Consider the following 144,179-nt stretch of genomic DNA (forward strand, 5'->3'; position numbering starts at 1 on the left):
TGAGATGGAAATCTTAAACAGATTCATGCAGGAGCAAACCTTGAAGTAGTAACTGTTTCCCAATCTCACCCTTTCCCCTTCTCAAATGAATATTGATTTAGACAGACCCTGTTATACACAAGGTATTGAATATTTTTCCAGTTCATGTCATGAGTATTTTTTTTTTTTTTAAATGAGTACGTTTTTGATCGCCGCTCATCCCACTCTGAGTCGTGTCTGGTGTCACACCAATGGAATGACATCCATTCATACTCCACCTAGAAGAGCCTCTATTTCCTTGGTGCCTTTGAAGTGGCTCATCAAGTACATGAGACTCCCCTTCTTCCTTAAAGAATCGCAAGCTTTCTTCAGGGAGCTGTTTTAAATGAGACGGGGCTCTCTAAACTGAGGGACTCAACGCGGTTCAGTACACACTCGGGACCTCAGAACTACAGACTTTCACCTTCCCCCGAATTAAAAACATAAAATAAAATAAAAACCACTTTACTTTTAACAAGCCTAATGATTCCCTTGCAAGAGGTATTTACTTTATTATTAAGTAACAATGGTGCAGGACAAATGCGGAATTGAGTAAGGTCCTTCTTCACTTGATGATTGCAAATACTTGTACCGAGCACTGTGCCGGTTCGGAGATTTACATCAATTAAAAAAAGACAATCCTCGTGAGGTCGTCCCCGATTTGGGTTGCAGCAGGGAGGGAACTTCCGCATGCACAGTCTTCCAGGTGAATAACTGGATATTTCCTTAAGGAGAGGATGCGAAGTCTTCTGCCCAAGAACACAAACCAACCAACTCCCTTTTCTTCGCGCCGCCTCATTAGACTCCTGGATCGTAAATACGTTCTCAACGCCGCGCACTCACAACAGCTTGACTCCTTCCAGTGGCTGCACCAGCCCGGCGGCAGGCTCCGCCCCGAGGCCCGCCACATTCCCAGCAGGCGCCACGCGGGCGCCGTAGCCCCGCCTCTTGCGGCGCAGTGATGGCGGAATTGGACATAGGGCAGCACTGTCAGGTGGAGCATTGCCGGCAGCGAGGTGATCTAGCAGTCCTTAGCTCCGGGCATGGTAGACTGGGTCCCACTGTGTCTTCACTGATAGTGGTGGCGGGTGAGGGGGGTGCTGGGGCGGGGTGAAGCCTGAGGAGGCAGGGTGGATTCGTCTCTCCTGGGTCTGCAGTGAGATGTGTTGGTATTTTTTTCTTGCTCCAGAGCCTTTGGAAGAGACTTGTGGTCTCTTTAGAAGCGAACCATGCAATTTCCGAAAACGTGCCTTGCAGCGTTCCCTTTGTTTTTCGAGTGTCCCTGGCCAAGAACTTGTTGTGTCCTTCCTACTCCTTTTTGATGTCGGGAGACTTGTGTTCCCCTCTGATCCCGCCACTACAACCTTGGGCAAGCCACTTTCCAAACTTTTTAATCTGTTACTTACCTGTCAGATGGAGTCGGGTGAGTTCAGTTTTTCACCTGTCTTCGTGGCTTCTCGTGAGAATGCCCTTAGCTTTTAGCAGATTCTCGTCCTCAGACTATTCTGCTAAATGATCTTTATGCTCACTCAGTTCTTTGATTGAATATTGTTGACTCAACAAACATTTACCAAGCATCAATTTTGGTGCTGGAACTACATAGGAGGGTATAAAATACAGTCTTTTCCATAGAAAAGCTTTCAGGATAATGTGCATTTTGGAGCATTAGTAAAGTGATGTTCTCTATACAGTCAACTGAGAGCCCAATCTAATAGCCAGTGGAAGTGTGGCACAAGCTTTAAGATGTCCTACACTTGGACAGGGAAGTTTCCAAAGCATTAGAGCGATACAGAATGCTCAGTCTTTGGTATCTGGGTTTTGCTTCAAATGTGTGCCATCACAGTTGACAGTTACTACATAGGGTGGCAAATAGGTTTCATCTCTCCTTGCAGCTTCAGTTATTGGTTGTAGGTACCCGGTGAAAAGAGGACTCGGAGATTTAGCCCAGTTTTATTGGGAATGCCATAATGGTTTAGTGATACTTGCTGTGGGCAGCGGGGGAAAAGGGCACACTACCCTCTATGTTCTTCTAACTTACAGTCTTTATGTGTATATTTTACCACTGGCTGTCATGGCCAGCCATTCAGAAAACCTGTATTTCCTTTCATAGAGAAGCTTAGCCAATTGGTTTTGACTGTTAGTTATGTTTATCTCTGGTATACCTGATTACTAAGTCCGTGGTATCTGCCAAATTCAGGGATCTCTTAAGATATAAATATATATGAAATGAGTCCAGGGTTTACCTCTTCAGAGTAGTGGAGAGAGGATTAGGATTTAGAGGGTATTGAGTGAGTATCCTAAATCTCGCTTAGCTTCTGTATGGAGAGAAACATAGTTTCCTACCTTGATCTTAACTCTTCCCTCTAGGTCCTTTTGGTCTGCATATAATATCTAATTCATCATCATGAGTTTCAAAATAGCAAGCATGTATAATTTTTCCAGTTTGAAAGAGACATAGAAGTTAGAATATTATGTGCTTCATTTTCTTCTTGTTGACAAATGAGTGCATACTTTTTTTGGTATGCAACATGCTCACAGTTTCATACCTCAGAACAACAGTGTCAATTCACTTAACTTACTTCTGAGGTAGAAGAACTGTATTCAGACTCCCTGGTCCTGCAGGCACAATTATCCAGGGATCCCTTTGGGTTATGATAGGACCTCTTTCTGTTTTAGTTAAGGTACCCTATAGAATGAGACCTTTTCGGGAGCAACTGTAGTCTTCTCTAAAATGTACCTTTTGTTTTCACTTTGTAAAAGTGCGATTGGACATACCAGCTTCACTTGACTGTATAGTTTCAGGTGCACAATATAGAGATTTAGCAATTCATTTACTGCTCCGTGCTTACCATGATAAACGTAGTCATCATCGTCACCATCCAATGTTATTATAATATTATTGACTACATTCCTTATGCTTTTCATTTGTGATTTGGTTATTTTATAACTGGAAGTTTGCATCTCTTAATCCCTTTATCTGTTTCACCCATTCTCCCACCCACCTCTCCTCTGGCAACCAGCAGTTTGTTTTGTGTACTTAAGAGTCAGGTTTTTTGTTTGTTTCTGTTTAAAGTTCCACATGTAAATGAAATCATATGGTATGTCTGTTCTGTCTTATTTCATAGTGATACCCTCTAGTCCATGCATGTTGCCACAAACGGCAAGGTCGCATTCTTTTTTATGGCTGAGTATTATTCTGTAGTATATTTACGTACCACATCTTTTTTTTTTTTCCTTAAGATTTTATTTATTTATTTATTTATTTGTCAGAGAGAGAGAGAGAGAGCAAGCGCACACAAATAGGCAAAGTGGCAGGCAGAGGTGGAGAGAGAAGCAGGCTCCTTGCCGATTAAGGAGCTGGACGATGCAAGACTCCATCCCAGAATGCTGGGATCATGACCTGAGCGGAAGGCAGTGGCTTAACCGACTGAGCCACCCAGGCATCCCTTACGTACCACATCTTTATCCACTCATCTATCATTGGACACTTGAGTTATTTCCATATCTTGGCTATTGACAATAATGCTGCAGTAAACATAGGGGTGCATATATCTTTTTGAATTAGTGTTTTCATTTTCTTTAGGTTAATGCCCAGTAGTGAAATGATTGGATCACATGGTATTTTTTTTTTAAAGATTTTATTTTATTTATTTATTTGACAGACAGAGATCACAAGTCGGCAAGAGGCAGGCAGAGAGAGAGGAGGAAGCAGGCTCCCCGTAGAGCAGAGAGCCCGATGCGGGGCTCGATCCCAGGACCCTGGGATCATGACCTGAGCTGAAGGCAGCGGCTTTATCCACTGAACCACCCAGGCGCCCCTTCTTTTTTTTTTTTAATGGTATTTCTATTTCTAATTTTTTTTAAAGAGCCATTGTGACAGGTATAAGGTGATATCTCATTGTGGCTTTTATTTGCATTTTCTTGAGGGTTAGTGATTTGAGCATCTTTTCCTGTATCTATTGGTCATTCTTATATCTTCTTTGGAGAAAGGTCTATTCAGGGCCTCTGCCCATTTTTTTAAATGAGGTTATTTGTTTTTTTTTTAAATCTTGAGTTGTATAAGCTCTTTATATATTTTGGATATTAATCCCTTTTCAGATACATCATTTGCAGATATCTTGTTCCATTCAGTAGGCTGCCTTTTTGTTAATGCTTTCCTTTGATTCACAAAACTTTTTTATTTGTTATAATTCCAAGTTTATTTTGTTTTTGTTACCTTTGCCTTAGGAGACTTACCTAGAAAATGTTGCTAATGCTGACGCAAGGAAGGAAGTTATTGCCAGTATTTTCTCCTAGGAGTTTCATGGTTTTAGGTTTCACATGTAGGTCTTTAATACATTTTCAGTTTATTTTTATGCCTGGTGTAAGAATTTTTTTTTTGTTTCATTCTTTAACAGGTAGTTGTTTAGTTTTCCCAACACCACTTATTTTATTTTTTTAAAGATTTTATTTATTTATTTGACAGAGAGATCACAAGTAGGCAGAGAGATAGGCAGATAGAGAGAGGAGGAAGCAGGCACCCTGCTGATGCGGGGCTCATTGCGGGGCTCGATGCAGGGCTCGATGCAGGGCTGGTTGTGGGGCTGGATGTGGGGCTCGATCCCAGGATCCTGGGATCATAACCTGAGCTGCAGGCAGAGGCTTTAACCCACTGAGCCACTCAGGCGCCCCAGCCAACACCATTTATTGAAGAGACTGTCTTTTTCCCATTATTTAATCTTGCCTCCTTTGTAATAGGTTAACTTGACCATAATAAGATTTTAGACCACTGTTTTCATTTTCATTTATCTCCATGTATTTTTTTAATTTCCTTTTTGATTTTTTGGTTACCCACTCATTGTTTGGTAGCATGCTACTTAGCCTCCAAGTATTTATGTTCCTTCCAGATTTTTTCTCTTGTAATTTCTAGTTTCATACCTTTGTGGTTAAAAAAAAGATGCTTGATAATGATTTTAGTCTTCCTAAATTTATTGAGACTAGTTTTGTGGCCTAATAGGTTATCTGTCTTAGAGAGTGTATGTATTTGAATGTATTCTGCTGTTTTTGGATGGAATATTCTGTGTCTGTATTAAGTCCATCTGGTCTAATGTTTCATTCAAAGTCACTGTTTCCATATTGATTTTCTGTTTGGATGATTAACCCACTGATGCAAGTGAGTTGTTAAAATGCCCCACTATTGGGCGCCTGGGTGGCTCAGTGGGTTAAGCCTCTGCCTTCGACTCAGGTCATGATCTCAGGGTTCTGGGATTGAGTCTCACATCGGGCTCTCTGCTTGGCAGGGAGCCTGCTTCCTCCTCTCTCTCAGTCTCTCTCTGCCTGCCTCTCTACCTGCTTGTGATCTTGCTCTGTCAAATAAATAAATAAAATCTTTAAAAAAATAAAATAAAAAAATGCCCCACTATTATTGTATTGCTGTCAGTTTCTCCCTTTGTTAGTAATTGCTTTATGTTTTTGAATGCTCTTATGTTGGGTGTATAGATACTTGTTATATGCTCTTGTTGGGTTCCTTTTATCATTATGTGTCTTTGTCTCTTGCTTCCATGCTTGTTTTGAAGTCTATTTTGTGTGCTGTAAGTATTTTGGCTTCCATTTGCATGGTATGTTTTTCCACCCCTTCACTTAGAGTTGTATGTGTGTCCTTCACATTGTGGGGAGTCCCTTTTAGGCAGCATCTAGATGGATCTTGTTTTTTAATCCATTTGGTTGTCTCGTATCTTTTGATTGGAGCATTTACTCCACTTAAATTTAAAGTAATTATTGAACAGTGTGTACTTATTGCCATTTTGTTACTTGTTACCTCTTGTGGTTTGATGGCTTTCTTTAGTGTTAGGCTTGGATTCCTTTCTCTTTATTTGTATATATCTCTTATAGGTTTTTGATTTGTGGTTATTTTGAGGTTTGTAACATGCATATGGCAATTTATATTAAATTGATGTGGTTGCTTAAGCTTGAACACTGTTCTAAAAGGATTATATTTTTATTCGCCCACCCACGTTGTATGTATATGTCATATTTTACATCATTTTGTGTATCATTGGACTTGTTTTTGTAGATACAATTCATTTTACTGCTTTTTAACCTCCATGCTGGTTTTATAAGTGATTTTTGTCTACTACCTTATATGTTTGCTCTTACCTGTGAAATATTTTCCTTTCATAAGTTTCTTCTAGTAGGGCCTTTTCTTTCTACTCAGAATTCTCTTCAGTGTTTTGTGTAAAGCTCATGTAGTGGTGATGAACTCTAAGTTTTGTTTATCTGGATGATAACTGCTGGGTAGAGTGTTTTTGGTTGCAAGTTTTTTCCTTTCAGCACTGCAAATATATCATGCCGCTATCTTGTGGCCTATAAAATTTCTGCTGGAAAGTTAGCTAATAGCCCTATGGGGTTTTCCTTGTATATAGCTTTTTTTTTTTTTTTTTTAAGTTTTTCTTCCTGTTTTTAAAATTACCCTTTTGGGAAGGGGGTAGGAGAGGCAAAAGGAGAAGAGAGATAACATTAAGCAGGCTCCATGTCCAGCATGGAGTCCAATGCAGAGTTTGATCTCATAACACTGAGATCATGACCTAAGCTTTAATCAAGGGTCAGATGCTTAACCGACTGAGCCACCCAGGTGAACCTAAAATTATCTCTTTTTCGTTACTTTTTGTCATGTTAATTATTATGTGTCTTGGTATGGACCTCCTTGGGTTCATCTTGTTGGAGGTTCTCTTTGCTTCTTGGATATGGATATCTGTTTCCTTCCTCAGATAAGTTTTCTGCCGCCTTTTCTTCTTTTCTGGGATCCCTATAATGTGAATGTTAGTATACTTGATGATGCTGATTTCCTCTATCCTATTCTAATTTTTTATTATTTTTTCTTTTTTACTCTTCAGCCTGGTTGCTTTTCATTATCCTGTCTTCTGAATTTGTGGTCTGTTCCACTGCTCCCCTTATCTGTTCTCTCTAGTGTGTTTTTTATTGCAGCTATTAAATTCTTCATTTCCAACTGGTTCTGTTTTACATTTTCTATATCTATGTTGAAGTTCTCTGAATTTCATCCACTCTTTTCTCAAGTCCAGTGAGTATCTTTGTGACTGTTATTGTTTTCATTATTGGATATATTGCTTATCACAGTTTCTTTTAACTCTTTTGCTGTGATTTTTTGTCCTGTTCTTTAATTTGGGACATATTTTTCTCTCATATTGTGTAACTCTGTTTCCATGTATTTGGGAGATAAGCTATGTATCTTGGTCTTGAAAGTTAGTGTACATGTGTTGAAGAGGTCCTGTGGTGCTTGTAGTACAATGTCACCTGGTCACCAGAACCAGGTGCTCCGGGGTGTCTTCTCTGTGGGCTGCATGTGCACTATTGTGGCTGAGCCTCATTTGCCTTCAGCCCTGTTGGCTGCAGTGACCTACTTTGCTTCCTGTGGGCACACTGGGCAGAGTTTGGTTCCTGCACTGTTGAGAGGCCTTGGTGGGCTTGGAAGTGGCTGAGCCAGCATTCAGAGTAGGTGTGCGCAGACAGCCTCTATGGTCCAACTGAATGGTGGGGCTTTCTCCCTGAGTGGCCTGTTAAAAGCTGTTAGAACTTTGGGCGTGCTGTGTGTGGGGTTATCCCCCACTTCCCCAGGGCAGGAGTCACTTTGGAGTGGCACTGGTCCCTACTGGGACTGCTTGGAGATACGGCAGGAGAGGAGCCCCTTTGGAGGGAGTCTGCTGAGGTGAGCGGATTGGATGGGGTAGGAAGGCAGGTGAATGCATGGACAGAGGCACCCTGCTAGCAAGGTAGTTGGAGAGTGTTAGTGCTGGTTTCTCCAAGGCCCCTGCTATCTAATCTGGGAGAGGAAAAGAGAAATGGTGCCCTCTAGCACTTCGGTTCTTGGACAAGTCTGAGAACCCTGTCCCTCTAGTGCACATTCTGAGATTAGTAAATAAATTGCCTTCATGAATACCCAGGTGTTTTTCAAACAGCTATTTCTGTGCTAGTTGCCAACAGTTACTTATTCTAGCTTTTTAAGTGTGAGGACTCCGTTTACTATTGCTTCCAGCTCTAAAAGATTGTTAAAATACCTGGAGGTGACCCCTGCTGATTTTAAAAGCTTGCGAAGTTTAGCCTCACTGGTTTTCAAAGCCTGATATTATGAGGACTTCTCTTCCCAATGCAGGTTTCCAGTAGCTGGGGTGCTTAGTATGGGCTCTGATCCTCTAGCTTCTCTGTGCTTGTGTCCCTATTTATGTCTAGTCTTACCACAGGTTTGGATCCCAACTGTGTCTCCACTACTCCTACCCTTCCAGTATGTCCTCCCTCTGTAGCATTAAGCGTGGAAGGTCTGTTTCATGTCTTAAGGTGTTTTTCAGGGGTAGCTTTTATCTTGGTGTATCTGTGGGAGGAGATGAGCTTAGGGTCCTCCTACACTGTCATCTTCTCATTGCCCCAAAACTTCACTATTAAACACTTTGCTTAGCATTGCTAGGTTAGTAAACTGTGGAATCAGAATTGAAACCTAGGATTTTCACTTCAAATGCAGGATTTTTGCAGCATACAGTACTCAGAACACATAATAAATCTGGGCATCCAAAAAACCCCAGTACTTTTTTTTTTTTTTTTTCTGATTTAGCACACTACTACAAAGAACATTTAATCTCCTGATAATCCAGTCATTCCCAGAGTGCTTGAGGTTGTGATAGCTTTTATTTAACTACTACTTCCTACACTAGGATATAGGTCAAAAAGAAGAGTTCTCCTATAGAGGTAGTTCAGTACTTTAAGGATCTTTTTGTTTAAGAAAACTAAGTCAAAATCAGATACTGACCAGTGCATGTAACATTTCCCCCTCAATTTTAGATTTTCTTCCTTTTGTGTGTGATGGTTGTTCAGGAGTATTTTGGTAAGTTAAATTTTTATACAGGATTTGGGAGTAATTTTAGTGTTTGTAATATGAGATTTATTTCTGAAAAGCAGAATGATTTAAAATAGTTTTTAATTTAGCCACTGATATTTTATATTATAGTAATTACTTAGAAAATATAGTCCTAGGCTCTGATTACTTGTGCATACATGTGGGTAAACTTTAAACTTTCAGAAATGAATTTGTCTTTGTGATTTTACATAGAAGTTATATTGTGGTCTTGTAATCATAATGAGAGAACATAGCGACAATATAAAGAATATGGTAGAAGGGACTCCCTGGGTGGCTCAGTCGGTTGAGCATCAGCCTTTGGTTCAGCTTATGGTCCCAGGATCCCAAGATTGAGTCCTGCATCCGGCTCCTTCCTCTGGAGGGAGCCTGCTTCACCCTCTGCCTGCTGCTCCCCCTGCTGGTGCACATGTGCTCTCACTGTCTGTCTGTCTCTCTCTCTGACAAATAAGATCTTAAAAAAAAAATAAAGAGTAGGGTAGAAAACAATCCAGGTACTTCATTAATTAAAATGAAGAATCTAGCCTATACATTTCTTAAATTGGATATCACATGTCCATTGCATATACATCACATGCAAGATAAAACCTGGGAACTAAACCAAAGATTTTGAAAAAGGTCTTTTCTTTGTAATTAAACTTTTGTGTTTTAGGCCTTCTTCTTTTTTTTTTTTTTTTAAGATTTTATTTGAGAGATAACATGAGCATGAGTGGGGATACAGGCAGAAGGAGGAGAGGGAGAAGCAGACTCCCCACTGAGCAGGGAGCCCCATGCAGGACTGGATCCCAGAGCCCCTGGGATCATGACCTGGGACGAAGGCAGATGCTTAACCTACTGAGCCACCCAGGTGCTTCCATGTTTTAGGCATTTAACTTATTAAATAGAATATGGAAAAAATTAATTATCTTCAGAAGGTAACTCAAAGATTTATTAGGATTAAATAAAAGTAATGCATATTTTTCAGAAGTAGAGCATTTCTTTGACATTTTATTCCTGATGGTCTTTGACAAATAAAAGGAATTAAAAGACTCTTTGTATTTGCACATACCTTGAAGCATTCAGAGGCAGTTTAGAGTGGTGAATTATTTTTATTCATATTGAAATTGAACAGTTGGGTTTTGAAACTTTTGAAACTATAGATGCTCTTTTTTTTATGATTTTATTTATTTCTTTGACAGAAAGTTCACAAGTAGGCAGAGAGGCAGGCAGAGAGAGAGGGGGAAGCAGGCTCCCTGCTGATTAGAGAGCCCAGTGCAGGGTGCGATCCCAGGACCCTGAGATCATGACCTGAGCTGAAGGCAGAGGCTTAACCCACTGAGCTACCCAGGTGCCCCTAGATGCTCTGTCTTTAATTTGTCTGCCATTTCAGTTTATTCTTATATGCGGAGTTAATGTATTGTGAGTCTTCTTAATGATACTAACCATTAACCATTTAATGTAGTGTGAGTATTCTTAAGGATACTAACTATCTAATTACTACAGTTATCTTTAAGCACATTACTTGATTGAATTTGAACTTTTTTTTTTTTAAATTATTTAAGCCTTGAACACAGAAGCAGGGAGTCACACAGCTGTCCTGAGGTATGTTACTAGTTCTAATAAAATGCTTGTATTTATGTACTTTCATTCAGAATTTGAATTTAAATCCAGTCAAGGTACCACAGATTAAAATTTGGCATACTGAACCAGTTCTGTAAAGAGGCTCTTAGTTCATTTTCTGTTATTTTTCTCAGTTTGTTTTAAAGAAAAATTGGTTTCCTTGGTAGTTATAAATTGTTATCAATCTTAAACATTGCAATTAGGTTTAGGTAGCCCACTTACAGCTTTAGGCTCTATATTTTTATTATTTATTTATTTATTTATTTATTTATTTTTAATTTCTTTGACAGAGAGAGATCACAAGTAGACAGAGAGGCAGGCAGAGAGAGAGAGAGAGAGGGAAGCAGGCTCCCTGCTGAGCAGAGAGCCCAATGTGGGACTCCATCCCAGGACCCTGAGATCATGACCTGAGCCGAAGGCAGCGGCTTAACCCACTGAGCCACCCAGGCGCCCCAAGGCTCTATATTTTTAAATCTACAATGGAGTTAACATTTTCATCATATATTCCTTCAAGTTTTCCTCCACCATTTTGTTCATTGTCCTTATTTCCTAGTGTTAGGATTCGGTATTTACAAATTGTTCTCACTCAATCAGCCTTAGATCACCAGGAACAATAAAATCCTCACTCCAGTTCTGATCTAATTGAAAGATTGATAAGAGCAGTTAGATAGAAGCCAAAATCACCAGGAACAATAAAATCCTCACTCCAGTTCTGATCTAATTGAAAGATTGATAAGAGCAGTTAGATAGAAGCCAAAATATCACTGTTACTACTCACAGAGGAAACTGAATGATGAAGCTTAGTGTGGTGTAGTGTAGGTTGCAAAGGAAATCCAGAATTAGGCAGATTTTCCTACTAGTCACAGCTGCGCTTCACCAGGTTAGGCCTCCTCCTAGAGAGCAGTTCAATTCCAAGAGGGAAGAAGAGAAAGCTGACCCCACCATACCAAAGGTAATTTTCTCATATTTATAAGTTGCTTCATCTCCTTTTGTCAGAGAAAGGAAGGAAGTTAAACTGAAGCGAGTTGATTTGGCAGAAAGCTTTGTGCCTTACATTTTTCAGTTGATATTTTATTCCTGCCCAACATTTACCAAGCACTTTACTAAGGATTTTTATATCTGTTTTCTCAATTATAGAAAGTTAAATGAGCTTCAGTCCAAATCTGGTCCTTTGAGGCTTAGGTGATTTATGTTAGGAAAATGAAAATTAACATTTTGATACTGTGCAAATTAATTGGAGGGAAGTAGTCGTATAGTAAACATATTGATGTTTCTTCAGCTTGTTAATCTTCTCTGTGCTTTCCTTTTTCTTACGATATCACTTGTCTCTCATAGAATGTCAATTAAGATCTCCTTAAATCATGAAATGAAAATAATTTTACCATTAGATCAAATTTGGAAAAATAGTCAATTCCAACAAGATATAACTACCATTTATATAGAGGAATGCTCTTTGGTTGTAGATTTTAAGAGATTATTTCACTAAATTCATTCAACTCTAAAAACCTAGTTACTTAAAACTCAAACTAGCCTGACCTGGATTTTTTTTTTTTTTTTTAAATCTTGTAAAATCTCTTCTTCCTCAATATTTGCTGGTAATATAATAAAAAATGCAGAATAGAGCATGTAGCAAAATAGAGAATGTATCATTGTAAAAACCATCTTTAACCTTCTGTATCATGGATAAACATACTTTTAAATTTTCTCATACATATATATAATATATATTTAACTTCCTAAAATCAGCATAGAAAGTAGTTATGACTTGCCACTTGAGGGTTGATGAAATGATCACCTAAACATATTATTATGGGGGCATCTCAGGACTGATACAGAGTAGAAGACTAAAATTATGAAGAGTAACTGAATAGTCATTTTAACTTGACTTAGAAGATAAATATACCATAGTAAGAAAGTATGAAAATGTAGAACAGTCAGCAGAGTAATCCTTTCTCACACCTTATTATAATCTGTTCTGTGAGAGTACATAAGTTGTTCTGACAAGTTTAAGCAAAAGCGATATGAATGTTGCCTTCCAAAATAGATGTTGATTTGCTTTAAATGTGAAATATATAATGCCATTTTCCCCTTTGTACATTTTTCAGGTGACTGTAATCAATGAGAAACTGAAGTCAGATAAGCCTACATCTTACCCATGCTCATTCAAGGACTGTGCTGAAAGAGAGCTTGTGCCAGTTAAATGTCCTTATTGTGAGAAGAATTTTTGCCTGAGGTGATCACTGAGATCATTCAAATTCTGTGTATCTGTTTAAGTTGTATGCTAATTTATGAAGTAGTGTCACTCTTCTGTTGCTCATAGGCACCGTCATCAATCGAATCATGAATGTGAAAAACTGGAAATTCCTAAGCCTCGTATGGCTGCCACTCAGAAACTTGTTAAAGATATTATTGGCAAGTATCTAGAAAGCTTGTTTTGTTGTTTCCTTATTGCTGTATATTTGTTACAGAGTATTGCTTCTTTGATCAGCTGGCACATTATGGAAGGTGTTTTTATGGCCTCAATGTTTATAACTTGGTATAGATTTTGATGACATTTTTGTGACCGTATTTCTCACAAGGGCTGTGTGACCAGTGAAAAACTGGGAATTCTATGGATGTGCCCTACCAGATGTTCTCTTTTACTGGGCCACTTAGATCAGCTGGTTAACTATCATGGCTAGACATGGTATTCATAAGGCCAATATAATGGTTTCCTTTCTTTAAATATGAATCTTAAGTCTCATCAGCTATCTTATGAATGTTGCTGATAATCTGAAGCACCAGGAAGAATGTGTCTGTGACTTAGACCAGTCTTTCTGGCAATATGTTCAGAATTTTCATTCTGAATTAGGATAGTACCTTTATTTAAGATCTTCTGTAGCCAAATCTCAAAGTTTTTTGCAGAGTTGTTAGCGGTTGTTTTGGATTAAATGGACTTAAATTGGAAAAAAGCACATAACAGTGAGTTTTTTGACATGGGGATTGCTTAGGTCAACCTCACTGTATTTTTTTAATGGTCATGTAAAATAATACCAACAAAAAGAATGTGGTCTCTATATAGTTCCATTGTATGTAATTTGTATACATTTCAAGGCCATAACTAATAAATAGTAATTGGTAGAACTCTGGAAAATGTAATGTAAAAATTCTGTGTGTCTATATGCTTATACTTATTTCTTAGATTCTAAGACTGGAGAGATAGCAAGTAAACGACGGAAAGGTGCAAAAAATAGTGAAACAGCTGCAAAGGTAGCACTGATGAAATTAAAAATGCATGCTGATGGAGATAAGTCATTGCCACAGGTGGGTCTCAGAGATTTTTGAAAAACAGAAGTGTTCCAGAGACGGCTGAAGCTCCCTTTTTACTCTTCTCACCCATCAAGTAACAGCTAATCTGAACCTGATAATGTATTGTTACTAGTATGATATGGTAATACTTTTTTTTTTCCACTTTACAAAGTATCAGTGAACCATCTGCATTCTTTTTCAACCTTTTTTTTTTTTCACTTGGCATCATGTTTTTAACACTTACCTATGTGGATACATTTAGTCTAGTTCATTCATTTTGATACCATTTTGATGGTGCACATTATTCCATAGTATGAATATACCACAATTTATCCATTTTCCTAACGAACAGACTCAGATTTTTTCTAATTTTTTTGCTATTATAAACTGTTCTTGTAGTGAACATCCTTGTGTATGTGTGGGAACATTTTTCTAGGGTGGTCCCTTTAAGATTCCATAATATCAATTATATTTAATATAATATCCCAGTACATATGTACATACATGCATACATATGTATATATGTACCTTAACACAGTTTCAGTAAGTAATACCTAGTTCTGTTGTATACTAGCCTTATGTGTTACATACTCTTGCTGGTTTTTGTTCTGTTTCATTTAAAGATTGTTGATTTTATAACCCTTAAAGGATGGAGACCATCAATCAGATTGAAAAATGGTACTTTAAGGAATATATCTAGAAATAGAAAAGCTGGGTCATGGGGTTTCCTCATCTTCTGTTTTACTAGATAGTATCAACTTTCTGTTGTCAGTGGTTGTACAGATTATCTCCTTCCTATAGTATCTGAGAGTTTTCAGTGTTTCTTGTTTCTATCTTACTGAAGTTTAAAGTTGAATTTCCTTTGTGACTAATAAGGTTCAGTTACTTTGCATTGATTTATTGGCCATTTTATGTCTGAACTATTCATGTCCTTTGCACATTTTTTCTGTTGGGTGTTTTTCCCCCACACTTTAAAAAAAGGTTATAGGATTTTTATATATTCTGAGTTCCAATGCTTTCTTGACTAAACTTGACTAAACAAGTTTCACATTCTTTTCAGTCTATGGCTTGTTTTCACTTTGTTTTTGACTCTTTAGTGGTTCAGACTTTAGAATTTTAATGTACTCAAATTTAATTTCCTTAAGATTTGTACTTTTTGAAATAAGTTCTTTTCTTATATCATCCTTTAAAAGTTAAAAAAAAAAAATTATCAACTCTTTGTTCCATTTGGAACTTAGTTGTAAGTGAAGTAGATTTTTTCCTCCCAGTAGGGTTCTATACATTTGTTCTATACATTTAGGATTAATTTATGGATCTCAGTTCAGTTCCTTTGGTCTGTTTGTCTGTCTTTGCATCAAGAGCAAACTGTCTTAATTATCATAGTTTTGTAATAAGTAGGACAAGTCTTTCCACCTTATTCTTTGCTTCCAACCACATCTGTTCTTGGTACTTTATTCATTTGTAAATATTTTAGGATCACTTTGTCCTGTTCTTTGAAATTGCAATTTTGATAGGAATTCTCACATTTTAGATTAGCAGCAGTTGACATCTTTTAGAGTTTTGATTCTTCTCATCCACATCTAATGATTTCCAATTTTTCTTTAGGTCTTTTTTTTAATTGTCTTTAACATTTTTATAATGTTTACACATATTTATATATCTTAGGCTCCTCATCATTTTTGTTGCCATTTTAAGTGACAACATCTTTTTAAAAAAATTACATTTTCCTAATGGTTATTGCTCATTGTTGTATGTTGTCTTTCTGTCTAGCAAATAACCTTTCTAATAGTTCCCATAGTTTGTAGATTTTCTGGGATGTTTTCTGTGTAGCCATATCTTCTGTGAATGACAGTTTCGTAGGTTTCTTTTTTTCCCCCCAAATTTTCTTTTCTTCTTCTCCTTATTTATCTTAGTGCATTGGCTGAGATCTCCAGAAGTCCTGAAATAATGTGGGTGAGAGTAGGCATCTTCATCATTTTTCTGACTTTAATGCAAATGACTTTAACGTTTCATCATTAAATGCTGTGTTTGCTATACAGTTTTGGTAGTAGCCTTTATCAGGTTAGCAGTACTTCTTTCTATTCCTAGTTTGCAAGGAATTTATATCATGAATAGGTTTGAACTCTTCCTGTAAGTTTTTTCTACATCCAATAGGATAATTGGGTGTCTTTTCTTACCTTACAAATGTTTTAAATTACATTAATCGATATTTTTGTTGAATCATCCATATATTCCAGAATAAACTGCTTGACTCTGGTATGTAATTCTTCTAAAATGCACTAAGTGATGAGCTATTATTTAGTGTTTGATATTAGTACCTATATTATACACATAAAATTGAGTAGCTTTCTTTTTTATTCTTTGAAATCTTTGTAGTGAGTGGGGATTATTTGTTCCTGAAGGGTTGTTTTAAAGGGTATTAACAACCTTTGAATCTGTTGCCTTTTTTGAGGGGAGAATTTTGAATACTATTTCAATGTTTTAAATGGTTTGTGGTTTATTTGAGTAGCCCTTTCTTCGAAATTTTGGTAAATTTTTTTTTAAAGGATTTTATTTATTAGAATTGGAGCACCCGAGTATGGACTAGGGGGAGGGGCTGATGGAAAGGGAGAGAGAGAATCTCAAGCTGACTCTTCATTGAGTGCAGAGCCAGTGTTTGGGCTCAGTGTCAGGACCTTCAGATCATGACCTGAGCTGAAATCAAGAGTCAGGACACTTAATCAACTGAGCCACCCCAAATTATAGTAAACATTAATTTGTCTTAAAACTTCCTATTTGGGGGCTCCTGGGTGGCTCAGTGTGTTAAGCCGCTGCCTTCAGCTCAGGTCATGATCTCAGGGTCCTGAGATGGAGTCCCGCATCGGGCTCTCTGCTCGGCGGGGAGCCTGCTTCCCTCTTTCTCTCTCTCTGCCTGCTCTCTGCCTACTTGTGATCTCTCTCTGTCAAATAAATAAATAAAATCTTAAAAAAAATAAAATTCCTGTTTGGTGTAGATTTTCCAGTTTATTGTTAAAGAGTTGTTCGTTATTTTCTTATGTTCCAAAATCTCTCTTGTGTCTTTAGTAATCATTCCATTTCAATGTTAATATTTTTTATTGATACTTTGTTTGCCCCTTGAACAATCTTGCTAGAGGTTTGTGTATGTGTGTTTTAATTTATGTTTTAGTTGTTTTAGAGAACCATATTTTGGTTTTAGTGCCCTCTTTACTGTTTTGTTTTTGCCTTTTTTTTTCTTTCTGTGTCACTGAATTCTGCTTTTATATTTCCTTTTATCTACTTTGCTTAGATTTTCTGATCTTTTTCCATCTTCTTGCAGTGAATTTATTTTCAGCTTGTTCGGGTGTGGGGTTTTTTCTTAACTTGATAGTTTAAACAGAGAAAAGTTACAAGAGGAGTACAGAGAATTTTTCCATATTCTTTATCCGAAGGTACCAATTATTTACATCTTGCCCTTTTTGCTTAGTCATTTGCAGTCTTTCTCCTGCCACCACCCCTCACCCATTTGTGTGTATTCTTATGCATGTCTGTGTGTGTATGTGCATACTAATTTTTGGTCTGCTTGATCTATCAGTCTGAGACTGAGGGTGCTAAAATCTCCCACTATAACTGGTTTTGTCGGATTTCTTTCTTGTAATTCTAATGGTTTTTCTATACATATTTATTATCAGGTACATGGAATTTCTTATATCTTTATGAATTTTGCCTTAAATCTTATTTTGAATGATAATACTGTTTCACGAGCTTTCTTTTAGTGACTACTTAACTATTACATCTTTTTAAAATCCCTTTATATTTAACTTTTCTGTTTTGTTTTAGGGTGTCTCTTGTAAGCAATATATAGCTGGACTTTGTTTTCTTTAATCCAGTTTGATAGTATCTTTTATAGGTGAGTTGAATCCATTTATATTGTGATCACTGATACATTTGAACCTATTTCTTCCATCTTATGCTTTTTGCTCATCAACCTTTTCCTTTGATTATTTCCTCTCTCCTCACGTCTTTTGTATTGATTACATTTTCTATATTCCCTTTTATTCTGCTGGTTTAAAACCATTGATTATAGTCATTGTTGGGTGATTATTTCTTAACATTTTCCCTTTTTTTTGAAATCTTGATTTGGTGGTTTTAAAATTACAAATGTAGTACATGCTTTTACAAGTGTAACCTTTAAAAGATGTATAAGGGGAAAAACCAACACACCATCCTTGGCCCATGTCCTTCCCATTAAGGCAGTGGTTCTCAATTGAGGGTGATTTTTGTCCCCTAGAGTTGCTTGTCACAACTGGACATGGGGATCCTATGGTATCTAGTGGGTATAGGCCTGAGATGCTGCAAAACCTCCTATTATGGATAGGACAGTGGCCACAGTAAAGAATTTTCTGATCCAAAATGTCAGTAGTGACAAGGTTGACAAGGGCTGCCCTAAGGTATCCAATAATATATTGTTCAGATTACTTTGCAGTTGTTTCATTACTGAAACATAATAGTAAAAATTTGTATAGCACTTACTTTGTTCCAGGCCCTCTCCTAACACATTTAATCATTGCAAGGAGCTTCTGATATAGGCACTATTATTTCTGCCTAGAAGGTAAGAAAATTCAGGCACAAAAAGTTTAAGTAATTCGCTAGTAGCATAGCTACTAAGTGGAGAACTACCAGTTGAAACCAGGTGGGCTGGCTTCAGAAGCCATGTTCTTAACACAGGTCATAGCTTATTGTGGGGAATGCCACAGGTCTGTAGCTATAACTTTTCCCCTTGCATTAAATGTGTTTGTATTTAGACACATGTACTTACATATATTATATATATACATACACACACACACACACACACCCATGTGTATGTGTGTATACATATAATTTTACATAAATGGAAATGTTTACTTGTATATGTATGCAAACACAAATTATCTTATGGTTATTATTTCATTATTTTATAAAAATGGCATCATATCATTTAGTCACCACTTTTTTCTTTTTAATACTCACTATATATTAGGCCCTGGGGATACAAGAGTAAATAAAAGTCCTTGCCAACATGGAGTTTATATTCCAAGGGGTGATAATGGCTATTAAATATTATATACGATACCATGTCAAATAGTGATTATGGCTATAAATAAAAATAAGGCAGGTTTAGGTGGGCTATATATCGTTATCTCTATATATCCTTTTCATTCATGCCAAGCAGAAATTCCCTCAAGGGAGTTGGTGTGGCTTTAAATCATTCTTTAAAAAACTAGGTAAATACTCCAGTTTGGATATACAGGTCTTTTTTTTTGCCATTTTTCTCTTGATGAACATTCAGTTTGTTTCTAGTTTTGGCTATTGTGCTAAATAGTCTCAATCTGGTTTCTTATTTCTGTGAGCTAAATTCCAAGGAATGTTTGCTTGGTCAAAGGGTATGTGTATTTTAAATCTTTGTAGGTGTTGCCAAACTGCTTTATAAAGAAGTTTACATTTCTTTATCTAAATTCTTTAGAATTTACATTTCTACTAGCAGCAGTTATTAAGTCAGCTTTTATTGACTGATTACACCATGCCGAGCATTGTTTTGTGGCTTTAAATTTTTTATCTCTTAATACACACACATTTGCTGGTACATTCCGTAACTGGAAATACTAGGATATTCTGTACTCTGTGTCCTTATTTCACAGATGAATAATCTGAAGTTGTTTAAGATCACTCAGGATGAGGCTGCCCACCTACCCAGTTTAATATACTGCCTCTTGGGGCCAGACATGAAAGTACCCTTTCCTCCTCCCCTGGTTTGCAAGTAGCTGTTATCCTTTTTAATGTTTTCCAGTCTAATGGCTATAAAAAGATATTTCTAATTGCTTTAGTTTGCATGTCCTTGACTACTGTTCAGTTTGAGCATCTTTTAATATGTTTGTTGGCCATGTGTAACTGCTCTTTTAGTCACCCATGATCCTTTGATCATTTTTCTCTTTGGTTGTCTATTAACCCATACTCATATCCTTTTATGTTGTTTGGTCAACTTATGGAAATTCTTGGAGTATAATAGATGTTAAATTTTTTTTTATCTATAATCAGTTTGCTTTGGAAATTACTTTTTTCAAAATCTAATACTCTGATTTTTCTTATGTATCTCATTGACATTATCAGTGGTTATTTTTTTCTAAGATTTGTCTTTTTTTTTTCCTGCTTTGGTTTTCTTTATTTTTTTGCATCTTGCATTTGTCTTTAATCCATACAGAATTTGTTTTTAGCATAAACTATGAGCTAAGGACCCAATTTTATTTTCTTCCAGTTTTTTAGCTAATTTTGTCATCACCAATTATTAAATCATTTCTCCTATTGAAGGTGTTATTTGGTATTTCAATTCATAATAAGTTTAAGATTTATTTTTACTGGGTCTATTTTTGGATTTCCTATTCCACTCATTTTTTACTCATATCAGTACCGACTTGATATGATGCAATAGCTTTATAGAATGTCCTAATACAATAATGTAAGTCCCATCTGTATTTTTTCTTAGCAGTTTTATTCTTTATTCACCCATATTATTCATCCTTATTATATTCAAATTAAACTATGGGTGGGGGGTTGGTCAAAGGGGTGAATGGGAGTGGGAGATACAGGCTCCCAGTTATGAAATGAATAGGTCATGGGAATAAAAGGCACAGCGTTGTAATATAGTCAATGATATTGTAATAGCATTGTATGGGGACAGATGGTAGCTGTGTGGTGCACATAGCATGATGTATAAACTTGTCAAATCACTATGCTATACACCTAGACTAATGTAATGTTGTATGTCAACTATGGTAAAAACAAAACAAAACAAACAAAAAAACCTCTTGAAATTTTCATGGTTGTCTTGATGGGACAAGGTTTTGAGTGACAGACTCCAGTAGGTAACTTTAAAGATTTTAGATTCTTTGAAGGAGAAATGGAGAAACTGAGAGAAATCATTATAAATAGAAAGAGAGAACACAGGATAGTGTTAGATATGTGGCTTCCCATGCCCCCCATTTCCCACAAGAATATAAGCTGTGATATTAGCGCCAATAGGATGTAAAGGTTTGGCCATTTATAAGAAGCCCCCTTTGGTATTCTCAGGAGGATTTATACCCTCTTGAACTCTTCCTCTTTGTAGTGGAGATTCTGGCTTCCTTCCTACTCACTAGGTGTAAGCAACTGAGTAAAAGGTCAATACATTGTTTAGTGATTTCTGTAAGTTAGGTAAAGTAAAATTCACTCTCCCAGCTAGTTTGGACTGTAAGTCCTGACTGAAATCGTTCTGAGGGATTCACTTTGGATTTGCATTGTAGGATATGTAATGTTGTCTAAGAATCCTGTAAGTCTTTCATTTATCTAGCTCCTGTTTTGTCTTCTGTAACATTTTGTTTTTCTTCATTTAAATCTTATTCCTTATTTTCATCCCTAATTATCTCATGGGTTTTGTTTCTGTTGTGAACAGAATATTTCCATCTACCTCTATATCCAGGTACTTACTGCCAATATAGAGAAAAAAAGGTGTTTCCTGTTCATCTTACTCAGTCACATCACCAAATTCTGTGATTTTTTTTTTCTTTGCCTTCATTTCCTAGGTAAACAATCACACCCCACTAACAAATAAGGATTGTTTCAATTTTAATTTTTCAGTAATTATACTGCTTAATTCATCTTCTGTACTGTATTTTCTAGAATCTCCACTGTAATGTTTCATAACATGATATTAGGCATGTGCTTACATTTTTAATTTTTAAAATATATAATTACCAATTTTTCTCTCAGAATCTAAAGTTACTTAGTATTGTATCCTCTTGAATAAGACAAGGAGTTTGACATGCTTTCACGTCCAGTTGAGTGTGTCTCATCCCTTCATCTTTGTTCACACAGGATTCTTTTTAAATCAGTAGCTGTTAAAAAATATCAACATATTTTTTGAATTTCTCCTTTCCTTAGGACTCACTTTTATTTTGAATAAGTACTATAGTTCATTCCTTTAAGAGTCTTCACTGGTAAACTTCAAGTCTTCTGAAAAAGCTCTTATTTTGCCCTCACTTGAGCTGGATTGTCCATTAGATTCTCTCAACTCTCTTAATACACTATTCATTGGTCACTGTTTATTATTGAGGAAGCATCTGTCAGTCTTGTTGCTTTATGGGTAATCAGTCTCTTTTTGGTAGTTAGGAATTTATGATATTTTCTAATTTTAGTGCAGTGTTTCTACATATGAATTTATTTTGATTGCTCAAGTTGGCCCTGGAGGTACATTTTTAATTTGACTTATTTTTTTTTACTTTTGGAAAATTATAGTCATTACCTGTGAATATTGCTTCCTTCTCTTAACTTTTGTTAGACATATTTTTGGATTTATAACTTCTATCTTTATGCCTATTTGTGCTACATTCTAGAGGACTTTCTCAATTACATCTTCCAATCAGTTAAACCTTTTCATTGAATATTATTGAAATTTCTCCTGTTTGAGTTTATTTCAGAAACTATATTTTAAAATGTTTATATTTCTCATTGGATCTTCATAGCTTGCCTTGTTTCGTTTCTGCCTATTTTTGATTCATACCTTTTTGGTCCCTTTTTATGGATATATCCATAAAAGTATCGTTTTCAAGTTTGTTTAGTTCATCTGCCTATGGTAAGTTAACCTTTGTTTTGAATTTCCATTTATAGATCGCACATGTCTGTCTTAAGTAGGAGGTGTTCCCGCTGTATTGCTTACTGTGGTCACTCACCTCTCCCTCTTTAGCAATTTTGCACTTTCTTCCACTGGCCAGTCTACTCAGATTGTGCTTTTGCTCTGCAGAGCTTTTCAGATTATTATGGATCCATTTACTCAGTTGGAAGACCTTGGCTTTGTTCACTGTCAGGAGGTTCTCTCTGTGCTTCCCTGCCTTCCTAAATACTATGTTTTGTAAGAAGTATCTTAAGTTAGCATTCAGCCGCACCTTCTTCAGCGTCCTTTCCTGGAGCACAAACTCAGTGCTAGCCTCTGCTTCCAGGCAGTGAGCCCCATCCAGGTACTTCATCCCCATGTGCCACTGTTGTTTCCCTCTAACCCACAGCTGAACTTTTGACTACTGCTTTCTCTTCTGGAGCTTTGAAAGTCTATGGCTTAGCCTGCCTACCTGTCACTTGTGTGTGTTTGTTTCATTTCTGATCCTCACGGATGCTTGTCTTTTTCTTTTTTCTTTTATTTCTTTTTTTGGGGTGAGGCTATAGCTTTTAAATTTTTCCTTTTGTATTTATGCTCTTTTTTTTTTTTAAGATTTTATTTATCTGACAGCGCAAGCAAGGGGAGCAGCGGGGAGAGGGAGAAACAGACTCTCTGCTAAGCAAAGAGCCTGGTATGGGGCTCAATCCCAGGCCCTGGGATCATGACCTGAGCTGAAGGCAGATGCTTAACCAACTGAGTCACCCAGGTGTCCCAAAAAAACCAAACTCCTTAAAAAAAAAAAAAATTCCCCTCCCTTCTCCTAGTTTTTGAATATAAAATCCCAGGAAAAGACCTTGATTGACCTAATTTTATGTCACATCTTGTCTTTGCACAGACCACCCAGCCTAGGACCTTAGGTCCTATGCATATGCATTTAGGTGGATTCTTGGGTACTGTGAGTGATATTCCCACTAAAAGATACATCATTAGAGGTTAGTCATCTAACCACAAGAAGAGAGGAAGACAGATCACCGAACAAAAGCAGATGCTCTCTATTTATATATGTGAGTGTGTGTGTGTGTGTGTGTGTGTGTGTAATCTGTATTTTAACTTTTTATTTTTACAGAAAGAAAGAGTTTACTTTCAAGTTTTCTTACCTAAGGGGAGCAAAGAGAAGAGCAAACCAATGTTCTTTTGCCACCGATGGAGCATTGGAAAGGTCATAGACTTTGCAGCTTCTTTAACCAGTCTTAAAAATGATAATAACAAATTAACAGCTAAGGTAACAACTGGTTATAATTTTTCTTTAAAAGCTTTAGGATACCTGTATACCAGCATGTTTGTTTATTACAGCATGATTTATTTCCTTTAATTTATTTCCCTTAACAGAAATTAAGGTTATGTCACATTACTTCAGGAGAAGCCTTACCCTTGGACCATACTTTGGAAACCTGGATTGCTAAGGAGGATTGTCCTTTATATAATGGTGGAAATATTATCTTGGAATATCTTAATGATGAAGAACAATTTTTAAAAAATGTTGATTCTTATCTGGAATAGTCATGTAAGGATTCAAGCCAGAAATGAAGAAAATTTTATGTTAAGTCAATTTCTTTTACTACAAATACTATATACGTATATTTTATTTTTTAAAAGTTGCTTTTTAACTTATTTCCATTATGTCATAATTTACATTATCAGTTTTCTATTAAATTAAATTTGAATTTTTGTGTTAAAGTTTAACTGTGAGCAGACATTCAGTTATTAGTAAATTCTTATCTTTAGCTTTTATTAGGTTGTGCTTAGTAACAACAAAAAGGTGTATTTCATTTAGTTAATGTCAGCTGTTGTGGCGCTGCTGCGTATCCTCTTTACTCTCGGATCTAAGCTGAAGGAATGACTCATGTTTGGAACATTGCTACTTTTAAGGCAGAGGAAGAAAGATGGTTTTTAGAAAATACATGTATCCAAAAAAAAAAAAGAGAGAGAGGGAGAGAAAGAGAGAAAAAATCCATGCATCACTTTTGCTTTAAGCAAGTAACCTGGCCAAACCTTGTATTATGAAGCCAGGGTATGAAGCCTTAACTATATATCCAGATGTATAAATTGATGTGTGTATGAATCATAGAAACTTGGAGACCATCTCATTCATTCTTCTAAGTTTTTAGATGAGGAATCTCAGGGTAGGAAGAAGAAATGATTTTCTTGGTGTTCTCTGTACTGCATTGGGGCATATCTCTCTGATAAAGGTCCTCCTCCAGTAGGATTTACCTTTTTTGTTTGTGTAAATGTATTACAAATGAGAGTAAGATGAGGTAGCACAACTTCATTTCAGTATCTTTATATATATCAAAGCAAAATACATACCAAAAGCAATTATATTTTACCAACACATTAAAATGAATGCTTCTGACTGATCTATCTCTTCCATCGGTACTCAACAAAGTACTACCATATAGAAGAAATAGAAATGATTTCTTCTTTTCCCTTTTTTGTTCTTTTTGGGAAAGGCTTTGTCCCTTTTCTGTTTTAATTGTCATGTACACAAAGTAGCTTTACATATAATTAAATAAAGGAATTAAACTCAGAATGTTCATCTCTTTGTATTTTCATGAAAGGAATGGAGATAACTTCTGACTTCTGTCAGCTACTTGTTCATTTTTTAAGGTAATTATTGGAGTATGTACCAAATATAAGAATTTGATTGTAATTGCCACGGTGGATATAATGATGAGTTGTATGCATACTTATAAAAAAGCTGTGTAGCAAATGCCAAATGAGTAGATAGACAGTAAATATAGATGTTCCAGTGGTTCTTTTATTAGAAACTACAAGACCAGAAGTAGAAATAATCCTTAAATATATTCCCAGAGACCAGAAAGTTTTAATACAGACCTTAGCATCTGTCATAATTACTTACATATAATAGGTGATCAACACATGCCTCATGAATTGAATTAAAGTTAAATATACCAGAAAAAAAAGCAATGGGGGTTTGAGAAGAAGGGCGGTAAGATGGGCAGAAATTGAATTATACCCAGGGAGAATGAAGAAGAGGTCTTGTCAGTGATTAGAGAAAAGACAAAGCAGCATGGAGGAAAAGACTTAATGTCAGCCGGCAAAGGAGAGGTAAATTAGATCAGGTCCCAGATAGTGTAGCAAACTAGTCTAGAAGAAACACAAAGGTTCCACCATCCTCAGAGACTGTAGGGACCAGGAGTTTCTTACCTACAAGATCGTGGGTAAGAAAGTCTCTCTACATTCTCATTTCTAAACTACAAAAATCAGACAGTTTTCTCAGGCTTTCTTTTGGGGTTTCAGTTGAGTATGCTTAATGAAATTTTTGGGTTTGACTTCCCACCTAACCCTAGTATCTTTCTGCCTGCTTGTGGACAATTAGAATTCTAAGTAGAAACCCAAAAATGGGGTGGGGGCGTACTATATTTAGATATGTGTTTGTAAACCACTATGATATAAACCTCAGTTTAAATGTAATCAGCCAGTAAATACATGTAAATGATAAGAGTATCAGATTTTTCCCAGATTTGTCAGGTTTTTTTCCTGGCGGTTTTCAGGTAAGGAGAGAAGGCTTGGAGAACATGAGCAAAGGGAAAGGCTGTTGATAGAAAGGGGAACAAAGCTTTAATTTTCACACCCTTGACCTCGGCAACAAAAATTAGAAATTAAGATATTAAGTCATACAAGTATAAAGATAGTTTTGGGTTCATTAAGTTTTTAATGTCTGTTCTGTTTTGTAATTGTAAACTAGGCAACTTCCCTGGTAATTTAACTGAGGTACTACAGAAACATCAGTTCCGTTCCCTATTTTCAGGTTGGTACAGTGTGTCATGTTTTTCCTAATGTGGTACATGGAAACAAGAGGTATGACATACAGAATCTATCGCATTGGAAAGAGTAGCCTGTATAAATGGAATATTTAAAAGACCTATAAAAATGTTCAATAAAAATTGGTTTGACAACTTCTTGTCAAAAGTGGGGCAAATATTTTTTCTGTAATATGTAATACATAACCTTCAGAGTTTCATTTGATAAAGATTGTGTCATGATTGTATGAAGGATCCACTGAAATGGTTATGTTTGGAGACTACTAGATCTATAGGCTCAGTAGTAGACCATTGCGGTAACTAACCCAAGAATTATTGGCAAAGGTCTCTCTCACACTGTTTCAAACACCTGCAATTCAATATTGCAACCAAAAAAAAGAAGTTTTGTTTTCTTCTTTAAAATTTTTTTTTTTTTTTTTTTGGCTTAGCATCAGAACTCCCTCCTCTTGTTTGGAAAATACAAAAGGGTTTGTGAGCCTGTGGGTTGAACTCCAAAAAAGCCTGATATCTTCCTTATTCCTCATAAGACACAGGCATATGACCTAAGTGGGTTAATTGAATGTCATTGTCCCTAGCTGTGAATAGGAATAGTGTTATAGGAAGGAGTAGAGATTAAAATTATGCCAGTGGCCTTCCTGTGCCCCACTCTGTCACCATCCAAGTGTCCAGGAGTGGTGGCCCTTTAACTAGGTTGTACCTTTGGCCATGGATCCAGCCATCTGCTTTTCCTAGGTTTCCAAGCTTATCTGATAATCATCCAGGAAATTTTTTTTGTTGTTTTGTTTTGTTTTGTTTTACTACTTAAGGACATCAAAAACAGTTTCGGTTTTTGCCTGATAACAATCACTCTCATCAGTCTAAGGAAACTATTATCAGACTAAGGATGCTACAAGGCTTGTATATGAGGACTACAGTTTTGTTTTGTTTTTTAAGTAGGGGGCTCAAACTCACAACCCCAAGATCAAGACCTGAGCTGAGATCAAGAGTCTGATGCTTAACCAGCTGAGCCACCCAGGTACCCCTGAACACTGTAGGTTTCTAAGTGATAATAAGAGGTTATCTGACTCTAAGCTCCAAGAGGGCAGAGACTGCGTCTGAATGGATTACTATTGTATACCCAGCTCCTAGCTCAGTGCCCCAGCAAACATGTTCAGTAAATATTTTGATTTTGACTTGAATGAATAAAATAATAATACCCATTTATAGTCCTCTTCAATCTCTATTTTAGATTTAGATATGACTGTTTTTAGTGTGGGTTTTCCATAGAAAGAAAGAGAATTAAAAAAATGATGACACTAAGATTTTGAATTCAGGTAAATAGGAGATTGTTTTTTCATTAGCAGAAATGAGAAGTCTGGAGGAAAGAGGTTTCTGCTATGGCTTTTACATTTTCATAACTACAGGTTAAATAAGTTGTGTTACTCACTAGATAGCTTCATATTTTGAAAAGCATGATAGTGCCTCCTATTAGACTTCAGTACAGCAAAAACAACTTACCTAACAACTTCAGACCGTCACTTGAACCTGCACGAAGAATGTTTTTTTTAGTTTTTTTTTTTAATGGTTTTGCATATGTGATTTATTTAAACTTTCAAAACAATTAGCAAACTTGTTATTACCCTGCTTTTGTCATTTGTGACTCTGGGAGAAGCAAGGAAGTCATTTCTCAGTGTTCTGAATATAGAAAAGACTGAAATGCTGTTTTTCATAAAAACTGAAGAAAGTGTCATTGAAGATCAAGTTATGAAAATGACTGGCCAAACTCCAGCTGTCTCCTCTTGCAAATAGATGATTTTAAACTGCTGCAAGTGGTGAATGTGACAAAAACCTTATCAAAAACCTTATGACAGATGAAGATGGAGAGACAACTGTGTTCAACTGTGGGATTCTGAAGGTAGGCAAGGTTCAAGAAATGTTCAAGTCAAAGTGCTTAAACAAAGAAAGATGGTCTTCTTAAGGTGCCAATGCATATTGATTGAAATATCCTGAATGCTTATTCTACCAATTTGCATTTGGATGCAATATTGAATTGCAGGTGTTTGAAACAGTGTGAGAGAGACCTTTGCCAATAATTCTTGGGTTAGTTACACAATTTTTTTTCGTATGCCACTTTATGGATTGCCTTTGACACAGATCTGGTATCACAGGAGGCAAAACCTAGGCTTTTGGATTTATAATGACCTGCATATGCCCAGGAGGAATGAATGTCTTCTGCTTCTAGAAGGAGTTGTCTTTTGGCCGTTTAGATAACTTGCAGTTCAGTGTTATTGGCCCTGATATTGATGTTTGCCAATTTTTTAAGGTTTTATTTATTTGACAGAGAGAGAAAGAGAGAGTACAAGCCATGGGAAGTAACAGAGGAGGGGGAGAAGCAGGCTTCCTGCTGAGCAAGGAGCCCAATGTTGGGCTCAGACCCAGACCCTGAGATCATGACCCAAGCTGAAGGCAGATGCTTAACCGACTGAGCCACCTAGGCGCCCCAATGTTTACCAGTTCTTATATATATACAGTAGGATGTTAGGGTTATCATGCACATTTCATATTCTTGTTTCTAAAATTATATATACCTTTTTATACTTACATCAGTTGGAATAGTCAAGTGTAGAATACCTGAAAAAGCAAACTTCTTGGAGAGAATAATTAGAATTCCGTTTTTATGTCTGTAGGGATTTATTTGACTTTTAGAATGTTTCTAAAAATGGTTAACCTAGAGGTGCCTTTATTGGGTGTCTTAGTTCCTGCTCTGGGTTTGTTGTTTGGGTACTCCTTTGCTAAAATTTCTGTGCTGCCTCTTCCTGTTTGTAAACTTGTTGCTATCAAAAGTGGGATGCTAGTTTCTTAGCCCTTGACATTATTCAGCTTTTTCACAGTCCAAGACTGACTTAGCTTCTGTGACTCATTTTACAGTGGTTATGCATTCTGGATGTGAAATGTTTCTGTTCCTCTTTTCTACAAGGTTAAGGAAAGATGTATCCTTATCATAGAAGATAAAAGGAAAAAGAAATCCCGAACAATTAAAGCACTATGGAATTCTTACTCTGAATGAGGTACTGTGGGAGATTCAAAGTATACCTAAAATGATGCCTGTTTTCAAAACACTTATCATCTGATTGAAAATCTGACACTACGGGAGTGCTAAACAACCCATGAGTAGTACAGACAGTTAAATGTACAGAAATTCAGAGGAAGGAGACCACTTTTCAACTGTGTTAGTTTGGAAATGTTTTATAGAGTTGAATTTGAATATGGCCCTTTATTAGGGTTTCATAAACAGTAAAGAGCAATAAATAATCCTTTAGTGATTGTGATATATTCCAAGTATTTATGGAAGGGCTCTCATGTAATAGGCAGTCAGTAAATGCTCACACAGTAAATGAATATATAAATTCCGACCTGGATCTCTCATTGGCTCATCAGAATCAATGTCTTTTTTTTTTTCCCCCCAGTATGTCTTAAATGTAGCCTCTCTGCTCTCATAACTGTACTTCCTCTGTCTTGCCCATGTGTCAGTAAAGACATTACCATTTATATTGAAACACAGGGTCATCTCTTTCCCCTTTTTTCCTTTCTTCCTTTCATTCTTTCCTTTATAGTCCAGTTATTTCCTACAGAAGATTTCCAATAATATCTTTATCAATCTCCTCTTCATTCCCAGTAATACCACTTTTTCCCTACCCTATATTATTGCTTTCCTAAATCTTTAACTGGCTTTTGTCCCCTCTGCCCACTCTCCAATCACTGTCAGATTAATCTTCCTAAAATCTAACTTTGTCTCTCTTCCCTGCTACCAGCTTTTTTGTCTTTTGAATAGTCTGTATTCCTTAGCAATCCATTTCTTTATTACACTGTACTATCTGACTTCATTCTCATTTCCCAGTTTTATCTCCACTCCCACTTCTTTACATACAGCCTGTTCCATTCAAACTGGATGACTCAGTAGCTCATGAATATGCCTTTGTTCACACTGTTAACCTGAGGGGCAGGCCTCATCTTTATCTAAATTCTGATTACTCCTGCAGACCTGGCTCAAGTGTCAATCTTGCTATGAAACTTTCGCTAATCCTGCTTAGCAACCTGTAAGTGAAATTTTCTCTAAATGCTCAATTTTTTAATATATCATATCTAGCCAGCTTGGCTTGTTTTACAACTATATGTTCCTGTCATACCCTATTTTGCTATAAATATATAAATATAAATAAATATATATTTATATATATATAAATATATAAATATAAATAAAAATATAAATCCTTGAACATGAGAAATACAATCATACAAACAATATAATAGTATAAACGGTATTCATTTTGATATTCCCCATGTCTAGCACATTTCTTATGTGGTTACTCAAATAAAGGGCTAAAAGCACAGACTAGGCCCCAAAGGAAAAGTGTGCTTGTTTTATGCCACTTTTGAATGTTCAGTGGCAGTTTCAGTATCTAGCTTGAGTTTGCTTTCTTCTCCAAAGATGTTATGGGCATCAATAATGAGAAATCTCTCTAAATAATTCTGCTTCCCTCGTTTCCTTACCCTGTAGTTGTAGGCAACTGAATCTTCTGTAGTCCAGTTTCCTTGTCTAAAAAAAATGGAGGTAATAATGTGAACTCTGTCAAATTGTTGTAGGAATTATCATCCAAGAAAAAGAGGCAAAAGAGAATAAGAAAGGTTTTTTTATTTGGGGTCTCCGAATTGCAATTCAGAGAGCACAGATTCTGTTAGTAACCAGAAAAGTGTCCCACTGATGTGGGGAAGACAAGAGGTTATTCTGAGAAAGAAGAATTGGGGTAATCACATGATTTTGATAAAGAGAGAAAAATAAAAACTTGTTAATTGGTGCTAACTAGTTGAGCTGCTTTGATTACTCTGACTTTAATTGGTGCTATCAAACGAAACTAATCTTGGTGTGTTTTAATTATTCTGTCTTCATAAGCTCATACCAATAGTTTTATGGTCTTGATGCCAGTTGTTCTGTTTAGCAACTCCTTATAAAAAGTTGCCACTTTTGGCCCAGTTCAAGAATTCCCTAGTTAGAAAGGAAAATGAAGCTTCAAAATGGAGTCTTTCATGTTCAGAAATTGTATGCAATTCCATGGAATTAAATGAGGTCATATTTTACATATATTACTCTGCTAAGTAAGTACATTATATATAGTACATGCTCAGTGTTAGCTGCTGCTGTTAGCATTTACACTTTTGACCCTGAAATATCTACTGGTTTGAAGTATGAATTTGATAAGTCTGTATGGAGCCTAAAACTTTGAACATTTCCTATCAGTGATATTTACTCTCTTACCCATAGTATTAGGGAATTTTTTTTTTTTTAATTTGCCAGCTAATACGACAACCAGAGTTCTTTTTTTCTAATTTCACCAAACCCAGTATATGAATATCAAGATTTATAAAAGACCTGGTTTGGCATGGTGGTAGATGGTTTTTATTTGCTTTATAAAATAATCACCTACATGGAATATTTTACTGACTCCTTTAAACAGAAATCTCTACTTAGGAGTTTATAGTTAAGCTTACACAAATTTAACTTACATACATTTCCATGAACATACTTTATTTTTTGAGATTTTATTTATTTGAGAGAGGGGGAGTCACAGAGATAGCAAAAGAGATAGCAAGGGAGAGCATAAGCTGGGAGGAGAGGGAGAAGCAGGCTCCCCACTGAGCAGGGAGACCAATTTGGGGCTCAGTCCCAGGACCTGGGATCATGATCTGAGCCAAAGGCAGGTGCTTAACTTACTGAACCACTACGTGTCCCTGAACATACTTTATTGATTGGGAGACAAATTGCCTTTCTAGTTACATTTTATCATTAACCTTGTGACCTTGAATAAGACCTTTCTCTGCATTTCATTTTTCAAATCTGTAAAATGAGGGTATTCAACTCATGTTTAAGATCTTGCTTAGGGGCGCCTAGGTGGCTCAGTGGGTTAAAGCCTCTGCCTTCGGCTCAGGTCATGATCCCAGGGTCCTGGGATCGAGGCCCGCATCGGGTTCTCTGCTCAGTGGAGAGCCTGCTTCCTCCTCTCTCTGCCTGCCTCTCTGCCTACTTGTGATCTCTATCAAATAAATAAATAAATAAAATCTTTAAAAAAAAAAAAAGATCTTGCTCAATTCCTTAAGTCTGTGGTTCTGGCATAAAACTCTAGGACCTAACACCACAGGCAGTGTGATGGGACAAAGTGAAGAAGGTTCAGGTTGACGAGGAATAACCATTCACAGCTCCTGCTTTTTCTAGGTATGGTAACAACAAAAAGAGCTTCTTGAGAGGAGGGACCAAATATTATTCTTGAATTCCCTACAGTGTTTACCTCAGTGCCTTAAATAGAGTTGGTTCTCACTAAACATTGAATTAATCAGCAATATCTATAAAGGTCAAGATCATACACTCTAGAACCAGACAACGCCTGGGTCTGTACTTCCAGCTCTGTCACCAGCTGGGTGACATTGGTCAAGTCAGTCTCTCTAGGCCTAAATTTATATGGAAAGTGGGGTTAATGATAGTATGATGATATTGATGTGAAAGTTAAATGAGCTAATATTAGTAAGGTCCTCAGAGCAATGCTTAACACATAGTAAACTCTGTTGTTACTCTATACATATTTGAATGATCTGTAACCTTAAGGGCAACTGAATGTGCATGATGGAGGTAGGAATATAATTTCTCTTATAGATGTTTCATGGAAGACAGGTTTTTACATGGTAACATTCATCTAATTTGGTTGGGGATGAAGTTACTCAAGTTACTCTTTTTTTAAGAATGAGGCATAAAGCATGTCTGATTGCTTGAGTTCACACCAATCATTTTATATAGCCAGGACTGGTTAGACAAAAGATCCAGAGGTAGAGGGGTAAGATGATTTTAATAGTTTCTTTCCAACCCTCAAGAGGGGGTGATTCTAGGATACATCGTTCCAAGAGTGAAAAGTCTATCTGCAATTCTAATCTGTTATGTCAAAACATGAAACTTTATTAGGTATTCTGGAGACTCCATCCCTAAGGACCTGCACATTGTGTAAATTTTTATCATCTTAAAATCAAAGTCCACTAAATAGTACAGTCTTGGTATGTGGCATCTGATTTTTTTTTTTTCCTCCAGTGAAAAGAGTTGCCATCTAAAGGAAATCAGCTCCGGACAATTAAGTTAACACTTAAGAGTTAACAGGATACCCAAGATTGCTGGGAAAGGAATCACCACGGTGGTCCCTCTTTATTCAAATACAGGGCAGTTGGACACTTACTGCTCATGCAGATGTGTGACCTTAGCACTCGGTGGCTTGATAAAGGACCTTCCCCCAAATCACCACCTCTTTTTATAGTCAGGTGTCTGGGAAAATATCAAGGCCATTAGATCTCACCTCTTTTCTGTTTTGAAGCTTAGCCCAATCAGAACCTTTCTCATGGATGGAAGTCAATCGGGAGGAAAGGGTATCTCAAAGATGCAGAAGAGGGAACTTGCCTTTAGGGAAGTCTGGAATGGTGACTTGGATGCCCCATCAGGAAGCAGATTTTGTCCTGGCATAGTATGTGGCTCATGCCGGAACCTGACCCCTCCCTAACTCCCAACCACCTTGGAACAATAGATGATCTTTGGTAGTGGGAACAATGGCTGTAAATATGACATAGCTTTAAAAATTGTACCTTTGGGAAGCCAAGAACAATATACTAGGTATGGAGACCTCTGCAGCCCTCTAAACTCACAGCACTGAATAAAAATGGTTTGGACTGTGTGGGACCAATTTGCAGCACTGCCAAAACCAGATCTGTGCAGATCTGTGCGGATCTCTGCTGTGCACTTACAGGATTTTCACTTTCAGGCATTTGGAAGTTGAATGGTCTCTTTGGACTGAAAACACTCTTGAGTTACTTGAGAACAATTGTGAGGTAGCAGCTGAGGCCCCTAGAAAAAGATTGGACTTCCTGTTTATTTGAGGTAGGAAGTGTGAAGTGATTTTAATTTGAATAAGGTGTAAGATTTGATCTTCTGACTTAACATTTCTTACATTGATTTTAGTTGTAGCAGCTTTGCTAAGGCAGTGGGACCATGTTCGTTTAAAGGAGGCTTTAAGAAGACTCTGGTGACATTTCTTCAAAAGCCTGGAAAATTTTTATCTGGTTAGATCAACGCACGTCGTCGGTATACGGTTGGCAAGATAATTTTTTAAAGATTTTCTTTTTTCATGAGAGACAGAGTGGGAGGGAGGGAGGCAGAGAGGCAGGATTCTATCCCAGCATCCTGGGATCCTAAGCTGAAGTCCGATGTTTAACTGATTGAGCCACCCAAGCGCTCTGGCAAGATTATTTTAAGATAACTAACAGTGAACCAAAAAGATAGTTTCTTAAGTTTTTCTAAATTTCTGAAGAAAGCGCAGCCTGCAGAAAGGAAGTTGGAACCAGAAGTAGTGAGGCTAAATCTACCAACCCTCGTCAAGGCCTTCGGGGAGAGGTGGGGCAGGAGCCTCACACTGGCGCGCTCGGGGCTGCGGCCCGAAGGAGTCACGCCCACATAGGCGGGGCCACAGGGGTGGGACTTCCTGTCGGGGAGACTTCTCGCTCTCTCAGGAAGAACTCCGCCGCAGATCCCGCGGGAAGCTTAGTGGGTTTCACTTCCCCCAAGTTGAGGTAAGTGCTGCATTCCTGCGACTTCGTATCAGCCGTCGGACCGTGTGGGTCCGAACTGTGGGCATAGGTGCTGCAGGCAGCACTCCCCTCCCCCAGCCGAAGTGGGTGGGCGCGCAGGGACCCGGGACCCAGGCCGCAGGCCGCTGGGGCGGGGGGGAGGCTTTATCCCTGCAGTGTTACCTTAGCCCCTTCCTCCGGGTGACAACGGGGAAGGCCCCACGTCGTGTAGCGGTTTCGCCCACCGGTTCTCTCTGAACCCTTGTGGCAGCTGACGTAGAATAATTTTCTCTTTTATATTTTACTGCTTTCAAAGAAGCTCAGACCTGGCATGTTCCCAGGGTCTTGCAGTCCCAGTGCGAGCCCCTCACTTCCTGCTGTCTGCAGTCGCGCTGCTGGGGACAGGTGATAGGAAGGTGGCATGGTTCCCACTGTCCGGAAGGCTATGGACAGAAGCAGTTGGGAATGTTTCGGGCGTTTGTCTTTAGGAAAGTGAAGGTGAATAGAATATGCTCATTTCCATCAAGAGATAGGCTCCAAGTGGTTGTGAATATTAGGCACCTACACAAATGATCAAGACGTAAGGAGGACATTCCTGAGGGCCCTAAGGGTGATGCACAGAGTTTATGGGCTCTTCCAGGCCAAGACGTCCTCCCAGATTGTTACTGTGTGTTCCTTCCTTGGGACTGTCGTTCAGGCTCAGGACTCAGTGTTGCCTACTCAGGTGGCTTGTATTTATATCTGAAGGTCATTATCTCTTCTGTGAGCTCAGGATCCATAGTGCAGCCGCCGAATTGGCTTCTCCTTTTGGCTTCACAAAGCCGCCTCATCCTCTACCAATTAAACTTTTGATCTCTCCACCTCCTACACGCATCTTCAGATTGACTCTTTTCCGTTACTTTTGGCTTCAGTGAATGTCACTATTATCCATTCAGTTGCTAGAAGTGGGAAATCTGGGCATCACTGATCTCTTCTTCTCCTTCATACCCATATCCAAATTATTTCTAAGTGCCCCCAACTTTACCTCCTAAAGCAAGTATCTCTCCATTCTCTAAACTTCTCTATAAACACCTCTCCCTTCACTCTCCCAGGTTTAAGCCAACCTTCAGGTCCGCCTGGACTACTGCATCCTAAATCTAAATCTCCAATCCAGTCTACCCAGTACCCACTCTCCACTCTTCCCTCCACCCTCCAATCTGTTCTCTTCAATAGCCATGGTGAAATGATTCTTCATGGCTCTCAAATCAAAATGTTATCTTTAAGGCCTGGCCTGGGATGATGCCTACTATCTCCCCAGTCTCATCCCTACCCCCTTCCCTTGATCTCTGAACTGTCACACTTAGGCGTTTTAGTTACTCTTCACTTACCTGCACTTGAGTTAGTTAATGCCTATTCACTTGTCCTTCAGAGCTTGGTTTAATCATGTTGTCAGGGCAAGCTTATCTGATACCTAAGGCCCAGTTAAAGCTCTCCTGTTAACATGGTTCTCTCACTGTACTTCTCCTACTTACGCTTTATTACGTTTGCGATTTTGCATGTAGTCTGATTTTTTTATTATTAATATCCAACTCCCCACTAGTGAGTAAGTGAATTGGGCCTGTTTTCCTCATTATGATGCAGTACACAGGGTATCACAGGTATTCAGCAAATAACTATCAAATGATTAAACAAATAATGAATTCCAGGTGGAGAATCCCTAGAAGAAGGGGTAGCTTTTGAAATGGGCATTGAAGAATTGGTAGGAGTTATATCAGTGCTGTTGCTGTTAGAAGGCAGAGATATGAGAGGCTTGAGCAAAGTTTCTGGCAAGAAAGCAAATGCACTGTTTGGTTAATCTAGTTCTGTTAAGCCTAGAAGAGAGGAATGGAGTAAGAATGGAGGGGGGAAAAGTTTGGAAACAATTCTTGAGATACTCTAAGCAGTGACTTCTGTAACTTGAAAAGTGGCTTCCCTTTTACATTAAAAAAAAAAAAATCAGGAAAAAAAAAAACCTACCAGCAGGAACAAACAGCTTACTGTTTCTGCCCTTTGCCCTCCCCTCCTTTCCTCTCCTCTTTCCTACACTGTGAGTACCATGGTAGGGAGTTCTGAGTAGTCTTTAAGGTGAAACTGTCAGTTATTCTCAATTATAAAGGTGACAAAATTGGAGTTTAATTATACTTTATCTATTTTTTTTTAAAGATTTTATTTATTTATTAGGGTAAGGGAGAGAGTACAAGCAGGGAGAATGGCAGGCAGAGGGAGAATAAGCAGGCTCTCTCCTGAGCAAGGAGGCTGATGGTGGGACTGGATCACAGGACCCTGGGATCATGATGTGAGCTGAGGGCAGATGCTTAACCAACTGAGCCACCCAGGCATCCCTGGGGTTGCTTTATAAGTGATGCCATATTCTTCTGATCTCCTGAAGAGCTTCACTGTCCTAGGTTCCGATTTTAGAGTGTAGTCAAGCCAGTGGTGAGTTATTTTGATATTCTCTTCAGAAGTCAGTGGAAAGCTGGACAGTTCAGAAGAGAAAAATATGTTATTTTTTTTCTGGGAAATAAATTTATTATATTTTTAGACCTGGAATTTTCTTTTCCTCATGTTATAATAGAAAGATAGTGGACTTAAATACAAGAATTAAGTATATACCTTCTGTGCCTTTCTTTCAAAGCTTCTTTAATTTCAGCATTCCCAGTGTTCTTTTATTTTCACTTCATTCTCTACCCAAACATGCAGCTATGTTTTAAAGTACTTATGTGTCATTTCTTCTCCATCCCCCAAACCAGTGTGTGTGTGTGTGTTGTTGTTGTTTTATAACATGATGTTATGAGCACTTTGGGAAACACTTTTATAGAGTTTTTTTGTTATGTAAATGTTTCTACAATAGAAGTGGTTTAGGTAAGAATATTTTTTAATGGACCTATGAGTGAATCTTGAAAAACATTGAACTCTAAAGCAATGATTACATTTGTGATTTTGTACATGTGTGATTCATTACCTGAATGAAAGTATTGTGCTAATTGAGATGTTTTTGTGAACTAACTATTCTATAATTAAGACTTAGAGTTTTTTAATTGCTTTGTCCTGACTTGTGTTAAATCTGTTCAGAAGATGGCTGATCCTTGGCAGGAATGCATGGACTATGCAGTAACCCTAGCAAGACAAGCTGGAGAGGTATGAACAGAAATCTTGTCAGCCATAATGTGATGGATGTGGGCAGCATGTGGTTGTCCTGTGAAATAAAACATGTATTTTGATTAATTTGCATTTGTTTTCATTTTACTAAGCATTTTCAATGGAGTCAATACTCTGATTTTGTCGTTAAATCTTTCTAATGACAATTGTGAATTTAAAATAGGATATAAGATTGTATGATTTTGTATTCAGGTCATAACCACTAAAAGATTATTTTATATATATTTTGGTAAGACATTTTTAAGAACAGCATTTCAGACAGATTGAATGTTTTAAGCCATTTCTATATTTTATCTTTTAGTTTGATTTAAAATGATTTATGCTTTTCTATTTGCTTATCAAAAAATCTTTTTAGGTGGTTCGTGAAGCCATAAAAGGTGAAATGAATGTCATGATTAAAAGTTCTCCAGCTGATTTGGTAACCGCTACTGACCAAAAAATTGAAAAAATGCTTATCTCTTCCATAAAAGAAAAGTATCCATCTCACAGGTATTTTTTATTTTAGTTTCACATGATAAGTTGAAACTTAGGTTAGAGTCAATGTACTAGACAAATTTTGATTCTAGACACAGAAATTGACTTTAACTTAAGCTGAAAAGGAATTTATTTGGAGTGTTGGGCAGCTCAGGAGCCCTAAATGCAGGGCATAGGCAGAAATCAGGAAGAAAGGCAGAGCTACAGGTGCCCCAGGAGCCATTGCTTCAGATGCCACTGGTGGTAGTCTCATGACTGCTGGTTTTGGATATCTTTACCCCATTATCTCAAGTTTGCAAATCCTAAGCAGGAAGGTCTTGCTGAACTCAGATTGCTTATCCAAGATCAAGCTGCCAGGAAGGAGTAAACAGGAGGTATTTTGATTCCTTCATAGTAAGAGGAGTGTTTGGATGCTGAGAAGCTAATATGACAAACGCCTGCCATAGGTATGATTGAGAAGTTTTATTCTCTATATTGCAAACTCTTTTATGTGATAGAGGGATGATAACCTCAACGAGTTTGAGAGAAACTAAGATCAGGGCTCTCTTACAGAAACATATAGCAGAAACGTCATCATTTTAAAGTTTTAACATTGTCATTCTCTACTTTTTTTTTTTAAAGATTTATTTATTTTATAGAAAGTGTGAGAGCACGTGGCGGGGGTGGGCAGAGGCAGAGGGAAAGAGAATCTCAAGCAGACTCTCTGCTGAGCACAGAGCCTGACGCAGGGCTGGAGCTCACAAACCTGAGATCATAACCTGAGCTGAAATCAAGAGTTAGATGCTTAACCAACTGAGCCACCCAGGCACCCCTCATTCTCAATTTCTTGGTCATGCCATTATCTGTTCTTGGTATTTTAGCCATTGAGAAGAAAAAAATGGTTAAAGCTGTGGCCAAATATATTCCCTCTTAGTAAAAAGGTTTACAGCTAAGTGAAAAGGGGATAAAAGAGAATCATAAGGATTATAGGACAGTTCAGTATTGAGCAAAGGAAATAAAATAATGAATAAAGGAAATAGAAAGAAAACCAGTGAACTCAGACACCATTTACAAAATTCACCTGAGATTTATTGCATAGCATGTTCTGGGATGGCATGTAGACATAGTAATTTTGATGGGTAATTTGCTTTCTCACTGACTTACTTAATGTTCTCTATATTGTCTGTTGCTGTATAGCTAATTATCCTAAAAACATTGCAGTTTTAGACAACAAACACTTATTATCTCAGAGTTTTCTAGGGTAAAGAATATGGGAATAGCTTGGCTGCATGGTTCTGGTCAGGGTCTCATAAAGTTACAGTCAAACTGCTGGTCAGAGCTATAGCATTTCAAGCCTCAACTAGGGCTAAAGGATTCATGTATGTGATTGTTGGTGACTTCGGTTCCTCAAGGGTTTTCTGCCAGCAGCTCCCCTCATTTCCTTGCCATTGGGCCTCTCCATGGAATAACTCTTGATGTTGTGACAACTTCCCCTGGGGCAAGAAGGGGAAAGGGACAGAGGGAGAAATAAAGATAGAAACCACAGTACCATTTTTGTGAACAAGTCTTCACAGTTGCATATTGTAACTTCTGCTTTGATTGTTGGTTGGAAAAGAGTCACTTGGTTCAAATTCATGCTCAAGGCAAGGGGTGTCAGGTTCTCCCTCTTAAAGAGAAGAGCATGAGAGAATGTGTAGAATTATTTTTTTAAAACCACCACATTTTCTTAGTAAGTTCTCATCTGCAACAAATGTGAGTGCATACTCACATGTGAGTGCCTTTACTTAACCCTGGTATTACATTTGAGAATCTGAATTTTATTTTTCACATGACTTTGCTCTGGAGGAAATAAAGTTTTCTCACTTTATCAGTCTGAAGGAAGAAGGAACAACAATAGAAAAGTGGTATATGGACTTTTGTTATGTATTTAAAGTAGACTCTGAATCTAAGGAAATATTTAGGTTTGAAAATCGCTGAATGCAGTGTGAAGATTTGGAATTTGTCAATCTTGCTTGTAGTTTCATTGGTGAGGAATCTGTGGCAGCTGGGGAAAAAAGTGTCTTAACTGACAGCCCTACATGGATCATTGACCCTATTGACGGGACAACAAATTTTGTACATAGGTATGTTTTTTAAAAATGTTAATATTGTAATTACTGTTTGCATATTAACTAAATGGACCCAGATACTTTAGAGAATTATATAATTTGTAGAGTGAAATGTATCTTGCAGAATTTTTATCAGATATGGAAGAGATGATGAAATATTCATGCTGTGGACTTAGGCAGTGAGGGGCCCTGTTCACCATTCTTTTTCTCACTGGTGGAGCCTGATAGAAATGTAAGCAAGCAGTATTGCTGCTTTGAGATTAAGGAACTAGTGGAGTCAGTTTTGGGGGTCATAGAGAGTGTTGTCTATATAGAGTGGGTTCAGTCCAGGAGAAGAAACTATTAAAAAGAGTGTGGGCTTTAGGATCAACAGACTTGGGCTTGATTTCAGATGCTTTTTTATAGGCTTTGTGACCTTAGGCAAGTTATTAATCTTTCTAAGCCTCAGTTGTTGTTTAATGTGTGAAATGGACATTTTGATGCTACCTTCCTTATAGAATGGTTTGTTCATGGGATTCAGTGAGTAATACTTTTATATAAGACCTTGTATAGTGCCTGGCACAAAGTCAGTATGTAACTCAGTATATTAGCACTAAAAGAAAACCTGAGGGATTTGCCAGTGACAGTTAAAATGGGTAGCCTAGTTTGTTGGGATTACACATAAATGTTATATTTGAAGTTGCTGTGTAGCTATACATACCTTTACTAGTACAGAATTGTTAAAGTCTGAAAAGCTAAGATCTAGAATTTATATGTGGAGTGTTAATGAATGTGGAAAGATGCTCATGACCTAACAAGATTCTAATACAGAGTGTATACTATGGTCCCATTTTTGTTAAAATGAAAATTATTAAATATTAAACTTTTTATTTTCAGTAGTTGAACACATTTTGTCTTATTTTGTTCATCTTGACTCTTGAGTAAAAAATTACAATGTATGTGTTCAAACTGTCATGCGGCCATAGCAATAGTTGTAGCTAACAGTTTACTTTTCACATGTGAAACTCCAAATTTGGTATTAAAGACAAGTAACAGTTTGTTCTGTACAATTTGATATCTGTGTTTATAGGTCCTGACTGTGGGAGAAATAACCAAAGGAAAGAGACTTCTTAACCATGAACAGTTATAAATTTTTTTAATTTTGTATTTTTTTGAAAAAAGTATTTTACAGTTACTATATTTGTGGCATTTGACATTCCAAAGATATAAAATGTCATGCAGTGCAAAGTGTCCCTCCACTTCTGACCCTAGTTTCTCAGGACCAGTCTCTGGAGGTGGCCACTGTTATCTGTTTCTTATGAATTCTTTCAAAGATGTTTCATGTCTGTAGAAGCTAGAAGCATCTTGAATGTATGTACGTATATCCATGTGCCACCTGTCCCCATAGTCTCTGCGTACTGTACACACTGTTCTGTGGGAGGAGGGTTGAAACTATATGAAAAATTCTCTAGTCATTTACATTATGAAAAAACATCTTTATTTAAAGTAATTTTTATCTTGGTTAACGTGTATATATATGTGTGTGTGTGTGTTTTTTTTTAAGATTTCCTTTTGTAGCTGTTTCAATTGGCTTCACTGTAAATAAAAAGGTATGCTGTTTAAATTTATAGTAAAATGCCTTGCTCTCATTTTCTAAGGAAGAGTACATAAATTTAGGTTTGTTTCTATATTCAGTTTATAGAGCTGCATTATTTCAAAGTAAGCTGCAGAACTGTTAGAATTGGCATGATACTTTTTCCAGTAAAGAAAATTTAATGTCCGAGAAGCAATAATTAAAAGGAAAAAATACAGACAAGTAACTGAAATACAATTCAGTTTTTAATCACCATTATATATGTGATAGAGTCAGATGTGATAGGAGCTGATGTGTGACCTGAAATGCTAGATGGAAGCGGTGGGATTTGAGCTAGGAATGCCTTAAGGTGTCTGTGAAGGGAGACTTTGAAAGACCAGAAAATGGTAGGGGCCAGAACATGGTTGGGAAATGCTGAGTATGTTCAGGAATCCAAATACTTGCTTTATCTGAAACCTAGTAGAATACAAGCTGTAGCTATTGCATTTCCTTGCTGTTTGGCTATTTGATTGATCCAACAATGAATGATGTTTACTAACATCTGACATACCTGACTTCCAGGAGCTTGTGATATATTTAATCAGTATGTATACAGGAGAGTTAAAAAATCTGTGAAAATAAAAACACATCTTTGGCACAGGGTTGCACTAATTAGTGAGAACTTCTGAAAGAAGCTAAAGGAGCCTTTACCCTGTAATCAGCCTTGGGCTATGTGCTGTCCCTGCTATTGCATCAACTCACAGTTCATGCATAAGTTAGATGTGCAGACAGATAAATACATAGTGGAACTATGAAACAAATGCTGTGAGAACATGAAGAGGGTGTATCCAGTTCTGCCCAAGAGTGGTTTGGGGAAAATTTTCATAACAGAAGGGGTCTTTAGAGTTTGGTCATGTGAGTTGGCTTTTAGAAAAGGAGGAATTTTTCAGATAAAGAAGAAACGGAGGAAAGTATTTTAATCAGAACAGCTTGGAGAAGAGCATGATGTGTGTAGGGAACGAGATGTTCATTATGAGTGAACTCTGAAAGTGGCAGGGGCAGAAATGATGAGGCGAGTTAGTTGTGGTTTTATTGTGAGGCACTGTGGCTTGTCTAGGCCAGAACATTTATTTTTAGGCTGTAGAAAACCAGTAGAGGTTCTTCAAGTACAGGGTGACAGATAATTCTAGCAATGCAGAGATCATACCAGAGGGGCAGGGTGGGTGATTCTAAACTAAGATGGGGCAGTGAGGGTGGTTGAGGAAATGCCAGAACCAAAAATAAACCCAAAATTTGAAGAAGACATTTGGGGAAGGAATGATGTGTGATCAGGTAATGAGTGATCTTTGACCTCTTTGGTTGAGGTTTCTGCAAGATTAATGGAAGCATAGGTTCTTCCCTGTGATAGTGTGGTTGTAGGTGGTACAGGCCACAGTTAAATGTGGTAGTTGAATTTATGAACTGAAAAGAACAAACCTCTAAGAATATAGACATCCAAGAAGGGGATGGAAGAAATGGAAGAGTGAACAAATCCTGACCTACACCACTTTTAAGGGTTGGACAGAGAACAAGGTCCTCAGAAAAAGTGATACAAAGACAGATTGGTGAAAGAGGTAGGACTACGTATACTGCCAGAAACATGGGAGTACTGGATTAAGTAATAAAGTATGGATGATGGTCAGCAGTCGCCAATATATGGTATTTGGTTAGTAGGAGGTCACAGGTAATCTCTTTCGGGGAAGTTTTGGAAGTGTGTGTGATCAGGGCAGAAGCCAAATTGTAATTTTTGTTAAGAGGAGAATAAAAGAGGTGAGGTATAGACTACCCTTTAGGCAGTGAAGGGAAAAGGAGAAGATAATATCTTGAAAATTTTGTGGGGGAGGTAGAAATTTGGTGTGAAAGTATCAGAATGGAAATCTGAGAGAAGGAGGCTCAGTTGGTAGAGGAGTATTTCAAAGACATTCGAGAGGGTTGGAATCAATATGGAAGGAAGATTCACCTTAGAAAGTAGGAAATACTTACCTGTCTGAGGCAGGAGGGTGAGAGGTCAAGGTGGGTCCTCTTAAGTTGAGAAATGGATGGGACAAGAGTCAGTGATTCAAGTCTGATGACCTCTTTCCTCTGTTTAAGCTGGAAATTAGCATTTTAAGTATCCCATAATAGTTATTTGAAAACATTCTCAGTATACAGATTTTTTTGTTACTGCCTTAAAAAAAAGTATTGATTTAATGATGAAAAATACTCAGGTTTGATAAAGGAAACTTTTTTCCTTCTGCAGATGGAATTTGGAGTGGTATACAGTTGCCTGGAGGATAAGATGTATACTGGCAGGAAAGGAAAAGGAGCCTTTTGTAATGGTCAAAAATTACAGGTTTCACAACAGGAAGGTAGGTTTATTCTCTCATTTTTGGTGTGGTTGATATTCTATACATGTTTTTCATTATTTTTGAGTTAACCAATGGAGTTCTCCTGGTTTTTAACAGATTCGTAAATTACGTGTCTTTTCCCTTTACATTTTTATTTCCACCACAATTTTGAATGTGGTAGTGGAACCAAGGAAGAAAGTATAATCCGGCAAACACCACTCAGACTCACCGGCTTGCTAAATGCTGGGGATAGAAAGATGAATAAGAATGGCTTCCTGCCCCTGTGAAGTTCATGGTTTATTGTTTCAGCCACTACATCTCAAATTCTTTGTCAAATTCCTCTGATCTGATGTCACTGGGACCAGTTGATAGACTGTAAATCTAGGGGAAAAAAGTCTGTTAATGTTGGGAATCATTAAAAATGAGGTCTGTACATTTTTTGTGACCTTGATGATTGGCATTTTGTCTTCTATGTGACAGCTCATTGAACTTTTGAGTCCCTTTTTTTCCATAAACCATGTCCAAAATTTCCCACAGTTTGTACTTCAGATTCTTTTAAGTGCAGCAAGAACTTAAACATACTTGCAAATCAATCTAAGTTCAGAATCCCCCTACACTTTTATAATTTTTTCCTCAGACACTGAAGTTGAGAGCAGATTTTTAGTTCCTTTTCTTTTTATTGAACTCTAAGACCCTAAAGATTGGGACATATCCTAATTTTTAAGATAACATGTGAAAAAACATGCATCTTATCAAAGTGCTGAGTGAAATAAGTCAAGCAGAGAGAGTCAGTTATCATATGGTTTCATTTACTTGTGGAGCATAAGGAATAACATGGAGGAAATGGGAGATGGAGAAGAGAAGTGAGTTGGGGGAAATCGGAGGGGGAGACAAACCATGAGAGACTGTGGACTCTAAGAACAAACTGAGGGTTTTGGAGGGGAGGGGGATGAGGGGTTGGGTGAGCCTGGTGCTGAGTATTAAGGAGGGCTTGTATTGCATGGAACACTGGGTGGGGTGCATAAACAATGAATCTTGGAACACTGAAAAAAAAATTTAAAAAAATTGAAGCATTTCAAATGCAAAAAAAAAGAAAAGTAATGTGGTAGCTTTTGTAGAAACTAAACGTTTCCCTTTTTATAATTTTTTTGCATTTTATAATTCTTAATTAGATTATCAGATTATTAGAAGAAACAGTAATTGTGAACATGTTTAGAACAGTTGGTGGAAGGAGATGAAGTGTAGGGTACGCTACACAGGGAGTCTCTTAGCCAAAGGTGTTGAGTGTGTTATGAGCTTCAATCATGTTGTTTCAAAGACGGAATGGAAAGCATTGGGTAATCCATCAATTTAGTAAATGGAGGTCAGCCACCATTCAGTTTAAACTTTTGTTTTATTTCAAACCGATATTTAAATTATTTATTTTGTAAATTCTTTTTAAATATTTAAGGTATTTGCTTATTTCCCACTAAAGGTATCATGCATGCAAGCAAATTGGTTATATTTTATATTTTGGGGGGATGTTCAAAGAAGCAGACTCCTTGATTATGAAAACAACCACTTAAGGATAATAAATTTATCAGAATTTTAATACTTCAAGGCTTAGAATGAAAGAAATATGGTACAACTAGGACGAGGAATGAAAATGGTCCTATTTTATTTTGAATTACAAGGATCACATTTTTTAATCAGAGTTCTTATTACTAAACTTTAGTGATTATTTAAAACATTTTCTTTTAGATATTACCAAATCACTTTTGGTGACAGAGTTTGGCTCTTCCAGAACACCAGAGACTATAAGAATTGTTCTTTCTAATCTGGAAAAGCTTTTGTGCATTCCTATTCATGGGTAAGCTCTTTTCATTTCTTCCCTAAAGTTCCAGAGAATTTAACCTTTTCAGAATAAATTTTCCATTAACAGGCTTGGGATCACTCCCATAATTATAATTTTGTAATATAATTTAAAAAACTTTTTTATCTGAGAACAATTTCAAACTTAACAAAATTTGCAGAAATAATGGGAAAAAAAAGGATACTCTTTACTCAGATTCACCTGTTAACATTTTATTCCATTTGCTTTATCATCTCATCATTTCCTTTGTGTGTGTGTGTGTGTGTGTGTGTGTGTGTGTGTATACATGAATGCGTGCATACACGAGTGGATATACACCTTTTATCCTCTGGACTGTTTTAGGGTAAATTACGTATATTATGGCTCCAAAATACTTCAATTTTATTTCCTGAGATTGGGGATTTTTTTTCATGACCACAATACAATTGTTGACTTTATAAATTTACATTTTATCTAATCTACCATCAATATTTAGTTTCTGCAGTTGACCTAATAATGTCTTTTGTAGCATTTTCTTCCTCCAGTGCAAGTCAGTGTAGGGTCAAGCATGAATATAGTTGTCACATCTCTTCAGTCACTTTTGATCTGAATATTTCCACAGCCTAAGAAATTACCCACTTCCTCTCAGTTTTCAAATTATTTTCATAGAAGAATACAAGCTAGACTCTTATAATTTCTTTCAGGTTTCTATCAATAGTTACTTCTCCCTTGTTACTTGTTCTTTTTTATAGTTGTGCTTTTTTCTTTTTGGAAATCTTAATTAAATTACTTAGTGTTTTGTCATTTTTTTCCTCCTAGAGAGCCAGGATTATGATTTATTAATCTGATATACAGTTTTTCTCCTGTCTTGAATTTATTTTTATTCTTTAATTTTTTTTATTAATATAAGTGTTTAGGCTATGAATTTTTATCTTACTGCTGTTTTAAATGTATCCCACAGATAATAATATGTAGGGTTTTCATTAATTATTTTTCACAAAATCTGTAATTTGTATTTCCTCTTTCACCTGAGAGTTGTGTTCTTAAATTTAAATAAGGAATATTTTTAATTTTAGTAGTTTTATTACATTATAATGAATCTGCTGTTGAGCTTACTAATATTTTGTTTGTGCCTAGTATATGATTAATTTTGGGGACAGTTCTGTACATATTAAAAAAAAAGTATATTCTCCATTATTAGGGTATAGTATTTGATATATAGCCTAAAGATGAACCTTATTATGTTGTTTATTTTTTTGTCTACTTTACCTGTCTTATACATTGGTCTTAGTTTTTTGCTTGACTTTAGGAAAGGACGGCAAGCATAGCTCATATATAGCTCATCCTCTATAGATTCCTTGAGAAGAGCACATGTGCATAAGACTCCATGAGTTCTAGCACATTCCGTACTGTTTTTCTTTGGCCTTGAAACTTGAACAGCTTGGCTGGATATAATATCCTTAAGAAACAGTATGAACTAAATGTCTTGAAAAGGCTGTTTTACTGTTGCCTTGCTTTGTATGTTGCTTTTGAGAAATCTGATGCCATTCTAATTTTCTTGGCTTTTAAATTCATATTTTGGGATGCCTGGGTGGCTCAGTTGGTTAAACGTCTGACTTTGGCTTAGGTCATGATCCCAGGGTCCTGGGGTCCAGTCCCACATCAAGCTCCTTCCTCAGCAGAGAGCCTGCTTCTCCCTCTGCCTGCCGCTCCCCCTGCTTGTGTGTGCTTGTTCACATGTGCATTCTCTTTCTCTCGGACAAATAAATAAGTCTTAAAAAAAAAAAAATCATGTTTTACTTGGAGACTCTGAGAATTTTTTTTTCTTTTAATCTTCCATGGCTAATAGCTTTACAAGGACAGATCTTGGAATTGCCCATTCTGGCAGAATTTCATCCTTTAACATGTATATTCAGGTCTTTTTTCATCCAGGATAATTTTTTTGAGTTACAGTTTTAAATACTAGTTCAGTTCTCATTTTCATTTTCTGTTCTGTTTTCATTTTCATCAGGGCACTAGTAGGAATGCTGTTTCCTTTGTGTCTTCTTTTTCAGCTACTCTCTCTCTAGCCCTTTTTACTACTTTCCTGTATTTCCTTTCTTCATTGCCTTTGATTAGATTTTTATTGGCATATGTTGTCCTTCAGGTACCTTGTGATTGGGATTTCATTCCTGATTTAATTTTGTCTCTCCCCTCCGCCACCTTTTCTGGGTTCACTCATTTTTTTTTCTTTCTTTCTCCACACCCTCCCCCCACAGTTTCTGCAGTAGTTTTTGTATTTCTCATTTAACACCCTCCCCTGCCCCTATATTTACAAATATTTATTTGAGGATATTTAATTCAGGTTGGATTGATTTCATTTTCAGTTTTTTATAGCTTCATTGTTGAGTTTTGGGGGGAGACTGTATCAGGCAAAAAAAAAAAAAAAATCCCAAATACTTTCATTAGCAAATACCTGATATTTTATAGTAGTTTTATGTGATTATGGTCTCTTTTTTTCTATTCTGTTTTATTTTGTGACCAGGGTTTCTGGTGCCTGTTTTTCTGTCAGTTCTGACCTTCTGTACAATTTCCTTTCTGATAATCTATTAAATTGTGGTGGGCGGTGAGGGTTGGCCTGTCTTATTTCTCTTTCATTTCTGTAGGATCCTTATTTTTTCATGCCTAATTCTTTTCCATCAATTCTTTGTCTAAAAGAGGTGCCACCTCTCTCCCTTTTTTTTTTTTTTTGCAATAAATTACACATTATTTTAGTTTCAAGTATACAGAATAGTGATTTCATATTTGGATATATTGTGAAACGATCACCACAGTAAGTCTAGTTAACATCACCACATACAGATTTTGTTCATCTTGTGAGAACTTTTAAGATCTACTTTCTTAGCAACTTTCAAATATGCAGTACAGTATTACTAACTGTAGTTACTGTGTAGTATATCCCCATGACTTATTTTATAACTGGAAATTTGTACCTTTGGATCTCCTTTACCCATTTTGCCAATCCCCTAAACCTCCCACCCCTGGCACCCACCAATATGTTCTCTAAGAGATCAGTTGTTTTTTTTTATCCTGTTTTGTTTTTAGATTGCACATATATGTAGAATAACCAATCTTACCTGACTCTCCCCAAGAAGTATAGCTTCCTTGTGGCTGTGAGTTGAGGTTCTACTTTTTTTCCCAGCCCCTTCCCTGTAGCAGGACTATGAATTAGCAATCCTTACATGTTGTTCAGCATTTTTATGTTTGTCTCACTTTTTTTTTTAAATTAACGTATAATGTATTATTTGCCCCAGGGGTACAGGTCTGTGAATCATCAGGCTTACACATTTCACAGGACTCACCATCGCACATACTCTTCCCAGTGTCCATAACCCAGCCACCCTTTCCCTACCTCCCCACCCCCCAGCAACCCTCAGTTTGTTTCGTGTGATTAAGAGTCTTTTATGGTATGTCTATCTCCTGATCCCATCTTGTTTCATTTTTGCCTTTCTGACCCCCCAAAGCCCCCCACCCTTCCTCTCAATTTCCTCGTATCAGTGAGATCATGTGATAATTGTCTTTCTCATTGAGTTCTTTCGCTCAGCATAATACCCTCTAGTTCCATCCATGTCGTTGCAAATGGCAAGATTTCATTTCTTTTGATGACTACATAGTATTTCATTGTATATATATACCACATCTTCTTTATCTGTTCATCTGTTGATGGACATCTAGGTTCTTTCCATAGTTTGGCTATTGTGGACATTGCTGCTCTAAACATTTGGGTGCACGTGCCCCTTTGGATCACTATATTTATATCTTTAGGGTAAATACCCAGTAGTGCAATTACTGGGTCATAGGGTGGCACTATTTTCAACTTTTTGAGGAACCTCCATACTGTTTCCCAGAGTGGTTGCACCAGCTTACGTTCCCACCAATTGTGTAGGAGGGTTCCCCTTTCTCTGCATCCTCACCAACACCTGTCATTTCCTGACTTGTTAATTTTAGCCATTCTGACTGGTGTGAGGTAGTATCTCACTGTGGTTTTGATTTGTATTTCCCTGATGCCGAGTGATATGGAACACTTTTTCATGTGTCTGTTGGCCGTTTGGATGTCTTCTTTGGAGAAATGTCTGTTCATGTCTTCTGCCCATTTCTTGATTGGATTCTTTGTTCTTTAACTGTTGAGTGTGAGAAGTTCTTTATAGATTTTAGATACCAGTCCTTTATCTGATATGTACTTGCAAATATCTTCTCCCATTCTGTCAGTTGTCTTTTGGTTTTGCTGACTGCTTCCTTTGCTGTGCGAAAGCTTTGATCTTGATGAAGTCCCAAAAGTTCATCTTTGTCCTTGCTTCCCTTGCCTTTGGTGATGTCTCTAGGAAAAAGTTACTGCGACTGAGGTTGAAGAGGTTGCTGCCTGTGTTCTTTTCAAGGATTTTGATGGATCTCTGTCTCACACTGAAGTCTTCCATCCATTTTGAGTCTATTTTTGTGCGTGATGTAAAGAAATGGTCCAGTTTCATTCTTCTGCATGTGATTGTCAATTTTCCCAGCACCATTTGTTGAAAAGACTGTCTTTTTTCCATTAGACATTCTTTCCTGCTTTGTTGAAGATTAATTGACTGTAGAATTTAGGGTCCATTTCTGGGCTCTCTATTCTGTTCCATTGATCTATGTGTCTGTTTTGTGCCAGTACCATACTGTCTTGATGATATCAGCTTTGTAATAGAGCTTGAAGTCTGGAATTGTGATGCCACCAACTTTGGCTTTCTTTTTCAGCATTCCTCTGGCTATTTGGGGACTTTTCTGGTTCCATATAAATTTTAGGATTATTTGTTCCATTTCTTTGAAAAAAAATGATGGTATTTTGATAGGGATTGCATGAAATGTGTAGATTGCTTTAGGTAGCATAGACATTTTCACAATATTTATTCCTCCAGTCCTTGAGCATGGAACGTTTTTCCATTTCTTTGTGTCTTCCTCAATTTCTTTCATGAGTACTTTATAGTTTTCTGATTACAGATCTTTTGCCTCTTTGGTTAGGTTTATTCCTAGGTTTTCATAGATGGCTTTGATGATATTGAAATATGTACCCTCTGTCCCTACACTTTGAAGAGTTTTGATCAAGAAAGGATGCTGTACTTTGTCAAATGCTTTTTCAGCATCTATTGAGAGTATCATATGGTTCTTGTTCTTTCTTTAATTAATGTATTGTATCACATTGGTTGATTTGTGGATGTTGAACCAACCTTGCAGCCCAGGAATAAATCTCACTTGGTCGTGGTGAATAATCCTTTTAATGTACTGTTGGATCCTATTGGCTAACATTTTGGTGAGAACTTTCACATCTGTGTTCATCAAGGATATTGATCTGTAATTCTCCTTTTTGATGGGTTCTGTCTGGTTTTGGGATCATGGTAATGCTGGCCTCATAAAATGGGTTTGGAAGTTTTCCTTCTATTTTTTTAGAACAGTCTCAGGAGAATAGGTATTAATTCTTTAAATGTTTGGTAGAATGCCCCTGGGAAGCCATCTGGCCCTGGGCTGTTGTCTCTTGGGAGACTTTTGTTGACTGCTTCAATCTCCTTACTGGTTATAGGTCTGTTCAGGGTTTCTATTTCTTCCTGGTTCTGTTTTGGTAGTTTATATGTCTCTGGGAATGAATCCATTTCTTCCAGATTGTCATATTTGCTGGTGTAGAGTTGCTCATAATATGATCTTATAGTTGTTTGTATTTCTTTGGTGTTGGTTGTGATCTCTCCTCTTTCATTTGTGATTTTATTAATTTGGGTCCTTTCTCTTTTCTTTTTGATAAGTCTGGCCAGGGGTTTATCAGTCTTTTTCAATTCTTTCAAAGAACCAGCTCCTAGTTTTGTTGATTTGTTCTACTGTTCTTTTGGTTTCTATTTCATTGATTTCTGCTCTGATCTTTATTATTTCTCTTCTCCGTCTAGGTTTAGGCTTTCTTTGCTCTTCTTTCTCCAGCTCCTTTAGGTTGTAGGGTTAGGTTGTGTACTTGAGACCTTTCTTGTTTCTTTTTTTTTTTTTTTTTTTTAAGATTTTATTTATTTGTCAGAGAGAGAGAGGGAGAGAGAGCTAGCACAGGCAGACAGAATGGCAGGCACCTTTCTTGTTTCTTGAGAAAGGCTTGTATTGCTATATACTTTCCTCTCAGGACCGCCTTTGCTGTGTCCCAAAGATTTTGAACAGTTGTATTTTAATTTTCATTTGTTTCCATGAATTTTTTCAGTTCTTCTTTAATTTCCTGGTTGACCCATTCATTCTTTAGTAGGATGCTCTTTAGCCTCCATGTATTTGAGTTCTTTCCAACTTTCCTCTTGTGATTGAGTTCTAGCTTCAGAGCATTGTGGTCTGACAATAGGCAGGGAATGATCCCAATCCTCTGGTACTTGTTGAGACCTGATTTGTGATCTAGGATGTGATCTATTCTGGAGAATATTCCATGTGCACTAGAGAAGAATGTGTATTCTGTTGCTTTGGGATGGAATGTTCTGAGTATATCTGTGATGTCCATCTGGTCCAATGTGTCATTTAAAGCCTTTGTTTCCTTGTTGATCTCTTGCTGAGATGATCTATCCATTTCAGGGGGGGGTGTTAAAGTCCCCTACTATTACTGTATTATTGTTGATGTGTTTCTTTGCTTTTGTAATTAATTGGTTTATATAATTGGCTGCTCCCATGTTAGGGACATAGATGTTTAAAATTGTTAGATCTTGTTGGACAGACCCTTTAAGTATGATATAGTGTCCTTCTTCATCTCTTATTATAGTCCTTGGCTTAAAATCTAATTGATATGATATAAGGATTGCCACTCCTGCTTTCTTTTGATGTCCATTAGCATGGTAAATTGTTCTCTGCCCCCTCACTTTAAATCTGGAAGTGTCTTTGGGTCTAAAATGAGTTTCTTGCAGACGGCATATCAATGGGTCTTGTTTTTTTATCCATTCTGATACCCATTGTCTTTTGATTGGGGCATTTAGCCCATTTACATCCAGGGTAACTATTGAAAGTTATGAATTTAGTGCCCTTGTATTGCCTGTAAGGTGACTGTTACTGTATATTGTTTCCTTTCCCTTTGGGTCTGTTACTTTTAGGCTCTCTCTTTGCTTAGAGGACCCCTTTCAATATTTCCTGTAGGGCTGGTTTGGTGTTTACAAATTCTTTTAATTTTTGTTTGTCCTGGAAGCTTTTTATCTCTCCATTTTCAATCATAGCCTAGCTGGATATAGTATTCTTGGCTGCATATTTTTCTCATTTAGTGCTCTGAATATATCATGCCAGTCCTTTCCGGCCTGCCAGGTCTCTGTGGATAGGTCTGCTGCCAATGCAATATTTCTTCTGTTGTTATGTTACAGACCTCTTGTCCTGAGCTGCTTTCAAAATTTTCTCTTTGCCACTGAGATGTTTTACTATTAGATGATGGGATGCGGACCTATTTTATTGATTTTGAGGGGGGTTCTCTGTGCCCTCCTGGATTTTGATGCTTGTTCCCTTCACCAAATTAGGGAAATTCTCTGCTATAATTTGCACCAATATACCTTCTGCCCCTCTCTCTCTTCTTCTTCTGGGATCCCAATTATTCTACTATTGTTTTGTCTTATAGTATCACTTATCTCTCATATTCTCCCTTCACAGTCCAGTAGTTGTTTATCTCTCTTTTTCTCAGCTTCTTTGTTCTCCATCATTTGGTCTTCTATATCACTAAATCTCTCTTTTGCTTCACTCATCCTAGTAGTAGGAGCCTCCATTTTTTATTGCACCTTTTTAATAGCTTTTTTTATTTCAACTCGGTTAGGTTTTAGTTCTTTTATTTCTCCAGAAAGGGATTTTGTTTCTCCAGAAAGGGATTCTCTAGTGTCTGTCATGCTTTTTTTGAGCCCAGCTAGCACCCTCATAATCGTTATTCTGAACTCTGGTTCACATCTTACTAATGTCCATATTGATTAAGTCAGTCACTGTCAGTATTTCCTCTTGTTCTTTTTTTTGAGGTGAGTTTTCTACCGTCATTTTACCCAGATAAGAATAGATGAATAAGAGGACAAAATACTAAAAGGGTAGCAACGACCCGAGAAAAATGTACACTAAGCCAATTGGAAGAGACCCGAAACTGGAGGGAGAAGAAAGGGGGAAAAAAAAAAAAAGATTAGGCTGGTGAATAGAACAGAGCCACCACTTGATTTTGGGTGTATTTTGGTCTGTTAGAAGAGATTTTAAAGAAAGAAAAAACTTATATATATACACAAAAATAAGGGTAAACATGGTGAAGGGTTGGAATATGACTGTAAAGATGAAAATTCAAAATGATTCTGAAAAAGGAATTGATAAGAGGTTGGTTGGAAAAAGGGGAAAAAAAAAGAGAGAATGTGATCAGGCTGGAGAGTAGAACAAAGCCATGTGCTAGATTTAGGGTATATTTTGATCTATTAGAAGAAATTGTATCCCAAATTTTTAAAGAAAAAAAATCCTTTCTGTGTACAAAAAATAAGGTTAAATACAATGAAGGCATAGAATATGACTATAACAATGAAAATTTAATAAGATTTTTTTAAAAGGTATTGATAAGATATAATCATTAAAAACCATATAAATAGGAAAGAGGAAAAGTTAAAAAAGTAGAATAAGAAAAAAATAAAATTTATAAAAGTTAACTTTGAAAGACTTAAGGATCTTGGGAAAAAAGCCATGCATTCTATGTGTTGTTTTCCCCTAGCTCTGGAGTTCTGCAGTTCTCATTGATCAGTGAGCTTGGTCTTGGATGGATGTTCTTGCTGCTCTTCTGATGGAGGGGCCTTTTGCAGTGATTCTCAACTGTCTTTGCCTGAGGCGGAATTGCACCGCCCTTGCCAAGGGCCGGGCTAAGTAATCTACTTGGGTTTGCTCTTGGGAGCTTTTGTTCCCTGAATGCTCTCCATACAGCTTTGGAAGAGAATGAGGATGGCAGCATCCCAGTCTCCAGCCCATAGGAGCCCAGAGCTCAGGGCCTCACTCCTCAGTACACCCTCAGAGAAAAGCAGTCACTCCCTCCCATCTCCCTGATCTCCGGCCACACTCTGTGCTCATCCCGCCTGTGACTGTGTTTCTATGTCTGGTGCATTTGGACTTTCCAAACCCCATTTGGACTTTCCAAACCCAGCAGCTTCCTGCAGTGTGCTCCTGGGCTGCTCCTCCCAGAGGAGGAAGGAGGGGTTCTTTCTGGATCTGCCACTTGTAGGGTCCCTACTGGAAGAGCAGTGGCTTGACTGTGCCTCGGATCTCAGATCAAGGTAACCCCGAGCTGAGATTGCACTCCTTAGCTCCATGTCTGTAGCCGGCTTTCCTGCTCTGATACCTGGGAGCTTTGCCACACCCAGGCACCCCTGGTCTTTCTGTCACCCTGCGGGTCCTGAAACCACACTGTCCCTCCAAGGGCTCTACCCACCCCGCTTAGCCTCTGGAACTACATCCTTCAGTGGAGCATACTTATAAAAGTTCCAATTTTGTGCTCTGTCACTTGCCAGGAGCTGGCCTCTCCCACCATGGTCTATCATCCCATCGCTTTGGATTCACTTCTCTGCATGCCCTACCACCATCCGGAAAGTAGTTGATTTTCTATTCCTAGAATTGCTGCTCTTCTATCTCCTGTTGAGTTTGTAGGTGTTCAGAATGGTTTGATAACTATCAAGCTGAACTCCTGGGACATTATGATATTTCAGTCTTCTACTCTTCCGCCATCTTGCTTCCTCTCCTCACTTTCTCTTTCTTAAGGTAGCTTTGTCTGTGTTCCCTCTGGCTCTTCTGCTCCCTTTTCCTCCTTGTGACAGAGTCTTTTCTGCCTCCCTCCCAACTCTGTATCCTCAAGCTTGCAGTGCTCTATTAGGATTTTTCTGTTTTCCCTCTAGTTACAGAGAAATTATGTTTTCTAGTTCCTAGAATTGCTGAAGGAATGGTTCCTATAGGTTTTACTTGTCCTCGTTGATTTTATTTTTATTTTGGGAGGAAGATAATAGTTTTAAATCAGAATGCTACTATTATGTTCCAAACCTCAGAGTCCTTCTATAATGGAAGTTTTGTAGATGAAGAAATTAAAAGCAAATATTAAACAGGTATATACATTTGTCCTTAAAAGAGAAGCTAGAGTTTTGAGGTTCTTAAATTTAGTATAGTTAATGTGTATGTTAAGTAGAATTCTCCTGACCTTTATTATGGTTGTTTTCATGAAGAAAAATAGAGAAAAATAATAACCACAGATTTGGGGGATTTTATTTCTCTACCAATTATGCCTACCTTTTGCCTTCTGAAAATATTGACTTAAAAGACTCTTAGAACTGACCAATGAACATCTGATAATCCAGACTTATTTGTAGATGACTTGACTGAGGTTCAGAGAGGTAAAGTGACTGTCTGAGATCACACAGGTAGATGGAGATGTGACTAGAACCCTGGCTTCCAGACCATTTCTCTGTCTCCAACATTAGATTTTCGTTTTAGGAGTCCGGACATTACATGTACAGTTTGGCCTGATACAAACTATAATTCTAGGCTATAGATCTGTGATCTGTTTTGTAATAAGTAAAGTAAAAAAAGTTCCTGTCAAGAAAGTATAGGACCTAGGGGTGCCTGGCTTCTTCAGTCTAGAGCATGCAACTCTTACTCTTGGGGTTATGAGTTCAAGCCCCACATTGGGCATGTGGCCTACTTAAAAAGAAGAAGAAGAAAAGAAGGTATATAATGTCGAATGATGTCGTTGAGGGAAGAGCAATATGATTAAAAAAGCCTGTAGCTACAGCACTATTTTAAAGCAAGGACTTTAACTGCAGGCAATAAAATGTTTATGTTATTCATGAAAGAGCTATAAGTGCTTTATAACTTTAACCTTTTCTATTTCCATGGTCTGAAGTAAAAACTAAACAGTGCCCTTTTATTTTTGTATTTTCTTAAAGATAGAGCAAGGAAAATATTGCCAAGAAGTGCTGACTTAACTGATTTCTTTCTGTGATCTTTTGCATTCTGCTGATTTTTTCAGTGTGAATTTGGAAGGGTTATTTACACATGCACATGCACATGAAAGTAAAGAGAGTTATAATTTGAATGAATGTCTTAAGTAGAAACAGTCTAATAAGTTCCTAACTAGTAAATGATAGTTATGTAGCAAAGTTAAATCATTACAGGTCTATTTCCTTTAGTTTAATTTTTAGGGACTGGTTTAGGTAAAATGCACATCCATTTGCTTCTGTAATGTTTTCTGGCATCATGGTTTACGGAATAATTTCATCTTAAATATAGTCTTTGAGGACTTTTCAGATGTTCGGCACTCTCCTGCATATATTTATTATAACCATAACAACAGTGTCCAGAGTAAGTTGGTATCCCCATTTTGATGAAAAGAAAAGTAAAACTTGAAGAGGAAACTTTCTCAAGATTACAGTTTTAAGCAGCTAAGTAGGGGTGCAAACTCAAATCTCTGTGATACCGAAGATAGTCCTTTTTTACTTTATGCCATAAATTCTCTAGATGGATCAGACTAAGATAGGATTCAGAACACATTTGTAAAATCTATACCACAGTCTTGATTATTTGATAATTAAGTACTCTCTGGCAGCATTTATCCTTAAAAGAATATGTTCTTTTCTGACTATCAGGCCCCTTGCCTGAGAGCCTCTGATATTTATTAGAAATGAACAGAAGCATTGCCAGTAGGTAGCAGTATTGTTCTTCCAGCCTACAGTTCTATCTCTGAATAGAAATACCAAGGGGTCATTTATGAAAGAGCTTGATATTTGCTTTCTAGGACATGAGCTATGAATGATCACATATCCCATGAGAAACGGGGAAAATTCCATATGCCATTCTTTATATAAACTATCAAAAGCCACTAAAGTTAATTTGGTTTTATGTATTTGAAAAGCAGTCAGATGTCTGTTTAACATTTGTCACTAGTTCTTTCTTAAATCTGATATGCAGTAAGAGGCAGGAAAGCATATCTGGAATCAAAGGCATCACATAATTTTAATCTTTTTTAAAAATTGATTTGGTGTAAACATGTCTCATTTTTAATCATATTTTGGTGGAGTCTTTAGGGTGTTCTATGTACAGTATCTGGGCAGCTGCCAGTAGTGACAGTTTTACTTCTTCGTTACCAATTTGGATGCCTTTTATTTCTTTATCTTGTGTGACTATTGTAACTGGGGCTCCCAGTATGTTGAAGAAAAGTGATGGGAGTGGACATCCTTGTCTTGTTACTGCTCTTAGAGGAAAAGCTGTCAGTCAGTATTTTACCATTGAGCATAATGTTAGCTGTGGGTTTTTCATATATGGCCTTTATTATGTTGAGCTATGTTCCCTGTAAACCAGTTTTGCTGAGGGTTTTTAACATAAATAGGTATTGAAATTCGTCACACTTTTTCTGCATCTAGTGGGATGATTGTGTGATGTTTACTTTTCATTTTGTTGATGTGGTGTATGATATTGATTTGTGACTGTTAAACTATCCCTACATCTTTGGATTAAATCCCACTTGATCATGGTGAATGATCATTTTAATGTTTTGTTGAACTTGGCTTGCTAATATTTTGTTGAGGATTTTGCATCTGTGTTCATCAGAGATACTAACCTGTAGTTTTCTTCTTTTGTAGTGTCTTTGGTTTTGGTGTCAGAGTAATGCTGGCCTCATAGAATTAATTTGGGAGCTTTCCTTCTAATATTTTTTGGGGGAATAGTTTGAGAAGAATACGTATTCTTTATTTTTTAAAATTTATTTTAGTATTAACTCTTCCTTAAATGTTTGGTACAATGCACCTGTGAATCCATCTGGTCCTAGACTGTTGTTTGCTGGGAGTTTGATTACTGATTCAGTTTCACTGCTAGAAGTTAGTTTGTTCAAATTTTCTATTTCTTCTGATTCAGGTGTGGACGTTTATATGTTTCTAGGAATTTATTCATTTCTTCTAGGTTGCCCAATATAATTTTCATAATATTCTTATAATCCTTGGCATTTCTGTGCTATCACTTGTTATTTATCCTACTTCACTTCTGATTCAGTTCTTTCTCTTTTTTTTTGTTGCTGAATCTGGCTAAAGGCTTATCAGCTTTGTCTTTTCAGAGAACCAGTTCCTAGTTTCACTGACATTTTCTTTCTTTCTTTCTTTCTTTCTTTCTTTCTTTCTTTCTTTCTTTCTTTCTTTCAGTCTCTATTTCTGCTCTAGCCTTAATATTTCCTTCTATTAGCTTTGGGCTTTGTTATTTTTATAGATCTTTTAGATGTAAGGTTAGGTGTTTGAGATTTTTCTTGTTTCTGATTTAGGCTCGTATTCATACAGACTTCCCTCTTAGAACTGCTTTTTGCTGCATCTCAAAGATTTTGGGTAGTTGTATTTTCTTTTATCTCCATAGATTTTATTCCCTCTTTGATTTTTTTTTTTTTGGTTGACCCATTGATTGTCTACTAGCATGTTGTTTAGCCTGTGTGTATTTGTGTTCTTTCTAGATTTCCTCTTGTAATTGATTTCTAGTGTTACACTGTTGTGGTCAGAAAAGATGCTTGTAGGATTTCAGTCTTATGGATTTTATTGAGATATGTTTTATGGCTTAACATGTGATCTGTTCTAGAAAATGTTCTGTGTGCACTTGAAAAGAACATATATTCTGCTGTTTTCAGGTAGAATGTTGTATATATATCTGTTAGGTCCATTGGTCTAATGTGTTGTTCAAAGATACTGTTTCCTGTTGATTTTGTCTCTGGATGGTCTTACACTGATGTAAGTGTTGTGTTAAAGCCACCTACCATTATTGTCAATTTCTCCCTTTATGCCTGTTAGTAGTTGCTTTATATATTTGGTTGTCCAATGTTGGGTGCATAGACATTTACAGTTACTATATCCTCTTTTTAGAATGTTCCCTTTATCATTGTATAATGCCAGGCTTAGACTTTAAAACAGAGACTGTAACATAAGACCGTTCTGTGTGATCTAAATATTGCTACCTTGGCTTTTTGTTTCACTGCTGTTTGCATGGAATCTTCTTCTGTCCGTTAAGTGTATGCATGTCTTTAGGTCTAAAGTAGGCCTCTTATAGGCAGCAAATGGATAGGTCTCTCTCTCTCTCTCTCTCTCTCTCTCTTTTTGTTTTTAAATCTTTTCCATCACCCTGTATCTTTTGATTGTAGCATTTTGTCCTTTTACCTTTAAAGTAATTATTCATAAGTATGTTCTTATTGCCATTTTGTGACTTACTTTCTGGTTGTTTTTCTCCATTCCTTCTCTTATTCTCTTCCCTTGTGGTTTGATGGCTTTTTGGTGTTACACTTTTAATTCCTATCTCCTTTTTTGTGTGTGTTTATCTATTATAGGTTTTAGATTTGCAGTTACCATTAGGCTAATATATAACATCTTATGGGTATAGCAGTGTATATTAAGTTGAGGGTCACTTAAGTTCAAACAGATTCTAAAAGCACGAAATATTTACTCCCCACCCACATTTTATGAATGTTATATTTTATATAATTTTATTTTGTGTATCCTTGATTCATTATTGTATGTATAATTCATTTTACTGCTTTTGTGTTTTTATCTCCATACTGGTTTTTTAAGAGATTTGCCTACCTTTATTATTTATTTTTATTTATTCATGAAATTTCTTCCTTTCATAATTGTCTTACTGTTAGGGCCTTTTCTTTCCACTCAGAATTCCTTTCAACATTTTGTGTAAAGCTAGCTTAGTGGTAATGAACTCCTTTAACTTTTGTTTGTCTGGGAAACTCTATCTCTCCTTCTATTCTAAATGATTATCTTGCTGGAGAGAGTATTCTGGTTGCAGGTTTTTTCCTTTAAGCACTTTGAATATATCATGACACTGTCTTCTAGCCTGCAAAGTTTCTACCAGGAAATCAGCTGATAGCCTTATGGGGTTTCCTTTGTATGCAACTGTTTTTGCTCTTGTTGCTTTTACAGTTCTTTTAATAATTAATGTGGCAGAAAGTAACGATAATGTAGGGAGATGTGGATCTCTTTAGATGCTCTGCCTCCTGAATATGGAGGTATGTTTCTTTCCCCAGGTTAGGGAAGTTTTCAGCTATTATTTCTTCAAATAAGTTTTCTTTCTCTCTTTTCCTTCTGAGATCCCTATAATGCTTATGTTATTATGCTTGATGAAATCATGGAGTTTCCTTATCTTCCTTTTTTTTTTGGTGCAGTTTGGCTGCTTTCCATTACCGTTTTCCAGATCACCACTCTGTTCTTTTGCATCCTTTGTTCTGTTGATTCCCTCTAGTGTGTTTTTTCCCCCCCCATTATTGAGTTCATCTCTGTTTGGTTCTTTTTTTTTTTATTTTCTATCTTTTTGTTGAAGATCTGCGATCTTTTTCTTTTTTTTTTTTTTCCTTCCTCAAGTCCCTTGAGTGGGGAATATCTTTATGACCATTACTTTGAATTCTTTATCAGGCATAGTGCTTATCTCCATGTCATTTAGCTTTTTTGCTGCGATTTTTTTTCTTGTTCTTTCATTTGGGATATAGTCCTCTCTCTCCTCATTTTGTCAAACTCTGGGTCTGTGTATTAAGAAGGTCAACTCTGGGGGCGCCTGGGTGGCTCAGTGGGTTAAGCCGCTGCCTTCGGCTCAGGTCGTGATCTCGGAGTCCTGGGATCGAGCCCCGCATCGGGCTCTCTGCTCAGCAGGGAGCCTGCTTCCTCCTCTCTCTCTGCCTGCCTCTCTGCCTGCTTGTGATCTCTCTATCAAATAAATAAATAAAATCTTTAAAAAAAAAAAAAAGGTCAACTCTGTCTCCTGGTCTTGAAAGTAGTGGCCTTATGAAGAAAAGCTTCTGTGCCCTGGAGCCCAGTGCCCTTGTTCATCAGAACCAGGCACTACAGGGGTGTCTTTGTGGGCTCTGTGCACCCTGCTGTTGTGGCCCAGTCACATTTGCCTTTAGTCCAGTTGGCTACAGTGACCTGTCTTATTTTGCTTGCTGTGGGCACATCATACCAGGTTTGGTCCTGCACACTGAGAGGCCTGAGACTACTGTATGGTTGTATGTGGGAGGTGTCTACATCTAGTTTGCCTTAGCTATGGGCACTTCAGAAGGCAGGGCACTTTCCCTGGGGGGCTCCCTGAGAAGCTTTTTTTGGTGGGAGGGGTGGGCAGTCAGAGTAGATATCTATAACCAGTCTATTTGCTGTAGCTGCAGGCACACCAAGTGCAGGGCACTCTCCTGGGGTGGCCAGCTCAAAGGTTTGGTTGCTGGTACTGTGGGTGTGCTGGTGTGTGGGGTTATCCCTGCCTCTACCCAAGAAAGAGTCACTTTGCAGTGGTGCTAGTCCTTGCTGGGGCTATTTACTGGATGTGGTGGGCAGGAGCTTCTTTTCAGGGATACCTACCAAATTGTGGGGTGTGGGCTGTATGGGGAGGGTGAGGTATATAGTGCTAGTGAGATAGGTGGATAGGGTTTACACAGATTCCCACACGTGTCAGGCTACTTAGGCTAGGGGAGAGGAAGTGAAGTGGTGCCTGCCTATACTTCTGTTCTTGGAGAAGTTTCCTGAAGATTCCTGCCCCTCCAGCACTTGTTCTGTGATTAGTAAATAAGTCTCTTTCTGTGTATACCACAGGCACTTTTCAAATTGCTGCTTCTATGCTGTATCTAGGCTGGGATATTTATTATAGGTTTTTTGTTTTGGGTTATTTTAGGGCAAAGACAGTTTCCCATTGCACTTCAGCTCTTCCAGAGCTAAGCCTGCTGATTTTTAAAGTACCTGGAGTTAAACCCTGCTGATTTTAACAGCTTTCAAAGTTAAGCCTCACTGGTTATCAGAGCCAAATGTTATGGGAGCTCATCTTTGCAGTGTGGTTCCCTAGTGCCTGGGGTACCTGGCATGGAGTCTGATCATCTCACTTCTCCACACTTGGGATGTCACTCCTGTTTGTGTTAGTCTCACCTGGGGGGTTTGGTTCCAGGGCAGCTCTGTCCCCTTCTTCACTAAAGAGGGCAGAAGATTTGGTCTTTCCACAGTTAACTTTGGAAGGTCTGTTTTGCCAGACTTTGGGTCATTTTTCAGAGTGACTTGCACAGATAGAGCTGTTATCTTGGTGTATCTGTGGAAGGAGTTGAGCTCAGGATGCTCCTATCACTCCATCTTCTTGCTCCCCGCCAACTCCTGTTATTTCTTTTTCAATGAACAGATCTCACAGCCTTTTATGAAGGGGTTTAAATAATTACAAAAGGAGTTTGAGTAAAAATCACTTGAAAATTACTTGCAGACATGATGAACACTTTTTCTTAAATATTTCAGTGTTCTTTAATAAAGGGGATACTCCCTAACATAACTATAATACAGTTGTAAAAATCAGGAAGTTAACAATGATATATTATCTAATACAGTGACATTTTATTCAAACTTTGAAAAGAATCAGATCCAAGATTCAACCCAGGATCAAACATTGCATTTAGTTGTCATTTATCATCAATTTTAAAAAATCTGGAACAGTTACTTGGCCTTGATCTTTTATGCTCTTGCTATTTTTAAAAAATGTATGCCAGTTATTTTGTAGTAAGTCCTTGATTTGGGTTTGTCTGGTTTCCTCAAGATTGGAGTTATACATTTTTGTCAGGAATGCTAGAGAAGCAATGTTATGTCTTAGTGCATCATAGGAGGAGGTACTTGATAGCTTTTTGTCCCATTATTGGTGATAATAAGTTAGTTCACTTGATATTGGTAGACCATAATAAAGATGCTTTTCCATTATAGGTACTCATATTGCAGGTTTGGTTCTAGACTACAGCAATAAAACAACTACCTCAATAAAGCAAGTCAAATGAATTTTTTGGTTTTCTAGTGCATAAGTCATGCTTCTATTATACCATGGTATATGAAATATATAATAGCATTATGTCTAAAAAAGCAATGTGCATAATACCTTAACATTTTATTACTAAAAATGCTAATCATCTTAGCTTTCAGTGAGTCATAATCATTGATCAACATAATAATGAAAAATTTTGAAATATTGTAAGAATTACCAAAATGTGTGATAAAGAGACATGAAGTACCAATAGATTCAGTTTGTAAAAAAATCAATATATATGACATGTGATAAAACAAAACACAATAAAATGATATATGCATGCATTACATATGTTAGGGGGAGGTAATTTGATATTATGTAAATACCAGTCTCGCGCTTGCTCATTTTGGCATTTATTAGTGATTCTTTCTTGAATCGGTTATTACTGTAATGGCTATCAAGCAGTGTCCATATTTACATAGATATTTCCAGGGAAGAGGTACAAACCTGTAATACTCTTTTTTCAGGTAGTCTTGCATCTCACCAGAGCCCGGGTGTGCCGTTAACCCTTTAGTCACACATACTGATGTGCACACATGTGGCAGTGACCAATAACATATTTTACTCCTCCTAGAGACTGCTTGTATTATGGGGCTGCAGTCCCTGCGTTGAGACAAATATGAATATACATGCATGCCATTATAGAAGAATGATGGCATTTTCTTCCTTTTTTTTCCCCCTGAAAATATCTTTCAGTGTTTAGCTTACTAAACGATTGCTCTATGGGGATTAATTTTGTCATCTGTATAGTATATCATGATAATTAGATAAGTGTTTTTTTTTTAACTTGTGAATTCTCTCAACAATTAAACTAGAGGAGGAGGCTTTTTGAAAGATATTTTTCAATTTGATTTTTAAATGTTATTTGTTAGGATCCGAGGTGTTGGAACAGCAGCTGTTAATATGTGCCTTGTGGCAGCTGGAGTTGCAGATGCCTATTATGAAATGGGAATTCACTGCTGGGATATGGCAGGAGCTGGCATTATTGTTACCGAAGCTGGTGGAGTACTATTGGACGTGACAGGTAAAATTATGGAACAGTAAAAGCATTTTTCTCTCTGTTGGACTTTCCTTTATATGTAGCTTTTTACCTTTAATGTTTAATATATATTAATATTTATTACATAAATTCTTAAAGGCAAAACAAAAGCAAGGCATGTAGTTTTCTGCAAAATAAGAATAACAAATTGAGGGGCGCCTGGGTGGCTCAGGAGGTTGAGCCTCTGCTTTTGGCTTGCGTCATGATCCCAGGGTCCTGGGATCAGAGCCTGCATTTGGCTCTTTGCTGAGCAGGGAGCCTGCTTCCCTCTCTGACTCTGCCTGCCTCTTTGCCTACTTGTGATCTCTGTCAAATAAAATCTTAAAACAAAAACAAAAACAAAACAAATTTAGAGATAGAGGCAAAGATAAGAAGCTAATTATAATGTGGGATTAATAATGATAAATGATTAAGCCTCTTCAGACATGAGTATCAGGAACTCTTTTTTTTTTTCCATCTTGAATTACTTTATTTTAAAATCACTTATACATGTGTAAACATAAAACCGAATAATTTAAGATACAACTATGAAACCAAAACATTTTCAAGTTAAAAATAAACCAAGCTATACAACAAAGAAAATTCAAAGGTATAATATTAATTCAATATGACCATTAATAGTGTCCAGAATCTCTAACAGTGCCTGCTGTGGCCATAGTTCTTTTACTTTCAGATGTGTGTTCCATACAGTGAGCTGGAGCTTGACTCAGTTTGTCAAAATCTTCATTTTGTCCCTGGCGTGAACACATTACTTAAATATGAAAGCTGCCTCCATTCTTTTCTCATTAGTCCAGGTTAAATAATTGTTGTACACCGGAACTCTTTTTTTTTTTTAAAGATTTTATTTATTTGACAGACAGACATCACAAGCAGGCAGAGAGGCAGGCAGAGAGAGAGGGAGAAGCAGGCTCCCTGCTGAGCAGAGAGCCCGATGCAGGGCTCCATCTCAGGGCCCTGGGATCATGACCTGAGCCGAAGGCAGAGGCTTTAACCCACTGAGCCACCCAGTTGCCCGAGTATCAGGAACTCTTGAGAAGCTACTGAAAACTATAGAAGGTCACTGAATCTGAGGTTTGTACCAAGAGCTTTTTGGTGACCACGGTGGTAGTTGACAATGAACTTGCCCCACCTTCACTTTCTGCCTTGGGCCTAGAGAGGTTAACTTCTATGAACTGATGGTGAATTTTTTTTTTTTTTAAAGATTTTATTTATTTATTTGACAGAGATCACAGGTAGGCAGAGAGGCAGGCAGAGAGAGAGGAGGAAGCAGGCTCCCTGAGGAGCAGAGAGCCCAATGCAGGGCTCGATCCCAGGACCCTGGAATCATGACCTGAGCCGAAGGCAGAGGCTTTAACCCACTGAGCCACCCAGGTGCCCCAAGATGGTGAAATTTTTTTAAGTGAAGAGTGAACCTGGGCTAAAAGTATTCACCAGTGATCAGGGAAAAAAGCAATGAAGAAGTAAAGAAATGGGAAGGAGAATGATACGAAAATGCTGTGCTGTGGAGTCAGATTTCCTGTCCGTAGATTCCCAAACATGAAAGAGGTAATAAAAGTAATAAAAAGATTAGAAAAAGAACACAGGAAAGAAGTAGATGAAGCTAATATTACATTGCATGTTAACTCATGAATTTAAATTTAGAAAAAAAAATGACATTTTTCAGACTGGTATGATTGAGACACCCCCCCCCCAAAAAAAACTCTGGTATTTACTAAAAGATTGTTAAAACTCATTTATGTATTGCCAAAGCTTAAACATTATGATAATGACAGTTTTTTTTTTTTTTAAAGAAAATTGAAAGTATTAAAATGTTATGATTGACCAATAGCACATACTATACTAGTTTTACAGGAATCATGTTTGGTTTGATTTTAGGTGGGCCATTTGACTTGATGTCACGAAGAATAATTGCTGCGAATAATAAAACCTTAGCAGAAAGGATAGCCACAGAAATTCAGGTGATACCACTTCAAAGAGACGATGAAGAGTAATTGCAGCAGCACCACGTAGTCACAGCTGCTTCGCCCCATATTTGCGGACACACTGACGGTGTTTTAAAACTTAGGACGTCTGTTTCGCGTGTGTAATATGTTTGGTTTAAATTATTTGATATCCAGATGAAAAATTGCATTTTGTTGTATATTTTACTAAGACGGAGTATGAAAGAACAGAGGAAATATTTCATTGTTTTAAAATATTTTGTGTGTAAGAATGTGCTTTGGGGAAAAATACACAGGCAGTTGATGAGAGAAGTATCAATCACATCAACTGCAGTAGTTAGCAATTTAGAGTTTCTAAGTATGTATGAGCCTCTGAAATTGACTATGTGCATAGCATTCTTAGAGAGGTAACTTTTTGGAAAAGATTTTCTCCTTAGTTCCCAAAGCCGTATTTAATTAAATTTGTAAGTCTGTAATGGGTACTTCCTAGACCAAGGTATTTTTCTTTGCAGAGAACCTAGTTTGACTCGTCAGTGTATACATACCACCTAGCAGAGTATCTGTCAAATATGGGCAATTAAAAAATAAGCATTGAAAGAATAAATATTTTGGAGGTAACAATTCCTAATTATAATATACATAAAGTAATGAGCTCACTACTCTTTATTTTTACTTTAGGTTTTAAAGTAAAAATTATCCCATCATCATTTTCATATTTTACATTATCATTCCTTTTAACATTTCACATTGCCATACCATTTCAATTACCATATTGCCAGATACCATTTCTAATTGTGGGCATTTCTATAGTTAATATATTTTCTAAGACCCTGCATGACAGTATTTATTTGGATTCAAGAAGCTGTTTCAAAAAAGCATTCTCATCAGCTATCTACTTTTCTACTATAATTGGATACACTGTAAAATTGTACTGAATTCAATATTCATGTTTTAAAGATGTTCATACTTCATGGTTGTGCCAAGGAAAACCTAGAACTGGCAGATATACTTTATTGTTAATATTGAACTATGTTTTTTCCCCAAATTTCTTAATTTCTTTGCCACCAGATTCGATTCAGTCTTAAAAAATACCTTAATAGTCTTTGGCTTATGAAACTTAAAGAAAATTATTCTGGTTTGTAGATATTTTAAAAGGTTAATTGACTGCTTAGCCTTGTCCCTGGGCACTTGAACAGAGATTTGTTATGGTCTCATGTGAGCCTTGTATTTGATAGAATGAAAAGTGCATCTGTAAACTAGGAGGTTATTTTATTGTTGTGCACATCTAATATATTTAAAAATATACTAAGATTTGAGTAATAAAGTTACTGTATTTGTGCTGTTGGTCATGTGCAGTAAAAATATCTTGTACTATATTACTCTGAGGTTAATTTTTCAATTAAATTTATTTTAATTAAGACTAATGAGAAATTTTAAGTAAGTATGATTGAATGTTGTTAAAATTTGTAGTTTAAAGTACTTCTAGGTGTTTTGTGTTGAGTTGTAAATATTTGACATTTGCAGTTGTGATTGAATATATGTTCTTGGGTTTTTTTTGCCTGCTGTTTTCCCAGCTTTTCTAAAAGACTTGACTTAATTTTTTATTCTAAAAGCAATTAGATAATCAGTGGCTGAAATTTCTTTGGATGTTGAAAAAGGATTGACAAGTGAGTTATCCAACAATAGTTTGAAAATTTGAGTAATAGTCCATTTCTCCAACTTTTTTAGCAGTTTCTTCTAGTATTTACCTCCATCTTTTTAACGAGGGATATATTCTGTTACATATTTATGGGTTTTATTCATTATCTGTTAACTTGCTGTTATAGAAGATAAGTATTTTGTACTTTTAACTCACCCGTGAGTTACCTTTATCTCTTCCTTTTCATCCTCCTATTACAATAATATCTTTCTTGTTACTGTTAAATTTATATTCAGTGTTTAACTTAGGACTTTTATTCACTGGTTAGCTAACTAGTAGTGTGTTATGATTATATTTTCTCTCCTGTGCAACTTTTGTTCTTCCTGAAATTAATACCTTTTCCCCAGGGTTGTAAAACCTCTTTGTTTCCTACTTGTCCAACCCTAATCAGGTATTCTGTTCTATTAGCACTCTTTTCTTTTCCTCCTATAGATACACTTTTGGGGGCCCTTTTTCTTTTCTTCCAGTGTAAACTGGTTACTGGGTAAGTATGCTGCACCACCGTCCTGGACCTTCTTTTTATTTCTCTTATGTTCAGTCATCTGTGTCCTTGATCTTCCTGCTATTCTCTCATTTTGGTGCACCCATCTTCCAGATACTTAGAGGTAGGTTTTGAAATCTCACAAGAAAATGTCTATCCCTTCATTGATAGTTTGGGTAGTTTTGTTTTGTTTAAGATTTTATTTGTTTGACAGAGAGAGAGAGATCACAAGTAGGCAGAGAGGCAGGCAGAGAGAGAGAGGGGGAAGCAGGCTCCCTGCTGAGCAGAGAACCCAGTGCGGGGCTCTATTTCAGAACCCTGAGATCATGACCTGAGCCGAAGAAGACAGAGGCTTAACCCACTGAGCCACCCAGGCACCCAGTTTGGGTAGTTCTAAAATGCTAGCTTGAAAACAGTTTTCTCTCAGAATTTGCCTCGCTTCAGAATTGAGGGAGAAGTCTTTCAATTTTCAATCCATTAACCAAGTCTTTTTTTTATTGAAAATCTTAGAAAACTCCTGAAATCAAAAGAAAATCCTAAATTTCCTAGTGATAGGATTTTTTTTTAATCCATTGTGCTAATTAGTTATTCATATCCTTTCATTCTGTGAATTTAAGTCCTTTACTGTTTTGCTTCTTTCGTTTCCTCCCTTCCTCATTCTCTGTTCTCTTTCTGGAATTTCTCTTATTCAGGTATTGGACCTCCTAGATTTATCCTCTTATTTTCTTTCTTTCTTTCTTTTTTTTTTTTTTAAAGATTTTATTTATTTATTTGACAGAGAGAGAGAGATCACAAATAGGCAGAGAGGCGGGCAGAGAGCGGGGGAAGCAGGCTCCCTGCCAAGCAGAGAGCCTGATGCGGGGCTTGATCTCAAGACCCTGAGATCATGACCTGAGCCGAAGGCAGAGGCTTAACCCACTGAGCCACCCAGGAGCCCCCTTCTTATTTTCTATTTAACATCTCTTTGCTTTTGTTTCTAAGGGACTTCCTTAACTTTATCTTCCTACCCTTTTATTTACTTTTTTAATGTTATGCTATCTCTTAATTCTATCCCTGTCATTATCCCTTGAAAGTTCTTCAGTTTTCAGGGTTTATTTTAATGAAAATATAACATTAAAATTTGCAGGTACAGGTCAAGCACTGCTTATAGGGAAATCTATAGCCTTCAATGCAAGGTAAAACAAAAACAAAAAACAGTATAAGGATTGATTGCTTGTGGAACATAAGGAATAACAATGAAAGACATTAGGAGAAGGAAGGGAAAAGTGAAGGGTGGTGGAATTAGAGGGGGAGATGAACCATGAGAGACTGTGGACTCTGAGAAACAAACCGAGGGTTTTAGAGGGGAAAGGGGTGGGGGGTTGGGGGAACCCAGTGATGGGTATTAAGGAGGGCACATATTGCATGGAGCACTGGGTATTACATGTAAACAATGAATCTTGGAGCACTACATCAAAAAGTAACGACATACTATATGGTAACTAACATAAGAAATTACATGAGGAAAAAAATGGATTGATTGGAGAAATAAAACTAATTCACTGTCTGATTTCCCACTTAGGTTATTTGCAGATCCTTTTGGATTTTCTTTCTAATTAGTGTCTTTAGTGGTGTTACTAGAGATAAGGTCAAAGTACAAAATCATTTGTGTAAGCTAGAAACACCTAAGATAGCTTTTTAAATACTATGGATCTTCATTAAATACTATCCAATATTTGTCTAATGAAAGATGTACAAGAGCTCTGCACAGAAAAAGTACAAAACAACAAATTTTTAAAAGATCTGAATAGTAATAATATACATATTTATTGTTTAGAACACTATTTTTCCATTGTTAATTCCTGTCAAATTGATGTAAATTGAATGCAGTCCACCAAAATCCTAATGGTTTGGGTGAGGGCGTGAGGGCTAACAACTTACCTGGAAATATAGAGAGCCAAAAATAGCAAAGACCATCTTAAAGCACAATAGTGAAGTTAAAAGACTATACCACTAGTTATCAAGACTTGTTATAGAGGTGCCATAATTAAAACAGTTTTACTACTAGCACAAGGATATTCAAATAGACCAGTGGAATAAGGTTCAGAAATAGACCAACATATAGAGCTATCTAGTTTAAGATAATTACTGGAATAAGAAAAAGATGGTCTTTTTAGTAAAGGTGTGGAATCAATATGAATATCTGAAGTGGGAAAAATCTTGATCCACATGCACAAAAATCCATTCCAGATGGATCATAAATATGAAAGTAAAGCTTCTAGAAGATAACATAAGAGAATAACTTCTTTGTGGTAAACAACAAAACACACAAAAAGCACTAATCCTAAAGGAAGATTGATCGAGCTACTTTTATCATCTAAATATACGAGTAGGAGAGTCAGAGGGCAACCCCCAAAGTTTGTGATAATACATCTGACAAATTCTATCCAGATTGTATAAATAACTCCTTATCAATGAAGAAGATAATTGGGACTCTGGTCCAAGATGGCTACGTAGGAAGATCCTGAACTCACCTCCACACACCAAGTCTGCACTCATATGTAACACAATTCCTCCTAAAGAACTGAGGGCTGATTAAACAGCTTCTGTACAAAAGACCACATAAAGAATGGCAAGAGGGATGGAGATAGTAATAAAGGGAACTCCCACCCAGGACACATACTGCAGTGGGGAGGGATACTACTGAAGGACTATGAGCAAATTGTGAGCCCTGGGGTCCAGAAAAAAAGCAATAGTTTAATAAAAGAGCAACTAGAATATAAAGGAACTAGCCCTAGCATCCTACCATATAGTAAGGGAGCTGCTGGAACACTCTAGGTCAGAGGGGCTGGTGAGCACCATGGTTTATATTCTCTCCTTCCACCTCAATAGTGTGGATGGGAGCAATGTCCAGGTACTATAGCTGGCCTTATCCCCTTCAGTGAATCCCCAGTCCCTAGCCCATACCAGCCCTAGCTGTCTCACCAGGTGGCCCCAGCATGACAAACACTGAGGCACTCCAAGTATGTGCTCACTATATATAGTTCTAGCGGTTACACCAAGGTACAGTAAGTATAAGCCAACCCAGAACTTTCTAGGCCCATATCACTTTGGCTCTAGGTGGTCTCCTGGCTCACACCTGCTTCAGTTACCCCACCCACTAAAGTGCCCCCTATGCACCTTGTCCTGGGACACCCAACTTGGCACTGCCCTTGGCTCCAGTCACTCTGCTAGGGCACCCCCTGTGCTGAGCACACTCTGGCTTATACCCACTTGAGCTTCAGCTGTATCCTAGTGTTCCTCCTGTGTAGAGTGCCCCAGGACCCTGCAGTTTGTGCCCCATCTACGCTTCAGCTCCCCGCACCCTGGGGTGGCCCTATGATGAGTGCCCCAGGACTTCTTGGCATTTGGCTCACCTTGCCTCCAGCTGACTTGCCCGGGTGCCCTGTATTTGGAAAAACCTGGGACAACCTGGGTTGCACCCACTTCAGCTTCAGCTATCTTGCCAAGATGGCTTCTACACAGAAAATCCAGAGACTACCCCAGCCCATGCTCACTTCAGCTGAGCTGCCAGGCCACTCTCTGGGCAGAGAGCCCCAGGGTCACTCCAGTCCATGCCCACTTCAGCTCTGGACATCCCACCAGGGCAGCCCTAGCAGAGTGTCCAGGGACCCCCATACCAGTCACAGCTCTAGGCAGCCAGCCAAAGTTACCAGGCACAGGATCTGCACAGGGGATGACCATACACAAGACCATTCCTTCAAGTTTAGGAGAAGTAGCTGTTCTAATTCATAGAAACAAAGTCAAGCAAAATGGGGAGATAAAAGATTATGTTTCAAATGAAAGAAGACAAACCCCAGAAAATTAAATGAGACACGGATGATCAATATGTCCAATAAAGAGTTTAGAATAATGATTGTAAAGATGCTCATCAGACTGGAGAAGATTGTAAGAATAAAATAACTTTGACAAGGAGACAAAAAAAAAAAAAAAAAACAAACAACCAAGGGCTGAAGAATACAATAACTGAAATGAAAAAAAAAAAACTGATGGTTTTGGAGGGAAGGGTGTGGGGGGTTGGGTGAGCCTGGTGGTAGGTATTAAGGAGGGCACGTATTGCATGGAGCACTGAGTGTGGTACATAAACAATGAATCTTGGAACACTGAAAAAATAAAAGTTAATAATAAAGAGGGGTGCCTGGGTGGCTCAGTCATTAAGTGGTTGCCTTTGGCTCAGGTCATGATCCCAGGGTCCTGGGATCGAGCCCCACATCAGGCTCCCTGCACAGCAGGAAGCCTGCTTCTCCCTCTCCCACTCTCTCTGCTAGTGTTCCCTCTCTTGCGGTCTCTCTCTGTGTCAAATAAATAAATAAAATCCCTGAGAAAAAAAATTTTTTTAAATGAAAAAAGAAAAATACACTACAGGGAATCAAGAGTCATAGTGGATGCAGAAGAATGGATCAACCATTTGGGGGATAATGGAAAGCACCCAAGCTGAACAGCAAAAAGAAAAACAAGAATTTTTAAAAACGATAGTTTAAGGGAGATTTTGGACAACATCAAGTGAACATTTACATTATAGGTGTTCAAGAAGAAGTTAGAAAAAACTTATTTGAAGAAAACTTATTTGGCAGAAAACTTATTTGAAAGAAAGAATGGCTGAAAACTTCCCTAACCTAGGGAAGGATACAGACATCCAGTTCAGGAAACAGAGTTCCAAATAAGATGAGCCCAAGGAGGTCCACCCAAAAACACATAATAGTTTAAACAGCAAGGGTTAAAGATAAAACTAGAGTTCTGAAAGCATCAAAAGAAGCAAAAAAGTTAAGCACAGGAAACTCCATAAGGCTATCAGTGAATTTTTCAGCAGAAACTGCAGACCAGAGAGCAGTGGCACAGTATATTCAAAGAGCTTAAAGGAAAAAATGTATAACCAAGAATAATCACCCAGCAATTTTATCATTCAGAAGTGAAAGAGAGGTAAGAGTTGCACAGAAAAAAGGTTAAGGAGTTCATCACCACTAAGCAAGACTTAAAAGATGCTAAAGGGAATTTGGGGTCCCTGGGTGGATCAGCATCTGACTCCTGATTTCAGCTCAGGTCATGATCTCAGGGTCATGAGATCGAACCTCAAGCTGGGCTCTACACTCAGTGGGAAGTCTGCTTCTCTCTCTTTCTCTCTCTATACCTCCCTGCCCCTCCCCCTGCTCATGCTGTATGTAAAATAAATAAATATTTTAAAAATGCTAAAAAGAATCCTTTAAGTGGAAAAGGCCATAATTAGAAGTAAATTATGAATTAAAAGATAAAAATATAACATATATTAAAAAAGTATGGAGGGGGATGAAAGAAGATATTTTATAATGTGGTCAATGTGGTCAAACTTAAATGACCATCAACAATATAGACTGCTATATACTTAGGAACCTATATATGAACCTTACGGTAACCACAAACCCAAAACCTATAGCAGGTACCCAAAAGATAAGGTGAAAGACAGCCAAGCAAAACACTATAGAAAGTCATCAATTACAAGGAAAGAGAGTAAAAGAAGTAACAAAAACAACTACAAAAACGAAAACCAGGAAATGATTAACAAAAGTCAACAAATACATTCCTATAATTTTTTTTAAAGTTTTTGAATAATTTCTTTAAATGTAAGTGGTCCAAATGCTTCAATCAAATGATATAGAGTGGCACAATGGATTAAAACACAAGACCCATCTATATGGTGCCTGCAAGAGACCTCAGACCTAGACACATACAATCTGAAAGTGAAAGGATGGAAAAGATATACAATGTAAATAGAAGTAGAAATGGTGGTGGGTATTAGAGATGGCATGGATTGCATGGAGCACTGGGTGTGGTGCAAAAACAAGGAATACTGTTATGCTGAAAATTAAAAAAAAAAAAAAAGAAAGAAATGGTGGTGGAGGGGGGGAGCCAGGATAGCAATGCTTATATCACACAAAGTAGACTTTAAAACAAAGACTAGGGGTGCCAGGGTGGCTCAGTGGGTTAAAGCCTCTGACTTCAGCTCAGGTCTTGATCCCAGGGTGTTGGGATCGAGCCCCGCATCGGGCTCTCTGCTCAGCAGGGAGCCTGCTGTCTCCTCTCTCTCTCTCTGCCTGCTTCTCTGCCTACTTGTAATCTCTGTCTGTCAAATAAATAAAATAATAAAACAAAGACTAGCAAGAGACAAAGGAAGAGCATTACATAATGATAAAAGAGTCAATCCTACAAGAGAGTATAACAGTTTTAAGTATCTATGCACTCAATATTGGAGCACCTAAGTACATCAAGTAGTTATTAACAGGCATAAAGGGATAATTTGACATTAATATAATAATAGTGTGGGATTCTAACACCCCACTTACTTCAGTGGATACATGATATAGGCAGAAAAATCAAAGGAAACAGTGTCTTTGAATAACACATTAAAACTAATGGAATTAACAGATATATACAGAACATTCATCAAAAACAACAGAACACAAGTTCTTCTCAAGTGCACATAGAACATTCCCCAGAATAGATCATGTTAGGCCACAAAACAAATCTCAATAAATTCAAGAATATGGAAATCATATGAAATCATATCATGCATTTTTCTGACCACAAAAGGTATGAAACCAGATATCAAGAAAACAAAACAAAACACACACACACACACACACACACACACACACGGAAGCTAAATAACATACTACCAAACAGAAAATGGGTCAAAGAAATCTAACCAGAAATAAAATACTTGGAGACAAATGAAAATAAAAATAGTCCAAAATCTTTGGGATTCAGAGAAATAGTGGTAAGGGGGAAACTTATAGTGTTACAGGCCTATCTCAAGGAACAAAAATCTCAAACAATCTAATCTTAAACCTAAAGGAATGAGAAAAGGAACAAAGAAAACCCAAGGTTAATAGAAGGAAGGAAATAATAAGAATCAGAACAGAAATAAATGAAATAGAGACTTAAAAAAAAATCCAAAACAACAGAAGAGATCAATGAAACCAAGAGCTGGTTCTTTGAAAAGATAAGCAAAATTGATAAACCTTTAGCTAGACTCATCAAGAAAAAAAGGGATGGGACACAAGTAAAATCAAAATGAAGGAGGAGAAGTAACAACCACATCACAGAAAGGATTATGAGACTGATATATAATTATGTGCCAACAAGTTGGACAACGTAGAAGAAATGGACAAATTCCTAGAAACGTACAATATTCCAAATTAGGGAAGAAACAGAAAATCTGAACAGGCCAATTATTAATAATGAAATTGGATCAATAATCAAAAAACTCTCAACAAACAAGAGTCCAGGACCAGAATGGCTGCAAGAGACCTCAGACCTAGACACATACAATCTGAAAGTGAAAGGATGGAAAAGATATAAAAAATGGAGGGAATGGAGGGAAGATGTCAGAGTAGGAGGTCCCTAAGCTCACCATGTCCCACATTTACAACTAGATATTGCTGACATCTGAGTCAAACTAGTAAGTAATCTGAAGACTGGAAGAACATGCTCCACAACTAAATGTAGAGAAGAGGCTACATTGGAAATGTTAGGAAGGGAAGAAATGGTAGTTGGGAGCTGCCTGCAACAGAGAAGAAGCTGTGGGCACGGAGAGGGGAAAGCACCAGGGAGCCCATGTGAATCCCCATGACTTCTGGCCTTGAATGAATCCCCATGACATCTGGCCTTGAAAAAACAGAGATGATGAATTTAGGGAGTCTGTATAACCAGCAGGACATAGAGCCTGGAGCTTTCAAAGTCAGCTGACTCAGCACCAGGACAGCTAGGAGGGCAAGTGATAGCTGGGTTACTACTCTTAGAGAGACAACAGCCCACAGAGCGGCAACATAGAATCAATATTTTGTACAACACTTGAAGCAAATGAGAGGGAGACCTGTTTATAAGGATTTCAGAGCATGTTGGGGGACTTCTGCAGAAAAAAGGAACCAGCAGGTGCCATTCCCCCCTGCCCCCCATCTATACAGAACCAGCTGTGGGAGGTGATAATGCACAAATACTTGCAATCTAACCTGCTAGTAGTGCACCCCACCCATGAGTTCTCTTGAGGACTCACCTACTTCAAGCCTGCTGGCCTCGGCCCTGGACTCAGTGCAAAAAAAATTTTTTTAAAGATTTTATTTATTTATTTATTTGTCAGAGAGAGAGAGAGCACAAGCAGGCAGAGTGGCAGGCAGAGGCAGAGAGAGAAGCAGGCTCCCCGCTGAGCAAGGAGCCCGATGTGGGACTTGATCCCAGGACCCTGGGATCATGACCAGAGCCGAAGGCAGCAGCTTAACCAACTGAGCCACCCAGGCATCCCAGAGCAAAATTTTTTAACACCCTGTGCAACCCACCCAGCCACACCCTCCATGCTCTATACTCCCAGAGGCCATTGAGATCTGGGCTGTCTAACCTAGGACTCGTGGATTAGCACAAATTTTTCTAAGATGGCCTGCCCACTCTTGAGCCCTTCTGTGGTCCACCCCACCAGCCTGTTTGGCATTTACTAACATCAGAGTGCAAACACAACCCACAACAGGCAGAGAGTTAGTGCAGAGTTTTCAACTGAGTGGAAAAGTGACTCAGACAAAATAGTAAAATGCAGACAACACATACAGGAGACTCCCTTGAAGTGCTAGGTTCTGGTGAACAGGGAACAACGCATTGAAGGGCCCTATAGAACTTCTTCATAAAGCCACTACTCTCAAGAGCAGAAGACATAGTTAACTTTCCTAACACAAAGAAACAGACGTGGAGGGGAATACAAAATGAGACAGAAAAAGAATCCCAAATGAAAGAACGTGACAAAATTATAGCAGGAGATTTGAGCAAAACAGAGATAAGTAGTATGCCTGATAGAGAATTTAAAGTGATAAAGATATTCACTGGACCTCAGAAAAAGGTGGAGGACATCAGTGAGACCCTTGACAAAGGGATAAAAAAATGAGATGAAGAACTCAATAAATGAAATAAAGAATACAACAGATACAATTAACAATAGGCTACAGGAAGCAGAGTGATCTGGAGAATAGAATAATGGAAAACAATCAAGCTGAACAGATGAGAGACAAACAAATACAGCACCATGAGAATAGACTTAGAGAACCCAGTGACTCTATTAAGCGTAATAACATTCACATTATAGGGATCCCCAAAGAAGAGAGAGAAAGGGGGGCAGAAAATGTATTTGAAGAAATAATAGCTGCAAACTTCCCAAATCTGCAGAGAGAAACAGAGATCCAGATTCAGAAGGCACAGAGATTTCCCAACAAATTCAACCCAAGGAGGTCCACACCAAAACACATAGTAATTAAAATGGCAAAAAATACTGATAAAGAATTTTAAAGATTGCAAGAGAAGACAGTTATATGCAAAGGAAACCTCATAAGATTATCAGCTGATTTTTTAGCAGAAACTTTGCATGCCTGAAGAAAGTGGCACAATATATTTAAAGTGCTGAAAGGGAAAAATTTGCAGTCAAGGATACTCTATTCAGCAAGGCTAACATTCAGGTAGAGGGAGAGTTAAAGAGTTTCTCAGACAAACAAAAATTAACAGAATTTATGACCACTAAATCAGTCCTATAATAAATGTTAAAGGGAGCTCTTTATGTGGAAAGAAAACAGGTGAGTATAAAAAGTAAAAAACACAAAAATAGCAAAAATAAGTCCAGGGATTCATAAATAAAACAATGTAAAATAAGTAACCAAATATCTGAAATGTGGAGGAAAGGAATAAAGAATGAGTTCAAAATTAAGTGATCATTAGCGTAATATAGACTGCTATACACAGAAGATGTTATATATAAAACCAGTGGTGACTACAAATCCAGGAAGAGTAATAGATATGCAAAAAATAAAGAGTAAGGAATCTAAGTAAATGACTAAAGAAAGACAACAAACTACAAAAGAGAAAAAAGGAAGAAAGGATCAGAAAAATACAAATGGGGTGCCTGGGTGACTCAGTCAGTTAAGTATCCAACTCTTATTCAGCTCAGGTCTTGATCTCATGGTTGTGAGTTCAAGCCCCACATTGGCATGGAGCCTACTTAAAAAAAAAGGGGAGGGATAAAAAGAACTACAAAACCCACCACAAAACAAGTAAAAAAAAAAAAAAGGCAAATAGATATCTACCAATAATTACTTTGAACATCAATGGACTAAGTTCTACAATCAAAAGATATAGTGTGACAGAGTGGATTAAAAACAAACAAACAAACAAGAGCCATCCATATGCTGTCTACAAGAGATGAATTTCATACCTAAAGATACCTGCAGATTGAAAGTGAGGGGATGGAGAAACGTTTATCATACAAATGAATGTCAAAAGAGAACAGGAGTAGAAATATTGGACAAAATAAACTCTAAAACAGTCTGTAAAAAGAGACAAAGAAGGAGGACATTATGTAATAAAGGGGACAGTCTAACAAGAAGACATAACAATTGTAATTATTTATGAACCCAACATAGGAGCACCCAAATACATAAAATAGTTAATAACAAACATAAAGGAACTAATCAATAGTAATACAATAATAGTAGGGGACTTTAACCCCTACATCGATGGACAGATCATCCAAACAGAAAATCAACAAGGAACTAGTGGCTTTGAACGACACGTTGGACCAAATGGATTTAACAGATATGTTCAGAACATTCCATCTGAAAACAACAGAATATGCATGCATTTCAAGTGTACATGGAACTTTCTCCAGAAGAGATCACATATTATGCCACAAAACAAGCTTCAACAAATTCAAGAAGATTGAAGTCATACCACACATCTTTACCAACCACAATGCTATGAAACTAGGAACCAACCACAAGAAAAAATCTGGAAAGAGCACAAACATATGGAGGTTAAATAACATGCTACCAAACAATAAATGGATCAATCAAGAAATCACAGAAGAAATTAAAAAAGTACATGGAAACAAACAAAAATGAAAACACAGTGGGATGCAACAAAAGCTGTTTAAAGATGGAATTTTATAGCACTACAGGCCTACCTCAAGAAGGAAGAAAAATCTCAACCAACCTAAGCTTTTACCCTAAAAAGCCAGGAAAAGAACAACAAACAAACCCAAAACCAACAGAAAGAATGAAATAATAAAGATTAGAACAGAAATAAATGATATAGAAACAAACAAACAAAGACCCAAGAGAGTAGATAAATGAAACAGGAGCTGGTTCTTTGAAAAACCAACAAAATTAATAAACCTTTAGCCAGACTCATTAGAGAAAAGGAAAAATAGACACAATGAGAAAGGACTCACATAAAATCATAATTGAAAGAGGAGAAATAACAACCAGCACCATAAAAATATTAACAATTGTGAAAGAATATTATGAAAAATTCACAGTGAATATGAATACTCAATGGGGAAAAACTGAGAGCTTTTCCCCTAAGGTCAGGAACAAGACAAAGATGTCTACTCTCGCCACTTTTTTTTTTTTTTAAGATTTATTTATTTTAGAGGGAGAGAGCACACACAAGTGTGGTGGGGGCGACGGAGAGGGAAAGAATCTCGAGCAGACTTCCCACTGAGTGTACAGCAGGATGCAGGGGTTGATCTCTCGACCCTGAGATCATGACCTGACCTGAAACCAAGAGCCGGATGCTCAACTAGGCCACCCAGGCTCTCTGCTCACCACTTTTATTCAACATAGTACTAGAAGTCCTAGCCAGAGCAATCAGACAACAAAAAGAAATAAAAAGGATCCAAATTGCTAAGGAAGCAGTAAGATATATTCACAATTTGCAGATAACATGATACTATATATAAAATACTAAATACTCCATTAAAAATAAAATACTAGAACTGATAAATGAATTCAGTAAAGTCACACAATACAAAATCAATGCGCAAAAATCTGTTGCATTTCTGCACACTAATAATGAAGCAGCAGAAAGAAATTAAGAAAAATTAAGAAAATTAAGAAAACATTGCCTTTATAACTATACCAAAGATAATAAGATACCTAGGAAAAAACTTAAGAGGGGAAAGACCTGTACTCTGAAAACTATAAAACATTGCTGAAAGAAATTGAAGATGGCATAAACAATGGAAAGACATTCCATTCTTATGGATTGGAAGCATATCGTTAAAATGACTAGACTACCCAAAGCAACATACAGATTTAATGCAATCCCTATCAAACTACCAACAGAATTTTTCATAGACTAGAACAAACAATCCTAAAATTTTTATGGAACCATAAAAGACCTGCACAAGCCAAAATAATTTTGAAGAAGAAAAGCAAAGCTGAAGGTATCACAATTCCTCCACAATCAAAACAGTGTGGTACTGGCACAAAAATAGACACAAAGATCAATGGAATGGAACAGAAAACCAGAAATAAACCCACAATTATATAATCAACTTATCTTTGATGAAGCAGGAAAGAATATCCAATGGGAAAAAGACAAATGGTGCTGGCAAAACTGGTCAACTACATGCAAAAGAATGAAACTGGACCACTTTCTTAAACCATACATAAAAAACAAACTCAAAATGGATTAAAGATCTAAGTGTGAGACCTGAAACCATAAAAACCCTAGAAAAGAAATAGGCAGCAGTGTATCTGACACTGATATTAGCAACATTTTTCTAGATAGGTCTCCTGAGGCAGGGGACATAAAATCAAAAATTAACTTTTGCTTCTACATCAAAATAAAAAGCTTCTGCGTAGCAAAGGAAATAATCAGCAAAAATAAAAGACAACCTGCTGAATGGGAGAAGATATTTGTAGATGACATACCCAATAAAGGGTTAGTATCCAAAATATATAAAGAACTAATACAACTCCACACCCCAAAAACAAATAAGCCAATTAAAAAAATGGGCAGAAGATATTAACAGACATGTCTCCAAAGAAGACATCCAGATAGCCAACAGACACATGAAAAGATGCTCAACATTACTCATCATCAGAGAAATGCAAATCAAAACTATAATGAGATATCATCTCACACCTGTCAGAATGGCTAAAAAACAACAACAACAAAACACAAGAAACAAGTGTTGATGAGGATGTGGAGAAAAAGGAACCCTTGGACACTGTTGGTGGGAATGCAAACTGGTGCAGCCCCTGTGAAAAACAGTATGGGAGGAGGGGTTCCTTAAAAAGTTAAAAATAGAACTGCCTTATGATCCAGTAATCACACTACTTGATATCTACCCCAAATATGCAAAATCACTAATTCAAAAAGATACATGCACCCTGATGTTTATAGCAGAATTATTTATGATAGCCAAATTATGGAAATAGCCCAAATGTTCATTGATAGATAAAGGATAAAGAAGATGTAGTATATATATATATATATATATAGATGTAGTTAGTGTATACACACACACACACACACACATACACACAGGAATATAACTCAGCCAGAAAAAAGGAAATGTTGCTATTTGCAACAACATGGATGAAGATAGAAAGTATAATGTTAAGTGAAATAGGTCAGTCACAGAAAGACAAATGTATGATTTCACTCATATGTAGAATTTAAGAAACAAAACAAATAAAGGGGAAAAAAGGGGGGGTGGTGGAGAAAGAAATGAAGAAATAGACTCTTAACTATAGAGAACATACTGATGGTTACCAGAGGGGAGTTAGGTGGGGAGATGGATGAAATAGGTGATGGGGATTAAGGAGGATACTTGTGATGAGCAGTGGGTATTGTATGGAATTGTTGAATTACTGTATTGTACACCTGAAGCTAATTTAACACTGTATGTTATCTATACTGGAATTAAAAGAAATAAAAAGAATTACAATAAAAAAATGTATAGGGCCAGATGGATTCACAGGTGCATTATACCAAACAATTAAAGAAGAGTTAATACCAGTTAATACTTATTCTTCTCAATTACTCCACAAAAAATAGAGGAAGGAGAGCTTCCAAATTCATTTTATGAGGTCAGAATTACCATGATACCAGAATCACACAAAAGACTACAAAAAAAATTGGCCAATATCTCTGATGAACACAAATGCATAAATCCTCAACAAATATTAGCAAACTGCATTCAAACAGTACATTGAATGATTGAAAGAATCATTCACCATGATCAAGTGGGATTTATTTTGAGGATGCAAGGATGGCTTAATATTTGCAAATCAATCACTGTGACATACCACATCAATGAAATGAAGGATAAAAATTACATGATCAGGGGTGCCTGGGTGGCTCAGTGGATTAAGCCTCTGCCTCCAACTCAGGTCATGATCTCAGGGTCCTGGGATCAAGCCCCACATCGGGCTCTCTGCTCAGCAGGGAGCCTGCTTCCCTCTCTCTCTCTCTGCCTGCTTCTCTGCCTACTTGTGATCTCTGTCTGTTAAATAAATAAATAAAATCTTTTAAAAAAATTACATGATCATCCCAAGAGATGCCAAAAAAATATGCGACAAATTTCAATTTCCATTTATGTTAAAAACTCTCAGTGAAGGGGGTTTATAGGGTATATACCTCAACATAATAAAGGCCATATATAAAAAACCCACAGCTAACATTATATTCAATGGTAAAATACTGACTGATGGATCCTCCTCTAAGAGCAGTAACAAGACAAGAATGTCCACTCCCACCACTTTTCTTCAATCTACTACTAGGAGTCCTAGTTGCTTCAATCACACAAGATATAGGAATAAAAGGCATCCAAATTAGTAAGGAAGAAGTAAAACTGTCACTACTTGCAGATGTCATAATACTATACATAGAACACCCTAAAGACTACACCAAAAAAAAAAAACTATTAGAACTGATAAATGTACTCAGTAAACTCACGGGATACAAAATTAACATAGAAATTGGTTTCATTTTGATACACTGAAAAAGAACTCACAGAAAGAGAAATTAAGAAAACAATTTCACTTAAAATTGCACCAAAAAGAATACAATACCTAGGAACAAGCTTAACCAAAGAGGTAAAAGATCTCTGAAAACTATAAACACTGATGAAAGAAATTCAAAACTCGGGGTGCCTGGGTGGCTCAGTGGGTTAAAGCCTCTGCCTTCGGCTCAGGTCATGATTCCAGAGTCTTGGGATCGAGCCCCGCATCCGGCTCCTTACCTGCTTCCCCCTCTCTCTCTGCCTGCCTCTCTGCCTACTTGTGATCTCCGTCAAATAAATAAATAAAATCTTAAAAAAAAAAAGAAAGAAATTCATGACAACAAAAACAAATGGAAAGATATTCCATGCTCATGGGTTAGAAGAATTAATGTTATTAAAATGTACATACTAACCAAAGCAATCTACAGATTCAATGCAATCCCTATAAAAATACCAATAGCGTTTTCACAGAACTAGAACAAATTATCATAAAATTTGTATGTTACCACAAAAGCGCCCACAGAGCCAAGTCACTCAAAAAGAACAAAGCTAGAGGTATCACAATCCCAGATCTCACCATTTACCACAAAGTTGTAATCAAAACAGTATGGTCCTGACATAAAAGGAAATCTTGCCATTTGCAAGGACATGGAGGGAACTAGAAGGTGTTATGCTAAGCGAAATAAGTCAATCAGAGAAAGACAATTATCATATGATCTCTCTGATATGAAGAATTTGAGAGGCAGAGTGAGAGGTCGTGGTGGTTAGGGAGGGAAAAAATGAAACAAGATGGGATCAGGAGGGAGACAAACCATAAAAGACTCTTAACCTCAGGAAACAAACTGAGGGTTGCTGGGGGCTGGAAGGGGCAGGGATAGGGTGGTTGGGTTATGGACATTGGGGAGGGTATGTGCTATGGTGAGTGCTGTGAATTGTGTAAGACTTAGGATTCACAGACCTATACCCCCGAAGCAAATAACACATTGTATATGAATAAAATAATAAAAAATGCATAGATCAATGGAAAAGGATAGTGAGCTTATAAATAAACACACACTTATATGGTCAATTAATCTACAACAACACAGGCAAGAATATACAATGGTAAAAAAGACAGTCTCTTCAATAAATGGTGCTGGGAAAACTGAACAGCTACATACAAAACAATGAAACTGGACCATTTTCTTATACCATATACTACAATAAATTCAAGATGAATTAAAGACCTAATGTAACACCTGAAGCCATAAAATTCCTGGAAGAACACATAGATAACTAATTTCTTTGACATCTTCCTTAGGAACCCTTTTCTAAAGAGCTCTCCTAAGGCAAGGTAAACAAAAGCAAAAATAAACTATTGGAACTATATCAAAATAAAACCTTTTGCACATTGGAGGAAACCATCAACAAAATGAAAAGGCAACCTATTAATGGGAGAAGATATTCACAAATGATACAACTGATAAGGGTTTAATATCTGAAATATGTAAAGGACATATACAATTCCATACCAAAAAAACATCTGATTAAATATAGGCAGAGAACTTGAATAGATATTTCCCCTGAGAAGATATATAGATGTTCAAGCAACACATGAAAAGATACTCAACATCACTAATAATCAGGAAAATGCAAATCAAAACCACAATGAGATATCAGCTTAAACCCATCAGAATGTCTAGAATCAAAAAGATAAGAAATAGTGAAGTTGCTGAGGATGTGAAGAAAAAGGGACTTTTGTGCATTGTTAGTAGAAATGTGAATTGATGCATCCTCTGAGGAAAACAGTATGAAATTTCCTCAAAAAATTAAAAATAGAATAACCATATGATCCAGTAACTCCACTACTTAGTATTTATCCAAAGAAAATAAATACACTAACTTGAAAAGATACATGCACCCTTATGTGTAATTCAACATTATTTACAATAGCCAAGATATGAAAGCAACCCAAGTGTCCACTGACAGATGGATGAATAAAGATGTGGTACATATGTAAATGGAATATCACAGAGACATAGAAAAGGGTGAGATCTTGCCATTTGTAACAACATGGGTGGACCTAGACAGTATTACACTAAGTGAAATAAATCAGATATCACTTGTATGTAGGATGTAAAAACCAAAACAAACGAATAAACAAAAAGCTGAAACATACTCATAAATATGGAGAACTAATTGTTGCAGAGGGGAGGCATGCAGGGTGGGCAAAATGGGTGAAAGGAGGTGGGAAGTACAGGTCTGCAGTTCTGGAATGAGTAAGTCATGGGGCTAAAAGGTGTAGCATTAGGAATATAGTCCCTGGTATTGTAATAGGGCTCTACGGGGACAGATGGCAGCTACACTTGTGAGCTGAGTATCACGTACAGACTGATCCAATCACTATGTTGTATACCTGAAACTAATGTAACACTGTGTATCCAACTCTACCTCGGTGAAAAAAAGATAGAGATAATTACAAAATAGGCAAATCACTTGAACACATACTCCCTAAGAATATGTATGCAAATAAGCAAATATAAAAGTGCTCAATATCATGTTATCCAAGAAATCCAAGTTAAAATAATAATATACCACTACACACCACAGAATGATTAGAGTGAAGCAAACCCAGCAACATCAAAAACAAACCAAATAAACCCTCAGTGATACCAAGAACCGGTAAGGATGGGAGGTGATTGGCTGCATATATCCCTCCAGTGGTCCCGCCCTTTTTGAAGTTGACAGTGATGTCCTATTTTACAGAAGCCAAATCTTTCCTGCCTTTAACTTGACCTCTCTGCAGTTCTTTCCCTTGGCTTGTTCTGTGTTTTTAAATATCATACTTAAAATCCATCTCATCGTCCACTATTTCTCAGCCCCTTTGCTGCTTTCTCTTTCTGTGGTCACGACACAGCTCTATAGCGCATCTGCTCCTCTCAGGTCACTGAGGAAACACATGCATGTCCATGACTTCAACTACCACACCTATTTCACTGATTCCCAAATCTTGATGCGAGGCCCACATTTCTCTTCCGAATCCTCACCCTGATTCTCCAGCTCCTTGCTGGACATTCCCTTCTGAATGTCTGCTCCTTTTATCAGCTCAACAGGTCTCTAACCAAACTAATCACTCCTCAGAATTTTATGCTGCTTTCCTGTAATGTATGCATTTCCTCTCCACCACTACCTCCTGTCACTCTTAAATTAGAACTGGTTACATTCCTCATTCATTCATTCACTCATTTTTAGAATCAGTTACATTTGACGTTTCCTTGACCCTAGTCTCTGACATCAAATTTATCATAACCAAAGTTTTTAATAATATGGTCCCACCTAGTATTCCCATCAAATACCCAGCCAAATAAACTCTTGTTCTTCACTGGGCTCTTCTAAATCTTTTCAGATGATATTCCTTCTGCCTCAAATCATAATAATAGTCGTAGTAGATCTTTTAGTAATGATAGTAATAATAGATATTTTCTTTATTGTAAAGAGACCCTAAGTCACAATGATTTCCCATTCCTTAGGAACTACCACCAATGCCTAGGACTGTGACTACTATTACAACATAGATAGAAATGTGGTTCTGTCCCCTGATTAATTTAGGAAAGGATGTCTGACCCAAGCAGGACAAATGAAATATACTAGGGAACTGGGCATCTTGAACCCAGTGATAAAGACTGGGAATGACTGAGAAGAATTTACGATGCCATAAAGCACTTGAGGTCAGCACTAAAGAAGTCACATGCTTCTCAGGGGTGGCTGAGCTGAGCATCAGCATTCAATCCCACAAGGCTTCCAGTTTAAAAAGAATAGAAATAGGCCATATGTAATATGTTCTAATTTCTAATATGCTCTACGTTATGTGTTCATATCCCTTAGGTTGTTTATTCCCTTAAATAACTCATAAAATATTTTCCTTGATAATGAAATTTCTATTAATATCTAACATTTGTTGAACAGTGTACCAGACATTATGCTAAATACTTGACATTTATGATATTTAATCCTCACAATAACCCAAGGAGAGGTTATTAGCCTCATTTTACTGAGGCACATAGATGTTAAGTAGCCAAATTCCCCTGCTCAAAGTCACATAACTAAGCAATGAAACTCACAGAGGTAGAGCTAAATTCCACAGTCTCACCCCATTCTCTGGTGCTGCTTACCCTGGTTGCACACTAGAATAACCTGGGAGTTGTGGTTTTTTTTTTTTTTTTTTTTTTTAAGATTTTTTTTATGAGAGAGAGAGAGAGGGTGCACATGCATGAGAGCACAAGTTGGGTGAGGGGAAAAGGGAGAGAGAGAAGCAGGATCCCCACTGAGAGAGGAACCTGATGTGGGGCTTGATCCCAGGACCTGAGATCCTAACCTGAGCCAAAGTCAGATACATAACTTACTGAGGCACCTAGGTGCCCCTAAAATAACCTGGGAGTTTTTAAATATACCATTGCTGGGTCCCACTTGAGTGAATCTGATTTTCTTGGTCCTGCAGTATAGCTTAGCCATCCATATTTTTTAAGTTTCCCATTCTATTTGACAGAATTGAGAACCATTAGCTGTACACTACTGTTTCCCAGAAGTAATTGATGTCTTATAAGTAGCCAGCTCTCCCATCCACTCTCTCACTTCCACAAACCTCAGAAAGTCTTACAATATAATTTGATGTCTTAACACTGAAATGTTTTGAGTTATCCCTTTGTCACCTGGTGAGTTGGATTTGAAAATTATCGTACCACCCTTTTTTATTTCTACAGATCAACACTAGATGGCAGACGATACATAGGGAATCATTTTAAGCATTTTCATTTCAGAAACATTTTTCCTTTAAATAACTTCATTAGCCAATATTCGAGTTTAACAATATAGTATTAAAATCAGGGTAACTTTTTTTCATAAATTGGATTACTCTGTATTACAGGTCAATTTGTATTATTTCAAGCAGAGCCATGAATTCCCTGTATGTAGCCTGGCTTGGATTTTAGTCCTCTTCCAACTTGAGCTTTAAAAAGGGTTTTGTTCATCATAAACGTAGATAAAATGAAATATTTCTTTTTATTATACTTGAGAATACTTTCCCACCAATAGATTTCAATGTTCCTGTCAAATAATTGGCCCATTATAAAAACATTTACAAATATTCTGTTTAACTTTCTTAGGGATCTTGTCACATCTCCAGCCTACAAGGCAGAGGGTGCTTAGTTCCATATACCCATTTTCCCTTCTTAGAGGCAGTGTTTGCTTGGAAAATGGAGCTACAAAAGTGGGGTATGTGAGACTCAATAGGAGTATATTAACACGATCATTTATTAGGATCTCATAACTAGCAAAATATTCACATTCCTGAGTTCAAAGGGGCCCAGCCACCTGCAAGACAGCATACCTAGGGCAGCCAAGACAAGGTACACCTATCTTGGACTTTTTCAAGGTGCAGTGGGGTTCTCCATTCCGAATTTCTTTCACTACCTTAGGTTTTTGAAATGTTAAACAATTAATATCCTTCATCTAAAATTACACAGGATGAAATATAGGACTGGAGAGATTTAGTTCAAGCAATCTTCCTAAATACAAATAAATGATCGCCAGTGCAGTGGCTCCCCAATTATCACGGATATGGTCTGGATTCCTTAATATGGATTATAAGGTTATTCAAGATCTAGCCCCGCTTTCTTATCTCCCAAACTTTTCATTCCCAATCCCACATATGCCATGTAGAGGTCAGACTACATTTATTTCAGCTTCAGCAACATACCTTCTTCTGTCTCATGAATGTTCACAACGAGCTGGGAGGGTTTTTTAGGTTTTCTCTCCCATCTTCCATTTTGAACTTCATTCCAACCCATGCTTCCCCAGCTTCACATGTTTAATTTCTATCTACACATTAGGTCTTAGCTTACAAGTAACTTCCTCCAGAAAGCCTTTCCTGACCACTGAAGTATACTTTTGTTTCCTGAGTATTTTGCATTTTCCCCTTCAGACTATTTCCCACACTATGCTATAATCACCTCTTTCCTGTCTGTAAAGACCCTAAACAACATGGAGGCATTCTTAGTTATTCTTGTATTCTTAGCTAGCTCAGTGCTTGGCAAATGCCAAGTTCTCTATAGATATTTACTGAACAAGTGGGGGGAGGTCTCAACACCTAATAGCACCCTTCTTATGTCTCAGGTTTGAGAGCAGTAACTTGATGCACACCTGCAAATAATAAACTGTCTAAAACCAGCCCAAACGGTCCCTTTCCTAGAAAAACAAAAAAGCATCCCAACTAATTGATTTGAAAGACAGAACATGTATGAAACACCCCAAAATGGTGAATCATTTCAGATTCAAGGTGACAAGATGGGAGACAGGAAAAATACAATAAAATCTTTTTTGTTACAAAATTGAAATGGAAGAAACTTTACAAGATCACACAAAGTTTATGAGTATCAAGAATTTCACTACATCAAGAACTTTCAGTGATTCGGGTTCACTAAAAACAGACTCCGGTCTTACAAAGAACAATTTCCATAATTCAGATGAGCTCACTTCCTTTCACCGCCCCCGCCCCGCCACGCTGCACTTGCCTCCCCACTCTGCTACACAGTTCAAACCAGGAAACAATACAATTTCTCAAGAATAAATATAAAAGACAAGATTTACTAGATTATGTTTCTTCAAGCTCATATTATGGTTTGTAGAGAAGCCTCAGTGCTGACCTAGCCCTGTAGCTTGCATACTTTGCTGACATATTTATTAAGGAGTTCTTAATTTTTGGTTCCATATAAAGATAATGGGATTGAATAGATTTAAAATCCTTTTAGTTTCTATTCTGGGCCAAGGCAAACTAGCAAAAATCAAGTTCCTGGGGGAACATTATTAGGTTTCTTGTCCCCTCTTAACCAATTCTCAACATAATTACTTTCCTATAACTATATAAGAGCCATTTTGAAGGTTATTATAAGCAGCAGCCCATGGACCCCTGAAACCTATCTTGGAGCTAAGAATATTCATTGTGAAATCCAAGGTCTTCTTTGTCACTCCCTAGAAGAAAGTCCTGTAGTTTTTTGTTGTTTTTTGTTTTTAAGATTTTTATTTATTTGAAAGAGAAACAGAGAAAGCACTAAGGTTGGAGGTAGAGAGGGAGAGGGAAGGAGATAAGCAAGACTCCTGAGTCTGGAGACTCCTGAGTGTGGAACCCAACGCAGGGCATGATCCCAGGAGCCTGAGATCATGACCCCAGTGGAAGTCAGACACTTAACTGACTGAGCCACCCAGGCACCCTTAAAGTCCTGCAGTTCTTAATATAAAAAAACAATTATTCTTGTCCTGAGAAGCTGGTTTCCTTTTATCTGACAGTTCAATAAGAATGCATTAAAATTAGAAACCTCAGGATCTCACCCCAGATATATAAAATTTTAAATTCTATTGATGGGCCCTGAGTGAGGATTGTTTTATAAGCTTATCGGGTGATTCAGGTGTACACAGAAGTTTGGGAATCCCTCTAAGAGATGAGAATTATGTAATCGAATAATTTTCAAATTCAGCCACTGGAAAGCTTAGAAAGCAAATTTATAATTCACTGGTAGCAGGGTTATAGACCATTTTGTTATACTTCTTAATTATTTCCCTGTCTCCCCGTGTTTGTGTCATTGGTTTGTATTTATTTCTTCTTTCAGCTCAGTTCCGATTTAAATTTTTGTCATAGTACATAACCACATAAGCCATTTTAAATTCTTTTTGGACCATGACAAGGAGCATGATAGGCAGGAAGCCAGATAAATATGTAAATAATGATCACACTCAGCTTCTGTAGAGAAAAAAATATTCTTGGCAGTTGGTGAGAGTTACCATCCTTGGCTGACGTGGAGAAAACCCCATGTATGTGTGAGCATACACACACGTGTACACACAAACACACTTGGTCATGGTGGTGGAAAGGGGAGAGGAGGCCACGCGTGTGAATTAAAGAACTATTGTACTTCAGCTTTTCAGGGAATCATTTTTGAATTTTTCTATCAAAAAGCAACTGTACTTCTTTGCTGCTCCTCCTTAAACTTGTGGTACATGTACCAGCTAGAAAACTCATGTCTGAAACAGTAACATGGATGGATGTTTCGATTAGACTACGCTCCTCTCTGCTGGACCCTTTCTGGGTTGGTCCCAACCCTTTGCATCTTAATCCCTGCCTTGTCTTCTTTTACTGAATCCCCAAAGAAGGCAAAGAAGGCATATATTTACAGGAATTTTAGAGAACGATTCTCAGAATTACCAGAAGGGAGGGGGACTGTAGGTTGTTTTGATATGTTTCAATGAGGGAAATGCACCCTCTGCCCTTCTGTCTTTACTACAACCTTCTGTCTTTACTACAACCATCAGTCTTTGAGAATCACTGTAATTGGGGCTGAGCCTAGGAACTGTAACATATGGGTAACTGTTTGCTTTATTTAGCTGAGTGACTGATCATGTGTCTGTGGCTGGGTGAAACCAGATTTTTGTCTCCTCTTTTATTCTCCTCAGTCATTCCCAGGAGGAGGCTCTGGTGAGACCACAGTTTGAGACATCTCAACTAAATGACCTCATGGGGCCTTTGGGTTGATGTAGCCAGACACCAGCTCTCTGCTCTAGAAATCAGGCTTGAGGCTGTTAGGCTCCAGTGCATTTTCTAGTTTTTCACTTTTTGGATATCTATTTGTCATACAGCTCCATCTATTCTGAAACATTAAGTGATGGCTAGTCTTCACCACACCAAGATCAGCTTTATAAGAATTGGCTAAGAACTGGGTCAGTGCGATCTAGCCGAAAACCCTAGAGTCTGATAAATCTAATTGGGAAATGTTCTTCAGTGCTCTGTAGGTCAACACAATGTTTGTCAAACTGCTGCTAAATTTTGAGATAAGTATTAAGCAAAAGGGCCACCCGAAGGCAAGATCCTTCAATACAACCAACATTCTGAGAACCTCTTTTGTATAAGGTTTGGGCTATGTAAGGTGATCTGCAGACAAGAAGGGCATGAAGTTAATAACAAGAGCCAGCATTAGCCAGCACTTAGAGAGCATCTGGCGATTAATACACATACTTTAATTTGAAGACGTTGAGCATTTCTCACTTTTTCCATAAGATAATCAAGTCCAGAACGGATAAGAAGCTTGCCCAAAGCCATGTAGATAGGTGTTAGAGCTAGGATCTAGAGCTGCTATTTTTTCCTAAGCAATGGAAGGCACCCCTTCCAGCATGATGTGTATGGGGGGGCGCATGTGCATTGGGGTGGGGGTGGGGCTTATGTGTGCATGTGTAATAAAATATGTAAATCAATAACTACAATACCAAGAGGAAGAAAATAAGGATTTATGATGGGAGAAACACCGACATGGTGCTATGAAGAGATGGAAGGAGACACTCTCAGGAGAAATTGGAAACTGGCTTTTGAATGGAGTCGAAGGCCGTAAGAAATGGATGGGATTGGGAAAGATGGAATGGAGACTGGCACCTGGAGACAGGAGAGGACTGGTTGTTTAAGAGAGGGGGAGTTTTCCAGTTTAGTGGGCATTCAGGGTAAGTCCAAGGGCCCATTGGGGAGAGCTCTGGAGGCCCAGCTGGGCCAGGGAGTATCTCTAATTTGCTAATGGCTACTCACAGGTGTGGGGCAGCAGAAAGATTGACAGCAGGCGAATGAGCAGATTGCATACTGGAATGGTATTTGAAAGCATGGAGGCCAATTAAAAGGATTTCAAAGATGCCAAAGAAAGAATGAGGGCAACTTGACTGTGGGCAGCAGGAACTCATGGGTAGGGGACGGATCCAAAACCCCAACTCAGGACTTTGGTAATGATTAGAAAGAGTAGGAGCAGATTTTGGGAGGAGTTCAGTTTGGGACACGTTGAGCTTCAAGCAAGAGTGGGAAATTCACTCAGAGGTGCCCAGAGGGCAGTTGGGATAGCCCCCTACAGTTTGGAAAAGGAGATTTAGTAAAATGTGAGAAATATTTGCATAGAGGTCCATAGGAGAATTTTCACTCTGTAGGAGAAGATGGAATCACAGAAAGGCAGAAGGAAGAGATTAGGAGACCAAATGGTGGTTATCAACTGTAAACACAGTCTGGCTGGGAAGAAAAAACAAGCGTGCGATGAAGGAACTGTCGTACAGAATTAACTGGCAAACTTACCTTTACAGAACTACTCCCCACACACAAATAATTCAACAGGGAAGATCCCTGTGATCTTAAGCAAATTTGGATGACAGGCTAGGCCTCCTGATTTGTGATATTCAGGATTCCCTTGGGTTGTTTCTTGTGGTTGTGTAATAACAGTCAGCCTGAAATAACTTCTGTTTCTCCTTTTGGTTTGGTTTATTTACTAGGTCTTGCCTACTAGGAGCAGACAGCAGCAATTCCTCTTTAAAATACAAGACTAAAGGGTAGGCCCAGTGAGATCCACCCTACAAGCAGTTCCTGCATCTAGTACTTTTTCCTGCTCTCCCTAGCGCCTGAAGGTGATCCCTGCTTCATCGAACGACCTGGGCATTGCTGCAACCTGAGCAAACATTTATTCCAGCCAGAAAAACTCCAAATGGCAAGATTACTCTTTCAATATTTACCATTCTGCCCTGGGCAACTGCGACCAGAACGCTGTTGATTACTTTCAAACACAGAAAGGTTAATAGATTTGAATGATGGCTATCATGCTCTTAAGTCACTTGGCAAGTTGCAAACAATGGTGTAGGGCATATAGCTGTTGCAGGAATAACTACTATAAAATAAATAACCAATACCATGGTATTGACCTGTTTATTGCAGGCCTAGGTGGTACTCAGTGCAGGATCGGTAGCTCCTGAAGGGGCAGCTCCACCATCTCTCTCCGCCCTCCTCCTCCGCTCTCCTCAGTAAAGCATCAGTGGTTTTTTAAAGGGGAATCCACTCGGCCCAGCGTCAATGTTGCTTTGGCTTCTTCCTGTCCCCTCTAGCTGTAAAATTCAGGAAAGGGGGCAAATGAAATTCTGTTTAAGGATTTTAAATCTTCAGGGAACCTGGGTGGCTCAGTTGGTTAAGTGTCTTCAGCTCAGGTCATGATCCCGGGGTCCTGTGTAGGGCTCCCTGCTCAGTGGGGAGTCTGCTTCTCCCTCTGATCCTTAACCCCTCTCGTGCACTCTCTCTCCCTCTCTCAAATAAATAAATAAATAAATAAAATCCTAAAAAAAAAAAAAAAAAAGATTTTAAATCTTCTAAAGAGGGCGCCTGGGTGGCTCAGTGGGTTAAGCCTCTGCCTTCGGCTCAGGTCATGATCTCAGGGTCCTGGGATCGAGTCCCGCATCGGGCTCTCTGCTTGGCAGGGAGCCTGCTTCCTCCTCTCTCTCTCTCTCTCTCTGCCTGCCTCTCTGCCTACTTGTGATCTCTCTCTGTCAAATGAATAAATAAATTATTTAAAAAAAAAATCTTCTAAAGAGCCAGATCTTGTTCTTTTTAGACTCCACTATCTTCACCTACCCTTTAAGGAAATGGAGAGGACATCTAATTCCAAACTAAGTGAAATGAACCAGCCAGTATGGGGCTGCTGTCTGTATTTTGGATTTTCGCGAAAGTAGTACAGTCCCTTGGTGAGAAGGGCTTTGGAGTCATTTAGTCCCAAGATCTGTTTTAAACTCATTGATTCCATTACCATGAAGCCATTTAACCACATTGTTCTGGAGAAGAGCCATGGCAGACTTTGGGCTCTGGGAGCTTATCTCTTAGTTGGAGGAGACAGGCAATTAAAAAAAGAAAAAAAAAAAAAGCTGTCATGAAAATTGAAGCAGGGCCATGATTCCTGTGGGGTCACAGGTGTCTCGTACCTCTCCCCAGCTATGCGAGGGCTTAGGCAAATTTCTTAGCTTCTCAGTTTCCTTAAGGGTTGTTGGGAGGATTCAGTTAAATAATACTTACAAATCACTAAGTACATAGTCTGGTGTGTAGGAAACACACAATGAACACTATCTGATATTATCTTAAGCTCCCAGTGGCAAGATTTTTTTGGTAAAGATTTTATTTATTTATTTGACAGACACAGGGAGAGAGGGAACATAAGCAGGGGGAGCAGGAGAGGGAGAAAGAGGCATCCAGCGGAGCAGGCAGCTCGATCTGGGGCACCTGGGATCATGACCCCAGTGGAAGGCAGACGCTTAAGGGCTGAGCCACCCAGGCGCTCCCCAGTGGCAGGATTTTGAATCATCTTGTTCACTCAGGGCTGTGTCCCCACTGCCTAGAGCTGTGCCTGATGCTTGGAAGGCCTATAGTATCTGTTGGCTGAATAACTTTAATGAGAAAGAGAATCATAATAATAAAAAAAAAGACAACAGTGGAGATAAAATTAAACAATAAAAAATGTTATTGTTTAATTAAACAATTAAATTTAATTTATTAATTAAATTAATTAAAATTTAATTAATTAAACAATTAAACAAAAAAATTAAACAATAAAAAAAGAGAGAGCTGTACCTGATGCTTGGAAGGCCAATAGTATCTGTTGGCTGAATAACCTTAATGAGAAAGAGAATCATAATAATAAAAAAAAAAAGACAACAGTGGAGATAAAATTAAACAATAAAAAATGCATAGACTGCTCGATGGAGCCTTGGTAACTTGAATGTCACAAAGTGGAGCTTTTTTAGGGAGAAACTACCCCCCCACAGGGCTCATCAGATACTTTCTTCTCTCTGTCCACCAGGGGGAGTATAGGACCCACCACAAGTCAGCCTTTCCCAACGCCTCTGAATGGGAAACTCTTTAAACCCTTAAGGCATTAACTGAACCAGTAGAGCCCGAAGCCACAGCCTGTTTTAAGTAAATAGTTAAAGAAAAAAAAAGGCTCAGATCAAATCAAGCGGTAGCCAAAACAATTGATCAAAATGTGATTCAGATAGTCTTTCAGACTTTGAAAGAGAGGAATAAAAATTAAAATCATTGTTTCTTTAACTGCAAGAAAACAAGATCTATTATGAAGGGTGGGTATCCGCTCATTTCTTAAGCCTTGGGTACTCAAATTATTATGCTGTAAAAATCATTATGGAGCTATCATTCCTTGATTATTTTAGAATTCAAAGTTTGCCAGCATTCATTTTTTTTGCATATATTTTTTACAGTTGCATTTTTGAATAATCTCTATACCCAATGTGGGGCTTGAACGCACAACCCCAAGATCAAGAGTTACACTTTCTCCTGACTGAGCCAGCCAGGCGCTCCTTTGCACATTTTCTTACATGCCTGATCCAGAAAATTCGTGAATTACACTGTTTTGCTTTTCATTAAATCTCCTTCTATCTTATATTCATGGGTGGAGTTTGTAAAGTATAAATGGTCACTGTTAAACCAGTGATGAACATATGTTGAGATGATGAGACGAGAAGCATAAATAGAGCTGTAATCTCCCACAGAGCCCGGTAATCCTCTAAACTCGAGGGATTGTTGGTAACCGTGGTCTCTGCACGCTGCATGGAGGAATCCCAGGTTCCTTCCTCAGGCCACAATTATGTGACTTCCTGGAACTCTCAGGTATGATACAGTACTACTTATATGAAAATTAGTTTATCACAATAAGAACAGTTTTAGGAATGCCTTTATTTTATTATATATGTATAAACAACAATGTTGTGTGGAGTTTTTTCTGTTGGTTAAAATCTCAGTGACTCAAATCTATGAAGTGAAGTCATTCTGTGATTCAAATGCCAAACTCAAGGAGGCATCTGTGTGAGAGCCAGCTACCTGTAGGATCTGGTTCTTTCATGAACGGGTATGACGCTGCTGAGAGGGGAGAAGGCAGCCATCTTAGGAAGCGCAGTTTGCAGAAAGTCAGAAGCTTTGCTCCTCCAAACCCATGGAAGCAGAGGTGCCAAGAGAATCCTCTTAAGATTTGGCCGTGCCTGAAAGAACATGGACACCTTACCCCTTAATTAGATGTCTGCTTAGTCAGGGACTTGTTTTCCTGTCCCATTCTCCTTAAGCAGGGGGAAAGTTAGCTGGAGTGACCTGGCATCACAGAGACTACCTAAGGAGGGGAGTCAGGGCTCTTTGGGGTTTCTGGGAGGTAAGGACAATGGGTCCCACCAGTCCTGCCTGGAGATGGCTGCAGAGAGAAGATGAGACTCAGGGCCATAGAACTGCCAGAACACCAAGCAAAAGAAGCAAAGAGGTGTAGGTGGAGGAAGGGCACATGAATGTGCCGGCTAGGGGTCAGCAGCGGAGGTGGCCACACTTAAGAATGAACCAGCAATGCCCAGGAAAGCTTCAAGGACTCAAGCCTGGCTTGAGCAGGACAGGTTGGAACCACTGTCCACTCCTAATGAACACAATCTAGGTTAGCAGCTGTGGTGAACCAGGGACACAACTGCAACCTCCCAGTTAGGTCAGGGGATGGCTAGTCTTCTCAGGACAATGGGGGAGCTTGCAGCTGGAAGAGGGAAAAGGGAAAGCTTCCTAAAGAGCAAACCATGCTCCCTCGCCCAGAGGAAAACACAGGAACTGGACATTTGGATCTAGCCAGGGCTGGGGTCATGGGGGAAAACTTTTTAAAATTTGTAACTTATTTTTTAAAAAATGAACAGAAATGAGCTTTTAAAAGATGAAATAAGACTTCTGTGATAACCAAAATTTATTGGAAGTTATAAAGTATGGCCCATAATCATGAAGGGACTCAATAACCAGTAAGAAAGGGAAGTTCCAACACCATGTGTACAGAGGCAGCTACTAGAAAAAATCAAAATCACTTTATGTTCAAACCCCAACATTTTTTCCTTAAAACTATCTACTTTAAACACATTTCACGGAAAAAAAAAAAAAAAAAAGAAAGGAAGAAAAGAAGATGGCATTCACTCTTGGTTCAGCCAGGAATCAGGTGTGCTAAGACACACACCTGGTTTCTTGTGACTCAACCCCAGTGCCTGCCATTATAAATTTGCCAACTGCATTTTGTTGGGTTCCCATGAGTCACTGCAGCTTAGAGCTCTGAGTGAGCCTCCCTTCCCATTATAATCCATCCACTGATATGATAAATGGGCTCTCTCAAACCCTTCTCTTTGAACCCAAGTCAGATGACCTGTCTAAACCCAGATCTTTGCCTATGGTGTATAGCCACTTGCTGTAACACTTGGGCCAATGATGTAACCTAATTTTCTCATTGACAAAATTCAGGGATGACTCTAGAGCCTTTGACCCTCTTACTTAGTAAGGAAAAGATGTATAGGATGCATTATCATGAGATGTAGAACAAGGTAGAATTTTTAAAAAGTTCAAAATGTGTTTAAGTAGACTCATGGTTAACAGATGGGAGTGTAAAGAATAATGTAGATAGAAAGAGATGAGAAACACATGAAAAAATCTGGTTTTTGGAAGTGAGCAAGTTTCAGGACCATTTGAGGAGAGACAGGTTGTAATGAAGTTAAGGGGAGGAAGGCAATTAGGTAATGGGGGCTAAGGGCTTCACACTGTGAGATTTTATAACTATTTTTGAAAAGAATTCCTTTGAGTTCTGAGAAAACAAAGCATTCAGGGAGGCTTAGGAGAGAGGGAAATTGTTTCTGAGCTTGGGAACTAGTAGCAAAATGGGGTTGATAGTTTAGGAGTGAGACAGGAAGCTCATTCACATGGCTTGATAAAATTAGCATTCAAGCTGGCTATTCAAATAGAGAGGGTTTCCTGAAAATAGCTGAAATGCAAGAAAATTATCAACTGCTATAGCAATTTAAGGATTATAAACCATTCTAATATGGTCCTCACACTGCCCTCAACAGACCCAAAGGGGGAGCCCAAAGAGGGGGTCAGAGGCCAGGGTTGGGAGATGGTCTCAAAACTTTTCCTATGTCCAATGAAGAGAATGTTACAACTGATATGATGAGCTTGCAAAACTCAATTCTCCCTCCCTCTCGTAAAACTCTTGAGAATCTTAAATACGATATATAGGACAACTCACACACACACTCAAGTGTGGTGACAGGATTTTGCTGTTCTGCTCCTCTGATAAACAATCATTCTTATCTTAGACACTGGGAAGGCTGCTTATCAGGGGGGACATTCCCTGACTCTACTCAAGGAACAACTGCTCATCTGCCAGGCCCTAGGAAAATTACCCAACTGTATTAAGGCTATAAAATCAGTGGCCAAGAGTTCTGAAGCTTGCCTTTGGAATTATGATTACAACTAAAGACTCAGCCCCCATTGGAAACAATTGTGGAATGAGTTCAATCAAAACCAATCTAGGCCTGGCATCAGACGAGGCAAGCTCACACTAACATGTCTTTCTCTGGTGAGCCTGGACAGGCCCAGCTTCTGAAGCTCCACAATGAGAGTTGATCTGACTAAAACAGACACTCTGAGACTGAATTCCCAGACTTCCGTTACTAAAGGTCTTTGTTTCTTTCGTTCCCTTCCTTGCTTGTTCACATTCTAGCAAAGTCCCTCTATCATGGTACAAATGATACAATGGTATAGTGTAACGACCCACTGGGACGAAAGTGAAGAAGTGTACGTGTTATAATAAGAAAACCTACAAAGTGGCTACTGTGGGTGTGAACAATCTCCACATGACAAATTTCTTAGGGAGGATTTCAGAAACAGTGCACTGATTTTTGGGGGAACTGTTTGCATCACTCCTAGTTTTATTCCATCGGCTCCGCTAAACCTCATTTACTTTGCCACTTGGCGTGGCAGGTTGCTTGAGCCCAAGACTGGGAGTGAAGTTACATGTTCTAATCCAGTCTCCTTCAGAGAGCGATCTACACCTCTCGAAAAGTCACAGACTCATTTTTGTTTAGTCCTTCCCGCCGTTAGATACATGTTATGGTAAGTCATTGACATGGGTCTCCGAAAATGGAAAAGGTCGGGGCTTCATGAAGGGCTTAGATTGTTTGAGAGAAAAGAGTAATGTAAATGCAAGATATTACTTCTATTCATAGACCTCATATTAGTTGTAGACATGAAGGTTGGCTAATAAAATTATATTATTCTAAATAAAACATAGTATGGAGGTTGGGATAAATAGGTGATGGCGATTAAGGAGGGCCCTGGTTGCAATGAGCACGGTGTGTTGTATGGAAATGTTGAATCACCAAATTCTACATCTGAAACTAATATTGCCCTGTCTGTTAACTAACTGTAATGCAAACTAACTGTAGTTAACTAACTGTAATGTAAATAAAAATAAGCAAAAAGAAACATATTGGAAAAAATAAAACATAGTGAAAAGAATATTGTAATTTCGCTGCAGGGATAAGGAAAAGTGTATATCTATGGGGAAAAATATGTGAAAAATATGGTGGTTTCCAAAATAATTAAGTGACATTTCTTTTCTCTTTGAAGTACTCTTATATCTAATAACCTTTTGGCTTGTATAAGGAGCATAAATAAGCAAAAGGAATGTATTTGTTTTTGAAAATGAAAATAATACAGAGCTTGCCCGTTTTGCCTCTTCTCCTAAGAAGTAGAAGTATTGAGAAGTCTTAATTGGTTCCTGATTTCCTCTCTATGAATAGCTTAGCTTTTTCCTACCCCATTCTACTATTACATATGACTTGTATTTCACAGGAATGTTTAACAGCTTGATTTCTGGGTCAGTATCTCTGGGTTCAAATTCCAGTTCTACTCTTCTTAGTTACAGGGCCATGGGCAAGTTTCTTAACCTTTCTGGACTTCGGGTCCCTCATCTGTACAGTGGGGATAATAATAGTATATCCCTTACAATGTTGTAGTGCATATTAGTGCCTGGTTCTTAGAAAGCGGTCTACAAACCTTACTTTCTTTTAATATATGACCTACTATTTCTCGTGTTAGACTGATTTATGTTTGTTTCCATCTCTCCCACTAAGTTGTGAGAGGGAATTGTGTCTTCTTGACCTTTTTTCTCTCTCCCAGGTGTTTACTATAATGCATTATACCTCGTAGATACCTAGTAAATATTTGTAGAATTGAATTATCTCAAGCATTTTGAAAATCTATGTGCAAAATCCTATGAAGTTTCAAACGAAGGATCAGAAATCCAGTATACTGCAAAACCCTATTTTAAAGGGAAAAATATCACCTTAAAGACCACACTTGAATCATTCCTCCCTCTTGCCGTCCTCAGGATCAACCTTAAATCAGGCTACAGTCATCTGTTGTTTGTACTGTGGTCTCTAGACTTTGCCTGTCAGCCATCCTGTACCACTCAGAGCACCAGAGCTGACTGTCCCCGTGAGGCTTGCACTGAACCATGTCTTCCCGCAGGACCTGTAGACTGTTCCACACCAGTCCTCCACTTTGGTCATTAGAACTCAACAATTACAGCCTCCGAGTTTCTGTCTCATGTGAAGTGGGATTTGTAAGGTTTAACTCTCATGAATCACATTCTATTGATCATATAAGTAAGAAATTGTGTGATTCTGTTAAACAAGTTTGAAAGCCTTTCTGGCTACCCACTTTAAGCAGTAATCTTTGCTAACACATTTTTTTTTTTTTTAATGTTCCCTGGAGGCATCTGGTTGAAACCCGTAAGCAACTGGAGTGAGTGAGGCATTGTAGTAACAACAGATTTGCTGCATAATACTTGGATCTAAGAAATGTCACATTCCCTCATTTGTTCAAAATCTAATTATATCTGGTCCGGTTGTGAGCTTTATTTTTCTGATCCCAGTCAGGTTTGGGGAATTCTTTCCCCTTCCTGAGGGTCAGGCAGGAGGGTATTTTCACAGTAAAAGCATTAGGGAATGGGTGTTTTTGATCACAGTTAATGCTGGTCAAAGTTCTGGAGGTTGACAGCTCCAGCCCCCTTAGGCTGAGTGGACACATAAGAGCGCATCTGAGCTGGCTCCTCCCTCATTCCTGGCATCCAGTCAGCCTTCATCTATCTTCGTTGGCTTCCCGCATTAGAGTTAAGCATTTCTACTCAATATGATACCCTGGGCCTCTACCACTCTTGAAAACCAACCCCTTCTTAGTTGTCCCCTCCCATCAACCTCCTCTAGCCCTCCTTAAACCTCCTAGAGGTTTGCTCTAGGGCATCTTCCAGGCCAAGCTGTCAAAAAAAAGGTCTTACTGTTTCTCCCGTTAACACCAGACGGCTCCAGGATGAAACTGCTTAGATAAAAAGCATAAAGAAGAGAAAAAAAAATTGCACTCTGTCCTGAGTCTTATAGGAGAAATAAGATCGAATTTAATATCTCTATAAATTATTCTGCTGTGTATTTTGCTAAAGTCCCTTGCCTTACTACATATTCTCTTTCACCCCAAACTCAGAAATCTCGGCACAAAGGCCCATGGCAAGGAGACAAAGGGGTAGGGTCAGCGTAAGCAGGATTTCTACCCAGAGTGCATCTGGGAGTAGCGGACAGAACCTTGCTCTTCTCAGACAATAGAAACCTCCAAGGGACTAGACTGTGACCAATATCTGGATTCTCAGTGAGGAAATAGAACTTCTTCCATGGGGTGAATCCTAAAACAAGCAAGGGAGATTAGATTCTGGTCTTTCTTATCTTTTTTGTGATAAGCCTATATTTTAGCTAACGTTAAATGTTTGGCTGGCTACTCATATAGGGCAAACAAAGCAATTCTTGAATAGACTGGTGCCCTTGGAATCCAAGGAACAGTTTTATTTAATGGGCTCATTTTGTTGATAATATATTCAGAGCAAAGATGTTAAGTTTTAAAGTCAATCGTCACTATTTTGGCTAATGTTTAGGAGTTGCTATAAATTTTAAAAAGTAAACTAAAAATTATCTAAAAATATGTAATCATATTAGTTTTTTAAGCATTTTACATTTTGAGCATTTTACAATTTTAAGCATTAATACATTGAACTATTACAGTAGCTCCAAATTCAGGTTCTTAAAATTTTTCTTTTCAAAAACTAAGCGTACTATGAGCATTGGGTATTATATGCAACTGAATTGTTGACATTATATCTGAAATTAATGATGTGCTATGTGTTGGCTCATTGACTTTAAATTTAAAAAATTAAGAATACTTATAATAAGAATCAGAGAATTTACAAATATATTAATTCTAAGAATTAGGACCTAACTTGAGTGTAACTAGGGATTTGGGTCAATCAATCTATGCTCAAAAATGCTTTTTTTTTTTCAGGGTATGTAAAATGCTTTTTATGTTTTATTTTATTTTTAAAAATTGAGGTTTAACTAATATATAATATTGTATGAGTTTAAGACGTACAGTGTGTTGATTTGATACATTTATATATTGCAGTATGATTACCATCATAACACTATCTAACACCTCCATCATGCACATAATTAACGTTTCTTTTTTTGTGGTGAGAACATTAACAGTCTAGTCTCTTAGCAACTTTGAAGCAATACAGTATTGTTGACTATGAACACAATGCTGTGTGTTAGATCTCCAAAGCATTTATTTATCTCCTAACTCTAAGTTTGTACACTGTGAGCAACATCTCCTCAATTCATCTACCCCCTAGCCCTTGACAGCCACCATTTTACTTTCTGTTTCTGTGAGTTTAGCTTTTTTAGACTCCACATATAAGTGATATCATATATTTGTCTATGTCTGATCTAGCTGACTTAGCATAATGCCCTCAAGTTCCATCCCTGTTGTCACAAATGGTAGGATTTTCTTCTTTCCCAAGACTGTACAAGACAGCCCCCACAACAGAGAATTATCCTTTCCAAATGTCTGTAGCTCTACTGCTGAGAACCCCTAGGGTTTACCAGTGTTAGGGTTTAACCCAAGCCAGACAAAGTTATTTCCCTGACTTTAAAACAGCAGTTGCCAGAACAGAGCATTTGTGTGGCTATGACAACCCCAGGGAGACTGTGGTCGGTAGTGCCAATAGAACCCACAATGGCCAGAAAACAGACCTCTGCGCCATGATGTGAGGACATAAGAGGGACTGATGGTGGAGGAATGGAAATGTGAGATGGTCATAGCCTTTGGGGACACCTGTGGAGGAAGCTGGGAAATTTCTGAATGAAATTGTAATCTGAGCCTTGCATTCTTTTTTTTTTTTTAAATACATTTTAAATCACTATGTTTATATCTCAGTCTTGTCTCAGAAGAGCACTCAATTTCCTTTTGTGAAATATCTTCTAGGAAACAACTGTTACTCCAGGTTTTTCAGCATATTAAAGAGAATAAATAGAAATAAAATAGGCATTTCTATTTTTTCTTTAGGGTTAGAAGCCCTCTTCAGATTATTGTTGAAATATATTCAAAGCCTTGACTTCTTATTATCAAAGAAATTTCTCAAGAAATTCCACTTCTGTTTATTTGTCAAAGTCCTCTCATTTTTATCCTAATTCAAAATAATTCAATCAAAATGTATTTATGAACGTGGCCACTGATAATAAAGTGTTTAAAGATAATTAGTAACATGCCAGTAAGAGTCTAATATTTCACCTAAAAAATGTTTAAGAGGTGCCAGATAAAAGACAAATGACATTGGCTTTCAAAGAGATTTTTATTTGATGGTTTTCTCAGGGCATATTTATCAATCTAAATATTTTGTGTCTTGGCTGAGAAAATCAGAAAACAAATGAAAAACACATTTTTAATTTGAAAATCCTTCCTAGAGATTATTTTTCCCCATTTTAGAAATGAATCTTCAGTTATTTATTTATTTATTTACTCATTCATTCATTCATTTATTTAAAGATTTTATTTATTGATTGATAGAGACAGAGAAAGAGAGGGAACACAAGCAGGGGGAGTGGGAGAAGGAGAAGCAGGCTTTCTGCTGAGCAAGGGAGCCCAATGTGGGTCTTGATCCCAGGATCCTGGGATCATGACCTGAGCTGAAAGCAGACATTCAAGGACTGAGCCACCCAGGTGCCCTGAGTCTTCATTTATTTAAACGACAGGATGTATATTCAGAATATAGAGAGAACTCTTTAAACAATAGAGAAAAGGCAATCAATCCAAGCACAGATGGGACCAAAGATTTTGCTAAAGAGGATAGACGTATCGTGAATATGCCCATGAAGAGCTGCTCTATATCATTAGGCATTAGGGAAATGTAAATCAAATACCATGTACCTGTTAGAATGATTAAAATAAAAAATGCTGATAATACGAAGTACTGACAAGATGCAGCGCAACTGTATCTCTCACACACTGCTTGTGAGAATGTGAATGGTAGAGCCCCTTGGAAAATTTGGCAGTTTCATTAGAAGTTAAACATGGAGTTACCATCTGACTATATACTCACATTCCTGGGTATGTATCCTAGAGAAATGAAAACTTATGTTCATATGAAAACCAGTAGATAAATGTTCATAGCGTCCTTATTTACAATAGCCCCCAAATGGAAACAACCTAAATATCTTTCAAAAAGTGGCTGGATAAACATACTGTGGTGATCCCTACAATGGAACTCTATTAAGCAATAAAAAAGAACAAAGTATAAGTAAGCAAATACCTGGATTAATCTCAAGGGCATTGTAATGAGTTAAAAAGCCAATCTCAGAAAATTACTTTCTGTATGATTCCATTCATATAACATTCTGGAAGTGACAAAGTGATAATGGTGAAGAACAAAGCAGTAGTTGCTAGGGATTAGGATTGGGGGTGGGATGGGAAGGTGACTATGGAAGTATGAAGCCTACTTCTTGGTGGTGACAGAACATTTCCATCCTGTTAGTGTGTTTACACTCATCTAGACATGTTGTAAAATTTCATGGAACTCTGCCACATAAAAAAGAATAGTGTATGATTTTCACAATCTGACTAAGCCTATATTATCAATATTATTGTACCAATATCAGCTTCTTGGCTTTTATAATGTTGTGTAAGATGTTATCTTTGGGGGAATCTGGGTGAAGTGTACATGGGAGTTATCTGTATTATTTTTTGAAATTTCTTACAAATCTAAAATTGTTTCAAAATAAAATTTGAAGAAAACCTAGGGGTTAATTGAAAACCTAGTTACAAAATAACTTGGTCAATTAGTTCCCACACTCCTCTACACACCTTCCTCTCACCTTAGAATTCTTCTCTAGGGAAGAATTAAAGAACTCTCTGCAGTGAATCAAGGCTCCTATGATAGATATTATTAAGCTCTATCCATTTGGGAGCCTTCTGCCTATTAAGTCTAACATGAAGTATTCCCTAGTGGGGATACGAGGGAATACTGCATGCTATATATGCAGTAGAAAAGAAAACGTATACCAGTTACCTTGAAATAGTAAACGTAGTATATAAATATAAAAGAACAACCAAACATCACTATATTAAGGAAATCCACAGTTTAAAAGACCAAGAAAAAGAAAAGGAGAGTAACTGGTCATTTAGAGAACAAAAGAAAATTTTGAGTCTGTGAGCACTATTTCTTGTCCCTAAGGAGAAGAGGGAAGATGTGGTATTCATAAAATAAGTGTTGGGCAATCAGAAACAAAAAAGGGGAGCACCTGGGTGGTACAGCTTATCAAACCTCTGACTTTGGCTCAAGTCATGGTCTTGGGTCCTGGGATCAAGCTCCATGTTGGGCTCCTTGCTCAGCAGGGAGTCTGCTTCTCCCTCTCCCTCTGTCTGCCACTCCCCCTGCTTGTGCTCTCTCTTTATACCTCTCTGTCAAATAAATATATAAAGTCTTAAAAACAAACAAACAAAAAAAGAGCTCTTAGACATTAACTCCATGATTGTTACTTCCCCCTACATTTTTTAGAAGGGCTTGAATTACATAAAGTTTTCAAGTAGAGTAAAATGGAAAATCTAGAAAGGAAAAATAAAACAGAAGGTCAAGCCTAAATATCAACAATTTGTATATTAAGAATTCCAGAAAGAAAAGAATTAAAACAAAATTAAAAGGGTAGGAAGGTGGGGGGAAAGCAAGGGAGAAGAAATAATAAAAGAACGAAGAGAATTTCCCAGAGCTAAAGAAACTTCTTATGGAAGCAATCTACCAAGTGATGACCAGATCGAATAGAAAAGACCTCATCAAGATAAAACTTCATGAAAATTCAGTACTTTTGAAGATAATGCATAAAATAGAAACTTCTTCCAAGATTAAAAAAAAGATACAGATCACCTGCATAGAAGAAGAAATCAGATTGTTGCATTAGACTCTTCAAAGTAAAATGTTCATAGAAAAATAATTTAAACCTAGCATTCTCCACTTTAATCAATTTAATCAAGTCTAGGAAGAGCATAAAGACCATTTTCAATATGGAAGGACTCAGAAACTTTAGGTGCCAGGCATCATTTTCATAAGTTACTTGAGGACATAATCTAGCAAGATAATAGTAGAAACCAAGAAAAAGAATGGGGTACAAAGAATTGGGAACTATCCCAGTAGTTAGTGAGGCAAAGAAGAGAAATCTTTGCACAATAATTGAATAGCAAGCCAGGAAATCAAGTAAGTAGACTTTAGGAAGACTATCTTAAGAAAAATAAAGAAGTGTTTTCCAAGCATTAGATACTGTAACTTTCCATTGCGAGATGGTAGTAACGGCTTGGTGAAGAAAAACGAAAAACTGTGTTGAAAAATGCATTTGACTATGAAGCAAAATTTTTGATGTAGTGTTCCATGATTCTTTATTTGTATATAACACCCAGTGCTCATTGCCATAGGTACTTTTTAATTGGCTTGTTTGTTTTCTTATTCTGGATACATGATTTGTTTTACTCTATGTTCTTTTTTTATTGGTATTGCCTGTTCTTTCTCCTTCTGTTCACTCCAGTAGAGTATAGAAATAAAAATTAGAATATTATTTAAAAATAAAGTTAAGTTGAATCCTCTTGAGGTTGATTGATGTGAGCACTTAATTCTTAGCCACTCATGCACACACCTATCGACTGAGGGAAAGTATTCATTTAGAAAACAGATTGTGGCCCTCCTGGTTTTTACCTAACTCTTGGTCTAAGGCAGAGTGTCTGAGATTGAGGACTCTTCACGTGTCTCAATGAGGAAATCCACAGCAGAGATGAAAGTTCTTCTCTAGTAGATCTGGGGTTTGGATGGCATCAGATAACCAATTCTGTGGTTGCCTGTCCTGGGGAGACCCTCCCTGAAAGAGCAGGTCTGAACCTGTGAGCCGGCTGATTAGGAGATAATATTGTAATGGCCCCACCTGCCTGGCTTGGCAGGAAATTCATGTTCTTGATTCTCTGCTCATTAATATCAGATGGTTCCCAGAGTCAACTCCTAATGGGCTACGTGCAGTTTTGTGGGTCAAGGCACAGTTGGCCAGTTTGTCTATAATTCCTCATCAAAACCTCCCTTTCTTGTTTGTTTGACATGGGAACTTGGGAATATTTCTTAACTCTCAGAGGTTAAGTACCTGGTGTGGATAATTTTAAGATGTAACTAGAGTTGACTAATATTTTACAAATATCCTAGGCATATTCAAGTTTAAAACATAGTACATTTTAATTATTAAAAAACATTCTACACATCTGAGATTAAAGTTTCCCTGTGGACCTTCCAGGACCCTTTTCTGGACACCTGAGTTAACCTGACCAGATCTCAACCCCCAATCCTCTGTCTCTCATCCCTTCTACTCCCCAACCCTGGCACCAACCCAAAATAACCCTGTTCTTAAAAAGCCTTATGTTCTCAGTCAAGAGATAGCACATACACAGGGAAGTTAATTTCAGCATTTAAAAGACGACATTAGAGACCTATGGAATTTTTAGCAAAACAGTAACAGCAAAGTTTTGGATGTGTGCTGTGACAAGTTCAATAACTGTTGGAGGAACAACAGGAAATAAACTTTCAAACTGGTTTTATCCTATAAAACCCTCAAGAAGTGGTTTATGAAAATTGAACATTTGCCTTGGGTTTGTTAGTTGTTTCACTGATTTCAAAGCCATGGCTTTCAATGACCGCGGAATTTCACTGATGAAATTTAAAGGACTAGAACATAGAAAAACACTTAAGATATTTTGAAAGAGAAGATTTGGGTTCACATTTGACCTCTACCAGTTACTATCTATGCGGCTTAATCTCTTTAAAATTTAGTATTTTCATCTATAAAAAGAGAATAATTCTTCCTCATGTAAGATATGATATATGAAAGCACTTGATAATAGTAAAGAAAATTCTGGTTATTGCCCAGATGGAAGATTTCTGTAACTAGTAAAGGGCTGCCTCTTTTTTTTTTTTTTAAAGAGTTAAAGGAACGTATTTCATTCTAAAAACTCCTTAGGATAAATTGGGCTGTGAGTGAGCTATGATAGTTTACAACTGCTTACTCTGTCTTGAAGTTAGCACTTCCCGGTGTCTGCAGTCTCCAATTTAATCTCCTTACTCCAGTGTAGACACAGATTAAAGGAGGCAGAGATCCAGCTTTTGCTCTCTTTTAGTGCTAGGTCCACACCAAGGAGGAAAGGAAGACAGAATTGCCAAGTCACCGGCTCCCTTCAAAACCCTGTGGAATCAAACTGCTTCTTATTCTAGGTGTCAGCTCTCGTAGGCCCAGGGTTTAATGCTGTGCATCTCCACTTGCCCTCGTCACAATTTAATCTGGCTACGCTTCAAAACCACATAATAAAACACAATGGTCAAAACCCATTTGACAACTATCTTGGTTTCTACCAAAACTTGTTTCTTTTGTTAAACCAGTATTTTAAACACCAATGTGTTTTAGAACATTAGCTACAATATTAGCAAAAGAACAAAGTTAGTTTATGCAATTTACTTTTTTTTTCGTTTTCTTTTTCTTTCTTTTTTTTTTTTTTTTTTTGGCAGTGGGTGTGTGCTAATACATTGATCCAACTTTTGGAATTTAAACTTGAACCAGAATACATATAGAATATTTTTCCATTTATGAAGTACTTTCATACTCACTTATCATTTGATTCTTTCAGGAAGAATGGGAAATGATTGCTCTATTTTAGAAATTTGGAACTGAGAATAGGTAGGACTTCCTTAAGACCTCATAGTCACTAGAGGTAGACTGGACTAGAAAGAAAAAATCTGCCAATCTTCCATCAAACTTCACTGCTTCTGGAGGGTGGGGAAGAATAATGAAAGGTTCTGAAAAAAGGCACATGACCCACTCGTGGATGGGAGGCAGAGACTTGTGCTGGGAACGGTGACCAGGACTCCCCAGGGGGCCTTGGCTCTTCCAGGTCACAATGAAGACATAACCGCTGAGTGTCAGTTCAAGGAGGATTACCATTGCTTTCCCCACTTACTGTGGAGAAGCAGCACAACACAAGATTCAAAGCCTGAGCTTGAATGTCACAGTGTCCTTGTTCTAGCTCTACTGCCTTAGTAGCGTGTGTGCTCTGGGCAAAGTCACCTAATCTTTCAAAGTGTTTGTTTCTGTAAAATGCCGAGAAGATTAAATGAGATAATGATGTTTGTAAAACCTGGTACAGGGTCTGCCACAGAGATTTTGACGAACATGGAGGATGGGATGCAAGGAATCGGCAACATCCTGCATGCATAGCTGATAGCTTGGGTTTGTGAAGTTCTATCCCCTTGTCTGAATACAATCCACAGATGAGTTTTTGGCTGATGGAGAGATGGACCACCTAGTACCTTGGATGTCAAACAACTTTTCTGAGGCAAACAAAGTAGGGCCATGAATGCCCTGACTATGATTGAAGGGTGATGTGCATTTGAATTTTTTCTTTCTATTTTGTTAGTTTGGGGCTTTATTCCAGCATCTTCTCCTAAGTTTGGAGGTAGGGTGGACAGCTCCTAATCCTGTCACCTTAGGAGGGAAGCAGAGAATAAGTGATTGTCTGCCAGAGGGAAGAGAGTGGGACATTTGTGCCAAATTAGTTATGTCTTCATTTCTTCCAGCTGGCATTCTTTCTTGTAAGTCTTTATCTCATTGTCCTGGAAAGTCTTCCTTCCAGTACTTCCAGTACTTCTTCCATTGCTGCGGCTGTATATAAATATAGCTGAGGGTGAGAAAAGATTTTGTTGTAAATACTTTTTCATGATTTTTTTTCCAAAATGAATTCAAGAGAAAAGACTGTGGCTTGGCTGGGGATGAGAATGGAGGGACAGAAAGAACACATACATAAACAGAGCATATCCTTTTTCCATTTAATGATGGCTGATGCTTATGTTCCTACAAAGAATTGTTTGTACCACTCAGGAGTCCTTTCCGCTTGTGAATTATGGTTCAGTAGTTCAGAAATTGAATTGTTTCATCTTGGACTAGCCTAAAGAAGTTGATCATCTCATGCTGCAGACAAATTATAACCTTTTAGAGCTTCTCTCCCTAGTATAGGAAGCTGTGGTATTGCAATGCTCACCCAGGCCTTTCTTGAACTCTCAGGAACGGAACAGCAGATGCTGAATTTTCTATAAAGAGTATAGTCTATATTACCATACAAGACATATCTCTTTGGGGCATCAGAAAAGGGTGGGTCAACAGTCCTCCCATCCTACCTTAATACTTGCAGAAAGAAGGCACATGAAGAAAGAGAGATGGTACCTGGTGAGGCAGATGTGGAAAGAACTCCTTTTCACTACAGTGCGCTTGACTCCATTGGAACCAGACCTCTTATCATGGCTGAGAAAAAAGTGCTGGAGCTTAGACCCATGAATGAAGAGAAGATAAGGTCTGCTGGTTGCTGATCCCATAAAAGAATCAGTAGACTGGCAAGATTACTTCCCAGGATACCACTCTATAGGGGGACATAAAACAGTGGCAGAGGGGTGGGGTGTGGGTTGAGATAAGATTCCAAAGGGAGGGGCGCCTAGGTGGCTCAGTGGGTTGGGCCTCTGCCTTAGGCTCAGGACACGATCTCAGGGTCCTGGGATCAAGCTCCACATCAGGCTCTCTGCTCAGTGGGGAGCCTTCTTCCCCCCCTCCCCCTCCCTGCCTCTCTGCCTACTTGTGATCTCTGTCTGTCAAATAAATAAATAAAATCTTAAAAAAAAAAAAAAAAGATTCCAAAGGGAAATAAATGCCCAAGGAGCAAGATAGGGTTGCTAAACTGCCTTCTAGGAGAAGGTTCTGCTTTAGCCAAGCCTGTGTTTTACTGAGTGAAGTATGCAAGTCTGGAGCCAGAACAGAATTGTGAGGACATTAGAGATGCTCCCTGTGCCACCAGGCATCCTTCTTCTCAGCCTTTCCCTTGGAATTACTAACCCAGACTCTGTCCACTTAAATGCCAGGAGTACCTTGGCCACATGACCTCCTGCAGGCAGATGAATCTTGGCTGGCTTTGGTTGCCTTTATCTGGAGGAGCACCTGACCGGAGGTGGCCTGGAAGGGAAGAAAGGCAGGCAGGCCCTGGCTCTGCGCTGTAGAAAAAAATGAAGGAAGGGGGGTTAGGGAAACATGAACTGGGTCTGGCCAACTTCTTCTGTTACCCGTCATGGAGTTGCAAACAGTTCAAAATTCAAGTCACTGAAGGATGAATTGCCAGAATTCTTACTCTAATCCTTCTATGGCCTCTGTATAGGTACAGGAGAGACTCCCCTCTGGCACAGCTCATCCATTCACAGTGTGTGAGAAGGGCTGAGAGGACTGTGCCCTTACGTGCCTTTATGGCCATTTCTTCTCTTCCTCCCTTCTGGGGATGAATTCTAGCATTCGCTCTCCTTTCAGAGCACAGGGTAGAGTAGCCCAGAGCATGTCGTAGAATTGTTTCTCTACTTACCAATGGTACTCTTCATGCAATCCTCTTGTCCATTTGGCCTAGAGGGGAGCTTGGGCAATGGTTGTGCTGTGCTCCAGTGACTTCTTACCTAACTGGCTTCTCAGACTCCCCTCACTCTGTGCCCCGTGCTTCCTGCCCATGCAGAGTCTAAGCCATGAGCCCCAGGGTATCACTTCTTTCAGGTCTCAAGACTGCAGAGAACAATAAGTATTTATCGGGTTAGACCTATATGAGATTTTTGAAGCCAAATTTAAATTGTTGTAGAATATACCCTCTTTCTTATAACCAATGTCTTTTTTTATCCTTTGGCTAATCAAAAGACTTGCTGTAGAAAACAGAAGGGAAAATACAATCTTATTCCTGAAAAGAAAAATTTACATGTGTAACTCAGATGTCAGCTCAGACTTAACCGTAGTTTGAGAAAACACTTAATTGATTTCAGATTGAACTAAAATAATTGCTACATATAGAGCTTTCTTTCAGACAACTAATCCAATCTTACAATAAGGTGGTATAGTGCTCAGATCAACTTGCTGCTGGAGATACATATAATTCAGGGCACCACATTATAAGAAACTCTGAAGATCTGAGGTATATGCAGAGGAGAATGATGAGAATGATTTAAGGGACAGGAAGTCATGTTATATAAAGAAGGTTCAGGAATTAGTTACTTTTTTCTTAGAAAAATTTACAAGTACTTAAAAGGGAAATGCTAGTTATCTTAAAATATTTGGAAGGCAAGTAGGTTCATTTTGCCCCTTTCAGGAAAACATAATTACACCTAATAAATGGGGAGTTATAGAAAAATGAGTTTGACTCAGTATAAGAAAGACCATTCCAGCAACTGGTATCCCCTAGAAATGCAGTGTCCAAGAAAGGAGTGTGTTTCCCTACCCTAAAGTCATTCAATAAACAAATATTTTTTTGTGGCTAAGTTCTAGGCATCATTTTAACACTGTGATATAGCCATGAATAAACTCCAGAAAAGACCATATATAGTTAGCTATATATCTGGTATGTGATAGGAGATCTTATCTGAAGAGGAAAGCTAAATTGTGTTATTTGGGGGGATTTTTTTTTCTACTCATTCATTTGAAGAAAACGACAATAACAACAAGCCTATTTATCAGTTACCATTAAAATCAGTCCTTTCTGGATAATAATTATTGTCTCTTATTTTCCCCCAGTGCTAATGAATTTCTGTTCATTGAATAAAAATACGTACTAGGGGCGCCTGCGTGGCTCAGTTCGTTAAGTGCCTGACTCCTGGTTTTGGCTCAGGTCATGATCTGAGAATCCTGGGATTGAGCCCTGAGCCAGACTCTGTGCTAAGTGGGGAGTCAGCTTGAAGGCTCTCTCCCTCTGCCCCTCCCCTCACTTGTGCATGCTCTCTCTCTCAAACAAATAAATAAATCTTAAAAAAAAAAAAAAAGTAGACGCTCAATTAGATCTGGATTATGGCTTTACTAAACCCAGGAGGAAGACAGCAATGATAATGAGTTTTCTATCATGGTAGCCCAACAGTCTGCCTTTCTCACTGTTCCAGTCAATCAGTGTTTTTAATCTAACCTTTCTTTTCAAACACATTAGCTTTTACCCTAAACCTTGTACATTGTTACATCTGAAGACATGTGTTCCATATCTTCATTCAAATCCCTGGTAAAATCATTAGAGAGAATGAAGAGTAGAGAGTTCCCATCAGCTTTCCATTAAACTGCTAATCAATATTACTGTGCCACTGGGAATCCAACTTGCTAACTGTAGTACTACATATACAATTACAAAACTCTTATTAACACAGATACTGTGAAAGATCTTGGGAAATGCCATAAATACCAAGGCACTGTGTTTTAGCACATTTCGTCCTGTCATTTAAAAAAGTATGCTTTGGGACGCCTGGGTGGCTCAGTGGGTTAAAGCCTCTGCTTTCAGCTCAGGTCATGATCTCAGGGTCCTGGGATCGAGCCCCTGCATCAGGCTCTCTGCTCAGCAGGGAGCCTACTTCCTCCTCTCTCTCTGCCTGCCTCTCTGCCTACTTGTGACCTCTGTCTGTCAAATAAATAAATAAAATTTAAAAAGAAATGTATGCTTTGTTATCAAAATGCCTTGATCTTCTGGAGGTCACCATTTCATTTTCTGCATGCTCACGGCTATATTCAAGAATTTAGCAATTTTCCACAATCTGAATATATCTTTTTTAATTTTTAAAATTAGAACATCTAGAGTCTTTGGTCACTCAAACTTTCTTGTTTAGTGTCTCTAGGTGTGAAATTATTTCCTGAATACTTTTTTTTTCTTGATATTTTTTAATCTGTTCATGTCCTTTTATTAAAAATTTCTATTAAGAATATTCTTTAGAGTATCTTCTAAGCTGAATTTAACAGAAGAGCTATATTTTAACTATGGTATAAGATGTTGCTTGAATTTAATTGATACAAGGAATAAAAAATACTTACAGAAATAACAAATAAAATGGTGATAAATTCCCCAAGCATATGAAAAACTTTACAAAATTATTAAAAGATGGAGAACTACCTTATGCTACTGTCTTCTTTCCATCATTCCCATGGAAGTTTTGTCAGTCACGGAATACATTTTCACTTTAAACTAGGCTTCCAATTCCAAATATTATATTGTTAATTAAAAGAAGAGATGAGAAAAATTGGGACCATTTATCCGGTATTAGCAGTTTGGATTTTATAAACTTACAGGAGGTATTAAAATTCGGTTTTCTAAATCTTACAAGAATTGTCCAGCTTTTATGTTTATTGTCTTTTGTCTCCCATAAATTAAAATATCAACTTTCTAAGGGAATGACACTTTGTCTGTCTTGTCCTGTGTACCCAGGGTCAGATACAGAATAGGGGACAAATAAATACATTTTTTAAAAGATTTTATTTATTTGACAGAGAGAGATACACAAGGAACACAAGCAACACAAGTGGGGGGCAACACAAGAGGGAGAAGCAGGCTTTCCACTGAGCAGGGAGCTGAATGCGGGGCTCGATTCCAGGACCCTGGAATTATGACCTGAGCCAAAGGCAGACACTTAATGCCTGAACCACCCAGGTGCCCCAGTACATTTCAACTAACCGATTCACAGTTATATTCTCTGGGTATTTAAAAAATTAAGACCATGTGGTCGTCGCAACCTGTGGAACATGTGACTCCCTCTTTAGCTCACAATTTTCTCTTCTTAGTCAGAATTAAGCTTCAAGTACCAGTTTTTCTCATTACTTCTAAAATATTTTGAGAGAGTAATCTGTTATCCAAGCAATTCATAGAAAGAAAATATGAAAGTGTTTGCCCTGATCTCATTCTGCCTCAAACTCTGGAAGAAACAGTCTGTGGGCCAGGAGCACTTTATGTGAGATCTTTGCTCAAGACCGGTTCGTCCCCTCAGCCTTGGGGGCCTGGCAAGCCTCCATGCTCGAAGATGGCAGATCAGGAGGGAGGAAAGGCAAGTTTGTCAGCCTTTGAACAAGTAGGAAATACCCCCCTGAGAAAAAGTGATGTTCCATCCTATTACAGAGAGGTTGGAGTTCAGTGGATCATAGGGGAAGGAGATGGGCTTTGGGATCAGATAGGCCTGAGTTCAAATCTTCATTCTACCTTTTATGGACTGTGCCCCAAATCTCTGATTCTTGGCTTCTCTTCTTTACATTTTTCACAAGGACTGAATAGGACAAGGCCTCCAGTACAGTGCTTTGCCCACAATAAGCTTTCAAAATGGATTCTATTGTTATTGTACCATCCAGTCAAAGCATACAGTCAGTGCTGTCTGGAGAATCCAACATTCTCTGGGGTCATTATCTTTGCAGTTCTCCAGAAGCGGAAAGGATGCATTTGGGATCTATCCGAGAACAAAACAGACAAAAAAGAAAATCACTGTTCTTTATGGAACTTAAATGAAGCGTTGGAAAGCCTAAGAAAACATTCTTTTTTTTTTTTTTAAAGATTTTATTTTATCTATTTGACAGACAGAGATCACAAGCAGGCAGAGAGAGAGGAGGAAGCAGGCTCCCCGCTGAGCAGAGAGCCCAATTCGGGGCTCGATCCCAGGACTCTGAGATCATGACCTGAGCCGAAGGCAGCGGCTTAACCCACTGAGTCATCCAGGCGCCCCCTAAGAAAACATTCTTAATTTTTTCACAAATTACAGTTTTTTGGTATCTTTTTTCACCATACTATCCATTTTCCTAGTTCCAAGCATTGTCTGCTTTCAATTCCTTCAACAGCCTTTCAACCTGTCTCCTTTTATCCTGCCTCCATCTCTGGCCCACATAGAAGCCTGCGTGAATTCATAAAAATACTAATCTGATCAAATCACTCCTCCCTTTAAGTCCCTTCAACAGCTTCCAATTGCCCCAGGATACCACCTAATCCCCTTAAAACCATAACTTGTTTGTTTTTTTTTTTTTTTAAAGATTTACTTGTTTCTCAGAGAGAGAGAGAGTGTGTGTGTGTGTGTGCCGTGGGTTTCAGAGCAGGTGCAGTGGGGAGGGGCAGAAGGAAAAGGAGATAGAGAACCTCAAGCGGACTCCCAATTGAGCATGGAACCCACTCGGGGCTCAGTCTCACTCAACGAGCCTGACATCACAATCTGAGCAGAAATCAAGAGTCTCTTAACTGACTGAGCCGCCCAGTTGCTCCCATGCCTCTTTGCTGATCTGAAGAGCTGCACTACCTGTTCCCGACATCCTGAACCTCTTCCAGCTCCCCTCAGAGGCCTTGCTCTCTTCCTCACACTAGAGGACTTGTCCTTGTCATTCTCTTTACCTCAAGCCGGCCATCTTGCTTTCTTTTGTTCTTGCTATTCACCCTTCAGATACTACTCAAACTTTATTTTCTCAGGGACACCTTTTCTGAATAACCCCATGGGTTGGTTAAGTGCCTCCATGTTGAGCTGGCCTAGCACCCACTTCGGATCTCTCCTTGCATTTGCCACAGATGGCTGCCAACGTTCCTTTGCTGTCTGCTCCATGCGGCCTCAGAAGAGCTGTATCCCCCTTGATTGCCTTATCCTCGATTGTATCCTAGGATCTAGCACCTGAAGAGGTCAGAGTGGACATGCAAATATTTATCTGTTACACAAATGTATGAATAAAAATATAAATCAGTGAATGGAATGGATTTTGAAGGGGGGCAGAAACCCAGATGCTGAGACCCTACAAAGGATTTCAGGTGGAAAACTTTATGGACGTAGAAGAGATTTGGTGAGATGGGAAAAGCTTTGCTCCCCTCTTCTTTTATCCAAAATATTTAGAACAATCATAGGGAGACAAAAAAGAATGATTTAGTTGCATAATGCATTTTCTATTTTTATTTTGTAAAATTCCTAAAATTTAAGTGATAGATTAATTTCCTTTGTTTTTTAGAAGAGGCGAGATGTTCTCTTGACTTTGAACATACTCTCAAGAATGCCTAACTTTCTGATTCTTGAATTTTGGGTATCTCCAAAAGAATGCTGCCTCTGATGGACTAAATTCGGTTCCTTCCACCGCAGCATTTATATGCTGAAATCCTTTCCCCCAGGAAACCTAAGAATGTGACTCCATTTAGAGATAGGGCCTTTGAGGATGTGGTTAAAGTTAAATGAAGTCATATGGATGGAAGTCATGATAGAATAGACTGATATCCTTATAGAGGAAGTGACACCAAAGATGCTTACATACAGAGAGATGGTCACATGAAGACACAGTGGGAAGACCACGTCTGCATGCCAAGGACAGAGTTCTTAGGAGAAACCAAACTGCAAACATTTTTATCTTGGACTTCTGACTTCCAGAACCACGACAAAATAAATTTCGGTTGTTTAAGCTACTCATTCTGATATTTTGTTAGGGGAGCCCATAGCGCACTAATTCATTACCCTCTTAATTTATAGGTTTTACGGAAAACCTGCTCCATAAATTGGAATTCTCCACTTTGACTATAGGATCGGAGCATCACACCATTCTTGTCATGAGAGATCTGGCCTGATAAAAAATATTCGCAGTGTTAGTTCTAAGGAGGTGTAGAAAAACTCACTCTGAGATGGATAAAATACACTGAGTGTATGTTTATCCTTCTAAAGACAACTGCCAGAATTGATTATTCTGTTCCTGTTATAACATGGGCCCAAAGATCCCAGCATCTGCAAGTTTCCTAGGGGCTTTCAAAATCCTTTAGGCTTAAAATCTCAGAATAATTTTGACTCTTTATTTTCTTTTTTATTACCACCTACATATAGTCAAGGCTAATTCTGGTTGATTCTTATTCCAAAATGCCTCTTTCATACATCCCATTGTTTTTCTTTGCATAGTCATCAGGAAAACCCAAACTCTCTTGACCTTACAGATAAGGCATTGCCAAACCCTCTTATCTGGTCTTTCTTCCTCTAATCTTTCCCTCCCTCTCTGCAACTGCCAACGAATTGATATTCATAAAATGCTATCTTATCAGTGCCTGCTGAGGAACTTCACTGTCTCCTCGGTGTTAGAAATTACAGTGTATCTGTAAAGAAGTTCCTGTTTGGTCCTATGGTAGTAAGGCATTTTTCTTTCCCAGGATTCTACAACAGCACACTACAGGTCCGCTGGTCAGTTTCCTCACTGTCGCTGGAGGCTGATGCTTATTTCCAACTCCACATGGTTCCTCCATGCTCTTCACTCTCATGTAAAATCCCCCATACTCCCTGCCTCCTCTCCTCTCTACCTGACAAAACCCTGCTTACCAGTTAAGGCCTCTCTGGCCTCCATCTCCAGGAAGCTTTCCTGATCATTGCATTCATGCCTCTCTCAGATCAATTCCCATAGATTATAGCATTTGAATTGCTCATTTAAGTTCTTGGCATTTTAAATTTTATTTTTTTAAGTTTTTAAATTTCAATTCTGTTTCGTTAACAAACAGCGTAACATTAGTTTCAGGTAAACAATATAGTGATTTGACACTTCTGTACAACACCTGGTGCTCATCACAAGTGCACTGCTTTACCCCACCACCTATTTAACCCATTCCCCCCCACCCCCACAGACACACAACCTACTGGTTCTCAGTATTTTAGTCCAAAATTTATAGTCTCCATAACTGCAAATTTTTATTTTGTTCTAAGTGCCTGAGCAAAATAAGCTTCAACAGACATCCCCAATAGACTTTGTATCAGAAGGTCAGTCTTTAAATAAATTTCAAACCCAAACACAGTATTTTGCAGTATAATCCAAATATTCTCTGCCTCAAGACGTTTTCTAAAATAAGTTTTTAGTCTCTGAGTGTTTTAAGCACCTATGATCACTAACACTTGATTGCCATCGAAGGCTTCTTGAATTCTGAGAATGCTGGCAATTCTCTTCTTTGAGTCAAATACTTGGAGAATGCAAAACTTTGAGAATACAGGCAAGACCTTTTCAAACATCTGAGAATATAGGCCATTTTTGTAATAACAGTCATTTGTGCATAGAGATCATTGTTACCTGGTGGTTCTTAATTATAATTTCACAACAGAATCAGTTGGAGAGCTTTTCAAAGCCCAGTTATATCAGACCAATATGAGTCTCTGGGGATGGGACTCAGGCAGCAGTATTAGAGGCACCCAGATGAGTCTAATGAGAACCACTGCTGTAGCCCATGTGTGGAATGGTAGACAGCACTAGCTTGGACTTCTGCACCCAGAAAGGGATATTTAATGTTATGATATCTGAGAATGTCTTGGTTGTCTTTATTTTTGCCCAGTGGGGGATCCATTTTCAAATCCCACACTGTATACCTAATCAAAGGGAAGATACCCATCCTCACAGTCAGATAACAGAGTTGTGTGGACACCTAAATTAAAAAGTACCTCTTTGGGGGATTTTAATATAGATATTTTATATAGCATTTTAGAGAAAGGAATCATTCCCAACTCTGGTTCAAACTAAGTGAACTGAGCAACTGCATGCATAGTACTTGCTAGTTTCCTGTAAGTAAGAATAAAGGTACTTATGTTTGGTGCCTTCTTGAGTCTCCAGATGAAGTGAGGTCCCCTGTCATTTCGGTGTGCCTTTCATTGCATTTATTGCTAGAATTTGCGTCGATCTGTATGACTTTTTATTCCTGCCTTACTCCCTACAGTATTGTAAGTATTTTCACTCATTATATCCTCACCTTGTCCATAGTATAGATTCAAACATACTTGTTAAATGAGAGAGAGGAGAGGTAGGGAGGGAGAAAGGAGGAAAGCTCTAAATTGTTTCACATTGCATGTCTCCTGGCAAAGTAGTCTACATCTGTTGGAATCCTCACTCATGAACGTTCAGCTCCATGAAGTTTCTAGAAATCAAACATGCATGACAAAACCCCCCCCAACACATTGGCTAAGCCAATGCAATTCCAGCAGAGGTCTGGGTCAGTATCTTTTGGAACATTTCTTCTTATTTTTTGCCTTTTAAGATATAATTTTATAGGCTATCAAAAGATTATAATGAGAACAAGACTGTGTCTTTTATCTTGTGGAAGACTGAATTTGAAATATCTATCACAGTGTGGAGCTTAGGTTAGGTACTCAATACATATTTATTTAATCTATATTGGATGGAAGGAAAGAATAGATGAAAGAATGAAGTGGCATCCCAACACAGACTGGTGTAAAAACTGGAGAGGGAGCTGACAGATTTTAGACAAATTAAGAAGAATACCTAGACTGGTCTAGAACTGAGAAAACGACATAGCTGCAACAAGGGTATGATAGGCATAGATGATTTCAACAACACACTAAAAACAAGTACATGTAGCATCTATTCCCATCCTTCCAACAGCAATAAGGACAGAAGACGTATGTCAGCAAAAGTCTTTGAAAACCAAGTTAGAACTGTAGGGTGTGAAATTCCTAGGGGTTCTTCATTTGAATCCTTTGAAATCTAACCTGATTTGTTTTATTCTGAGATATTTTTCATGATTACAACATCAAAAGAGAACAGTTTCAACAAATCTCAGCAAATGACAGCAGGGCATGGCCTTGGCACCTACATCAAGGATTTGAAGTCCACAGCTGCATTTTTTGTCACCCTGTTGCACATCTTTTCACTTTATCCCTGTGATACATTGGTGATTCCTTGTCACAACAATGAAGAAAATTCAGTTTGGCAACCTTTATAATCCTGTTCTAGCAAGTTGCATGTTTCTAGATAGCTGCTATCTTTCTTTGGTGTCAAAGAGAAAAGGATGATATGGATTGATTCTTACTCTATACTGGTGTTTGTTCTTTTGGTAAGTGCCAAAGGCAAAACTTGTCATCTGAAGGCTCACCTTGGTTTATCTGAAAGCTTCTACAGCCACTATCAGTTAACAACCAAACTCTTTAGCTTCCTCATCAAGGCCTTCTGTCAGTGTATCCCATCATCTAACTCTTGTATAAGGGTTCTCCAAAGAAAAAGAACCAGTAGGATGTGTGTAAGGGTGTATGTATGTTTCTCTTTCTATCTATCAATCGTCCCAAAGGCCACCTGCTGGCAAGAACTCCTTTTTGGTTGGGGTTGGTCAAAGTGTTCTATTCAGGCCTTCAACCAATTGGATGAGGTCACCAACATTATCTACTTTACTCAAAGTCCAATTTAAATGAGAATCTCATCCAAAACAATACCTTCAGACACATTAGAATAATGTTTTTTTATTTTGTTTTGTTTTCTAAAGATTTTATTTATTTATTTGAGAGAGAGAGATCACAAAGACAGAGAGGCAGGAAGAGAGAGAGAGAGGGATGCAGGCTCCCTGCCAAGCAGAGAGCTGGATGCGGGACTGGATCCCAGGACCCTGAGATCATGACCTGAGCCGAAGGCAGCGGCTTAACCCACTGAGCCACCCAGGCGCCCTAGAATAATGTTTGACCAAATATCTGGGTACCATATCCCTGTCATGCTAAAGTCATAAAGTTAACCATCATGCCTTTTATCTTAATTATGCAGATTTTCTTAACATCATCACTTCCATCCATATGAATCACACTCATTTTAGCCTCTCTTTGTCCCCAATAACAACTGCTTTTTCACCTGCTAATGACGTCCTCCACTCTCTAGTCTAATGATTCTCAAACTGTGGTGAGTACCAGAATCACCAGAAGCAAAGAATCTTGTGGAGATAGCACAGGACCTGGGTATCTACATTTGCCAAATTCTGTAGATGATTCTGATACACACTAAGGTTTGAGAATCATGACTCTAGTCCAAAGTGTGCCCTGTCTTCAAGTGGTTTCCCTATATTCTCTTCATTTGTGAGATAAGGCTTCCATGAACCCACCTGTATTAGTTTGCGAGGGCTGCCACAAAAAATTCCACAGGTCGGGTGGCTTAAACAGCAGAAATACATTTCCTCATACATAGTTCCAGAGGTCAGAAGTCCAAGATCAACCCTGTCAGCAGGGTTGGTTTCTCCTGAGGCCTCTCTTCTTGGTTTGCAGGTGGCAGCCATCTTGCTGTGTGCTCACATGATCTCTCCTCCATGTGTGCATACCCCTGGCATCGCTTTGTGTACCAAGTTTCCTCTTTATAAGGACACCAATCAGGTAGACTCAGGATCCAACCCCATGGCTTCATTTTAACTTCATTACCTTACTGAAAGGCCTCTCTCCACATACAGTTACAGCTTGAGATACTGAGGGTTAGCATTTCAACATATGAATTCTGGTTCCCATATTTATAAAATTGGTTTAACAGTACTTATACTGATGGGGGTGGTTTGGGAGAATAAATTGGATGATAGAGTATTTTGGCACATAGTAGGTGCTCATCAAACATCAACTCCCTTCCCTTCAAAAGTTTGTGTTCTCACCCTATTTCTGATGCTGGAGGGATGCTTTGAGCACAACAACAGTATACGTGAAATGTGAATTGAGTGGAATGAATGACATATGGAGAGTAAAACAATGGAGATGTTATTGAGTGATTTAAACTAGGCTTGAAAAGTGACGTCTCATTTTAATTGTTGGCCTGGTGGATTCCACTGCCGCACTTGGGTGCAGAGATAAAACAGTAAATGTTAATCACAGGATATGTTGCAATTATTTATTTAGAATATTTCCGCCAGCATGTGCTGAATGAAAAAGAAGAGCGGTTTTAATTCAAGTGCATTCTCTCTCATTAAAATGAATGTGTAGTAATTAAGAAACTGGAATATGATCAAATGGACTCATCTGCTCCCAAATCTAACTTACATGTTTGATTTTCATTGAATCCCAGAGACCTTGTGGGCCCTTGTGTGGTGCTAAGACTGAATGGGGCAGAGAAGAAATGCCAGGGGGTGAGGGTTGGGAGGTGGGGAGAGACACACTTCCAAGGGTCCCTTCAGTTGTCTATGACATGTGTGTACACATAGAAGTGCTCGGAAACCACGTTCTCCCACACATGATGAAATTAAACCTGGTCTAGGTGTCAGGAATTTGCAAGCTGGCGAAGGACTGTTTTTACTCCCAACTTGTTGGCAGTGTCTCAGCTTCCACCGTTCTTCTCTCTAGATATTGAGCATGGGAATTCTGATTTCTTTTTCTCCTTACTCCTTCACTCAGAAAATAAATGGAAAGGAAACAAGGGAGTTTTGCCAGTAACTCTTGTGTGTTTGAACAAGTAAAATATCCTGAGGAAAAATGTTGTACACCAAGGGCATGGCTTCAAAAGACACCTGAGTGTTCAGCGATGCCAGAAGGATGTGTGAAGACAGGTAGCCATCCATGTGAGACTGATTCCATTCAAGAATGACAAAGAAGTGGAAATAGAAAGCACAGATAACAAAACACGTAGAGATTACCTACTGACAGTCTGTCACAGAAATCTGCTCAGATAAAGAATGATATAGGAAAATTTGTATGCAGTGCCGGTACATACATTAGATTTTATTTGAAATAATTTTTTTTTAAAAAGATTTTATTTATTTATTTGTCAGAGAGAGAGAGCACAAGCAGGAAGAGCCACAAGCAGAGGGAGAAGCAGTTTTCCCACTGAGCAAGGAGACCGAAATAGGACTCGATCCCAGAACTGTGAGCCAAAGGTAGACACTTAACCAACTGAGCCACCCAGGCATCCCTATACATTAGATTTTAAATTTTAGCCTTACTGTGGAATTTGTTTCAATATATTAAAGTTAACTAAGAGCGCTTTTCTGGGAGGAGAACCATTTTCAAGATTATTATGGTATTTTATTGAAAATTGTCACTATGTTGAAATTTTATTCTAGTTTGCTGGAAAATGTTCTCTTTCCCCCCCCTCCCCCAACACCTGTATTCATTCATGTAGAGTTGCTCTTGATGGGAACACCTCAAATGCAGCTTTCAAACTGGACTCCTTGTAGGCGTAAAATTACTTATCTAAAACCCCTGGGCTTTGAAATAAAAAATACCTGGTTTCAGACTTTTATCAGGCCTGAGAAAGGAAACACGAGGCATATGCAAACAACACCATGTAATCAAATGCAGTATTTCTTTAGCAAACTGCATATTCCCCTAAAGAAGATATGCAAAGGTTACAGATGGCCTCATGTTCATTCAGGTCAGGCTTACCACCAAGTGAGCCACCCCAGACTTATTTCTTAAATGTTAGTGTTTCAGAGCCATTAAGATTTGAAATCTTGTGTGAAGGTCTGTGAACGCCATTTGAACACCATTCCTCCCTTTCCTCTCTCAGTTATATTGCTGTTCGTCTGTTCTCCTGAGCGGATCTCCGAGAGGAGAGGAGATCTTTTCCTCTTGCCTCTGCTAGAGCCCCCTTCCTATATCCAACGCGTAGTTCATCTCCGTGGCTTTAGCCTCTCTTGAGCACATCGTCTCCAATTTACTGCCCCAGCCTTCCTTCTGATGGTGCCCCCTGTTTCTAGTCTTCCCCCTGGAGCCACGCTGTTTTTTCAGACATCATTTGAACCTGTCTGTGCTCGCAGTGAATCAGTCTCAACTCACAGAGCTCCAGGTGACCCCAGACACTCTGTGGAAACTAATAGCCTTCCTTCTCTCCCCACACCAGGGCCTCCCTTTAATTTTCCAGACCTTGATTAGAATGGGGTACAAAGGTAAAGCTAAAGGTTTTCTGTCCACAGTTCTGGCTGCTACATAACCTCTTATTCACTTTTGCCCTAGACCTTACCCTCCTGGGTATACCCAACTTTCCGCTCTTCCCTAGACAATCCATAAACATTTCCCGGCCTCTAAATCGTAGATCATGAAATCTCTTCCTAGAATAATCCCCCACCCACCACCACTTATGTGTGTGTGTGCGTGCCAATTTCCCCTCAGTTAGTTCTTCTTTGAGCCTTCAGAAATTACTTTCATCTCTCACTGGGCTTCTAGAATACTCCAAACATTTTTCTATTGTAGCTCTTAAACTGTGCATTACAATTATTTTTATTATATGCTTCTCTCTCCGCACTGGACTTCATGGAGGCTGGGATTGGATCTTATTCATCTTCGTATTCACACTTGAAGAGAATGCCAAATGCATTTGGGGAAAGGTATGTTACACGAAATTAAGCAGGTCGTTTTTTGTTTTATTTTTTTCAGTGTAGGTCTTCTCATTGCCTCACCCACATAGAGATCCTTTCCCCCATAGTCCTTACAATTTTCACACCTTCTTTCTACAGTAGGTTGAATGGTGGCTCCCCAAAAGATACATTCTCATCCTAATCCCTGGAGCCTGGGAATGTGATCTTATTGGAAAAAAGGTTTTGCCTATGTAGCTAAAGATTTTGAGTTGAGATATTACCCTAGATTACCAAGGTGAGCTCTAGATCCAGTGAGAAATTGCCTTATCAGAGATAGAAGAGGAAAAGACAGGCACATAGGGGAAGAGGCCATGCAATGACAGAGGCAGAGATGGGAGGGATGTGGCCACAAGCCTAGGAATGCCTAAGCCACCAGAAGCTTCAAGAGGCAAGAAAGGATTCCCTACTAGAGCCTGTGGAGGAAGATGGTCTTGCTGACCTCTTCATTTCAGAATTCTGGCTTCCAGAACTATGAAAGAATACATTTCTGTGATAATAAGTCACCCAGTTGTGGTGATTTTGTTATGGTAGCCTTGGGAAACTCAGACAGTCCCCCTTTCTTAGTCACCTCACTGTTGGTTGTATGTTAGTTTTTCATATAGCTCTGCACCTGTTCCTCTTATTTTACACTCTAATCTTGAATGTCCTCTTCCTTATCAGATCACTGAGTCTCTCTCTTTTTTTCCTCCTGATTCCAATCTTTTTTCCCTGTGCTCCAACTGTGTATCCAACTTCCCAACACACACTTTAAACTGGCTATCCTACAGACACTGGTTATTTAAGTTGAATGCATATCTCCTTTTTCTTTACAAAACTGCTTCCCCTCCTGTATACTCTATATTTTGCATGATGTACTTTAGGAGTTCACTTTGGACTAATTTCTTTTTTTTAAGTGTTTTTTTTTTTAAGACTTTTAAAAAATTTTATTTACTTGGCAGAGAGATAGAGCACAGGTAGAGCGGCAGGCAGAGGGAGAGAGAGAAGCAGGATCCCTGCTCCAGGCACCCCACTGAGCAGGGAGCATGATGCGGCACTTGATCCCATGACCCTGGGGTCATGAGCCCGGAGTCATGACCTGATCTGAAGGCAGATGCTTAACTGACTGAGCCACCCATGCTCCCAAGCTAATTTCTGACTTTAACTCCCATATCTGGTCAGTCTCATAAATCCTCAATTAATATATTTTATTTATTTATTTATTTATTTATTTATTTATTTGACAGACAGAGATCACAAGTAGGCAGAGAGGCAGGCAGAGAGAGGAAGGGAAGCAGGCTCCCTGCTGAGCAGAGAGCCTGATGTGGGGCTCGATCCCAGGACCCTAGGCAGAGGCTTAACCCACTGAGCCACCCAGGTGCCCCGAATATATTTTATTTTTAAAATTTTATCTTTTCAGTATGATTTTACGTACTATATTGTGGTTATTTAGACATGCCACAAATTTACTGTCTTAACCATTTGTAAGTGTATAGTTCCATAGGGTCCAGTGTATTTGCATTGTTGTGCAGCAGTTCTCCAGAACCTTCTCACCTTGCAAAACTGAAACTCTATACCCATGTCCCTCAACACTGAAACTCTCCTTCACTCTCCAGCCTTTGGTAACCACCTATTTGTTTCTATGATTTTTGACCACTTTAGATACTTCATATGAGTAGAATCATGTAGTATTTGCCCCTTTATGGTTTTCCTTTAAAATGGAATTTATTCTTTTAATTATAGAACAATTCCAGAAAAAATGAAATTACTGAAAACTGGTAAGAAAAAAATTAACTTGCCCATAGATCTATCATCTCACACAATCAACTTAGTGCACTTAATTCCAGTCATTTAATTATGCAATTTTTTCATATTTCTGATCAGAATGTAAGTAACTTTGTATACCCATACATAAATGAATGAGCAAATCTCATTGCTTTTCAAAATTGTTAGTGTTTGTTTCTAGACAACCCCGAAACATAATTTCTCATATGTTACCAATAATCTCCTAAATTAATTTCAAAATAGTGTTTGCTTTTCATTTTCACTTTGACTTGAACCGGAACCCAGACACTAAACTCATTTTCCCCTAAGTTCTTTTCCATGGAGGCATCATCATCATTAAAATAGCGTGAGATGACGTTTTCCCTTATGATAACTAATCTGCATTGCCCAAACCTGCTAAAGAATTATTACATGCAATTGTTCCTGGAATGTCATCACTCACTTTAGATTTCACAGTTGATGTTAATATGAGAAGAATAAATTACTCACATACCGCCTAGCCTAGAGCTAATTAGTTTCATAATGCACACTTATGATCACAAAGCCAAAGATACAAATGTTCTGCCTTCTATGACTTTTTTAAAATTACTGAATATTTCATTGCAATTTTAGACTCTAGAGTGTCTAGTGAAGTTGGCTAGCTTAACTGGAGATGATATTAGGTTATTCCATAGATGATTTTGATAGAATAGATTTTCTTCCTACAGTTGATACTAAAGTCAACCGTGTCCACCTTACACCTTGCGCCTAGCCTTCTCCACTGCAGCAAGTGGTCTCTCAGGCAGCCCTGCTCCCTCCTTCCCCTGCTTGTGAAACTTCTTTAGTCACCAGTGTTGGGAAAGATAATAATTTCCTGTCTATCCTGATCACAATGTGGGAAAATATCTTCTTCTTTCTTACTTCATTAACAACAAGATTAGAGTTTTTCAAAAGTGAAGATTAAAAGAAATAAGACACAAAAAGGTTAGAAATGGGTGCATTTGTAGAGTCAAGACCTTACAGTTTTGAAGAATGTCTCTCAATGTTGTCTTCACATGTCTCATGCCTTCCCATGACTAGGTTTGGGTTATGGGTGTTTAGGAAGAAAACCACACAGATTTAGTGCCTTCTCACTGCGTCATATCAGGGGGCACATGACATCAGTATGACTTAACACAGGTGATTTAGACTTGATCCCTTGGTTAAGATGATGGCTTCCAAGTTTCTAAAAATTACTATTTCTACTGTTCCATAGTTTCTTCTTTGGAAGGGAGTTTAAGTGTGGGTGGTGGTTTTCAAACTCAAATCACCCATTGGGCTTGTTAAAACATAGGTTACCAGACTCCTTTCTCAGAGTTTCTGATTCAGCAAGTCTTGGCGGGGAGGGTGTAGCTGAGGTCAAGAATTTGCATTTCTAATCAGCTCCCAAGTGATGGTGATGTTTTGGTCCAGGAATCACACTTTGAGAACCACTGGTCCAGTGCATGTCTTTCATTACTGAGCCTTAGATGAAGAATCAACTAGGAGACATTCTAAAAATTCATATTGCCAAGTCTGGTCCTTGGCAATTCTGATTGAGAAATCTGGGGTGCGTACACGGGTTGGCATTTTTACAAATGCAAGTCAAGCTTGGGAACCACTGGGATTAATGCTAATTTATAATAATCTGGTGGATGTGTAACTGGGGCAGCCTCAGGACAATGCTAAGGCAGCAGGTGGGGTTCAAGCAGCTTTAACTGGGAAGAGAAGGGCAGGAGAGCCTGGGAACCCAGCAGGATCTAAATCACAGGCCCTCTGCCTGCCTGGCCCTGACCTTATAGTCTTACTCATCCCTCCAGGAAGTCTTCTTATTTTGATTGGTCTGAATCACATGATTGTTCAGAAGCAGACAGCACTCAGCCTCAAGACCAGCCTGAAGTTAGGAATCTGCTGAAATTCTGAAACAGAATAAAGCATAACATAGTACTATTTACCAGTATCAAATAATTTATTAATTTGTCTAAATCTTAAATCTTTCGATATTCACCCCAAAGAAGTTGTAGTATTCTCAGTATTTCAAAAGAAAACTGGAGGGGAAAGAGGAGAGGATAACAAACTAGAGAAATAGGGAAAGTGTTTTCTTACATGAATTTCAGAAAAAATTTAATTTTATTATGTGGTTATACTATTACTATTACTTTTATTATATTATCATAATTGCTTACTGCTACTATTATCTACAAAAATTACCTCTATTCTTGGTAAATATGATGATAATTTTTGATTGACCAAGAAAAAATCCAGTGAAATAAAGATAATTCTTACTAAGTTTAAATGCTATTTAAATTTAAATGCTATTTAAGTTTTAAAAGTCCTTCTTTTAAACATAAAGTAACCTAAGATCTTAAAAAATTGGTGGGACTGGAGAGGGAGACAAACCATAAGAGACTCTTAATCTCAGGAAACAAACTGAGGGTTGCTGGGGGTGGAGAGGGGTGAAGGGATAGGGTGGCTACGGGATGAACATTGGGGAGGGTATATGCTGTGGTGAGTGCTGTGAATTGTGTAAGACTGATGATTTACAGAACTATACCCCTGAAGCAAATAATACCTTATATGTTAAAAAAAAAAGAAAAAAAAAGTTTCTCCCTTTAGTAGTTTCATAGGGCTGCCATTACAAATTATCATAATTTGGTAGCTTCAAATGACAGAAATTTATGATTTATTATTATTATTTATTGTGATCTTATAGTTTTAAAGGCCAGAAATTAAGGTGTGAAATTAAGGTGTTGGAAACCTTCTGGAGGCCCTGAGGAGGAATCTCTTCCATGCCTCTCTCCTAGCTTTTGGTAGCTTCTGGTGGCACTTGGTATTTATCCCTTGGTTTATGGCTGCCTTCAAGTTTCTGTCTTCGTTGGTCTTCTCTTGGGCTTTTCCTCTGTCTTTGTGTCTCAAATCTCTCACCTTCTCTTACATGTCATCGAATTTAGGGAACCCCCTAAATCCAGAATGATCTTATTTTGAGATCCTTAATTTCATTACATCTACAAAGACCCTGTTTCCAAACAAGGTCACATTCACAAGTACCCCAGGGGTTAGGACTTGGACATATCTTTTGGGGGGACACAATTCAACCTGCTCTCTTTCCTACTAAAAAATATTAAACAAATCTGTGAAAAACATTGATATGGAGCACATGCCTCGTTGTTGCTTGGTTGGGGGTCCATGAGTCTCATCCAGCCATTGGGTCCCAGTTTCCCGTTTGCTGCTCACCTCCAGCTGCTCCTGTGAACAGTAGGGTGATGCGGAAACACCCTGAGTCTCACGGATGGCCACTGTGCCAGCTTTTTCCCATTGTCCTCAACTAGCACCTACTGAGGGATGACCTGGAAAGGCTGCACTCATCCCAAGTCTCATTAATACCCTACAAAGCCCAACCAATACAACAAGAGAAGCAACTCTAGAGTATTGTTTTTTATTTACCACCATACTGAAAGTTTCGTAGTGGATTTCTCCTATTTCCAATATACTTTCCTTTAAAAAGTCATCAAAGATATTTTTTCTTCCAGTATGATTTTAATCTAAGTGCATTAGAAGTGCCTAAAAACTCTGAGAGCTTAACATCACTAAGGCGACTAAAAGAGTCAGGTCCACTTCTAAAGAAAGCTTTGGAGTTTAACAGTCCATTAGACCCTGGAGCTTAAACTCAGGATGTGGCAGACAGCAGGACAGCTTTTTTACCCTGTTTCTCTCCTAGTCAATTTAATTCTTATGTCTTTCTGCCTTGTAGCACTCAGGGCAATTTTTAAATATATTTCATCTATATTTGACTGATAGCCACCTCTCTGTCATGTAACTTTTATGAAATGCCAGAGCTTAGCTTCTTAAGTTATATTTTCTGTTAGCCTTGCCCATGACATAATTATAAGAATGTCTTTTCTTGATGAAAAAGCTATGGAAGAAAAAATGTTATCCACCATTTCTCTCTCCTAAGAACAGAAAGCCCACAAACCCAGTAGTTGTTAGGATCCTGAGTTTTATTTATTTTTTTAAGATTTTATTTATTTATTTGACAGAGAGAGAGATCACAAGTAGGCAGAGAGACAGGCAAAGGGAGAGAGGGAAGCTGGCTCCCTGCTGAGCAGAGAGCCCAATGTGGGGCTCGATCCCAGGACCCTGAGATCATGACCTGAGCTGAAGGTAGAGGCTTAACCCACTGAGCCACCCAGGCGCCCCAGGATCCTGAGTTTTAGATAATCAAACATGAGACTCTAAAATGGGGGCCATCAAACATTTTTCTGTAAAGGGCCTAATAGTAAACATTTTAGGCTTTGTGAGCCATGGGCTATCTGTCATAACTACTCAACTCTGCTACTGTCATGTGAAAACAGTCTTAGATAGTATTCAAAGGAATAAGTGTGGTCGTGTTCCAATAATACTTTATCTACATTTGCTGGCTGGAATTAGTACCCAGATCATAGTTTGCTGACCTCTGGTCTAAAATATCAACCAGGGCTGCCTGGGTGGCTCAGTGGGTTAAGCCTCTGCCTTCAGCTCAGGTCATGATCTCAGGGTCCTGGGATCGAATCCCACATCAGGCTCTCTGCTAGGCGGGGAGCCTGCTTCCTCCTCTCTCTCTCTCTACTTGTGATCTCTTTGTCAAATAAATAAAATCTTAAAAAAAAAAATCAACCAGTTCCTCACGTTTCTACTAGGCAGATCTATATCTATATCTATATCTATATCTATCTGTATCTATATATATACATATGGAAATACTAGGGAATTTAGCACAATTTCAGATTCTCTTTCATAACGTTGGAAACATTTTAGAAGTCTCTTTCATTCCCCCTTATATACCAGAGCCTAGCATGGGGGTCTTTATTTAGTAGTCACGCAAAGTTTATTGAATGAATAACAAATGAGTAAGGCTTATCTATATATCTATATATACATCTATATCTATATATCTGTATCTATATCTATATATCTTTATATCTATATATATCTATATATCTATATCTATATATAACTGTATCTGTATCTACCTACCTACCTATATATGTTATATAATATATGTATAAATTGTTTAGTTAAAATAACACAAGTTGCATATGCTGAAACACTATATGAAACTCTTGTATGGTGGGGCTCTCCTCTTTTTCTATACAAAATTTATGAGCGCTTTACTTTTGTTATGGCTCAATATAGCCACAATACCTTTCTGTAGAAAGACCATAGAGATCTAAATGCATCATCCATACCTATCTCTATCTCTATCTCTATCACTATCAGCTGGCTCATTGATAACAATGGCAATGATGAGACTCTGAAGCAAAAGGGACCAGATGGCAACACTTTATTGCCAGAGTCAGGGGGTTACAATGACCATACCAACAGCCAGAGTTGAAGGGTACCCTAGTGGACTTGACCTGCAAGGAGATGTGGAGATGATTAGGAGAACATTATATCCCTAAAGTAAAACAGATGAATAGCTAGTGAGGGTGTTGCTTAATACATCAACCAAAAGAAGGCAAGAATATATGAACAGCAGATTAAGGGTGGCCAACTCAATAAAAACTCTTGATCTTTTGGCCACGTCCCAGAACTCAGCCAGTTTTCAGACCCAGAAACCATTGGCTGAAGAGGTGGCTAAGTCCACAGGAGGAAGAATTTTGAAATACCATGGCAAAAATATACTGTGTTAATTACCCCAAGTTTCCTCAAGAGAGACTTATATTTACTTGAGAAAATACAAACTATAGAAAGAGGAATATCCAAATATTTTGAGGGTACTGTGTCTGAATTAACATTGACCCATAGGATTTCAAAGCATCATGGTAGAATGGAGGGATAGAGGGGACAGGCTCTGAGATAAACAGAACCATGGCCCAAGTCTGGCTCTCAGAAGGTCCAGTAAGTCTATGGACCCATCCAGTGGTCAATTCTCTGGTCTCCAAATATATAATTGGAATTGACATATTTGGCTATTGAAGGAACCCCACCTTGATTTCTTCTCATTCAAACCAAATGGGAGCTATCACACTGGGGAAGGTGAAGTGGGAGCTTCTAACACTGCATCTCTACACGCCCATCCCCTCTATCCCCCATTCTTTTGCCAGTCCAGGCTAGGATGGTACATCAAAACCCACTGTATTTGGTGGTGATGATGGGGAGGAATGGCAGAAATGAATGCTGCTCTAAGGGATCTTAAGAATACAGGGGTGGCGGTGGGGTGGTCCATACCATAGCTCCATTTAATTTACCATTCTGACCATTGCAGAAACCAACTGAATCTTGGAGAATGACTGTAGGCTACTGAAAACTCAAATAATAACTCCAATCTCAGCTGCTGTGCCAGATATGTTATCTTTGCTGGAGCAGATTAATATGGCTTCAAGTACATGTTATGGCATTCTTTTCTATCCCAATCAGACAAGATCAGAAAAAGGAATAGAAACTGCATTTACATGGAACAACATACATTTACAGGTTAGGGGCCTACATTCCCTTCTGCTGTTATAACACGATGAGATGAGATCTGAGTTGTCTGGACCTCCTACACATCATGTGATCAGGAGGATGAGCAAGAACGGCCAGCATCCTGGAGGTGTTGGTAGGACATATGGGATTATGGGAGTTTTAAGTTGGTGGCAATTGAGTGAAATTTTGTTCTTGTAAAGTATTTAGGATCCAGGTGGGTCAAGGGTAAGAGAGGACCTCTCTTCTAGAAGGCAAGTTGCTGCATCTTGCCTTTGTACCAGGAAGAAGGAAACAAAATTCCTGGTAGGATCCTTTGGCTGATGGTGGCAACATATTCCACATTAGGAATGTGCTCCAGCCCATACATTCGGTGACAGGAAGAGCTCCCTGCTTTGAATGAGGCCCGGAGCACAAAGTCAGAATTACAGTACAAGCAGCCCTGCCCCTTGGGCCGTATGATCTGGCAAACTCTAAACCACTGGAGGTATTAGTGATGGGAAGATATGCAGTGTGGTGGAGAGATGAAGCCACAGTGGAAGCCTCACAGAACAGACCTCTGGGCTTTTGGAGCAAGACCATGCCACCTGCAACAGAAACTTGTGTGCTTTTGAAAAGCATTCCTGGTGTGTTACTGGGGACCAGCAGAGACAGAACTCTTGATTATAAGATGCCAAGTAACCACGTGTCTGGAACTGTCCATTATGAGCTGGATTCTATCAGAACCACAGAGTCATAGATGCAGGCAGGCCCAGCATTCCAAAATAAGATCAAAACTGTGCATCAGGGATTAAGGCTAAGCAAGACCAGAAGATGTGAAGTAACTGCATGAGCAGGTAGCCCGGTTCCTCATGTCACCCACCACGGGTGTACCAACAGCCCTCCCTCAGATCATTCCTCGACTTTGTGGGGGGCTGTCACCAGCTGAAGAAGTAGGAAGAGCTTGAACAGGTTTTATGGGCAGGTCCGCTTAGTGTGTGGACGGAAGTTAAAAACAGGCTGTGGTTTAATTGCCACTGGGGTGGGAGGGGGATTGAGAACAGTGGTGAGGAAAAGCCGTCCCAATGGACAAAGCTCAGAGTGGTGCGCCTGTTACTTATTTTGTGTGGAGGGAGCAGTGGTCTGAGGTGAAGACTTCCTCATGGGTGGAGGGAATATTCTTATGGGGTAATCAGGGGTTTGGAAGGAATACTGAAAAACTGAAGACAAGGGAGTCTGGCATCAAGGAATGTGGAGGTGCTGGAGGGAAAGGGCATAGTGTGTGAAGACTTTTGACTCACGTAGTAATGGACACCAGAAAGATCCATCACAGATAAGAGAGTGAGCAACCAAGAGGACATGTGACTAAGCCAGTACACATTAGCCAGTCTTTTTTTTTTTTTAAAGATTTTATTTATTTGTCAGGGACAGAGGGAGAGAGAGCGAGCGAGCACAGACAGACAGAGAGGCAGGCAGAGGCAGAGGGAGAAGCAGGTTCCCTGCCGAGCAAGGAGCCCCATGTGGGACTCAATCCCAGGACACTGGGATCATGACCTGAGCCGAAGGCAGCCGCTAACCAACTGAGCCACCCAGGCGTCCCACATTAGCCAGTCTTTGAATTGACATGATGAGCACATGAACAGAGGAACCACAGGGGCAGAGACAGAGGCCATGCCTGGGCTCTATTTTACTGACACTTTTCTGAAAGTCTAACCTGCCAGCAATAGAGACCAATACTGAACTCCCAATGTGACAACTTCTTCAAGGAGATGAGTTCCCATAGTTAATTTACATATGTTGGGGGATCAGTGTGCATCCAACACATGAGGCAACACATCAGACATTTTCTTAAAAAAATCCTAGAATTTTAGTAACTTCAGTGCCTAATGTTAGTATCTTTAGTACTTGGCTTCAGTCTCATGCTATTCAATTGAGTGAGGATAACTATAAATTGTACACATTAATGTAAAAAAAAATCACAATGGTAAACTTCCTAACACAGGAAAGGAAAAGAATCAAATAAGCTATGGTATCTTTTCAAACATAGTTGGGACATTAAGTCGATGGTGTATGCAAAATTGCTTAGCCTCCTATTAGGCATATAATACTAGGTGCTCTGCAAATGTTAGTTGAATAATTATCTGTCAGACCATTGGCCTGGATAAATGCTTTTACAGATATTTATAGATACTGGAAATTTAACATCTTAATGGGAATTGTTATAAAATGCTATTTTTCTTTTCTGTCTTAAAATAATTTTATAATTTCAGTTTTTCCTAATAACTCTGTGTTAGCATATAGACATCAAAAATTGCCTAGAATTAACAATGATATTCTCAGAGCTGATGGCATGTCTAAGGCTGTGTTTGTCTTTTAACCTTGAAAATCTCTTCTCTAGTTAGTATATTTCCTATTATACTCCTTATCCTCTGTTCTGATTCTTTACAGATATCAGTGGACATCAGAGTGTTTCAGTCAAGACTGAAAAGAACAGAACCTAGCCTAAATTAAGGAGGATTTACTAAGAAGATACTTGGCGTTGTCATGGCAATGACGACTCTCTAAGCTTATGGGAAATTGAGCTGACATCTGGAAAAGCAAGAGTAACGAGGCCGTGTGTGTGTGTGTGTGTGTGTGTGTGAACATAGTCTCTTTCCTTCCCTTTTTTTCTATATTCCATTCTCCTGCTCTATATGACATGGCTTAAAATGATTGTTCTAGCCCTCACTAAATTTAACTTCTTGGTTCAAATGCCAAATACAATCTATGAAATCTTTCTGGTTTTTAGTTCAACTTATCAAGAATGAGAGTGTGATAAGATCTCTAAACAGCTGATAATTTGGCTTATTCTAGATCACCCTTGGTTAGAGAAAGAGAGAAAAAGACCTGGAGCACAGGGGTCCAAGTGCACAACCATAGCTGCCTAGTTTCACCCCTACACAGTGCTGTGTGTGTGTGTGTGTGTGTGTGTGTGTGTGTGTGTGTGTTGCTGTTCTTAGGGAAGGAACTAGAATTTATAAACCTAGTTTTGATCTTAAATTAGAGTTGGAAAAATTATATCTGGTCCTTCCAAAAACTGTTTCCATTTTCATGTTGACCAGCTTACATTTGAGAGAGCTTTGCTGCTCTAAATGATATTAAGAAAAGATGACAAGGATTAAAATTCCTAACTTTTCCTTCCGACTCTTCTGTACTATCCACAAGAATTGTATGAAAAAGCAAGTTCAAACACTATTTCAGGAAACAATAACACACTCATCCTAATGATGCTCTTTTTCTTTAAGATCAATTTAGACAGAATGGTTGATCAGCTCCAGGGAACATGGAAATCCATTTCTTGTGAAAATTTTGAAAAATATATGAAAGAGCTGGGTAAGCCATTTTTACTTGCATATCATAGCCAGTAAAAATGGGAGATTTGATAGCACAGAAACCTGGTCTGTATATCAGCTTTATCTTGGGCCCCTCCCTCCAACAGAAACATAAGAAACAATCACATAGAAACGATTAACATTGGTTCAGGACCTAGATACAGTTCTACGCAAAATTAGTTTGTAGTTAACAGAATCCTTGCTCTCACATAATTTACCATGGGTTTACATGGCTAAAACACATATGCAGTATATATTAATTATATTATTTATATTATTACTATATTATTATGTACTATAGTAATATATTATAATATTATATATTATTACATATTATATGTATTATTTCCATTAAAAAATTAAAGCAAAAAGTCATAATTATTTTTAAAAAACAATCATTTTTTTCAAGGATTTGCTCTATATCTTTAGAGGATCTTCAGAATAGATCTTGTTTTCCAGCTGAGATGACTGGGGCCTTCTGTGGTGTCTGTCCACCATACTCCAATCTCTGTTCCTATTGTAACATTGCCTTCTCCTCTTCTGTAGTATAATCTCACTCTTCATTTTCTTATAAGGGAAGATTCTTATAATGAGATTGTGATTACATTTAGGGTCCACATGGCTGATTAGCTCCCTATTTCAAGATTCTTGAGTTAACCATATCTACAAAGTCCCCCTTGGCCTGTAAAGGGACATTCACAGGTTCTAGGGATTAGAGTGTAAATATTTTTGGTAATCATTATCTAATACATCCCAACTTGTTATCATGTTTCACAAAATAAATTCATGAGCCATATTAGAGTGTTTCTTTAATTTATCTTCTCTTAGAAATTTAACTTCATTATTGTATATGTGATGCTATTTCTATAGAAAATAGTCCTACATGTAATGCACAAAGCTGTGTGCACAAGGATTATTTGTAATAAGAAAACATGGAAACAAACTACATGTTCATCAATAGGGAGACAGATGAAATAAATATTAATATATATACTCTGTAAAATATTATGTAGTAATGACAAAAATTTGTATCTACATGTACTGACACAGAAAAGACATAGAGATGGGGGAAAAGTAGGTTAAATAACAATTGTTATGACAGAATATCTAGATTTTAAAAATTTGTATATGTAATGGTGATGGTTGTATAATTTTGTGAATGTACCTAATGCCACCTAATTGTATGCTTTAAAATGGTAAAAATGATAAATTTTATGTCGTATGTATTTTAGAATAATAAAAAATACTTTATGGAAAAAACAACTCTGTATGTGTGTACATACAAGAATATAAGTAAAGAAATAAAGATCTTAAATAATCCATGCCCAAGTATTTCCTCTGTATAAATGAGTGCATTTTAAAAGAGGGAGATTTTTTTCAAAATAGGGGCTTTAATAAAATTTCCAAAGAGGTTCATGAGCCAACAGGAATAATACTTACTGGGCTAAAGAAACATGACAACCAGTAGTCAAAATTAGAGACTGATTTTTTTTTCCTGCAAAATATAATCTATTTTAACAAAATGGTGGTGCTATAAGCTTCAGCTACTTGAATTCATACAGCATTAAATCTGCTTAACTCGCAGACCTCTTAGCTAGTAAAGAATTACGCAGCGAACATGGGTTTCTAAAGTCAGCAACAGATTAACTATGGTGTCCTTTCATCTGGTTTCCAGGAATAGGAAGAGCCAGCAGGAAACTTGCCTGTCTGGCAAAACCCACGGTGACCATCAGTACCCAGGAGGATATGATCACTATAAAAACCAAAAGCATCTTTAAAAATAATGAGATCTCCTTTAAACTGGGAGAAGAGTTTGAGGAAACCACACCAGGTGGCCATAAGACCAAGGTGAGGCCTTCAACACTCTTTCAGTTATATTTCGTAAGAATGTAAATTCGAAATCATTCTAAGTAAGGAAACAGTTATAGCAAACACATCTAAAGTCTGTATTAGATAAACATTGACTAAAACCTAGGTCTGAGGATCTTAAATTTTAATATGCATAGACATCTCCTGTGATGCTTGCGAAAAATGCTTATTTGTAGGTCCCATCCCCACAGGTTCCAATGTCTGGGGAAGGCACCCGAAGACTGTATTTCTAACAATTCTGAGGCAGAAGCTTAGCAGATGCATATCGAGAATCATTTCTTTAGATTCTTTTCTCAGAAATAAAAGTTACGTCTTTCTACTTTGTAGCAGTTTTCTATGCGTAAAGTTAGAATGAATAAAACTACATTGACCAGTATAGGTGACGTTATTCCTCAGTACCAAATTAACCACAGGCCCCAGTGGCTTAACACAATGGAAGTTGCTTTCTAAGTTAGTATACATATTCAACAATACTCCTCACGGCTGGAGAAGTTTCTGTGCGTGGGGTGGAGAGCAAACAGGAAATGAGGGCATACCCCTCTTAATTTCTCAGGGAAAAGAGAATTTTATTTAGTCTTCAAGATAATATATTTTTACTCTTACAAAACCTTCTCTCCCCAGAAGAATCAGCCAACAAATTTAGTGCTGACGAAGTCTTAAAATATAAGTAAAACTTGTAAACACCAGTCTAAAACTACCTGAGAATGTCACAACAGCTGAGATAAACAGCTGGTACTTGATAAAACGTTAGTATTCAAATGTGACAATCTGAGCTGAATTCTGTTTTGTCCATTTTCAGAGTGTGGTAACTTTCGATAAGGACTCTTTGATTCAGGTTCAAGACTGGGATGGCAAAGAGAACACCATAAGGAGAAAGTTGGTGGATGGGAAAATGGTGGTGGTGAGTGAACCTGTCTGTCATTATTTTTGTCACCTGCTCTAATACTTAATACATACAATCATTCAAAAAGGTTGTTCTAAAATAATAGAAGTCAATGTAATTTTTCTTTTTCTCTTGCTTTATAAGAATGGGGGAAAACACTGGCAGATAAATATAGTAGATATAATATTTATGCATGATCATAAATATTATTAAATGTGGGTTGAGGAATAAAACACTAAAGAAAATAAAAGAGTTGTTTGCCTAATTCTTTGACTTACACATAAGCCAAAACAAGCATGTGTTTGTGCAATGAAGATTTCAGCAGGGATTGTGAGATGTTGCTAATCCTTTGCTCCATACCAGGATCAATTTCCCACTGTTTTCCAGTTCAACACCAAACAAACATGTGAAAAGGAAGTTTAAACTAATGCAAAGTTTAAGTGGTATCCCCTTAGTGTATGGATGAGTTAACACAATTAAAAACTGACATTTCTGTGACTACTGTTTGCATGCTTTCATATATTACTTACCTAATCCTCACAATAATCCTGTGAGTTAAGACTAATTAACCCATTTAGAAATTCAAAACCACATTGTGAGACCACCTTATACCAGTTAGAATGGCCTCAATTAAACAACATGTGTTGGAGAGGATGTGGAGAAAGAAGAACCCTCTTACACTGTTGGTGAGAATGCAAATTGGTGCAAACCACTTTGGAAAACAGTGTGGAGATTCCTTAAGAAATTAAAAATAGAGTTACCCTACAACCCTGCAATTGCACTACTGGGTATTTACCCCAAAGATACAGATGTAGTGAACAGAAGACAGAAGGGCCATCTGTACCCCAATGTTCATGGCAGCAATGACCACGACCGCCAAACTGTGGAAAGAGCCAAGATGCCCTTCAATGGATGAATGGATAAAGAAGAAGATATGGTCCATATATACAATGGAGTATTATGGCTCCATCAGAAAAGATGAATACCCAACTTTTGTTTTAACATGGATGGGAGTGGAGGAGATTATGCTGAGTGAAATAAGTCAAGCAGAGAAAGTCAATTATCACATGGTTTCACTTACTTGTAGAGCATAAGGAATAAGGAGGACATTAGGAGAAGAAAAGGAAAAGTGAATTGGGGGAAATCGGAGGGAGAGATGAACCAGGAAAGACTGTGGACTCTGAGAAACAAACTGAGGGTTGTGGAAGGGAAAGGGGTGGGGAGAGTGAGCCTGGTGGTGGTTATTTAAGAGGGCATGGATTGCATGGAGCACTGGGTGTGGTGCATAAACAATGAATCTTGGAACACTGAACAACAACAAAAAAAAGACTAATTAGCCCATTTAACAGTTGAGAAAACTGAGATTCAGCCACTGATTTACCTAAGGATATTCAGCTAGAAAAACATGGTGGTGCTGGGATTAAAAACCCAGGTTAGCTTAATTTCAAAGTAATTTTTAAGACCATTCTGCTCCCTTTGAGGATGGCTTCTCAGGTCATCTTTCTCACTGTCACACAGTGGAGGGAAATATGCCAATGACTCATCTTCCCAAACCTCCAATTGCACCAAAATGAATAAAATGGCAATTTTGGACATAATGTTAAATAGCTTTAAGGGAATATGTGAGAACTATGTGAAGTAAAAAAAAAAAAAAAAACAACAAAAACCTATCTTCATTTCTTAATGTAAGGATAGTTTTCCTTCCAACAATGAAGAGTGCATTTCCTTATAAAGGAATAAGTGGAAGACTAAGCATACTTGATTTTATTGCTCCTTATAATGACATTAATCACCACACAGGTATGTTTTTAATTCATTAGGGAAAATGTAGATTCAGAATCCAATTTGTGCATTCAGTACTGCCATTCAGTACTTCTGTGACTTTGGATGAGTCATTTATCCTCTCCAAGATTGAGTTTACTTGCCTTCAAAAATGCAGGACTGTCTTCATGGGTTTGTATTATTATTATTATTATTTTATTTTTTCAGTGTTCCAAGATTCATTGTTTATGCACCACACCCAGTGCTCCATGCAATATGTGCCCTCCAGGCTCACCCAGCGCCCCCCCAACTCCAAAACCCTCAGTTTGTTTTTCAGAGTCCACAGTCTCTAATGTTTTATCTCTCCCTCCAATTTATCCCAACTCACTTTTCCTTTCCTTCTCCTAATGTCCTACCTATATTCCTATGCTAGAAGCTTTGAAAGAATTAATAAGATTGATAAACCACTGGTTCTTTGAAAGAATTAATAAGATTGATAAACCACTGGCCAAACTAATCCAAAAGAAAAGAGAGAAAGGACCCAAATTAATAAAATTATGAATGAAAGGGGAGAGACTACGACTAACACCAAAGAAATAGAAGCAATCATCAGAAATTATTATCAACAGTTGTATGCCAATCAGTTAAGCAACCTAGAAGAAATGGATGAATTCCTAGAAACCTATAAACTTCCAAGACTGAAGCAGAAAGAAATTGACAACCCGAATAAACCAATATCCAGTAACAAGACTGAAGCAGTGATTAAAAACCTTCCCCAAAATGGGAGTCCAGGACATGACTGATTCCCTGGAGAATTCTACCAATTCAAAGAAGAAATAATACCTATTCTCCTGAAGTGTTTCAAAAAAATAGAAACAGAAGGAAAACTTCCAGACTCTTCATGGATTTTTTGAGAGAATTAAATACCATCATGTATATATC

The 144,179-nt window shown here is 38.1% G+C and overlaps 4 protein-coding genes across 8 annotated transcripts in view; all 4 read left to right on the plus strand.

Moving 5' to 3' along the window:
• The first annotated feature begins 956 nt into the window (after positions 1–956).
• Positions 957–24,188, plus strand: ZFAND1 (zinc finger AN1-type containing 1). Of its 2 annotated transcripts, none has more exons than XM_032869115.1 (8): positions 957–1,034; positions 8,845–8,887; positions 10,459–10,498; positions 12,622–12,749; positions 12,837–12,928; positions 13,698–13,819; positions 23,572–23,727; positions 23,835–24,188. In XM_032869115.1, the coding sequence occupies exons 1-8, from the start codon at positions 980–982 to the stop codon at positions 24,003–24,005; spliced, it is 807 nt and encodes a 268-aa protein (XP_032725006.1). In that variant the 5' UTR covers positions 957–979; the 3' UTR covers positions 24,006–24,188. The 2 variants fall into 2 exon arrangements, with proteins under 2 accessions (XP_032725006.1, XP_032725005.1); XM_032869114.1 differs by having other exon boundaries at positions 967–1,064.
• Positions 24,189–27,889: 3,701 nt separating this feature from the next.
• On the plus strand, positions 27,890–34,809 carry SLC10A5 (solute carrier family 10 member 5; the record flags this gene model as incomplete). Its single annotated transcript, XM_032869236.1, is given in 12 exon segments — positions 27,890–28,019; positions 28,022–28,123; positions 28,126–28,158; positions 28,161–28,296; positions 28,298–28,507; positions 28,509–28,574; positions 28,765–28,868; positions 28,871–28,933; positions 28,936–29,118; positions 29,121–29,147; positions 29,150–29,259; positions 34,663–34,809. Coding segments are annotated over 12 exon segments (1,311 nt in total), but the record flags the coding sequence as incomplete, so codon positions are not given.
• Positions 34,810–34,874: 65 nt separating this feature from the next.
• On the plus strand, positions 34,875–69,052 carry IMPA1 (inositol monophosphatase 1). Of its 2 annotated transcripts, none has more exons than XM_032869116.1 (9): positions 34,875–34,921; positions 38,009–38,074; positions 38,451–38,584; positions 40,567–40,671; positions 42,200–42,245; positions 44,487–44,595; positions 46,315–46,423; positions 65,092–65,243; positions 67,134–69,052. In XM_032869116.1, exons 2-9 carry the CDS (start codon positions 38,012–38,014, stop codon positions 67,247–67,249), a joined length of 834 nt encoding a protein of 277 aa, XP_032725007.1. In that variant the 5' UTR covers positions 34,875–34,921; positions 38,009–38,011; the 3' UTR covers positions 67,250–69,052. The 2 variants fall into 2 exon arrangements, with proteins under 2 accessions (XP_032725007.1, XP_032725008.1); XM_032869117.1 differs by having other exon boundaries at positions 34,899–34,921; positions 38,012–38,074.
• Positions 69,053–137,801: 68,749 nt separating this feature from the next.
• The window catches only part of FABP12 (fatty acid binding protein 12), a 6,951-nt gene continuing 573 nt past the window's right edge, over positions 137,802–144,179 (plus strand). The window contains exons 1-4 of one of the 3 annotated variants that reach the window (XM_032869247.1): positions 137,802–137,971; positions 138,638–138,725; positions 140,400–140,572; positions 141,393–141,494. In XM_032869247.1, coding sequence (XP_032725138.1) covers positions 138,653–138,725; positions 140,400–140,572; positions 141,393–141,494 — 348 coding nt within the window. In that variant the 5' untranslated portion in view covers positions 137,802–137,971; positions 138,638–138,652. The remainder of the gene's footprint in view (positions 137,972–138,637; positions 138,726–140,399; positions 140,573–141,392; positions 141,495–144,179) is intronic. The other 2 variants (XM_032869245.1, XM_032869246.1) reach the window with 2 other exon arrangements.

Source organism: Lontra canadensis, unplaced genomic scaffold (assembly GCF_010015895.1).
Source record: "Lontra canadensis isolate GAN:19392208 unplaced genomic scaffold, GSC_riverotter_1.0 scaffold37, whole genome shotgun sequence".
Classification (NCBI taxonomy): Eukaryota; Metazoa; Chordata; class Mammalia; order Carnivora; family Mustelidae; genus Lontra; species Lontra canadensis.

Coding starts and splice junctions, on each gene's coding strand:
- IMPA1 (XM_032869116.1), top strand. CDS start 38,012: ATGGCTGATCCTTGGCAGGAATGCATGGACTATGCAGTAACCCTAGCA. Junction 38,585..40,566: donor GAAAAGTATCCATCTCACAG/GTATTTTTTATT, acceptor TCTTGCTTGTAG/TTTCATTGGTGAGGAATCTG. Junction 44,596..46,314: donor ACAGGTTTCACAACAGGAAG/GTAGGTTTATTC, acceptor ATTTTCTTTTAG/ATATTACCAAATCACTTTTG.
- ZFAND1 (XM_032869114.1), top strand. CDS start 980: ATGGCGGAATTGGACATAGGGCAGCACTGTCAGGTGGAGCATTGCCGG. Junction 8,888..10,458: donor GGTTGTTCAGGAGTATTTTG/GTAAGTTAAATT, acceptor AAATTATTTAAG/CCTTGAACACAGAAGCAGGG. Junction 13,820..23,571: donor GAGATAAGTCATTGCCACAG/GTGGGTCTCAGA, acceptor TTATTTTTACAG/AAAGAAAGAGTTTACTTTCA.